The sequence below is a fragment of the Mustela nivalis genome (assembly GCF_964662115.1).
Source record: "Mustela nivalis genome assembly, chromosome: 7".
In the NCBI taxonomy this organism is placed as follows: Eukaryota; Metazoa; Chordata; class Mammalia; order Carnivora; family Mustelidae; genus Mustela; species Mustela nivalis.
Window position 1 is genome coordinate 9,950,484 of NC_139026.1, and position 138,136 is coordinate 10,088,619.

Below are 138,136 nucleotides of genomic sequence, written 5' to 3' on the forward strand. Positions count from 1 at the left end.
CGGTTAGTGACATTGGACAGTGCAGGTAGAACATTCCCCCCATCACATTTCTTTCTTAAAAAAAAAAAATCTTTAAACAATTTTTTTTAAAAAGGGCACCTGGGTGACTCAGTAGACTCTTAATTTTGCTCAGGTCATGATCTCAGGATCCTGTGATCAAGCCCTTAGCAGGGGCAGGTGCCACGCTCAGCGGGGAGTTCCTATGTCCCTCTCTCTTTGCTCCTCCCCCGCTTGTGCCTGCTCTCTTTCTCTCAAACAAATAATCTTAAAAAAAAATAATAAAATTTCTACCATCACAGAAAACTCTATTGGATGGCACTTGTCTAGAGAAAGCACAATCCGGTGTCCAGATAGTGTGGTCCACTATGACCGTCGGTTAGCCCAGGCCAACTGGATCTTCTATGTAGTGGCAGTGACTAAGTTAAGAGTTTGAAAGTCTTTCCCGGCTATGTGTCGTAAGGTCAGTCTCCAGGGAGACTCTTAGAACATTTTAGAGCTCAAAAGCACCCTAAAGCTAAACCAGCGAGACCTGGAGGTCCCAAGGAGGTAAGGGAGTGCTCAGGTAGTGAGCCCAGCATTGTGCTGGGGACAGGGCTGCTTTTGTTACTCTATTACACCAAAGAGGCTCAGAGAAGGGTGTGACCTGCCCCTTTTCGGATGGCTGGGAAAGTCACCCAGGCTGAACCAAAAGAGGCTGTTTGGCCTCCCGATGCCTGGTATTCCTTGAGATCATGGCTTAGTTTCTTGAGTCGGATTTGGTGGGCCTCACTAGTGCCCACCTCTGAAGAGGGTCTGCCCATCAGATCCATGGTCACGGGGGTAAACGAGTGGTGGCGGGGAGCTCTCTGCAGTTGCGCGCTCCAAACGCCAGGGGGCGCAGGGGCCGCTGTGTCTTCTGCTAGGGTGGGCGGGGCGGTGGGGGAAGGTTCTTCTCGCAAGGACTTTGGCCTGGGACCCTGCTTCTGGTCCCTCTTGGGGCGGGGTGGGGGGTGGGGGGGTGCATACAACGCGTTCCGGACAGCCCTTGCCCTCTTGGAGCAGAGACAGCACAATCACTTTAGGATCTGCAGGGAGGGGCCTTGAAGGGTGGGTAGGAGTGTACCCAGCAGCCTGCGGTGCGGTTGTGGAGGGCAGAGCAGGAACCCTGTTGTCTGTCTCCTGCTTGGGGAGATAAAGGTGGCTGCGTCCCAGTTCTTCTGCCCCCTCCCAGTTCCATCCCGGACCTGCTTTCCTGTTCTCCGTTGACAGGAGGGAGGAATTTCCGATCAGACGTCCTTGCTCCTCCAGTGAAGCCTAGCTCCGTGGAGTTCCCTGCACACACACACCAGGCTGTCTCACGCCTCTGTGCCTTTGCACAGGCTGTTCCCACAGCCCGATACATTCCTCTCCACCTTCTTCAGCTGATCAACTCCTACTTCTCCGTGGAGATTCAGCTCGGGCAGTGGCTCCTTCCGGGGAGTTGCTGCCATCCCTGGCCTGGAGGGGATGTTCCCGCGGCCGGAGGTAACGTTCTGCTGTGGACCACCCGAGGACAGGCGCAGAGGACCGCTCCAGGCAGGGCTTCAGTGTGTGGGTTAGCGGATGCCCAGGGCCGAGAGAAGGCGCTCGTTTCCTCGTGGATGCGGGACACAAGCTGAGTGTTCCCGCCAGGTGCTTGTGTGCCCAGGTGCAGGGCTACGGGCCCGGATGCTAGAGCTTTCTTTCTGCATCTCCTTCCTCCTCCCCAGCTTCTACCCTCTTGCGGGGGGGGAGGGGGGGTAGGTGTGTGGGCCTTAGCCAGGGAGGGGCTAGGGCCTAAGAAGTACGTCTGGGGGTCTGGGGTGGGGGAAGGGTAATGAGCCTCTGCCAAGAGCCCCCGCACAAGCGTAGATCTGGAGTTTAACACTGTCTCTGCGGTCAAGCTCGCTTTGTGACCTTGCGCGAGTCGCTCTTCTCCCCCGAGCCTCAGTTGGCTCCCCGATAAAATGGGAACGCAGCAGCCGCACTTCTCGGCTTGCCCGCGGTGGAGCGCCGGCCGCCGGCGGCCGGACGGAGGTGCGGAGGGGTCCACCCGCGGAGGGGGAGTCGGGGGCCGCGGGCGTCCCCCGGCGTGCGCTGGGGGGCGCTGCGCACCTCGGGCGGCCCGCCCCACGGCAAGTTTGCCTCCAGCTGTTGAATGCGCTCGGCGTTGGCGGGACCCGGAGCCCGCAGGGGTGAGCCGGGATGGGGGCCGGGGCGAGGCCGGGGGCCGGGAGTCGGGGGCTCCGCGGTCCGCGCGGCCGCCGCCGCCTCCCCGGGCGCTGCAGCTGCGGCGTTGGAGCCGGGCGCGGCCCCCGCCCCGCGGCCGTGTGTCTGTGCGTGCGCGTGTGTCCGTGGAAGGATCCAGCCGGGAGAGGGGGCGGGCGGGGTCTCGCTGCGGAGAGGCCTGCGGAGGGAGCCGGGCGCCGGGGCGGGCCGGGGCGGACGGACAGACGGCCGGCCGCGGGCCCTGACGCACGCTGCGCCCCGGCCCCCTCCCGGGGCCCCGCCGAAGCAGAGGCGCGGCGACGGGGAGGCGGGGGTGGCGGTGTCTGCGCGCACACGCTCGCTCGCAGACACACACACACACACACACGCACACACACTCACACGCGGGCCACGCCACAGACACACGACACGCACCAAGCCCCGGCCGGGCGCCGCGCACACTCGCACCCGCGCTCACACTCACACTCGCGCGCAGGCCCCGCCGCCGCCGCCGCCGCCGCCGCCGCCGCCGCCGCCGCCGCCGCCGCCGCCGGAAGCGGCGCTCGGCCCGGATCCCGGCTGGGCTGGAGGTAAGTGAATCCCTCCGGATCCGAGCGCCGGCTGGCCGGCGAGGCGGTGGGAGTGAGGGCTGGAACCAGAGGGCACCCCTCCTCCACCAGTGGGGGTGGGGCTTGTTGTGGGGGGGTGCACAGCTGAGGATGGGGGGGTAGGATGAGACCGGGAAAGCCACCCCCAGGGGCTCCGGGGTCTGGGGAATCACTGTGAGACCCCCCCCCCCGGGGACCCCCCTGTGTGGGAGTGCGGGTGGTGGTGGGCGGAGGCGGGGTGGGAGGACGCGGAGGACGGTCGGTGAGGTGAGCATTTTTTGGGGGGTGGTGCAGAGGCTCTATGGTGGACGGCTGTACCAGTCAGTGCCACGCCGCACCTCTCTGCCCCCATCCTTGCGAATCGGGGACCCTGGCCCCCTGTTTCACGGAGTGCTGCCGGGGTCGACCAAATTCATCTTCGTAGCTGGTAAGGGGGGTTTGGTTGGTGCTGCTCCAGGGGGAGGGAGGCAGGGTGGGGCTTTACCCCCTTTACCCGCAGGAGGGCGATGGATTTGGTAAGAGGACCAGACGCGGGGAGTGGGGTCCCCTAAGTGGGTGGGGGCCCTGGCAAAGGCTTTGCTCCCTTCTCCGTGGTGCTGGTGTGGGGCAAGCAGGGAGGCAGCCCCGGGAAGCAGCAGGAATCGGCACAGACTGCAGCTCTGGCAGGGAGGGCCACGGCCCCAGGCTGCGTGTGTGTGTGTGTGTGTGTGTGTGTGTGTGTGGACTCCAGTGACTGGCAGAAGATGGGGGCGGGGGAGGGTGGGCGTGTTGGCTGGTGGGGCAGCGTGTGCACGTGGGGAGGGATGTGTGTGCCCTGTGTGTGTGCACACAGGGCTGGACCCTGTTCTCTCTGTACACACACACACACACACACACACACACAGAGTCTGTGGTCCAGCAGGGTTTTCTTGGACTGTTTGGAGGGGACAGAGCTGGTATGCGTGTACGTGTGTGCACTCGGGGAGTGTGTGTCCAGGACAGAAGCAGCCACAGTGTGTCAGGCATGCCCAAGGAGAGCCAGGAAGGGGATGGTGGCGCTGGCCCTCGACTGAGCTCAGGAGGAACGTGGGACTTGAGGGTACTTTCTGTCGCTTTGTACTCCGTGCTGTGCCCCTTCCTCTGAACCCTTCCTAGCCCAGTGGCCACCTCTGGAGGACACTGCCTCCATCCCCTTGCCCCCCGCCCGCCCTTGCCGAGACACAGGTGTTGGACTGGAGTACGTGTGTGTGTGTGTCCAGGCTGCGGCTGTCGCTGCTGTCAGCAGCCCAGGCTGTCGGAGGAGGAGAGAAGCTGGGGGGCAGGGGGAGGAGGAGGGGGTGCTGGCAACACCTGGAGGAATGTGGTAGAAGCTGCCAGCCCTGGGCTGCCTGATTTAGTCATTGAGGGACATTTTCATACACAGAGCCGCATCATGGGGGTGGGGCGGGGAGGATTTTTGCCCGTGCACACATATGTCTAGGGCTCGTACACCTCTACCCCTGGCCTGCCAGGCACCTGTGGGACATAGCGGGTCTCAGCCATCAGCAGGGCCCGTGGGCCTGCGCACACGCATAAACGTGTGTCCTATAAGGAATGCACACACACAGGCTATGTCTGTGAACGCCTGTCCAGAGTGAGTGGTGACTCTCAGACTGTGTACGTGGGTGGTGACCTCTGGGCCATCTGCATCTGAGCAATAAGAAAGAGGAGTAATTGAAAGCGGGGTGTCTTGGGGAGAAGTGTGCGTAATGCCAGCATGGGCCTGTGGGTGTGACGTCAGTGAGAACCTCTGGGTGTGACATCAGCGGCAGGCTGCCAGTGACGTCACTGGGATAGCAGTGTGAGGGGTCACCCCCAGCAGCCAGAGTGTGTGATGTCAACGGGGAGGGCGTGTGGCCGCATGTGCCTCCGTCCCCCGTGTTGTGAGCTGTGGGAGGGGGAGGAGGATGGGGTCCCTGAGGGAGAGGTCCCTCTCCAGACGCCCCAGGTGGGTGTGGGGCCCCTTACCTGAAGGCTTGTTCTCTGCCCCCCACCTTTCAGTGGGGCGCCTCTTCCCTTCCTCCGACAGTCCCTGTTCTCCACCAGCCCCAGCCAGGTCACGGAGATACGTGTTCATGTGAGCAAGGACGGTGTGCAAATTCATGTGACAACACGGCCGAGGGGAAGGGCCTGCTGGTTTTAATCCCGTGTGGCTACTCTGTGCTTTGTGATTTAGGCCTTCCTGTCACCTCTCTGGGCCTCGGCGTCTCATCTGTAACCTGGGGCAGGGGTGGTTGGAAAGGTGAGGGGTGTCACAGGGAACGGTGGGCCTCTGGGGTGCCGGGTGCCTGGCCTGTGGTGGGGGCTCGGCCCATCACGTCCCCTGGCTTCCTGTCCCCCAGCTTGGAGTCTAACTTTGTAAAGAACTTCTTTCTCCCCACTTGGATCCTCAGAGCTGTCCTGTGGGGCTGGCCGGCTTCTGTCATGCGGTCATTTGACAGATGAGCAAACTGAGGTCTGAAGGGTGAGGCGAGTTGTCCGTTGATTGAGTCCTTAGAATTTGCACCCCCCCCCCATCTGCCTTCCCCAGCTCAGTGGGTGGGGGGACACTCACTGGATTGGCGGCTTCCTTCCCACAGGGCACTGTCTTTGTTTTTATGGACTGGGAGCTCTGTGCATTGGGGGTGGGGAGTGCCCAAGACCAAGGTGTAGCTGGCCACCATAGAGGCTGCCTCTACCCCCCCAGCCCCCTCTTGCTTGTCTTTCTACCCCACAAGCTTCTGGCGACTGAGCCTTCTCTAGTGCCCTCTTGCCTGCTGCCCCGTGCGTCTTCCTTGCCTCCTGAAGTCTGTGGGATGTCTGCTTTGGAAGCAGAACTGCTTCCAGTGACATCTCTGCTGAGCGGCTGTGTGTGACACGGGGGTCAGCGACGCTGTCCTCTGTCTGCGAGGCGGCAGCTGTAGTCTTGCAGGCTGGGGGAGTGAGTGTGAAAGTGTGGGATCCAAGCCCACGGCTGGGAGGGACCCATCGTAGTCACCCTCCCCATTCCTGCTACAGTGCCCTCCCCACCCCCTGGGCCTAGGCCCATCCCCCCACAGTCTGCAGTGGTGCCCCAGGCCGTGTGGAACAGAAAGCCTGGAAACAGGATTGCCTGGAAGCCCGAGCCTCCTTAACCAGTAGTCTAGAAGGTTAACTCAATCCTCTGCCTCTCACTGCCCTGTCTGATCCCCTATTGAATTAACCTTCTCGTGTCTCAATGAGTTTCGGGGGGCAGAGTCACTGCCATTATTATGGGCTGGCGCGGGGAGGATGGTGGGGGGTGCTGGGAGTTGGAATAATAGAGCCCATTCCCCTCTGGTGAGCAGACAGCCCCCTGGAAGGCCCCGGAGAGGCCCAGAGGGCTAGGGAGCCACCTGGCAGGCCTCAGCTGCTGGGTGCGCTGGCAGCAATCATTACAGAGACAATAATAATAATGATATGAGCTAATATTCATTGAGCCCAAGAGCCAGGCCCAGGGTGAAGCTCTTTGTAAGTGTTTAATCCCCACCAAACCTTCTGCAACATAGCCATTCCCATTCCTCATCTCCTATACAAGACACAGAGAGGTTACAGATCGGCTCAGGGCCACACAGCAGCAGAATGAGGACCAGAAGTCCCACGTCTCTGCCAGGGGACCTTTCCATCTTGGGGTGTCCCAGGGCGAGGGGCCTCTCCAAGCCTTGCCTTGCTCATCTGTCAGCAGGAGAAGCAGTGGGTGTGGCAGTGGCCACAGGAACAGAGGGGCAGGAAGGCTCTAGGGTCTCAGGCCTCTTCCACATTCCTTCTGTGCTCCCCCCACTCCTGGGCAACCTGTGACATCCCCGAAGCCAGCAGCACGCTCTCTTGTTGTCCCCCAGCACCGAGCACCAGCGGGTCTTTTGGGGGCTCCCCTGAGTGATGGAGAGGGTGCTGCTCCCAGATCAGTATCTTCTCCAGGCTCCGAGGCTATCACAGCCCAGTGACAGTCCCCTTGGGCCACTCTACCATCCTCTCCCCCTGATTTCTCAGTCAGCGAAAGAGTAGGGGCCCAGGGTCCAAATTCTGTCTCTTTTTAACGGTGTGTGTCTTGGGTGAGTAAGTTCCCTTCCAGGAGGCCCTGCTTCCTCAGTATAAAGTGGGGATAACGATGCTGGGTTCCTAACTTTTCCAGTGCGGTTACGTAAGAGAATGTCAAGTGCGGAGCATTGTGTCTGGCACATAGTAGGTGTCAATTAGATGAGTTCCCTCCCCCTTCCCATCTGTCTCCCTTATTCATTCCTGGTTCTCTGGAGTGGGTCCTGGGCTGTGTGCGTGTGTATGTGTGTATCCCTCCCTCTTCTTTCAGCTTCTCCGTTCACCCCCTGAAACACATAGAAACTGTGTCGGGAGCCAGGCTAGGGGACCCCACGGAAGTGTGAGAAGGGTCTGGGAGCTGCCTGTCCCCCCAGCTAGAATGTGCAGAGGGCCTGGGAGGGGGCTGGGCATGTCTGCTGTGCACCTGTGCATGTATGTGAGTAAGTGTATGTGTGGGACTCTGTGCATGCCGGTGCATGCTGGGGCGGGGGGGGGGGGCAGCGGGGAGCAGCTCCGAAAGGCTGCCCAACCAGCCCGCTCCGGACCCAGCCCCAAGACTCAGACCTGCCTCAGTTTCCCTTCTTGGCCTGGCTGGGTCCCCCTCTCTCTGAAATTCTCCTGGGATGGTGGAGAGACACAGGCGGCGGGGTTGGCCGGTCACCTCCCTTGCTTTCCGTGCTTCTCGCTATGGGGCTGTGTGGGGAGGTTCACGGTTCTGGTTGTTTAGCTGTTCCCTCTGTGTCTCTTCTGCTAGTATGTCAGCTCCACACAGGCGCAGACTAGTAGGCCCTCAAAAATGACTTGGGCAAGTTCCTCTTATCTCTGTGCTATTTTGAGGATGGACTGATGCATTTTGCATTCAGTACACACACGCGCGCGTGCATGCATGCACAAACGTATCTCACCCAGGGATAACTGTGGGGCCCCGGGGCTCAGGCAGGAACGCATGGAGAGGAGTCACGTGGAACATCTGGAAGACAGATGAGACACGTGGAGCATCTGCCAAGTGCCCAGCGTGGGGCCTACGCACAGTAGGGCTGGAGGGACAGGGGGTGGTTCTTGGTTGTCTGTGACCTGACCCCGAGGGAGCCGGCCTTGGAGGCTGCAAGGGCAGGTGCCGAGGCAGCCTGGAGAGCTGAGTGTGGGAGAGGCTGGGTCGGCCCCTTCTGTTTGTCTGCTCGCCCCTGGTAGGGTCCCGGACACTGCACACCTGCTGGGTGCCAGGCACGGGGCTCCACACTGGCTATTTATTATCTTGTTTAATTTTGGCCTGAGGACGGTGAAGGAGGGCCAGCCAGCTCTGGGTGGGGGCAGGCCAGGTGGAGAGACCATTAGGTGCCAAGGTCTGGAGGTCGGAAAGCCTGGAGTGGATTTTGGGAAGATGAGTCTGGAATGCGATTAGGGGCTCCATTACACAGGACGGTCAACGTTAGGGGCACCTGGGTGGCTCAGCGGGTTAAACCTTTGCCTTCGGCTCAGGTCATGATCTCAGGGTCCTGGGATGGAGCCCCGCATGCAGCCCCACATCAAGCTCTCTCCTCGGCAGGGAGCCTGCTTCCCTCTTTTTCTTGGCCTGCCTCTCTGCCTGCTTGTGATCTCTCTCTCTCTGTCAAATAAATAAATAAAATCTTTAAAAAAAGAAAAGAAAGGGAACGTTATCCTTTTTGTCAGGGAGTACCACTGTCTCTGGGTGCTGTTAAAAATGCAGATTCTCAGGCCTCGTCAGCTGAGACTTTGATTCAGGAGGGTCGATGTGCAGCCCGGGAACCTGCATTTTAATGCATTTCCAGAATATGAATTCACCCATGTTTGCTGGTTGGAGGGCAGCTGAGGGGGCTGCGTCTTCTGGATCTTTCCACACAGGTGGGGAGGCACCAAAGGCATCTGCATTTTGCAGAGGAGCCTGGGGTCAGTTCTGTGTGGCCCTGGTCTGTGGCAAGACCAGGCCGGTACTAATCATCTCCATGTTCACCAGCTGCTGTTCTGAGCTTGCCCAATGGCCCTCAGCAAATCCTCAGAACGACCCTTTGCATCGTTCCTGTTGCACAGACGAGGAAGCGAAGGCAGAGTCAGCGGTTCAAGGCCGCATAGCCGGTAAAGGCATGAAATGCGGGGCAGGTGAGGTGAGACCAGCGAGGGCCTGCCCAGCGTTTTGGAGAGAGACCATGCCCTCCCTCTCCCTTCCTCTGGTGCCAGGGTGCTGGTGGAGTTGAGCCTGGAGTTATGCCTGTGAGCAGAGGCTGGAGGCCGCCAGGTGGTGGAGGTGGGAACAGAGAAGCCAGAGGAGGATGGAGAGCCCGGAAGGCCTCCCGGAGGCGGCAACGCAGAGTTGCACAGTCGCGAAGCTGTGGCCCGAGGCCGGTCATCCGGTGGGCGCTCTGGCCCACGCAGGTGGCGATGGGCCGGGCGGTGAGCGGGTGTCCATCCCCGGTGCGCACACGGGGCAGGCCCCCAGGGTGCACCCGCGCAGCTCTTCGTGCACCGCTCCCCGCCCCTCCCCCGGCCCCGCCCAGCAGGGCACGGGCACGTGCACGGCGGCAGGGTGGGCGGGGGCGCGCACAGGGAGCCCCCTCCCGGGGTTGCCCGCACCCCCTCCACCCCCGCCCTCACCGTGGCCCGCAGCCGGTGTTCTGCCTTACTTCCCTTTGCTTAGAATTTCCAGCCGCATCCCTCGCAGCTCGCAGCCAATTTCACGGCCTCTCGGCTCTGCACGGTGCGCTGGATCGTAAACCCGCGGGCGCTGGGCAGGGGGCTGGCGGCAGGCCCAGGCGCGTGCCCGGGGCAGGGGGCGGAGGGGCGACCCGATCAAGGGCCTGTGACTTGTTGGCTACGGGGTATGTGTGTTAGGTGGGTGTGGACAGGATGGGGTTGGGGGGGCACCGCCGAGAACTGCCCTGGGAGTGCGGTGCAGTGGGTGTGCAGGTGTGGCCCTGCGTGTGCTGGTGGGGAGGGAGGTGGGGTGTCAGGGAGCGGTCCCCAGTATGCTGGTGTGCCGGGGGTCCGTGTGCGTTGGCCTGTGAGGCCGTGTATGGGCCCCCCGTGCCTGTGGGCATGTCTGTCTGGGTGTGTATGGTGGAGCACGAGTCCCTGCCGTGGGTGGTCCACTGGGAATGGGCGCCAGTGCGTTTCCACGGGTGTGTTGAGGGCTATCTGTGCCCTGGCCCCAAGCATGGTGGCACTTGTGTGAGTCCACGTGTTCAGGTGGGCGCTGCTATATCAGGGTTCTGTGGGCAGCTGTGGATGGTGCATCTGGGTCTCTGTGCACATGTCCAATTGAGGGCATGTGGGATTCTGGTGTTAGTTGCTCTTCAGTGTCCTGTGGGTGCTGGCGTGTGTGTGTGTGTGTGTGTCAGGGTGTCTGCTGGCCACAGTGCTCCGGGTTAAGCGTGGAGGAGGTATCCCTGGGGGACCTGGGCCTGGGAGCCCTTTACAGGAGCCAGCTGGTGCGTCCTTGTCCTCTGCCTTTGAGCCGGGCAGCGCAGGGCGCGCGTGCGCACTTGTGTTCCAGGGCCGCCAGCTGCCCGCGCTGGGAGGGTCTATGTATGTTTATGAATGGCGGTGTTGAGGGGGCCAAGGTGTGAGCCCCCTGCCTGTGAGGGCAGGCTGGGAGGACCATCTGGGCTGGTGGGGGGTGCGGGCCAGGCAGGGAGAGGGGCCTCTGAGGGCAGAGAGGCAGTGTGTGCGCGTGTACGTGTGCGCACAGATGGGAGAAGGTTGGGTGGAGGCACATCTGTCCGGAATAGTGTGTGTCTCTGCCAGGGGAGGTCAGGCAGGTGCATTACTCTTAGGGTGTATGAGTGCATATGACCGGATGGTGCCCAGCAGGGTGTAGGCTGTAGGCACACTGGGAGAATGGGTGTGTGCAGTCATCAAAGAGATGGCACGGGCTGGAGGGTTGCTTGTTCCCTGCAGCGGAGGGCCTGGGGCCCAGTGGTAGAAGGAGTAGGTCCGGTTGGGGTTGGGGTGACTGATAGGAGGGTGGTGTGGTTGCCCATGTGCGGAGGGAGGGGCTGTGTGTGGGACGACAGGGAGTGGCAGTGGGAGGGTGTGGGGACCGTCCCCACCTGGGTATGCTGTGTGTGTCCAGGACTGAGTGGGGTGTCTGGCTGGGACGTGGGAAGAGCCTCAGACTCAGGAGCATGAGCGAGACTGGGGTGGGGTCGGAGGAATGGGGTCCCTTCTGCTCCCCGAAACTACCCATTTGTTGCTTGCCCCTGCTCCAGGAACCATGGAGGGAGTGAAAGATGTCCTGTGGCCCCTTCTCTCCTCTTACTCTTGAACCTGATGGGGCGTATAGGATGGGGACCCGGCCTTCCCCATCTCCCAGCCTCCATGTCCCCATCTCTCAGCCTCCATCGCATTACCTCCCGGCCTCCCTCTCCGAGCTCCGTCTCCCCCACCTCCATCTCCCTGGTCTCCCCGCCTCCATGTCCCCACCTCCCTGCCTCCATGTCTCCCGTCTCCCTCCATCCCGGCCTCCATCTCCCTGCATCCCTCCCCTCTCTCGGCCTCCTCCCTCTCTCTCACACTGATATTCATTTGTGGTATATTTGGTTGCCATGGGAAACCTAAGAAAGAAGTGAGTGTACCCTTCAAGACTTCAGCATTCTCCCTCCTCCCTCCCTCCTGCTGCCCCCCTCCCCCTCCTTCTCTCCTCCTCTCCTCTCCCTCCTCCCCTTTCTCCCCCTCGCTTCCTCCTCGCAGAAGGAGAGGACCTGGGTGAGAAGCTGCTGCCGCCTGAGCTGGACCAGGACCCGGGACCCCATTGCTCCTGCCGCCGCCGCCGGGCGCCGCCACTGCGGGGGCCTCCCTGAGACCGGGCCAGGGATAGAGCCTCGTGGGCCGGAGGGTCCCCTTAGCCCGCAGACATCGGTAAGGACAGGGTCCTTCTGACTGTGTGCGAGCGTGTGGCTGCGTGTGAGCCTGGCTCACATGACCTGGCCTTGTGAACTGTGGTGTAGCCAGGCCTGTCGCCTGTTGGTCTCTTCCTGTCTTGCCCGGCAATACCACCCCCCCCCCCCGCCCCGCACCCCTGCTATGGGCGCCCCCACCTGCTTCTCCAAGCTTCCCTTCCTCCCGGGCTGCCTGCAGAGTGGCAGGCCTTTCTGGGGGCCGGGACAGGCTCCCTGTGGTGGGAGGGAAAAAGTCGCACTCTTGCCCCTTGGCCTGGCCTCTTGTACCTCAGTGGGGGGGCCGGGGCATTGGAGGGGGCTGCTGGGGTGGGGACCGGGGTTTCCGGGGTCTCCTTTCCTCCCTCAGGAGGGGAGGGAGTCTCTCCATTGTCGGGAGGGGCAGACTGAGGGGCTGGGAGCTGAGACGCGGGGCAGGATCGATGGGGCCTGACTGGTGTCAGGGATTTCATCGGGGAGAGCAGTCAGACAGCTGGAGGCCGCCGGCAGACCGGAGCTGTTGGTCTCGGCTGGGGCTGGTGGCTGCCCCAAGAAGAGAGGCTGTCGCTGTCACCACGGCAGTGTTGGTGGTGGCCACGTGGAGGGAGCTGTGGTCCGGGCGGGTGCTGAGTGACGGTGGTTGCCTTGGCGAGGGAGCCGCCTCTGTGGCATTGTGGTCTCCATGGAGAGAGGGGGAGACGGAGGGAGGAGGCTGGCTGTCTGGGCGCGGTGTTGCTGGTTGCTAAGGAGAGGGAGATGCTGTCTCTAGGACGAGGTGGTCCCCACGTGGAGGAGCCGTGGCTGCGGAGAGGTTGAGGGCTGAGGGCCCTGAGGAAGGGCCGGTGCTGGAGGCTCCAGGGGGGGGCCACAGCGGGCGGGAGTGAGTGGGGCAGTGGGGGCTCCGTGGGGGGGGGTGGCGGTGTTACAGGGAGGGGCTGCGGCCCTGGGCTTGGTGCTGCTGGGCTCCTGGGCTGACACAGAGTTCTCTGGGGGGGAGGGAGGTCCAGTGTGTGGGTATGAGCGGCGCCCTTCACTGCCAGGTTCATCCTGTTCACTCCCACGTCTGTGGCCAGGTGCCCCCACCTCTGCCTTCTGGAGCCTTCCTCCTCCTCCTCAGGGCCTCTGAGCATACAAGTCCCCCCTCCTGATGCATGTTCTCTCCTTGTCCCCAAGTGACTTGGTCCCATACCTCACGTTTGCTGTGCTCCAGGATACCTGGAATTGGTACTTGCCTTTGAGGCATCAGAGAGGGGAGGTCACTTGCCCCAGGTTGCACAGCAGGTACACACCGAGGCTGGGATTTGACCCCTGGGTACCTGTCTCCCCAAACACTCAACTCACCGGTCCTGACCCCTCCCCTGGGAGCCTGTCCCTCTGTGACCACCCCACTGAGAGTTGTCTCTCTCTTCCCTCAGTCCCCAGGTCCTTTTCCGAAGCAAACATTTCCCTTCAATAGTTACAGGAGGCAGCAGCTTGGGACAGCAGAGTCCTGGGTTTGAATCCTGACTCCGGCACTGACAGCTGTACAGTCCGGGGCCTCAGTTTCCCAATCTGTAAAATGGAGACGACGCACATGCTTCTTGGGCTTGTCGTCCCTGGGATAATGTATGTCACGCCCCGGGTGTGGTTCCTGGTGCGTAGCAGAGCCCCCGTTAGGTGTCAACCCCACCACCATCAACATAATTCCTTCCACAAATGATTGAAAAATTATTTTCTGACATGCCCAGGGAGGACAACAGCGGTGATGTCTCACCGGAGGTCAGCCTCTCTGCGTCCTTGCCTGTGACCCTTGAGCCCTGGAGGCAATGACTTGGCTGCAGGAAGTGGGGCTGGAAAGGAGAAGGGCCTCCAGGAGCCACACAGCACCTTGGTCGCTGAGCAGGGCTGGAACCTGGTGTGGCTGGCTTGGCATTCCGTGCTCCCTGCCCGTCTAATCCAGGGGCCTGGGTGCCTGCTGTCCTCACACAGGCCTTGGCCCTCCAGCTGCCACCTAAGCCCCCCACCTCCTAGCTTCCCTCAGGGCCCCCAAGTGTCCTGAACCTACCCAGCTAACCCCACCTGGGGCACGGCGTATCAGGCGAGTGGCGGGGGGTGTCCCGGGAGCAAGTCCTTCCTGCTCCTAGGGGCCACGGATGGAGAAGGAGGTCCAGAGAGTGACATCTGAGGGATTTGGGAGATGAGCGGCATGGCAACTCCGAGTGACACAGACCTGAGTTCAGAGCCTCTCTCTGCCGCTTTTTAGGTGGGTGGCCCTGGGCATGTTTCTTACCTTTTTGGGAACCTCAGCTTTTTCCTTTGTACGATGGGTGTGATAGGGCTCAGCTTTATTTGACCTGCGTGCGGCAAGGGGGTGACAGTAAAGCCTAGTGTCTGCCGCCTAGCAGGGGCTCTCTGCTCTTTCGAGACCTTCGGCGCCTTTCCAGTGACCTGCGGGAAGTCGGGGGAGAGGTGTCCTGTGTGGCCCCAGGTGGAAGAAGGGGAACCAACCAGGGCATAGACCTCCGTTCCTTCCAAGAGACTTTCTGGCGGTCAGTGCTGTCTTGGGATCGCCTGGGGGAGAGGCAGTCAGCACCCCGTGACCCGTGAGGCCACATAAGGCCAGCAGGACCTAGGTTTGGGGATGACAAGACCTCGGATCCCATTGTCATGTTGCCATTTACGGGCCGTGGGGTCTTGGGAGTCTCAGCTTCCCCACCTGCAAAATGGGAGGAATGAGAATGAATCCAGGTGTGTGGAAGAGACGGGGTTCCCTCGAAGCTGCTGGGCACCCTGTTTTCCAGAGGAGGAAAGCAAGGGGCAAGGAACTCATGGAGCTTACGGGGCGGCTTTTTCTGGAGCTTCTGCTGTGTGCTGGGCGCCCTCCCCCCTCCAGACTCCATGGGGCACTGAAGTCCTCGGCCTTTGTACTTGCTGGTCCTTCTGCAGGAGTTGCTGGCCCTCACTGGGCTCCCACCTGCTCCCTGAGCTTGTCCTGTGCTGCCCCCCGGCCCCCCCGTCCCTGTTCCATGTCGCCTCTCCAGGGAGCTCCGTCCTAAGTGCTCTGTTTGTGGCCCCGGGCTTCTTCTCTCTCTTGGTAGCCCCTAACACAACCAATTGCTCTTTTTGTTTTTTGTTTTTTTGCTTTTTTTATTATCCACCCTTTCGCCAGCACAGTGTCAGCTCTTGAGGGCCGGATCGTTCTCGGTCTGGTTCCTCCCTCTATCCCAAGCACCTTGAATGGGGCCTGGCACATAGTAGGTGTTCAGTCAACACATGATGACAGCGTGGATGGGTAGCCCTGCCGGGGGCCCTGGGCTGCCAGTCCTGTCATTCGCATCTTAGCCACAAGGCCCTTGAGCTTGGGGAGGCCAGGCCAACTGGCCCCAGAGACACAGAGTTGGCCTCGGAGCCCCAATTGCGCGCTGACTCTGGGTCAGGTGCTTTTTCTGCTCCACTACATCGCCTTGCTGGGGGCCTGGCCTTTCAAACTGGAGAGTTCGGACTCCACTCTGACCACAGAGGCAACAAAGCGGGGACAGCTCCTGCCTGCCATAAGGAAGAGGTTTTGGTAGCAGCCTGAGTCATCAGTTCAGCCGCTGTGTGCCCTTAGACAAATTACTTACCCACTCTGTGTCTCAGTTTACTTGTTTGTAAAATGGAAATGATATCTTATCTAGATGGGCTTCTGGGAGGCGGTGGACTTGGAGCTTTGGATTTGCAAGCTTGACTCCAAGGCCCTCTCCCCAGGGAAGACCAGCAGCCTCTCCTGAATTACCCCAGTCCTGGGAGGCTCCGTCGCTCCTTCCTGAGGGAACTGAGCTTCTGACTTCTGAATAGGGAGGTTTATACTGCTTGGAAAAGGCCATTTTCTGCCCTGCCAGCCTGGGCTCTCACCCTGCCTGTCTCCCCCCCCCCCCCAAAAGAGAAAAATAGAAGAAAGAAGGAAACTGGTTTTCTTGGGGCGCTTAGTTCGTGCTGGGGACATTGCTGTCTGTGTCCACATTCATAGTCCCAGCAGCACAGGCAGAGTAGGTCTAGTTAGGCCCATTTTATAGATGACCTGCCTCAGGTTTGGGGAAGTTCTCCATGGGGCACAGAGCAGGAATTTGGACCTGGGCCCAGAGGCTCCTGCCTGCCCTGTTGGGAGGGAAGGCACCTTGGAGGCGTCTGGGGTTGGTCCACTCTGGGGTGACCCGGGGAGTGAGCTGTTGATCCCGGCCCCACCAGACCTGATTTCGGAGGCTGGACCTCAAGAGAGACTGTGGCATGGACAGCCTGCTCCCCCATGCCCCCCACTCCTTGCCTGGGCCCGCCCCCCGGCCCCCTGCTGGCAGCGACATTAGCCCAGGGAATAGATCTAGCCTTGTGTGCAATCCCAGTGGTTCACTCAAGACCCCATTTGTTTGGGGAGGAGAAAGGGGGGTCTGTGGTGCCCAACAGAGGTGGGATTCATGGACAGGGCCCGGGGGAGGGGAGTAGGCTGCCTGGTACGAGCCAGGCCTGGAGGACTGCCAGGAGGGAGAGGGATAGGAGGAGGGGTCCTGCTTGTACCATTGGGGCAGAGTGTTATATTCTGGGTGGGGGGCTGTGTGAGTGGGAGTGCAGGAGGGGGGCAGGGGGAGTCTCACCCCCATTACTTCCTAGTTTGAAGGAAGGGGAGCGTGGTGGCCCTGGCCTCAGGAAGTCCCTGGTCTTCCAGCGGGGGATTGGGAGTGGGGGAAGACTGGGCCATCAGGATCCTTGTCTGGGGAGTCATAGCCCTGACTTCAGGGAGTCCCCCGTCTCCCAGGAGCCCTAGTCTGAGGGCAGAGACTCAATCTGCTTCCTTAGTGTAGAAGGAAAGCACAATTCCTTTGAGTGGGGGCTCCCCGAGTTCCGGGAAGACTTCCTGGAAGAGGCAGTGCCTAAGGATTGGGAAGGGGTTAGATTTAGGGCAGGGGCTCCAGGCAGGCAGGTTCTGTGGTTGGAAGCAAGACACAGTGGGTTCCATCCCGATCCTGAGTGGTCCTGTGCACCTGAGTCTCTCTGTTTACTCATCTGTGAAATGGGGACATTGCCTGCAGACAGCGCTGGGCTCCTGCAGGGGCTGGAATTAGACAGGGTTGCGTGAGGACTGTTTACACAGAGCAGGCCATAGGACTGCTGGGGACTGCATGGTTGGTGAGGCCTGAGGCATTCTAGAAGTTGCTAAAAATCCATTACCCCCGCCCCGCCCCTTTGCCTCTGCACTGGGTCACAGCTCAGCCAACCTAGCTTCAAGGTTTACAAACACAGGAGGGAGGGAGACTCTGTGCTGAGCTGTGACAGGGAGCCAAGGGCCATAGCTCTCCTTCCTGCCTCTGACTTGCTGTGTGACCCTGGCTCATCTGACACTGTCTCTGGGCCTCAGGCCGAGACCCAGCTCCTCTTCCCGAGGATATCATCTGAGGTTTATGGGGAGACACAGACCTTCCCCTCTCTGCTCAGGGCTCAGGGAGCTGGCTGAGGATCCCAAGCATCCTAGGAAGAGATGGGCCATAGAAGGCTCGGCAGAGGAGGGCAGGTACCCCATATGATGGTGGCTTGGGAGCCCTTGAGCTGAGCAGGGACTGGAGGAAGGAGGCCCTTCTTGCCTCTGTCTGACATTCTGGAGGGTCGGCTTGGGGTAGGTGGGTCAGAGCAGGAAAGTCCTGGGTCTGTGAGATGGGGTGACACACTGGTCAAGCCTGTGGGCCCAGGCCTGGGTTCCATTCCCTGTTCTACCCTAACAAGTTGCCAGGCCTCTGCAAAGTGGGAATTAAAATAGTACCCGCCTCCGAGGACTGATACTCTAGAGTGCTTGGGGCCGGCTCCTGGCATACAGTGTGTGCTCGGTACATGCTCGCTCTGTCTATTGTCGGGGTTCCCGGTGGCAGGCGCAGGGGAGCAGGGCTTCAGCGGCCCTCCCAGCCGCCCCCTCTCAGGCTGTTGGGGCTGGGCTGTGGTGCATGGTTTCCGGAGGCCTGGGATGCCAGTTTAGGAAATGCGGAGGTGTCTGCCTGGCCCCTCCCACTCTCCCCAGTACCTGCCGGACAAGATGTGGATGTTGCTGCTGGGTTTTGGAGTAGGCGGCCTGCGCTCCCTGCCAGCTCCTTCGTCCTCTTGCTGGCTGCGTGGTTCTGGGCCGGCCATCTCCGAACCTCAGTTTCCCCATCTACAGAATGGGATCAAGGTTCTTCATGAGGATTAAGTGGGACAAAGCAGGCCGGCAGCATCATCTGCTCCCCTACAGGCACGCGTGATGCGTGGTACTTGTGGTCTCGTCACTGCCCTGCTCCTCCCCTCTCTGATCCTGCTGGCCCTGGTGGCTGCAGCGGGGGAGGGGGTTCCTGGCTTGGCTAAGACGGCAGCTGACCCGGACTCTCTGTTCTGGATTCTGGATTCAGGGGGAGCTCCAGGGAGGAGGAACAGGGCTGTCCCCAGAGACCACCCCCAGGCCTGTGGCGGGGGGCGGGGGGCAGCCTGCAGACCGTGAGGGGCCTGAGGAGAGGTGGGAGCCAGGCCTCGGCAGGGGGACTGGGACCCTGGAGTGCTGGAGGATCAGAGTGCACAGGGTCTCCATCCCCTGCCCTGTCCTCCTGGGCATCCTGACACCCAGAGAGGCACTGGCCCAGGGTCACTGGGCGGTGAGTGGCTGGGCTGAGGGCGGAACCCAGGAAGACTCAGAACTGTCCCCTCCTGGGGCCCCTGGGCCGCTTCGGATCGGATCACATCCACCCTGGGCCCGAGCGGAGCTTTCTTGGCTCTGCTGCTTGTCTCTCACTCCATCTGTGTCTCCCCGTCTTCTCTAGGTCTTTTGTCTCTCTACTCTGCCCATCTCTGTGGCAGCTGTGGTGTCCCTTCCTCGGGCCATGCGAGGAAGATGGCTGGCTGGCTGCTTGGGTGTACGCACACGCACACGGGGTGATTCTTGTGTGTTCGTTGGGTGTTGTAATGTGTATGTGTAAAGGGGAACATGTGAGTGTAGACGCCTGCTTCCTAACAAAGGAATGGACGCGTGCTCTCTGAGCGACGAGCTGGGGCCTCGTGGGGTCCTTCCCTGTGATTCCAGGCCCCCTGCAAACACACGTGTGCCATCTGTCCTTACCTCCTTGGGATTCGCCTCGCAGCCTCTCCCCCTTCCCGCGCCCCCGACTCCACACTCTGCACCTCTGCTCTCGGGGACCCAGAGGGGGTCTGTCTGGCTCTGCCTTGGCTGAGGTCCCCCTTACACGGCCATTTCCCTGTTGGGGGGCTGGGTTGGTTGCACATTTTCCACTTTCACCAACACGGCATGATTTCAGATTCTCACACCCTTGACCTGGGTGGGCGCTCGGTGATGTGGGTGGGCTCGTGGGTGGGGATCAGCTTCTGAGGGTGCCTGTGGACATCTGGGTCCACTCTTGGCTGAGGGCTTCAGAGAGGACTCCTGTTCTGGGTGTGATTCCTGCTGGTGGGGCTCCGTGGGACCTTGGCTGTCCCTGGGGCAGAATGCTGGGGATTGGGGATGCTGTGGCAGCTGCTGGAAGGCCATAGTACCCCTTGCCATCCCCTGCCTGCTGTGGCCCAGAACCCCTGGCCTCCGGCCCTTGGCACCGAGGGAAGCTGCTTTGGCACCTGGCTTCCCGGGGCCCCTGGGTGGCCCTGGCTTTCTGGAGCTGGGAGTCAGGCAGAGAAGTTGGCACAGGGGCTGGTTCCCAGCCTGTGCTCTGACCTCTGTCTCCATACAGCCTCTGCCTACCTCCTGGGGCCCGAGCCAGGGTCAGTCCTGGGACGTCTTCATTCTCTTAGCAGAGCTGGAGCTACCTTGGTGCTGTAGGGAGTGAGTATTGGACCGGGGAGTCCTAGACCTATGGTTTGAATCTCAGCTGTACCCCTTGCCCTCTGGGCGACCCAATTCTCTGGCTGTCCTTAGAGCTAAAGGGACTCATTTATTCTTTTGATTTAACAAGGTCCAAAGAATGCTTCCCACAAGCCAGGCACTGTTCAAAGAGCTTTACAGAAATTCAGTCCTCACAACAATCCAACAAAATGTCATGATCCCCATTTTACAGATGGAGAGACTGAGGGGGCAGAGAGGTTCAGGATCCTGCCTGTGGTCCCAGAGTGAGTCAGTGGTGAGACTGGGATTTTGAACCTGGGCTATCTGACTCCCAGGGCCTCCGCCCCCAAGCACCTTGCTGTGGGAGCCCTTGAGGGTCTGCAGGGAGCAATGCACCTTCAGGGTCTGGGCCAGCCTACAGGCCTGGTCTGAGCCTTGAGGGAGGTCCAGGAAGGTGGTCCTGGACCATGGTAGGTGTGGCAGCTTGGGATCCCGTGGGACTCGAGTGTCCAGCCTGTCACTCACCGAGCAAGTCACTTGACCTGGCTGAGCCTCAGTTCCCACCTTGGTGAAACAGGGTCATGGTACTTACCTGGCAGGGCTGTGGTGGGAATTCCATGTGGTGAGGCCTAGGGGACCCCAGCTATGTGGCAGGGACTCAGGACGTGGTGGCCAGCTGTGAGGGCTCCGTGACAAGGGGAGAGGGAGGCGGTTTCAGGGGTGGCCTGTGCCGGCAGAGTTGAGCGTGCAGACTTAGGAGCCTTGACTGGGAGCCTCCAGGGGGGCACACAGACAGCCTCCCCTCATCACTGGTGTGTCTGTCGTGCTTTTGGACCCAGCGCTGGGACAGTCAGCTGTGTGTGCGTGTATGTTGGGGCATACCGCCACCCCTGGTGTCCCCCACATACACACAGCCATGATGGGGGGACCTAGAATCCTTGCTTTGGGGGGGCTGGGATACAGCCTCTGCTCCCTCATTGTTGCAGATGGGGAAACCGAGGCCCAGGCAGGGGAAGGGGTTTGCTCCGGGGCCCACAGGGAGTTCCAGTTATCTGAAGTTTCATTGCTGGGCAGGACCTTGTCTAAGAAATATAAGGACAGACCCTGCCTTTGGTAGCCCGTCCTGGTTGCTCTGGCCTGTCTCCATGGGGTCAGTGCCTTGCTGTGTTGGCTTCTGTCCATCCCACGCTGTGTTGATTGGAACATGGGACACTGGACAGTGGAAGCCAGGGGAGCAGAAACCTTGCCCAGCCAGGAGCCTGGTGTGCGTACAGTAGGCGCTCAGTACACATTGGTTGATCAAGGGAACCTAGCAATGAGCCCTTCCTGCTCTCCCACCGTAAAGGCTGAATTTCAGAGGGGCGGGGACTTATCCAGAGGAGAGCGGGGGAGTGGAGCCCAGACGTCCTGGCTTCCCAAACCTTCTTGCTCTCTGCACTCATGGATGCGTGTAGCACGTGCACACACACACGTACAAGCGCACATGCACACACCTGCGCACATAGACACATGCTCGGTGCGCTTGCTCTATGCCTCGGTCCAAAAGCTTCACTCTGATCATTGCTCAATTTTCTAGCTTAAAAGTATCCATCTGTCCATCTCTCTGCCAAGGCCGTGGGCTGGACACCTAATGGGACGCCTGTTCTGGGGCCTCCGCCGTCTGTGGCTGCCCCCAGGATGGGGCAGGAATCCCGGAAGGGGGTTCTGGGAGGGTTGGACCTGTCCAAGGGACACTGCCCCAGGCATGTCCCCTGCCGTGTCCCCTCCTTCTGGCCACACACCAAGTGGCACACTGAAATCCCTGCCCGAGCATCCTGATTCTCCCCCTCTGCCATTTCTGGGCTGTCTCCGGCTTGGGGGGGAAAGGGGGTGTCATTCCTGGGGACCAGCCTCCCCCGTCTCCCCCAGGAAGCCTGCCCTAATGCCCCGGAGGATGGTAATTAGCATGAGGCAGGCTGATTAGCTCAGAAATTAAGTCTTTGTTTCCCTCGCTCCCCAGTTTCCCTAATTGAGCAGATGCGGAGTGGGGGGAAGGGAGGGGCTGTGGGCTGGTCACGGGGCTGGGTGGGTGCCCATGTGGCTGGGTGCTCAATGGTGGAGGTGGTGGGGGTGATGGGTGGGGGTGGACAGGGGCCCGGTTGGGGTCCTGCGGTGGGGCTGGTGGAGGAATGCCGGGGTGGGGTTTGCACCTGGTGTGGACCCCCAGGTTGCAGCCCTCTGGGGATATGCTTGCTTGGCTGGGGGCAGGGCATCACTCCCAGGACCCCACTGGAGTGCTTGTGGGCCATCATTCTTTCCTTCAAGTCTTACCATCCGATCAGTAATCATAATTGTTGTCCTTTGTCGAGCGCCTGCTGTATGCATTCCCTGGGCTGAACACCTTTTGTGTATCTCCTTGTTGAGTCCTCTTCACTCAGTTGTGCAAGGATAGGACCCCGTATTTTTTAGGTCAGGAACTTAAGGCTCAGAGAGGTGAGGTGACTTGTCCAAGGTCACACAGCTCGGAGCAGCTAGGGCAGGGTTCCGACCCAGGCAATCTCACGTGGCCCTGTCCCGGGCTGAGGGCCATTTGGGCTAGGGAGGGAGGAGCCTGTGATCAGAAGGTGGCCAGTCTGGGTCCTGGATGCCAGGGTAAGTGAGGCCTTTGCCGTTCTCATTTGTTATACTGGGATCACTGCGTTCGCTGTCTTGGGTTATTGGGAGGAACGTTAGCAAAGACTGTAATGAGGATTTAGTTAGTGCTTCTTGTGTGCCAGGCAGGTGACACGTACTCATGTGTTTTCATGCTCACAACAATCCCACGCACCACGGGCAGATACCCACCCGTTTCACATTCGCAGAAGCTGAGGTTGAAGTGGAGGGGAGGGGCACTCCTGGTCCCATAGTTAGTAAGCAGGGGCCTGGGGTTCGGCCCCGGACCATCCTCCTTGATCACCACCCTAGGTCTGTGACACCTGTGGCGGGGCCTAGCTGTTGGTAGGTGCTCAAAATGGTTAGTATCCTGTCCCCCTCTCAGAAGGAGCAGGTTCCTTGAGGTCCCACACCACTGGGGGATGCAGGGGAAAGCCCTCCTCATAGCAACCTGTGGGATAGGCATTGCTTTTATGTCCATTTTAGGGATGGGGAAGTTGAGGCTTGCCCAGGATCTCACAGCTGGTGAGGTATAGGGGCCCAGATTAGAACCCCGGAGTTCTGGCTCCAAGTGCTGCCATGTGGGAGACAGGCCTGTCGCTGGGGAGTGAGGTTCCCGTCCTGATCTTCATTCTCTGCTCTTGGGGGTGGCGCTGTATGTCCCTGGCTCCTCCCAGCAGCTGTGTACGGGGTGAGGGGTGGGGTGCCCAGGTCTCCAGCCTCCACAGTGCCCTGCCTCTGGAGGGCATCCCTAAAACTCCGCTCGTTCCATCCCGGACTGCTCTAATCCAGCATCCTGACTCCGTGGCTCCTTCTCTGAGGCTCTCTGTTCTGGGGTGGGCACTGCCGTCTTTCAGCTGCCCACCTGGACCCTGGGGGTCATTCCTGAGCACCACGTTCAGCCTCTTGTCCTCATCCTGAAGGTGACTGGTGTGTCGCTGAGACCTGCTCTCAGGTCCTCTGGTCACCCTTCCACCCTCATGGCAGCTCCGCAAAGGCTGCTGTCTCTGCTCCTGTCCCTCCAGTTCCTTCTGCGCTCTTCCCTTGGCAGGACTCCCTAGCGTTTCCCTGGCTCCCCACTCTCCTTGAGCCAAGATCCAGAAACCTTATCCTGGCTTCTGAGACCTGCAGGGGCTTGGCCAGCCTTAGCGCTCCTGCCTGGAGGGACCCTCTCCTCTCACAGGCCATGAGCCAGTCCTCCTGGCCTCATTCCAGTTCCTCAGACTGTCACCCTCTGGGTCCTGATAGGTGTTTCCATCACCAGGATCTCCCTCCACAAACCCTTCCCCGACCCCGGGATAACGAGGTCTGCAGGTGCGCTGAGGTTGTCCCTTTGATTCTAAGAGCCTTTTGAGGGGAGTGGTATTGCCCATTTTGCAGATGGAGAAGCTGAGGCTCAGGAAGCTGGAGTCGGATCCCAAGGCTCCTCACTATGGAGCCCGTGTTCTCGGTGTGTGCATGTGTGTGCGCGTGCTGGTGTGCGCACACCGCCGGCGCTGCCGTCTGTTGTCTGTGCCAGGCGGTGTTTGGGCTGGGATGAGCCACCCCCCCTTGGGAGAAGGAGGTCTGGGATGGTCTCTGGGGACCAAATCTGCCTCTTCCTCTGTGGGGTGGGGATACTAGTGTGCACATAGGGCCGGGGCGTCAGGCTCTCTCCAGCCCCCCACCGCAGCCTCCCAGCCCCTCCCATTAATCACCCCTTCGCTTCAAAACAAACACCCGCGAGCCCAAACCGCCCATCCAGCCAAGGCACAGATGGAGTGCCGATCGGAATTAATTAGTCAGGTTGCCAAGGCAACCAGACCCAGGATCCAGCCTTACCTCCAGGGGTGGGGGGGCAGCCCACCCACCTGTCAGGCCCCGCCCCCACCTTTCATGGCCCCGCCCCCTCCCCCTTCCGCAGCTGGGGGTACCCTGAGGACTCTTCTGAAAATCAGGAGGTGGTGGGTGGGAGGGACTGTCCAAGAGCTGGGTTCCAGTTTGCAGTAGGTCACGCTTGGCTTGGTGGGAGCTTGGGCAGGACCTGCAAAGCTGGGAGCCATGCATGGTTCTGTAGGAACAGACAACGGCGGGACCTGACTGGGGAGGTGCTTTGAGGGGCCATCTGAGACTGGTGCGAGAGGAAGAATGACCGAGTGACCGTGGCCTGGACTTGAGATCCCTCTGACGTATGCCACCGAGGGAGCTGTTAGGAGCAGCCAACCTCTGTCGTCCACGGTAGTGACGGGACGGCCTCTCAGGACTCTGTCCTCCTCCTCCATCCCCACCGTGTTCCTCTTATCCTCTGCCTCACCTGTGCACCCATAACCAGGTTTGGGTTCTCCATCCTTGCTCCTTGGTCTGCCCGTGAGTCCACTGGCTCTTTCTTCCCAAGTAGCCTCGGGCAAATGACTTAGCTTCTCTGTGCTTCTGCTTCCGTGTCTGAAAAACAGGCAGGAACAGCACCCAGCTAGCTCTCAGCATGGTGTCTGGTCTCTGGTAACTACTAGATTGTTCCTTGTACCACTGCTGGATGCAGGGGTGCCCAGGGAGAGGGGCTCTGGGGAAGACAGAGGGCACAGAAGCCCCACCGCCCTTTGGGGAAGTTGAGGCACACGCAGGAATGACCATGCTGACCGGTGAGGAGGACCCTCCCCACCGACTTCCCTCCCAGAATGGCTCACTGTGTGGGAGTCAGCCATATTGCAGATGGGGAAGTCGAGGCCTGGAGAGGGCAGTTGGGGCAGCGGGCTGGCGTCTCTGGCGTGAGTCTGGGCCCCTGTTCTCTGGATCTTCCCGGCTGGTGCTGGCTGGAGGGTCGCACAAGACAGGTCTTGCAAGGCCGGTTTCCCTTTGTAGAACCATAGGGAATCCATCCTTGCTCCTGCTTGGGCCTCAGTTTCCACTTCTGTGAGATGGGGGCTCACGGGGGTGTAGCTGGTGGTAATTCTGGCTGAAGCAGGTTGGGGCTGTGGCTTTTTATTCTTTGAGACATCGGAAGAGGGGCTGGTGTGGATGGACGGGCTGCAATTTTTGGCCGAGGTCTTTCCTGGAGGTGCCCTCAAGGGAGAGGGTATGGAGGGGCCCCGAGGGGCATGGGCCAGCTCTAGCCCCATCCCCCACCCTTGGAGCCTCTGATGCTGGGCTCTGCAGGGGCAGGACCTGCAAAGCTGGGAGCCATGCCTGGTTCCGTAGGAATGCACAACGGCTGGAACTGACTGGGGAGGGGCCTCGAGGGGCCATCTGAGACTGATGTGAGAGGAAGAATGACCGAATGACCACAGTCATTCTTGGCTCATCGGGGTGCCGCCCTGGCTTGGCACACCCATTGCCAGGTTGGGGTGAGGCTCAGGGCAGGCCCTTCCTCCTACTTTGCCGCCCACCTGGTCTCTAACACACTGAGCTCACTGAGGCCAAGCCTGTCTCTCCTGCCCCCAGGCTGATGGGCCATTTCCTCCTCTGTGTGACAGGGAGGAGTCTCTCGAGCTGGCACAGTGGGACTGGGACACGTGTCTGACCCCATAGCCTCTCCCCCAGGGACTGTGGGCCCGTCGTTGGCTCTCTGTGAGCCTGTTTCCCCATCTGTCCTCTGGCCTAATGATGTGTTCAGTGAACTCACCTGTTGGAAAAGATTCGGAGGGGCTTCAACCAGGGGTGGCAAACTCAGGGGCCTATGGGGATCAGATCACGTAAAGGTTTGAATCCGGTCCGAGTGAGGCAATAGGGCATGGCGGGGCCTGTGGTCAACATGGGCGCTCGGGCTCTGCTACTGCAGCAAGCTCGGGTTTTTCTCACCGGTGATCGGGCCAACAAAACTGATCTGTGGGCGGTGTTTGGAGCTGCCAGCTTGCCCCAGAAGGCACACTCGACAAATGGATTAACTGGGGGGTATTTAGCTCTCCTTTACATAATAACAAGGGCTAACATTTATTGAGGGCTTGTTCGGTGCCAGGAGCGAACTAAGCACTTTACTGGGATTATCTTGTTTGATCCTCACACCGGCCCGAGGCAGGCAGGGTGTAGCTGTGATTCCAGCGGACTCCGTGGATGAGGCAGTGGTATCAGAGAGGTTCAGCCAGTACCCCAGGTCACACAGCTGTGGGGGCTGGAGCAGGGTCGTCCCGGGGCCTTCAAATTCTTCTGTGGAGGTGTCTCCTTCTAGCCCAGAGGGTGGAGGGGAGGAAGGGCAGACCCACTTGGGGGTGGGAACCCCCAGACCTGCAGCTTTCGCTTCCCTTACAAGAGGAGGCTGGGGGAGGGGGAGAGACAAAATTAAGCAGCCGAAGGGTGTTGTGGTGCTGAGGAGGAATAACTTATTTTTTATGAGCTTGTTCGCATTTGTGAAGTTAAGTAAGCAGAAATTTATGCCCTTCGTTGGCATGCATTAAAGGGGAGGGCCGCCTGGGCCGCGCATAGTTACCAGGAAACCTCATGCTTCCCAGCAGCTGCGCCCCTCCCCGGCACGAGGCGGTGCCCATGTCTGGAAGGTTTGTTCGGGCTGTGTGCGGGGATTTCTTCGGATCCAGCTGTGGCCATCTGCTGACGGCCCACTGTGTGCTTGTCCTGGCCTGCGGCTGCTGGGACTGGCCTTGCTGTGTCTGAGAACGGCTCACCCAGCTGCTGGCAGTGCAGCTTGGCCCTTAGGTCAGAGGCTGAATGTTCTAGACCCTGTTCCCCGCCTCCATGGTGGGGGCCTCAGAAGGCCCAGAGACCACCCGTTTTGCTGCCCAAGAGCTCTGAGGCCTGAGGCATGTTGCTTGAGCTCCCCCAGCCTCGATGTCCTCATCTGTAAAATGGGGATGGTGGCAACACACACCTCCTGGGATTGTGTCCTGCTTGTGACACAGCTCATCTGAGATGACATCGGCTTGTGGGGTGGCATGGCCTATTTGCTCGTTGACCTGGCTCCTTGGGGGCCCTTTGTTTCTAATGGCCCTGAGAGCTAGATGGTCCTTCCTGCAGGAGGCCTGACTGGACACCCCTACCTGGCCTTGGCAGTCTCAGGCTCTCCCACGTCCCCCCTGCAATTACTGGTCTCCTGTAATTACTACTCCTTTCCAGCTGTGAGCTTCCTCAGGGCAGCACAGCGTCTGTTCTGATCCCTGTGGATGCCTCGTGCCCGCCCCAGGGCACGAGAGATGGCATTCAATGAACAAGAAGGAAATCTAGCATCTCGGCCTTGGTTTTCATGCGTTTGGAATTAGAAGTCCCTTCCAGGTGTGTCGTGATTTATGTGTGTGTGTGTTTCTTTTAGATTTATTTATTTATTTGAGAGGCAAGGGGAAAGGCAGAGCGGGAGAGAGAATCTCCAGCCGCCTTCCTGCTGAGTGCGGAGCCTGGTTTGGGGTTCGATCTCATGACCCTGAGATTACGACCCGAGTCCAAGTCCAGAGTCGGACACTCAAGTGACTGAGCCACCAGGGCACTCCGATGTATGGTTTTAAAGGCACTTTTGGGCTAATGCCCTTATTTGATCTCTACTTTTTGGTCCCCTTGCGAAGAAGACAGGGTGAGTTACAGGTGGAGTGGGTGGAAGGGGGGTGGATTTGAATCCAGCGCCCATTCATTTGTTCGTTCATGGGAACTTCTGAACTCTTGCTCTGGGCCAGTTAGTAGGGGTCTTGGGGGGGGAATCCGATGGGATTCTGCTCTCCAGGGACTTAGAGGCTGCCCTCGATAGGCAGGTACAACGGGGCTAGGAGGAAGCTGGGAAGGCTGTGGGGGGTCACTGCATCTCTGTAGGCCCGAGTCTGTCATCTTGTCTAATGGGTGACAGCTCAGAGGCTTACAGCCTCTTCTGGTTCTGGTGGGCTGAGCTTCTCGGGTAGGGGGTTGTTGCCAGACACTGGCTAGGAAGCCTTAAGACCTCCGGACTACCCATCTTCCAGCCCTATCAACGCAGCCCTGGTCTATCCAGGAGGCTGAGGGGCCCTGAAGACACAGTGGCTGTCCCTGCTGTTGTCCCTGGGCCTGTGGCCATGAAGGTGGTTGTCTACACGCTGTGGGAGTCTGTCTCTGGTTAGAATTTGCAGTCAGCCTGGAGCTAGGGACAGGGGTGTGGGGAAGGAGAGCTAAGGGGCCTGAGGACTGGTGGGATGGGGGGGTCATCTTCTCTGAATGGAGTTGTTCCACTTGGGGGGCTTCCTGGAGGGACGTCGAGGTTGCAGAATAGGGGGAGATCAGCACCTTGGGGGACCAGGTGGGCCCTGGGGAGTGAGCAGAAAGGCGAGGAACGAAGTTGGGAAGGCTGTGTGTTTTATTCTGGTCTGTTGGGAGCCCGCAGCCAGGTGAGGTGGGTGTCCGGGAGGAAGGTGTCGCCCCCTGCGGTAGCTCAGGTGTGCAGCTGGAGCCTGGCGCAGGTGTGGAGAGAGGGCAGATTCGCACGGGTCCTTGTTGGCTCCTGAACTTGTCCCCTCTGCCTCCGGGAGCTCTGGGAAGGTACAAGAGGGAAGTGCATTAATTCGGCAGATAGTTCTCAAGCATCTAGTATGAACCAAGCATTGTGCAAGGCACTGAGGGTCTGGGGGTCAACGAGAATGGTTCCTGCCATCAGGGACCGTACAGCCAAGGGGAAAGGCCGACTAGGGTGAGTGATGCCCCAGCAGACTGGAGGGCTTCCTGTAGGAGGTGGCTCTGAATTCTGCACAAAAAGTAGCATTCATGAGGTGGGGGCAGAGCAGAAGGGGTTGTGGGAATTTCAAGGGGAAAGGCCAAGAGGTGTGAAAAGACTCCTTGAGTTCAGAGGAGGGTGAGAAGCTCATGTGCTTGGGTCTGGGGTTTGGGAAGGAGGATTTGGGAGACTGGGGAGGAGGCAAGGCTTGGGAGTTTCTTTCGGGCCAGGAGAAGGAGTCTGGGCTGTGCGCCTTCCTGCACTGGGGAGCATGCTGGGCGCCTGGAAATCGGGTGTGGATGATGTGTCCCAGGATGGAACACAGAGTGGGAAAAGCTGAGGCGCTGGGGAGGGGACTTCTGGGCAGTGCCGCTCTGGGGTCGGGTGAGAGGCTGGTAGTGGGATCAAGGCTGCAGGAAGGTTCAAGAGAGGAGCCAGGGAGGCCCAGTGTACGTGTGGGCACCTGTGTGTGTGGTTTGTTGCCATGCTGCCGGGAGTGGTTGGTTCTGATGGGCGTCCGGGTTACAGGGTGGTGTTGGAGGGCAGATTTGCGGAGACACGGCCAAGACAGATCACGAGAGGTCTTGAATGCCGCAGTCAGGACCAGGGAGGCGATCAGAGGCTTCTGAGCAGGGCAGTGACCCACAAGCCTGCTGTGCCTCCGGAAGTTTCCTTGGGCAGCTGGGCAGAGGGAGGGCGGAGGCAGGGTAGTTAGGAGACTGCGCCTGCCTGGGGGACTTTCACGAACTAGAGACAAAAGCGAGGAGGGAGGGCGGTCGAGAGCCCCGGGCAGGCTCAGTGGAAGGGGAGGCTGTAGAGGTCGAGAGAGTTCTGCTCTGTGGAGGGGAAGAAGACGCAGCAGGTGGCTGCACGGAGGAGGCGGGAGAGGGGGCCCATGGATTCGGGGAGCCTTTGAAGGATGAAAGGGAAGGTCTGAGCCAGGAAGGAATTAACATCATTAGCGAACACCCACCCCTAGCGACGCTTTCTGTCCCCAGCACTGTGCGCCTGGCTCCTCGCTTCCAGCTGCTTGGCTTTGGGCGGCGTCTTTGGACCCAGCACCTCCGTTTTGTTGTCTGCAAAATGGGGAGACTGTCCGAACCCACCTCTAATGGAGTCTTTGTGAGGATTGGGTGAGCGAATCTGCCGGGCTTCCGGGACGCTCCATGGTGAACTAGTTCGTTGGCCGTGGTCATGACAATGTGATTGAACGCCACACGCCTGCAGGGCAGCCTTGAAATACAGGGACAGGTGAGGAATGGGCTCCGAGGAGGGTTCAGTCTGCCCTAGGCCATGCAGCTGGGAGGGGTACAGAGCAAGGGACCCCCAGACTTGGCATGTACCATCCTCCATGGCTGCGGCCTCCAAAGATGCCCAGCCCAGCGGGCTCCGTGAACATTCTCTCTGCTCCTTCCGTGTTGAAAGCTCTTGGGTCCAGCACGAGGGCACGGGGGGCAGGAGTCAGCCTCTGGCTGGTCCTACCAGGCGGGAGAATTCAGGTCAGCTGCTCTTTCTCAGAGCCTTAGCTTTCTCATCTGTTAATGGGGGCCCCATGGGCCCTGTAAGCTCTGTTCTGTCAGGCCCTGGTAGGGCTCCTTTCCCAGCTTCTCTGTACCTGCTTGACCACGTTGCCTTGAGTGGGCGGAGACCAGGGTGGACATGGGAGCTGCAGGGTTGGTAGAGGCCCTAATGGTCATAACAACAGTGGTAAGGGGCTGGGAGGCTATCTTGTCAGCAGTAGTAAAAATGAGCATGCCTCAGCAAGTGGGGAGGTGGGGGGTGGGGACAGAGACCAACTGGGAGTGACGCACCTCTCGGGGGTGCTCTGTGGGTCTTTTGCTTTTGTTGCTTCTTTTGCTTTTTCAGTCCCACACCCCAGGCACCTCTTCTGCATCAGTCCGCCTGCTGGCAGTGAGGACACAGAGGGGACATGGTGCTGTCTTGGCCCTCTGAAAGGGAGATGGTGACCGTTTAGGGGGACGCTACTTGGTGCTGGTAGAACACAGGGTTGCTGTGGAATGGTGAAGCCAGACCTGGGGTTCAGGGCAGACTTCCTGGAGGAGGCGATGCCCGGGCTAGAGACGGCTGGGGTTCACAGTGTGGGGGCAAGTGCAGGGAGAAGGGGGTGCCAGTGCCAGTGTGGGGTGGGGTGGGCGGAGGATGTGAGGGGGGCTGAGTCTGGAGCAGGAGGTGGGGAACGTACAGCACCTCTTACAGAAGCATCTCACATCAGCAAAGAGCTTGGACTTTAGCCCGGGCCTTCAGGGAGCCCCGGAAAGACTGTGAGCAGGAGAAGCAGCCTCAGCATTGCTCTCTGGAAGACTCTTTCGGGCTGCTCTACGGAGGGGCTGGAGAAGGCCACGTGGGCAGCTGGACAGTCCTGGTGAGGTGGGGAGCAAAGGACAAATGTGGGACATTTTGAGGACAGAAGTGGCAGATCATCTACCAGGGCGGGGGGGAGAGGCAGTTGAGGATAGTGCCAGGGTCTGTGTCCGGAGCAAGCTGGTGGGTGGTGGTGACCTTGACCAGGAAGAGACGTGTGGGCAGGCGTGGGCTTGTTCCAGAAGCTGACCTGGCCTGGCAGGTCTGGGGCATCTGAAGGCACGGGTAAGAGAGAGCAGCTGTGGTTAGATCGGGGACACAGCCTGGAGGAGCAGTCGTGTTTTGGTGGGTGGGACAGGAGGGGACCCCCAGAAGGAGAGGCCTCAGTCTCCTTCTGTGTTGTATGCCTGGGGCCTGGACGGGCTAAGGGAGCTTCCAGCTCTGACCGTCTATGAAGTCCCCCAGAGGGTCAAAAAGTGGAAGGAGTGAGTTTCACTGGGGGAGGCGGGTGGTCCCCACGCACAGTGGCTTTGGTCCTGGACCCAAGTGTGTTCACGGAGTTCACTGGGAGTGTGGAGAGAAGACATCCAGAAGGCTGGGGCTGTTACCTCCCTCTACAGCTCCAATCTGTAACAACTGAGGTTTTTGTTTTTGTTTTTGTTTTTTTAATATGAGAAATTAGAGGCTGGTTATTTATTTTACAGAATAATTGGGAGGAGGGTTTCCTTAGAAGCAGTAATCTCCTGTGTGTGTGTGTGTGTGTGTGTGTGTGTGTGTTGGGTTTCCGTTTGCCTGAGTCTCCACTGGTGTATGAGTTTCTCGCTCATCTTTCTTTCTCCATCATAATGTGGCCGGAATCCCGGGCCAGGTAAATAGTAGGCGCTCAGTAGATGTGGACCGTCTCGCTGGCAGAGTGCAGCGCCCTGCAGGGATCCCCAGACTCCATGGGTGGCCGCAGGGCCTCCGAGCGCCAAGCCCTCCCAGTTAATAAGCAGCCTCGGCATCTGGGGAGCAGCCAACTGTCTCCTTGGCCTCTCTTCGGGCCGCCTGTTGGCTCTGCGGTCTGCTCCAGGACGACAGGCAGGGCCTTGCACCCTGCTTGTCCCTGGACCCTGAGTGAACTCCCTACCATGTCCCACCCCGGGTCTCCTACCCCTGCAGAAGGGAGACCAGTTTGCTGACCCAGCGCCTGGGGAGCTCTAGGCCCACAGGCGCGTGGATAATGTCCTTCTGCTCTGTGCATCTTGTCCACCCCCTTCTAGGTGAAGAAATCGGGGCCCGACAGGGAGGGTCTGGCTCAAGGCCTTGCCACCAGGGAGCCGGGCTGGAGCTGGGATGCCTCCCACCCTGAGCGCCTCTGGCCGAGGAGGGCCTGGGAGGATTTGAGCCAAGCTGGAGGGGCAGAAGGACTCTATGGCCACGGCTTGGTCTCAGACTCTTCTCCTTCCTTGCTCTGTGCCCTTGGGCAAGCGGCATCACTGCTTTGGGCCTCAGTTTTCTCATCTCTCAAATGGGTATAGTTAACAGGGCCTGTCCCACCGGGCTGGGGAGAGGGTTGACAGTTCATTTGTGTAAAAGGTCTATGGGGGTCTGGCATGTGGTGAGGGCCACTTATCAGCAGTGACCTTGGGGGCCACTTTGTCTTTCTGAGCCTCAGTTTCCTCATTTGAGGAAGGGGTCTGAGGTGCTTTATCCTCTCATCCTGGGAGGTGGGGAGCTGTGTGTGCACACAGACCGAGAGCGGTAAGGTCTCCTCTGTGGTCTGCCAGGCTCCCTGTTGGCCCTGACCACAGCCCTGTAGGTTTGCTGTCTTGACTTGACCGAGGTGTTTGTTCAGGCCCCAGGATCACTGTGCTGACCCGCGTGGGGCTGGAGCCCCAGTGGCGAGCACACTGTGTTTGCCGGTGGCCCCAGTGGTGCTGGGGGTGCGGGGGGGTGGAGAGAGGACGGACACCTGCCACGGACGAGAATGGAGAGAGAGTCACTGTGGGAGAGGGGAGAGCCGCCTTGGAGGAAAGCTGGAGGGAGGGTCTGCCGTGGGCAGTTCAGCCCACAGCTGCTTTGACCTTCAGGAGGATTTATGGCTTCAGTCTGGGAACCATGGAAGCTTCTGGAAGTGTTTTAAGAGAGGGTCTCTCTACGGGTCCATGATAGATGGCATTTCGAGAGGCTCTCTGGCAGCTGAGCAGAGGGGTGGGGAGGAGCTTGGGGGATGCTTGAAACCCTGGGAGGTGGTTGTGGTCTGAGTAAGAGCCATCAGTGGCTCGGATATACAGATGTGCGGCCTGGACAGATGTCGGGATGGATTGGAGGTGAAGGATGGACAAGGCAGAGGGCAGAGTCAAGTGTGATTCAGATGATGGGGCTGAGCCCAGAGAAGTTTGGTAATGGGCCCACCGTCACACAGCTGGCGGGTCAGGGAGCGAAGCCTCGGGCCCCAGGGTGTGTAGGAAGCAGCCCTGCAAGGAGGCGCCCATGGCAGGGAGGTGGAAGGCAGTACGGAGCCAGCGGTGACATACTCGCTGCTTCATCCCTGGCTCTGCCCAGCGTCAGGTGTGATGGAGATAGATCAGGGCACCTGCCGGGGAATGGGGGCTTTGGTCCATGTTGCCCACCGCTCCAAGAGGCAGGGGTCGGCGGGCAGAGGAACCAGGCAGGGGAGAGCCGAGCCGGCGCGAGTGGTGGCCAAGCATCACACCTTCAGGGGGCAGGTACAATGGTGAGGAGTCCAGGACTCCAAGTGAGAAAGACCCAGGTTTGCAGCCGGCGCCAGCATTTCCCAGAGAGCTGGCCGTGGCCCCACTGGCCTCAGTGTTCCCATCTGTAAAGTGGAAATTGTTCGAAAATGGCTGGGATGATGCAGGACTTAGCACAAGACCTGGGACACGGCCTCTCTGATCTGGGACAGGTCGTGACCTGCCCAGCCAGCTCAGTGCGGGGGCAGACCTTATCCTTGAGGGGCAGGAGGGGAGGCCACTGGTGGGGGAGGACCAGGAAAACTGTCGTGGGGACGGGCTCCTGTTTCGTGGAGACTAGAGTTACGTGAATCGTGGGAGCCGGAGAGCGGCACAGAAGTGCAGGCAAGCGGCAGAAGAGTCTGCAGAAGAATGGGATGGGGCCAACTTCGATGAGCCCTAGCAGTGCTTAGAGACTGTCCTTTGCGTGGTTTTACCAGGTAACCATGCAGATAGCCCAGAGAGGGTGAGGGCCAGGTTCAAGGTCACCCAGCAGCGGGCGCTGGGAGCAAACCTGCTGGCTCGGGGCCTGGGCCCCGCCCCCCTCTGAAGGAGGGATGTGATCATTTGTCTGGGGAGTTTAATAATGAATGAAGTCGAAGTGTCTTTAATGCAGGCAGCAGGCCCGAAGTAATAAGGGGCCCTGTATTAATTCGGAAGTTAATGAATATGCAGGTGTGTCTGAATGATTAATGGGGCTCCCAGGGCTTTGGAGAGGGGTGTGTGAGCTGATGGGGATATGAATATTGCATACATCTGGCAAGTTGGATAAACTGGGGAGCAGGTGGGCATTCATGCTCCAGGGAGGGCTCAAGCGGCCACCAGGGCTGAATTTACAGACGCTCCGGGGCAGATGTCCCGTGTCATGGCTAAGTGCACTCCTGTTTGACTGTGTGATCTTGGGCAAGTCACTTCACCTCTCTGAGAATCAGTTTCTTGCAGGAGGGGCATAAAGAGAGTACCCGGTCCCTGGGCCCTGAGCATAGGGACGGGCACTGTGCAAACAGCTGACACAAACTCTCGTAGCCTTTTAGAAAGGAGGGTAGAGTTGGCTGAGAAAGGCCAAGGAGAGAATAACAGAGACAGTTCATTCCCTTGATGATGGACAGCACTGTACAGTTGGTAAGGGGGTGGGGAGCGTCTTTCCTCGGTCTACCCCGTGGCTCCACGCAGCAGCGGCGTGGGGCAGAGGAGATGGGTCTTGGGGAAGCTGAGGTTCAGGGAGGGTTGGTCCCTGCCCAGCTCAGCAGCCGGCTGGCACAGAGTCGGGCCTGGGCCCAGGTCTGCAGCCTTTGACCATGAATCTCGGAGGAGGCGGAGGTGGAGGGTCCCACACCACCTCTTGGAGCCATAGTGTCTCTGCCTGGCTTGTAAGGGTCTGTCTGCCTCTTGGGGCTGTTTCGACGTGTTGATGAGAAAATGGGACACTAACCCCTCGCCTGGATATCAGGCCTCTGGGGGGTCCTGGGCTCTGCAAATGACGTCTCTTATTGTTTGTAACAGCTGTCCTGGGAGTCGGCCTGCAGCAGCCCTGTCTCGTGGGTGCTGGGGGGCTCTGGGTGCTGGGCTACTTTGTAGCCTTGGGTCCTTGGACACATCCCTGAGCCTCTGTCTGCTTCCGTCTCTTCATCCTCCTAGGGAGGCATAACAGCATGGCTCTTGTGTGTCAAGTGTGCGGGCCTGGCGCACAGTTGTGCTGGGCACAGTGAGCTCCCTTCCCCGCCTTTCTACCTCCCCTGGGCCACATCACAGCCCTGCGCGTGGGTACCCTTTCTGTGCCCCCATGGCACCTTAGTCATCCTTTGAGCCTGTGAACACTGATGGAGTGCCTCCTGGGTGCCCTGCTGGACCCGGGGTTTGCAGGGTGAGTGAGACCGCCCTCCCCGTCTCTGTCCTTGACAAGGTCATGGTCCAGGCAGAAGGCAGGTGTAAAACCGGTGTCCCGTGATGCCGGCTGGGACGGGGCATGGGAACCAGAGGATGGTCCCTGTGCAGGCCTGGGCAGGGGCAGGGGCAGGGGCAGGGGCAGGGGCGGCGTGCTCATTTATCTTGCGGGCTTCCACGCTAGGCCTCCCACCCGAGGCTCTGTCCTGGCTGTGGGTCCTTGGCTCCCAGCAGGAGGTACTCTCAAGGTGGCTGGAGGAGGGATCAAGGGAAGGACTGAACGGGTGGCTACTGTCTGGGCCCCTGCCTCGGGCTCCTGGGCTCTAGGCCAGGTGTCCCAGGTGCATCCAGGGGGCGGCTGTCTCGTGGCCTCCTCTTTTCCTTCCCACATCTCCGCTCTGGGCCCGGAAAGGCGCCCCCACCCCCCGCCCTGCCTCGCTGGCCTGGCTGGGCCACAGAACTGTGGCCTGTTGGGTTAAAGAACTCGAGCTGTCCTGGTCAGAGTGTAGCCTATGGAGACTGAGGTCCCAGGGTGGGGGGAGGGCTGTGGGGCAAGGCTGGGGTTAGAGCCCCTACTGGGCTGGTCCCGGTGCAGTCCTCTGCCATGCTTGGCCTGGCTGGGTATTTATAGTCTCTCCCGATCTATATTAACACCAGGGCCTTGTGCAAAAGAGGCCTTTGCAGCCTTTGCATCTGAGGACGGCTTTGAACCCCCTGGGGGCCGTGGAATCAGAGCTCGCCCCTATGGGAAGGGGAGAACGTGGCTTCTCATCTTGCCCTTCGCGGCTCTGGGGCTCACGCTGGGTCTTTTGCCTGGAGAATCTTTGCCGGTCTGGGCCTGGGCTCGGGCCCCCTATTGGTGGGTTCAAGGTCTTTGGGGCTGGTTCTACCCCACTGCCCTCCAGCTCTGCAGAGAGCCTGTGTTCACAACATGGGCCCCAGGGCGTGGGCCGCGTGGCCTCGGACAAGCTGCCCTTGTCTGAGCCTCAGTCTCCCCATCTGTAGAACTGGGTAGAAGTCTCATCCGGCTTCATGTGTCAGGCACAGAGCGCTGGACGCTTGTGAGCTGGGAGTCAGTGTTTACACTCCTCCCGTCTCTTTTGGTTCTTGTCTTAGACGGTCCTCAGAGCCTATGGGGGACTGGCGTGTCCTCTTCGTTGGACAGCTGAGGCCACTGAGGCCCCGGGGTGCCCTGACTTGGCCAGGGCCATGCTGCCTGTTGGGGCACAACTTGGACTTATTTTCTCATCCCCCGCTCTGCTTCTCAGGGCCCCTGGGGTCCTCGGGGGGCAGGCCGGACTCCTCACCCCCACCAGCTTGGTTCCCACCCCTGTTGCCACAGGGACAGCTCCACTAACTCTATGCTTTTCTTACAGAGCAGAGACGACTGGCCGCCCTGAGCGCAATTCAATTCAACAGACATTTACTGAGTGCCTACTATGCGCCAGGCCTTAGGCTAGGCACTGGGGTTGGGGAGCAGAAAGGAAGATGGGGTCCCGTCCTCAGGTAGCTCCGGGCTGGGGGCGGTGGGGCTTGGAGAAGACTGGTAAGGGCTGAACGGCTCGGCACCAGGAGAGAAGCTGCATGCAGGGCTGGAAGCAGCAGAGATGCCTGGGTTCCACTGTATCCCTGGAGAGCTGCTGTCCCTCGCCCGTGCCTCAGTTTACCCATCTGTACAACAGGAGGGAGGTGAGATGGGGTGAGACGATCTCTAGGATCCTTCCCGGATTCCATGGGGATGGAATCAAGGGATGGGGGCAGAGCGGGGAGACGACTGTTCTCCCCGCACAGAGGAAATCTGAAGGCTTCTTGGAGTAAGAGGCATGAGGTCTGGGCTACAGGGGGTGGAAAAGGGCGGGAATGGCATCCCAGGCTCAGGAACAGCTGCCCAGGTTATGAAGGGACGTCATGGGGTATGAGCTGGCTGGGGGAGGGGCCCAAGGGCGACATGTTGGGGTGTGAGCTCTATTCTGTGGGCTGTTGAGGGTAGAGAATCAGGAATGAATGGTCCTGCTCTGTCTTGCCCCCTCTCCTCTCCTTTCCCCCGGGGTTACACTGCACGATCACATTTCCATTGCACCTTGTGGCCATGGCAGTGTCCGCCCCGTGCTGGGCACTTTGCACGGTTAGTCCCCTTTGCAGCCTTGTAACGTGGGCGTTAATGGGCCCAGTTCACAGATGAGGACGTGGAGGCCAAGAGGGAAGCTCTCGCTCAGGGTCACGATCTGCTGCCCAGACTCCCTGCGCTTCTCTCACTGGCTCTCCCTGAGGAATGTCTCTGTCCTGTGTGATGTCTCCCATCCTAGGAACCCCACCCCTACCCAACCCCAAGCTCTGAGGAGTGCCTCCCAGGGGCAACGCAGTCGGGTTTGAGGTGAGGGTGGGAAGACCCCCAGATGTTATTAGCCGGATGGACTTTCTCCAAGACCGGAGTTTCTGCCCCCTCGGTCACCCCCTGAGATGGGGTGAGGCAGGGGGGCTCCTTCCCACTTTACAGATGAGCAGGCTGAGGCCCTGGGAGTCATGGGGCTAGCTGACAGTCAAACTCAAGGAAGTGACGGCCTGAGCAGGGAGCCCCATCTCTTATTGTCCAGCGGAGGCTGGAGGGAGGTTCAGTTTCCCAGAGATCTGTGCAGAGGGTGACCCCTGCAGCCCTCTCTAGGAAATGGAAAAGGCTGGCGTTGGAGTCCAGACCTGGTTCAAATCCTGGTTTTTGTCTCGCACAAATGGTGTGATCTTGAGCAAGTTGTTAATTACTCTGAGCCTCGGTGTTCTTATCTATCAAGGGAGAGGGCAGGCCTCCTTCATTCAGTCGTTACTAAATATTTATTACCTCCTGGGGGCTTGGTGCTGGGCCTTCCTGGGGAATCAGGCCCTCCCTCAAAGAACTCAGCCCAGGGGTAAAAAGAGCAGTTCTGAGTCTGGTGGTGATGGGAGAAAACCCTACGGGCTGCGGGAACCCACAGGAGGGACCCTAACCAGGCTGGCTTACTTGGCTGAGGAAGCAGGAGGGCAGGAGAGGAGAGAGCAGGCACCCGCTCCGCAGGACCCCAGGAGCTGGCTTTGCAGGTCTGCTGTTAGAATCTTACCAGATCAGTAGACTTTGGAGGACGGAAGTGCTACCCTCAGATTTAGCCTTTAAGGAGGCTCGTCCTCTGCTGGGTGATGGCTGGATGATGGGGCCGTTAGATTGGAGACAGACCAGTGAAGATGCTGATTGAGAAATTCATTTCGGGCAAGGAAGGAGGCTGAGGCACCCAGGGCAGAGCAGTGGGAGGGCGCACACAGCAGCTTTCCAGGTGTTGAGGGGCTGGGCAGCTGCGGGCTTCTGGCTGGCTCGGGGCAGAAGCAGGAGTGGGCAGTGGGCGGACAGTGGAAGGGGACAGGAGGCAGCTGGGGTAGGGGGGTTTGGGCCTGGTCAGCACCTAAGGGATAACAGAAGCCTCAGGAGGGGCCGAGATGCTGGGTAGGGGGCGGGAGCAGGCTTTGGGGGGTTGTTTGAGGGCCAGGACCTGGACCTCAAGGGGAGGCCCCTGTGGAGGGGGAGGGCAGGGAGGTAGGAGGAGAAGCCAGATGTAGGGACTTTAGGCTGCCCTGCCCCGGAGGGGGAGGGCACAAGTCATAGGTGTCAGGCGTTTTGCCCCGTGCCAGACCCACGGGAGGGGCTCAGAAGGGTCAGTTCCCACAAGTCATTGGCCAGCAAGCCGAACCTAGTCTGTCCCCTCACCATGCCAGCCCGAGGAGGAAGATATTTGGGAAGAGCATTTGCATGCGTAACAAGGCTAAAGTGAGGGAGAGAGAAAGGGGGAGCAGGAGATGAAAAGAAATTACCATACGCCAGGATCTTGTTATTCAACCCAATTTTCAAAGGACCACAGCTGTCGCACTGAGATAATCCGTTAATTATAACAGCCCTTGTGCTTTGGCAATGGGAGAGAAACCGAGGCTGGGGAGCAGGCAGAAGGCGGGGGTGGGTGCAGGCCTTTGGGGGGCCGGACCTGCGAGAGGGGACAGGGGCAGGTTAAGAGGGGTGTGTTGCCCTTCAGACTGAAAGGAAGACACTGTTGGGGGGCCAGGCCTCCTCCCTTCTTGGTTGCCATCCATAGGGCAGTGGGTGGTGAGGACCTGCTGTGTGCTGGGTACCCCCGCCCCCCGCCTCCCACAAAGCCAGGGTGCCATGACCATACTAGGGGCAGCTGAGTTTATTGAGCACTTACTGTGGGCCAGACTCTGCTCCGTAGCTGTTCACTCACCACCCTCCGAGGTGGTGCCCTTCTAGTCTCATTGTACAGAAAAGGAGGCTAAGACTCAGGGGGCCACGCTGTGGGGTCGGTGGCAGAGCTAGGATCGGAGCTGGACGTGGCCTGCCCTTCCAGCAGAACGGGAGGGGGCACCGGTATCCCTGGCTTGCCCTTGAGTTTCAGGACGAAGGAACTGTAGCTAGGTATAGGACTCTTGAGGCTCAGCCTTATCATCAGAGGACCGCCCCCCCCCCCCGAGATGACAGACCCATGCTGTTGGAGGGTGGCTTGGTGGCCACGCGCCCTGGGCCATGGTTTCTACGCAGCCGGCAGTCATGGGGTGCCCCCCCAACCCTGCCCCGCATTTCCGGGGCTTTTCCAGCATGGACAGAGCTTCCTTGTTCTCCGAGGCCACAGCTGCAGGCCCCTGGGGGCTCCCTCACCCGCTCCAGAGAAGCTACCCCAGGGCCAAGAGAGGGTCCCCTTGCCTCTGCCTGATTCACGGTTGGGCTGGGCTGCATCCTTGGCTGGCTACAGGCCCTGGGTGCTGGTCCTGCAACAGGCAGTGGGAGGGCGGGCAGGTGTCCCAGGTGAGCAGAGTTAGGGGAACTCCAAGTCTGTGGGGAGAGGGGTGGGAGCAAGTGGCCATTCCAGAAACCCCAGGGCCCTTTGCTGCAGGCCCTACTTTTGAGGGGGTGAACTTACAGCTGTCTGCGGGGTGTGGCTTCTGCAACGGAGGCCTCCGGCCTCCTGGTGTGCACAGTAGGCTTAGCTGGCAGTGTTTTATGGGGTAGGAATTGTGTTTGGAGCCAGTAAACCTCAAACCTCAGCAGGAACCCTGAACCTGCCCCAGGAACCCAGGCAGCATCATTAGAGAGCTGGTTCCCTAGGATGACAAGCAGATCTGGGAGAGTATATGGTTGCTTCCCTAGTTTGGGGTCCCCCTCCCCCCGTGGGCCTGCTTAGAGCTAGTGGGTGTTTGCTGTCCGTCCCAGAGCCACAGAAGAGGGAGGCAGGGACAAAGGTGCTCTTGGGCCCCAGACCAGGAGGCTCGTGGGATCCCCCCACCTCAAGGCTGGGATTCTAACTATTCCCATGCTGAGGTTCCCTCTTTGGCTGGTCTCCCAAGCTCCAGTGCGCCAGGGCCAGAGGGTAACGCAGCCAGACAGGCAGGGAGGAGGATGGGCATTTGCTCTATCCTTGCAGGGATGCAGATCCTGGGCAGCCAGAACTTCCAGGTTGTTCCATGAGAAACCGGGATTTTTGCAATGAAGTCACGGAAGTTTTCAATATTGGCAACTCAATTAAAAAAAAAAAAGTTTTGAAAGCACTATCCAGATGAAACAGGATCCCACAGCATCTCTTGACCCAGATCCTGGTGCCATGGAGGGTCAAAGCCCCTGTGTAGGAGTCGTGAGACCTCAGTTTCCTCCTCTGTAAAGTGGGAATGATAACTGAGGTTGTGCGGAGGGCAAACGAGCTAACGTGAGAGGTGCTTAGGCCCAGCCCGGGAGGGAGCCAGGACTCTGTTTCCCCCTTGCCCCAGGCTGCCCATCCCTCCCCCGCCAGGCTGCCTCCCAGCGGGCCGCCCCCGGCGCCCCCGGAGCCTCCCTTTCTCCCGGTGGGCTCCTCGTGGGCCACCCCGCCTTGGGACTGCCCTGAGGGTGTTGGAAGGCAGGGACTGGTCACCCCTTGGGGCCCTGGAGGAGAAGCAGGCGGAGGAGGCAGAGCTGGGAGGGCAGGCCTAGCCGGTGCCTGGTACATAGTAGGTGCTCCATAAATGTTTATTGAATGAATGAATGGAGGCCATGCAGGCAGAGGCAGCCGCGCGTGTGCAGGCACTGGTGAAAGAGCGGGTCCAGTGGAGACTGGTGAGTAGTGCCCGGGGTTGCAGCTGAGCGGGGCCTGGGGTTTGCTGGAGCCAAGTTCAAGAGGCCAGCAGGGACCAGGTGGGGGGGTCAGGGACTAGGTGGGGGGGGAGTTCATGGGCCCGGTGGGGGGGTTCAGGGACTAGGTATGGGGAGGTCAGGGGCCAGGTGGGGGGGTCATGGGCCAAGTTGGGAGGCTGGGGTCAGGTGGGGGAGGTGGGGACCAGGTGCAGAGGTCAGCCAGGGAGGCAGGGACCCAGGGAGGGGGTCAGGGGTCAGGTTGGGGGATGGGTCAGGTAGGGGGCAGGGGACAGGTGGGTATGTCAGGGGAGGGCAAGGATCAGCTGGAGGAGGCAGGGGTGAGCTGGGAAAGGCAGTTCTCTGAATAGCCTGGAGGATTCTGGGAAAGCCAGAGGTAACCCCTTGGGTGGGACTAGGAGGCGAACTTTTAACACAGGCTTTGGGCGGGAGGATCCCATGCTCCCCTCCAGGGCCTGGCGGTAGGTGGTCTGGGGTCTGGGCTGCTCGGGGCTGGGCAGTGGCCCGTCTGTGAAGCGCTCTCCACAGAATTGGTGTCAGGCCTCTGTGGTCAGTTTTTCTGGGTAGCTTTTCAAGACCAGAGCCTTTTGGTAAAAACCCTCCCATCTTCCTGCTTACCTCCTCCCACTGAGGCATGGACATGACGCAGGTGCTAATGATGGGCATGACAGCGCCGGGAGCAGCTGTGTTCATGGGTGACGACTCGGTGGGGAGTTTCCAGAGGGCTTTGGTGAAGGGGGTGGTTTCCCGGTAAACCAGAGAGACACCAGTGCGCAGCTGTTCTCCCCCTGCACAGATGAGGAAACTGAGGCCCAGAGGGACAAGGCGCTGACCGGCCCGTGGTCACACAGTGAGCCAGCCAGCAGTGTGATGTGACAGCCCAGGACACCGCAGATGAGGCCAGGCCCCTTCCCTGACCAAGGCTACCAGGCTTGGAGGCTGGTACTTATGTGTTAAAGCTGTGCAAACCCAATTAAGTAGCACCCCCTCCTCCTCCCCTGCCACCCCCCCCCCCGTAGCTCTCAGCCCTCGCTGCGGGGTGGTGTGGCGTGGCATTCTCCTTCAGCTCTTCTAGGTGAGCCGGAAGCTCGGTGAAGCCAAGGCGTGCACGTCTGCTTCGGGGCCGGGGCCCCAGCAGGTGTGCGGTGAATTCGCGCCCAGGTGTCAGGAACGTGGGCGAGTGTGCAGCGGGTCCCCGTGTCCCCTGTGACACAGATACAGGTGCAGCTGTGGTCGGCTGGCCCAGCCCCAGAAGGTGCAGAGCCGGGAGCTGGGGCTGAGGTTTCAAGGGGCAGAAGCCAGCTCCCCCGAGATGGGGGACGGCCGCGCGCAGGGCTGAGCCTAACGAGACGTGCTGGAAGGGGGATGGACGGAGCCGGGCACCTCGGGGGGCAGCACAGACTCCTACTGCCCAGAGCTGCCTGAGGACGGTCTGGGCACTGGGGCTCCCCGGTGGAATGTGTGAAGGGGCCCAGGGCTTTGGGTGACATCCAGGACGAGGGGCAGCTGGATCCAAGAGCTGGGGACTTGAAACCCCAGTGGAGGAAGAGGAAGACAGGACGTGAGGCTGTGTAGCCTAGAGAAGTGGATTGTAGGGGTGTGAGATAATGGTGGGGCCTTGAAGCGGGGGATATTGGCCTTGATCTCAGTGGCTCCAGAAAGCACTTGGACCAATGAACAGAGGTACAAGGAGTCAGAGTTGGCTCTGTAATAGAAGAAGAAATTTGTAACCATCAGATCTGTTCAAGAAGGGTGTAAGTAGCTGCCGGCGGATGCTGAGATCCCTGTCACCGGTGGCATGCAAGCTGGGGAACGTTACCTCTGCAGGAATTTGGGAAAAGTCTGGTAGTTCTAAGAGCTCAGGTGGGCCCAGAATCCCCCACTGTGTGGTCTTGGGCAGATCACTGTATCTCTCTGAACCCGTTTGGGCATCTATAGATGAGAAGCATAAGGGGGACTCATTAGGCTAACAGGAAGGCTCAGTGCATTTCCTGCACCCCATGAGCACCCCATCAGTGGGGCCCCTCCTTCTGATATGTGACATCCTGACTCAGTGGAGTCGGGGACCCCAGGATCTCTGTCTGCCCTCCGTCCCCGCCCCTAACCCTGAGCTCTCATTCCACACACCATGTTCTGAGCACCTGCTGCATGTCTGCCCTTGTGCCAGGCATGGAGGTTAATTATAGTTGTGAACAAAATAAAGCCTGCTTTGATTTCATGATGGGGGGGGGGTGGGTGGGGAGGGCAGCTGATAATAAATAACCAAGTGATATCTGGCATTGCTGAGTGCTCTGAAGGGAGTCAAGCCAGGTTTGGTGTTAGGGAAGGTGGGCTTGAGGGGAGCAGTTGAGTAGAGACCGGAATGAAGTGGGGGTAGTGGCCTGTGCAGACACTGAGGGAGGAGCATTCTAGGAGTGAGAATAGCATGTGCAAAGGCCCTGAGGTAGAATTGTGCCTGGGGGAAGGGGTTGAGGAACACAACTGGCCTGGAATAAGTACTTCCTAATGATGGAGAGATTGAAGTTTCTTTTGGCTTGTGGACACTTTCCTAATAGGGAAGAAGGTGCATATACAAGGGGTAGGAGAGCCCCTGGGCAGTCCATGCATGTCCAGTCTCTGCCACAAGCCCAGCTCTTTAGAGGAAGCCGGGGAAGGAGAGAGCCTCAGTTTTCTCACCTGTAAAATGAGACCAATAGCCCTAGTCACTCAGGATTGATAGAAGATTCAAGGACTGTGCAATGTCAGCCAAAGGGATAGTTATGACTATCTTATAGGTGAGGAGACTGAAGCCCAGAGAGGTTCATTAATGTGCCGTATGTCACACAGCTCAGCATTCAATCCCAGGACCCTTTGTCTTCAACATCCATACTTCTTACTTTCTGCTGGGGCTCATTGTACCTGAAATCCAAATGGTTTATGGCCAAATGGCCGTTCCTTGGTGGAGGTATAATGATCCCATTTTATAGATGCAACTGAGGCCCAGAGCGGCGTGCCCCAGGGAACCCCAGTGCGGTGGAGGCAGTGACAAGATTCAATGTCCAGCCACCCCAGGGGTGGCAGGCTTTGTCCCAGAGAGCAGAGGGGACCCTGTTGCTGTCTTTCAGTAGACAGAGGTGAGGCGACTGCTTGCCCCATGAGTTCTGGCTGGGTCCCAGGAGCCCTAAGGCCTCCTAATCCTTCGTAATGGCATTGACCTGGACAGTGACAATGGCACCTCAGGGGACCTTGGCCAGCCTGGCCCAGGGAAGAATCCAGGCCAGGGCTTTCAGCTGCTGCAAATGAGATTTCCCCGGTCCACCCTCATGTCCCTGCTCCTGGGAGGCGGGAACATGGACCGCACCCCTCCCCACCCCACCTGTTCCCCAGCTCCCACCAACATCTGCTCCAGGAGTGTCCCCACGGGAGCCTCCTGCTCTGTCCAGTGTATTTGTCTCTGCCACGCCCTGCGATTTGGGGGGAGCCCCGTGAGATAGCAAGGTGGTACTCAGCAGCCCATGCAGGTGGCAGCCCTATGTCTCTCCTTCCCTGCTGATCCTGGCTCCCCCACCTCCCGCCCCTCCCCCCTCTGCCGCAGACCTCAGCCTGCCCGCCCTCGCACTCAGCCCAGGGAGGGGTTGCTCTGGGGAGCTGCCCTGGGTGCCCGACAGACGGTGCGCTCAGACGGTGCGCTCTGCCTCCCGAGCAATGTCCTGGGTTAAGCTGGCGGGGGAGGGGGGGTTCTTCTGGGGCAGGAAGCTCCCAGAAGGGATGGGGGTTGGCAGATCCAGGTCTGCCACTGCCTCCCTGGGGCCTGAGCCTGACCTGCCACCAGCAACATCCTGGTCCTGGCGTCCGCTTTCCCCTCTGGGATGGGCTGGGACGGGGTGGAGCAAGGGTTCTTCCAGTTGTGAAGTTGTAGGATTCGGAGTCCATGGAGGCGCCCGGAGCCTTGTGGCACCTGGAGGACAAGGGCATAGAGGCCAGCTGGATAAACCAGTGGCTTCTGGGGTCGGTTGCCGAGGTCCAGAAACGGGGCGGGGTGGGGGGGCATGAAATTTGCTGAGAGTCACTCATGTTCTGTGGCTCTGAACGGAGACCCCAGCTGAGCTCTGCCCTTCAGACCTGTCAGGGCTTGCTGCCCCTCCTTCCTCCTCACCATCCAGGGTGTCCCCACAACAGGGGACATCTGTAGCCAGCCAGACTGGGGTCCACCCCAAGCGCCCTCTGCAGTACACTGCACCCTCCAACTTTGCCCCCCAACTTTTCTGTGCTGGCTGGAGAGAGGGGGGCCTGCCCCTGCTCGGACCAGAGGTCTCTTGTTCCTGCCACAACAGTGTGCCCCCTGGGCCAGAGCGGGGGTGGAGGGGTGGGGGTTGGGGGTTAGGGGGTGGGGGCAGGCCCAGTGCACGGGTAGGGGAGGGGAAGTTGGGTCAGCTGGGAAGGGGGGAAGCTGGGCCAGGCTCTCCCAGGTTTAACACCCCTGGCACAGGGCAGCAAAGGCCTCTGCTTCCGACAGCTGCTTCCGGCTGCTTGCCCCTCCCTGCGAGCTGGGCACTGGTGGCATTTCTGCCCCGGGTGGGTGGGCAGCAGGCTCCGTGCCCTCCATCATCTCCCTGAGCCTCTCTGCTGATTGGTTCCTGTCTCAGACGCTCGTTCCCCATTCATCTCCATCCTCTGTCTCTCCCCGCTTGGCTGTCTCCGTATTTTGCTTTCCTATCCTGCCTCCTGCCTGGCCTTCTATTTGCAGCTCCCTCACTCCTTCCTCTCCCTCTGCCATCCCCCACCCCCGCCACCGCCCCAGGGGTGGGGGCAGGGCCCTGCTCCTGCTGCTGGCATGTGTGCTGGGGGATCCCCAGGACCATGAGGACCCCCAGCTCCAGGTGTGAGCCAGCAGCCCTCCCCCATACCTCAAGTAGGTGTGCGGCCCGGCAGGGGGCCAAGTGCTGCTCTCAGCACCTTCTTCTCCTTGCGGTCCCCCTTCCCCGGCTGCGTCAGGCATCAAGGGGTAGTGGGCAGGCGGCCCAGGGACTGGGACCGAGTGGCTGACGCACACACACGGGAAGGGGTGATGGGGAGCCTCCTCCCCTTCGGTCTGAGTCATGGAAGGGGTGGGAGGGTGAGGGGAGCTGGGCCCCGGGCCAGGCCATCCTGGAGACCAAGAGGAGCTGGAGAGAGGGCCATGGGCAGGGTCACCTTGAGTTGCTGAGGTCGGGGCTTTTGTCTACCCTGGACTGTTTGGGGAAGGGAAGCGGTCGGAAAGGACTAGCCGGGCTCGCTAAACCTTTTCCTAGCAACCCCCCACCACCATCAGCCTCTTCACATCCCCTCAGCATGGCCTTGGATTTCCAGAAGCTCCAGCCAGCTCAGCTCTGCCCTGCATCCCCTGGGCCCGGCTGGGGGTGCTGGCTTGAGCAGCTCAGATCTGAAGGGCATGGGGAATGGGGTGGGGGACACTCTGTGTGGCTCAGTTGCACAGGTGCGCACGTACATTAACATGGGGAACTCACACGGTCTGAAACATGTTGACATGCCAGCAGGTATGTGTCTGCGTCCCTGCAGATGCCTCTACGCGCATCTTTCCTCAGCGCTCCACACGTAGGTGAGCACTCCCAGTGGTGGGCTGCACACGCACGGATCCTGGGCTCCCGCTTGGGCATGAGGGTGCACACACGGCTGCCTGCATGTCCGTCTACTTGCATGCGTCTGCTTGCACACCTCTGCGCCGGTGTTGTTGTTGTTGTTTAAAGATTATTTACTTATTTATTTGACAGCGAGAGAGAGACCACAATTAGGCAGAGAGGCAGGCAGAAGGAGAGGAGGAAGCAGGCTCCCCGCTGAGTAGAGAGCCTGATGTGGGGCTCGATCCCAGGACCCAGAGATCATGACCTGAGCTGAAGGCAGAAGCTTTAACCCACTGAGCCACCCAGGCGCCCCTGCGCCAGCCTTCTGAGCCAGCGCACACCTGCGCGCGTACCGGCATACAAATGCGGTCCCCGGACGCTCCCAGCAGGGGCCGGAGGTGCAGACAGAGGGTTCCCTGACCTAGTGAGCTTGGCCCCTCAGCCTCTCCCAGTACAAGCTTGTTACCGGTGGCAGGGGAGGAAACTGAGGCCCCAAGGAGCCATCAGCCACGCCAGATGGGAGTGCTAGCTGCGCAGCCCAGCCAGGGACAGAAATACTCTGTGCCGCCTGGGCGCCCGTCCCTGCCCGACCTCCTTGTGCCCTCTCCTCACCCCCACCTCCCCCAGTCCCCATCCAGCCCCTCAGCCTGAACCAACCTTGCTGGGGACTGGGAGCTGTGAGTTGGCCTCACCTAGAGGTCCGGATAATCACAGCTTCCGTCGCCATGTCTTTAATCTGAGAGGTCATCGAATGTCCCATTCGCTCGCCCCGTTTTCCACAGAAACTGCCTGCCTGGACTTCTTCAGGGACTGTTTCCACCCTTGCTTCCCTTTCCTCTCTTCAGCCCTCTGGGGCTCCGGGCTATAAATTGGTTTTGCTTTAACAGCAAAGGTTTAATACTTTTTTTTTTTTTTTTCTTTTCAATGCACTCTCTCTCCTGGAGTTTCCCAGGAGGAGGGGCGTGAGGCAGAGGTGGCTCTTGTGAACGGGGTCTGGCTTTCTTTGTCCAAATGTGGATTTCTCTGGCCTGGTCTCCATAGCCCCGGCCGCTGCCCAGGGCGAGGGGAGGGTGCACGGGGCTCTTCCTGCAAATCGAGGGAGCCTTGCGTGGGAGCTGGGGCCACATCAGCTGAGCGGCCCCTGTCTGGCTTGCTGGGTGATTGGGGCAGGTGTCCCCTGGTCTGGGGCTCAGTGCCCCCCCCCCCGGAAAATGAGGGGCTGCCAGCTGTGGGCCCTGTGCTACCAACGCTGGTTCTCTGCAGCTCAGGCGCGAGCAGCATGGCTCACCGTACTTCTTCCCCATGAGACGGCTGGGCAGGACCTGGTCCCCACTTCAGTGTGGCAGAACGTTCAGGGATGGTTCGATCCCTCTGGCTGATTGGGCTGGATAGAGGAGGCTCCAGGCCTCCTGACTCCTGGTGCCTCGGGATCCTTGATCCTCGCCCAGGCTGTGCTGTGTGACTAGGGGCAAGTCCCTGCCCTTCTCTGGGCCTCTGACTCTCCAGCCGCAGAGGGGATGCGGGGTTTTGGCCACACTGTTCGGGATGCTGCCCGCTTCTCCGTCTGCCTGAGACCTTGTACAAGATCGGGGCCCAGTAATGGAAAGCACTTTGGGGAAGTGTTATTGGGGGGGATGTTTGGCTTCCCAGACTCTTGCCCTTTCTCCCTTGGCTCTGCTGCCACGTGTGGAAGAAGCTGTCTCCATGCCCTCCCCCTATGGGAGACCCCCAGCTTGGGGGGGGGGCCACAGCCATGCTGCTCTGCTCCCCCTCCCCCATGGAAGCTGAGACAAGGGGATTATTTTTGGAACAAGAGCGGTTACACAACAAATGAATTATTTATCTTTGGGCATGGAGGGGAGGAGGCATTTTGCTGGGCTTCTTAATTCCTCTCCTGGATTGGAAGGTTCCTGCCTTGCTACGGGGTCATGTGCATACGGGCCCATTTGTCCAGCATAAGGCTGTCCGTGGGCATGCTGCGGTGTTCTGGCTCATGGGAGAGGGCATGTGGGTCTCTGTGCCGGCATGTGGGTCTCTGTGCCGGCAGGTGGACGAGTATGGACACGAGTGCTGGGGAGTGTGTGTGTGTTGTGTCTGTGCGTGTGCACACACGCACCTGACCTGTCACTGTCCAGTCTCCCTTCTCTGCCCACCATCCTCAAATTCTGTCCCCCTGTCCCTACTCCTTGTTTCTTCTGTGTCCTTCCCTCCAGACCTCTTGGCTCCTTCTCCCTGTCCTGCCACCCCCCACCCTCCCTTCTTTTACGTAACAGAGACCCCTGCTTGCTGCTGGCACCAAGGACCCCCAGTAGGAGGGGGTAGAGAAGGGACAGGGGCCCGTGTTGGAGCTTTAGTGGGGCTGTTCCGAGAGTTTCCACTGATCTGTCACTCCCTCTCGGTGCTGCCTTTCAGGAGCCAGGTGACAGATGGGTCTCGTCCTTCCTGCCCTGTCTCTCGCGCTCCCTCCTCGGAGCTTTCCTCTCCAGCGGCCCGTGGGAATCGTGGGAATCGTCTGAAGTTCTGAGCCCAGAACCAGAGGAGGAGGAAGAGAAGGAAGAGGAGGAGGAGGAGGAGGAGGAGGGAGAGGAAGTCAAGTCTTGAGAGCCTGTGCACCCTCCCAGAGACAAGCGGTGGGGGTGTGTCCCGCTGTGTGTCCCTGTCCCAGTGGCCTGCATCTGCTGCTAGCAGCCCCCAAGGACTCCCCCACCCCACTCCCCAACACACGGTTGGCGCCGGCCGTGTCTGCCTCACCAGGGGCCCCTGTGCCAGGGGTCGCCCCCAAGATGGTGGCGGCCCCAGGGAGGACTGTGCCGCCAGCCCCAGCCTCCCACTGCTAGGTCCTCCCCCGCCCACGCCCCGGCCCCCCTCTCTACGCCCCCCCAGTCTGGCCTTCCCCGGAGGGTGGGGTGGGGGGCTGTGGCCAGCGCCATGCTGCGCCTGGGGCTGTGTGCCGCCATGCTGCTGTGCGTGTGCCGGCCGGGCTTTGTGCGCGCCGACTGCTGGCTCATCGAGGGCGACAAGGGGTACGTGTGGCTGGCCATCTGCAGCCAGAACCAGCCGCCCTACGAGACCATCCCGCAGCACATCAACAGCACCGTGCACGACCTGCGCCTCAATGAGAACAAGCTCAAGGCCGTGCTCTACTCCTCGCTCAACCGCTTCGGGAACCTCACGGACCTCAACCTCACCAAGAACGAGATCTCGTACATCGAGGACGGCGCTTTCCTGGGCCAGTCGAGTCTGCAGGTGCTGCAGCTGGGCTACAACAAGCTCAGCAACCTGACGGAGGGCATGCTGCGCGGCATGGGCCGCCTGCAGTTCCTCTTCGTGCAGCACAACCTCATCGAGGTGGTGACGCCTGCCGCCTTCTCCGAGTGCCCGAGCCTCATCAGCATCGACCTGTCCTCCAACCGCCTCAGCCGCCTGGACGGCGCCACCTTCGCCAGCCTGGCCAGCCTCATGGTGTGCGAGCTGGCCGGCAACCCCTTCAACTGTGAGTGCGACCTCTTCGGCTTCCTGGCCTGGCTGGTGGTCTTCAACAACGTCACCAAGAACTACGACCGCCTGCAGTGCGAGTCCCCGCGCGAGTTCGCCGGCTACCCGCTGCTGGTGCCCCGGCCCTACCACAGCCTCAACGCCATCACCGTGCTCCAGGCCAAGTGCCGGAATGGCTCGCTACCTGCCCGGCCCGCCAGCCACCCCACGCCCTACTCCACCGACGCCCAGAGGGAGCCCGACGAGAACTCGGGCTTCAACCCCGACGAGATCCTCTCGGTGGAGCCCCCGGCCTCGTCCACCACGGACGCGTCGGCGGGGCCCGCCATCAAGCTGCACCACGTGACCTTCACCTCGGCCACCCTGGTGGTCATCATCCCGCACCCCTACAGCAAGATGTACGTCCTGGTCCAGTACAACAACAGCTACTTTTCCGACGTTATGACGCTCAAGAACAAGAAGGAGATTGTCACGCTGGACAAGCTGCGGGCGCACACCGAGTACACGTTCTGTGTGACCTCGCTGCGCAACAGCCGCCGCTTCAACCACACCTGCCTGACCTTCACCACGCGGGACCCCGTCCCGGGCGACCTGGCGCCCAGCACCTCCACCACCACCCACTACATCATGACCATCCTGGGCTGCCTCTTCGGCATGGTCATTGTGCTGGGTGCCGTCTACTACTGCCTGCGCAAGCGGCGGATGCAGGAGGAGAAGCAGAAGTCGGTCAAGGTCAAGAAAACCATCCTGGAGATGCGCTACGGGGCAGACGTGGACGCCGGCTCTGTCGTCCACGCTGCCCAGAAGCTGGGCGAACCCCCTGTGCTGCCTGTGTCCTGCATGTCGTCCATCCCTTCCATGATCGGGGAGAAGCTGCCCACCTCCAAGGCGCTGGAGGCCGGGCTGGACACCCCCAAGGTGGCCACCAAGGGCAACTACATCGAGGTGCGCACGGGTGCGGGCGGGGATGGCCTGGCCCGGCCCGAGGACGACCTCCCGGACCTGGAGAATGGCCAGGGCTCGGCCGCCGAGATCTCCACCATTGCCAAGGAGGTGGACAAGGTCAACCAGATCATTAACAATTGCATCGATGCCCTCAAGCTGGACTCGGCCTCGTTCCTTGGGGGGGGAGGCGGCGGCGGGGACCCTGAGCTGGCCTTCGAGTGCCAGTCCCTCCCCGCAGCCGCCGCCGCTGTGTCCTCGGCCGCCGCCCCCGGGGCGCTGGAGCGGCCCAGCTTCCTCTCGCCCCCCTACAAGGAGAGCTCCCACCACCCGCTGCAGCGCCAGCTGAGCGCGGACGCTGCCGTGGCCCGCAAGACCTGCAGCGTGTCCTCCAGCGGCTCCATCAAGAGCGCCAAGGTCTTCAGCCTGGACGTGCCCGACCACCCGGCTGCCGCGGGGCTGGCCAAGGGCGACTCCAAGTACATCGAGAAGGGCAGCCCCCTCAACAGCCCACTGGACCGGCTCCCGCTGGTGCCCGCGGGCAGCGGCGGGGGCGGTGGGGGTGGTGGGGGCAGTGGCATCCACCACCTGGAGGTGAAGCCCGCCTACCACTGCAGCGAGCACCGGCACAGCTTCCCAGCCCTGTACTACGAGGAGGGCGCCGACAGCCTCAGCCAGCGCGTGTCCTTCCTCAAGCCGCTGACCCGCTCCAAGCGGGACTCCACCTACTCGCAGCTCTCCCCCAGACACTACTACTCAGGGTACTCCTCCAGCCCCGAGTACTCCTCCGAGAGCACGCACAAGATCTGGGAGCGCTTCCGGCCCTACAAGAAGCACCCCCGGGAGGAGGTGTACATGGCTGCCGGCCACGCCCTGCGCAAGAAGGTCCAGTTCGCCAAGGACGAGGACCTGCACGACATCCTCGATTACTGGAAGGGGGTCTCAGCCCAGCAGAAGCTGTGACCCTCTCTTTCCCGGTGAGGCCGGACGGGGGAGGGTTGGGGGGGCCCCCACGGGGAAGGGCCCGGCAGCCGGGCAGGGGGGAGGGGGTGGCGCTGGGGGCCGGGGCCGAGGAGCGGACGCACACGCACACCCGCACGCACGCACCCATGCACACACCTGACCACCACCTGACTGTGAACAGCCACCACCCGACAACAACGGACAGGAAAACAGAGACACGTTCTCCTTCAAGTTTACACACTGATACCGAAACCAGTCGTCTTTACTGTGCTGCCCAGGGACTCTGCTGGGGTGTGTGGGGCTGGGGAGGGCAGGGCGCAGGCCAGGAAGCCCAAAGAGGGTGTGGGGTCTGGGGCTCTGGGACTAGGGACCAGTGTGGGGCAGAAGAGTCTGGGGCGGAGAGAGGGTCTCCCCCACCCCGACTCTGGGGCTAGGTCACTTGGGGATTGAGCATGAGGCAGACATTGGGCCTTGTTTCCTTTTATGGCGGGGGACTCTGAGGCCCGGAGAAAGAAGGTGACAGCTCCTGGGCCACATGGCAGTTTAGGCAGTTTTGCTGTCCCCCCCACCCTTCGTCTGCTCATCACCCCCTTCCAGAGCTGTGGTCTCTTGGGGCTAAGGGACTTGAGAATCAGGCAGGTGCTTTTCCTTTCTAGAAAGCCCCATGTCCACGCCCCCAAGTGTGGAGCTATGGTTCATTACGCTGGGGGTCCTTCCCCACACCCCACCCCCTGCCAGCACCCAAGAGAGACAGGAGGTCTGGCTTGCAAGAAAGGAGCAGAGGCACAGGGCCATTCCACTAGCCCCCTTCAAGTGTCTTCCAAGTAGCCTGGGGGCTGCTTCTGGGGTCTGAGGAGAGAGCAGGTGGGCCCACTCCCACCACCTCTCAGGTGCAGACCCCTTCACTCCAGCCCCTTAGCCTCTCTCGGCCTCTAGGACCCTTCCTTATGCAGAAGGGCAGCAGTGAACTGTGATGCCTGGGACCAGTGGGGAGGCAGGGTATTGGGGAGTGGGTCTTCCTGCCTGTGTCCCCACATCCTGGCCTCCCACCTGCCTGATCCCCTGTTATGGGATCTTGAGGCAGCATCTCGGCCTGCCCAGGGGAAGGAGGGCTTTCCCAGGCTTACTCACCCGCCACCTCTCGGCTGCCCATCCCTGCCCCGCCCTCTGACTAGAGGGGCTCCCATGTTTCCATGGAAATGGCCGCTCCTCCCCTTGCCGACCCCCACCCAACATCGAACAAAGCACAAACAGTGAGCACCCCCACCTTGCTGGAGTGGGGGTGGGGGCAGGAGCAGGCAGGTTCGTGGGGCCCCTCCCTCTGCCTGGCCAGCTTCTGTCGCCATGGCAACCCAGGGCCTGGCAGTTGGGACTGTTGGGCTCCTGGGGGTTCTCCCGTCAGTGTGGGCGGCAGAGGGTGGTAAGGGAGGGCAGGGCCAGGTGGCTGCGGCCTTTCTCAACAGCCAGGGGCTTTCAGGGTTGAGTCTGGATGGGGGCGGGAGGTGGGGCAGATCTGGGGTCCTGAGCACACTGTCAGGGTGCTGAGAAGCCCTTTACCTTTGATAAGGACTTGGGCCAGTGGGGGTGGGGACAACTATGGCCTTGGCCACCTGCCCACCTGCTCCCTGGCTCCCCACCCAACTCCGGATGGGGAGGAGCCCACTCACCTCGCCCCACACCCCTGCTGGAGACCCCCCAGCCTCTGGCCTATCACCTCATTGGGTTTCCTGAGATCTGGGGAGCGTGGCTATGGGGTGAGGGTGGGCATTGGGGTGAGACTAAGACCTTTACTGTGTGTGGGGGTTGCTGACCAGGAAAGCTAGTGCCATCTCCTGGGTTGGGGTCGGGGGGTCTAGTGACCTTCCTGCCAGGGGTAGAGTCTGGGGCAGGACTGTTACGGGGGGCTGCTAGGCTCACAGGAGCGCCTCTCTTACACCCACTTGGGGGACAGACCAAGCCCAGGGCTCACTTTGGGGGTGACATTTGCAAAGAAAAGACTGTTCTGGGGAGTAGAGAGGAGGGGGCCAGCGTGGACGTGCAGAGCAGACCTCCCTCAACCCCCGAAACCTGCGCCCCCAAGCCTGCCTCACACCAGATTGGCAAAACCGAGAACGGCAAGCGGGCAAAGCCAGTGGCGTGAGAAAGCAGACTCCTGTTATATTTGCATGACGATTTTACTGTATTTTTCGGAGCAAACATCTGTCGTCTATGTGCCAGTTTGTCTAGACTCCCCGCCCCCCCCCGCCCCCCTCCGCCGCCCCCTCTTACCCACGTTCCCTTTGTCGTGATCTGACAAGCAGCTCTTGAAACCTGGGGAGGGTCCAGCTCTGCAGAAGACCCAAAACAGGTGCCACTGAAACGCAGCCCCTGCCCCGCCCCCGTGTCCTGTCTCTCTGAACTTGGGCCCACAAGTGCCGCCTTGCCCCTTGGGGCCCCCGGTTTCCTACCTTCGCCCTTTCCCCTCCTCCCTGCCAGCGAAGGGGGCGTGCCGGGACCTCTTTCCCACCTGCTGTCATTTTTCCTATGAAGACGTTGGGGGCCCCCCGAAGAGGGAAGGGCTGGGTGACTTGACTACCAGGCTGGAGTGTAGGACACGGTCACCTAGCTAAATCCAGGGGGCTAAGAGCTCAGGGCTTCATGGGGAGGCGGGGGGCCCTGAGGGAAGAACCCACAGAAGGAGCCAGGGCCGGGTTGGCCTGGTCTCACCGGAGGTGGCACTTCCCACAGAGTGAGGGTTCCTGGCAGCGGGAGCAGAAGCCCCCCACCCTTGCCATCCCCCCATCATTCCTGGTTGACGATGGCCTGTTAAAAACTACAGACCATCTTTCTTTGGGGGTCTCTGTCTTAACAGTGAGTGTCTTGCCACTCCAGGAGGTAAACTGACCTTCCTGGGCTAGATCACACCAATCTTGGAGGCAGAATAGAACTGAACTCGGGCCTCTGGCCTCCTGGCCGGGCTGGACCTTCTTCAGCTGCCAGTTGCCCTGATCTGGGAAAGGGGCCAGTGCACTGCAGCCCACCTTGGAGGCTTTCCTGCATCTGTGTCCTGTGTCCTCTTCAGGATCATTCTTCTCCAAGAGAGAGCAAAATACGAAAGACAGATGAACACCTATGTCACAGAGTCTGGCCAGCTGAGGCCCCGTGTTTGTAACAGCGATGAGCACGGCGGTCCCGGGGCAGACGGGGGGTGGGGGTGGGGGGCCGGCAGCCAGGAGAGAAGGGATGTAGGGGGTGATGGGTGATGGAGGAATCGGGGACAAGCCGGCCCGAGGAGATGTGGGCCTACCGGGGGAGGCCTTCTTGCCTTGGGTCCTGCCTGGGCTTTGCTGTCCCTGTCCGAGAATCTCCAGAGGAAAATTCCTGGGTTCCTGTTCGAGTGGCACGGGGCGAGGGGTCACTGCCACTGCTCACTGTCGGTTGGAGCTAATGGTTTTCCTTCCTGGAGTGAGATGCAGAGGTCTGGAGGGGAAAAAAGCAAAAACAAAAACAAAAAAACCGAACCAAAACAAAACCTTCGTCTGCTGTGGATACCTCCTCAGGAGTCCCAGGGCCCGCCCCTGCCTGCTGGAGTCCGCTCTCCTCCGCACACCTGCTAGGGGACAGTGCTGGAGGCCCGTGGAGGTTGCCCGAGTCCAGGTTGGGGGGAGGTGGGGCGTGGGGCTATCTGCGGGGCAGGGGGTGTGGAGAGACCCACTTGGGAAGAAGAGTAAGCCTGTGTAGCCCCAGAGACCGGGGACGTAGGGGAGAGTCTGGGCCTGGCCGAGGGTCTGTTTGAGGTTTTCGATGGGACGTCGCTCCCCGCCCGTTCCCACTCCTGAAAATGTAACAGTGCGGAAACAGAAGCTCAGAAAAGGGAAGGAAGGAAGTGTTGTAGGGTCTCGAAACCAGTTAGGGACGTGACTCCAAGATGGCAGCCAGGCATGGGGGACAAGAGTCACAGGCCCCAGCTTGTAAGGGGTGTCCGTGCAGGGAAGAGTTCCCCAGTGAGGGACACTGTGCAGAGAATGAAAACAAGGTGACAGAGCGGGGAGGTGCTCAGGGCCCCCTGGCAGGGGGAGGGGGGGCGGGGGGGCGGGGGGGCGCGAGCCCGGAGGACTGACCAGGAAGACCAGACCAGAGGGAGAGGGTGACAGGTGGCTGGATGTCCCGAAGAACCTCCTCAGGTGTCCCCACTCTGCGTGCCCGCCCCGCCCCGCCCCGCCCCGCCCCGCCCCGGGCCGAGGGAGCCTGCCCTCCGCAGCATCCCACCCCTTTCGTGGCAGAGCAGGGCTCTTTCTGGGTAGAAGGCCTGGGGGGGGGTGGATCTGGCTCCCGAGGGGCTTACAGGGGCAGGGCTGACGTGTGCCCACCTGAAGGACTGCTCTCTCCTCCCCAGCGAGACTTCTGCACAGCGCCCTCCGCCCTCCGGCCCAGGAGCTGCCGTGCTCCCTGTCCTCCCCGACCCCGTGTCCTCACACCTTTAAGACAGAACCAGTATTTACACGGCTTGCCTCACAGGCCTCATTAAAGGTCCCTCACTGCGGCTGAGCAGAGGGAGAGGAACGGGGTGTTGAATGGGGTGGGCGGGAGGCTCTGGGCCTCCTCTTGCTTCTTTTGCCCTCGCCAAACAAGCACAGGGCTGGGCAGGGGCAGGGGTCTCTCCTCGCTGCCTCCCTCCCCTCCTTCCTCCCCCCTTCCCTCCCCAAGGAGCCGCCAGCCCCCGTGGGCCCTGCGGCTTGGCACCTGGTTTGGGGCTGCAGAGGGGACTCTCGGCCCTGGGCTATGAACCTGTGAACCCTAGCTGTGTGTGGACCTTTCCTTCCTCGGGGGGGGGCCCAGAACCTCTCCTTTTCTTCTTTTAGGGGGGTAACTTCATTTATTTTCTCTTCCCTATATCTGCCTCTCCCTCCTCCCAACATCCTGTTTTAAACCGAATGGCACGAAATTGTTTTCCTCAACTCGGAGATTCCTGTATGGAGAGAATCAATTTCTATATTTGCAATAAATTTCTTATTTAAAACAATGGGGCCAAGGTCTGTGTTGAATGTCGACCCCCTTCCCCCCGCCCCCGCCAAGCGGGAGTCCTAGGACCCCTCTGTTTCCCTTTCTCACCAGAACCCCACACACAGGGCTGAGGAATGAAGCCCCCTCGATGGGCAGTCACCCCCCCCCACCCCATCCCATCCCGGGGTCAAGGAAAAAAGCAGTGTGTCTGTCGGAGGTCAGGGACCAGCAGGAGATGAGAGGGCTCCAGTCCCCCCACACCCCTCAAGCCTGGCGGGCTGGGGCCTTATGGCACCTCTTCCTTAAAAGCCGGGGGTCCCTCGGCCAGCTGCTGTGTTCCCCAACCAGGGTGCCCTGGCCTCCATCGTCCCTGCTCGCAATCAGACCTGAGGAGACGGACAGGGTGTGGACATTACGAATCTCAGCCGATGTCCAGGGATTATGTCCCTTAGCCAGTGGCCAAGGACCCCGATTTGCCATGGGCCGGCTTTTAATTGCTCTGTGCCCTTCGAGAGGGGTGTTGGAGGCCCAGAGGGTGTCCTACTGGCTACTGTCAGGCTAACTTCCGGGTAGCTTGCCGAGTCCCACCAGGTCTCCAGAGAGGTCTGCGGCCTCTTTCTCCACAGCTTCGAACCACCCCTGCTCCTTCTCCAGAATCAAGAGATTGGCAACTTGTCTCTCTGCTCAGGCATGGGGTTCGGGTCTTCTGTCCAGGGAAACCCTTGCTCAGGGGGGCCTGGGGGTCACCTACAGACCCCAGCCTCCTTGTCTGCCCAGGCCACCCTTGGCTCCGATCCTTGTTCTCCCAACTGCGGCAAAGCCCTTTTCCGGGAAGCCCTTGGCTTCAGCCTGGATGGCCGTGGGGTCCTCCGAGTGGCCTCCCTGGCACCAAGCTGTTCTCCCATGAGTGATGTCACACGGTGCCACTTGGCAGCTCTGACCCCGGGGCCGTCCCTGGGGCCCTGGTGGCTCTTGGCCCATGGGTGTGTTGTGATCCCTTTCACCTCCCTGAGAGCCGGTGCGGACCGGTGGTGGGGTGGGGGACGGCGTCCTTCTGCGAAAGCCCCCGTCTGGGCCCCAGCTGGCATCCTGTCTCCGCTCAGCTGGTCTCAGGCGCCCTCCTTGATGCTGTCTCAAGATGGCCTCAGCCCGGCCCGCGGTCTCCCGGGACCTCTGCTGACTGGCCCTTGCCAGGCAGCCCCTAGCTCACGTCCTGTTTTCTGAGGGGAGGTTCAGGATGAACTTGCACTGTGGGATGGGAAGAGAGAGGGGCATGTCTGTGGGTGGGGCTGGGGGGGGGGCAGAGCCTGCAGCTGGGGCTGCCCTGGGGTCCCCCAGCCTGGCTGAGGCTCAGGCCACCCTTCCCCACCCCCGCCCCGCCACCTTCCTCTGATACTTTGCTCTGGGGCCTCCATCACCGTGGGCCTTTCCTGATGGACTGTCCCATGATTTCCAAGGGTAGGAAGCCATGACCAAAGGTGGGCTTGAGCCTTTGGCGGGGGTGGGGAGGGGCGATGGGGGGCATCCAGGCCAGTCCAGCTCCTTCCATTCCCGCTGTCCTGAACTCCCCAGCCCCTCAAGCTCCTTCCCCCAGGGGTTCAAGGGTCATCTGCAGTTCCTGGGAATTTGGAAGTGTCTTCAAGGACAGCTTTGCTTTTGTGTACAGAAAGACTCATTCTGTTATTACTCAGGTACAAATGCAAAGACCTTTAGCTTTTCATTTCGGCACAGAGGTTATTCTATTTATACATCTAGTAAATTTTCACGTTCACACGGAAGGGGATTTGGGTTTAGGCCCTGTTTACAAAATGCAGTTAATCAAATGTCTTTAATGGCCCAAAACTTCATCCAGACATTCATCTTATCTGATTTCCTTTCAAAATACTTCATTTATTTGAAGAACCAGCGACGCCTTACATCCTGACAGATTTCTACTCGCTCCCGGGGTGACTTTGGGTTCTTGTCGTGTACCGATCTTCTTATCACATGAGTGGTATTTTCAAGGAAAATCACAATTCGGAATTAATTCCTTTTATAAACAAATCGATCTGAATTTCAGGGACGTGGATGCCTTATAAAGAGCGAACAACACAAAGAAACTGAAACACGAGATACACCCAGATATCTTCATCAGACATTAATTATACAAATGTGACATGTGGGTTTTACACCTAATTCTAATCCTTCCTGGGGTAAGGAGGTGTTCTTCCTGCGACAAGACACATATCACCCAGGGGGTCTGCCTTGTGGGCACTTTAGGGTAAACTCTTGCTAGCTCTGATATATTGGCGATTTCAGTGGGGGTGGTGATCTGGACCCTACAGACAGAGGCAACCCCACTTTTACGGTTTCCGGGTTATGCCCTCTAATCGGGCTCACTCAGACCAGTATCTGCAGGTGACCCGGTTCTTCTGTCTTCTCCAGGATGTCTACAACCCCATCATGTCCCCCGCTCCTTGAGCTGTCAGCTCAGGATGGTCACTGCCTCTGGATTCCCGAAACTTCCTCCCACATACGCGGGCTCCCACTTTGCAAGGTGCTCCCAGGATAACTCCCCAGGCTCCTCCAGGGCTTGGTTTGAAGGTGTTCATGGTTTCAAGGTTATTCTATGACCTTCTCAGAGCTGTAGGCCAACGAACTTATTCTTCTATTGAGTTGGGTGGCTCACTTCCCCTCCCCTGGGGCTCCCCCCTTCCCTGACTGAGCAGCAGTAAAATCTCTTCCTCTGGAGATGTCCTCAAGATCAGCCCTTATGCCTGAAGGGCACTGGGGACGTCACCCGGTCTTGGCTGGTTCTGAGGCAAATCTCAGAAGGCAAGGCCCTGGGCACCCCGGCCCCTGGTCCATGACCCCCAGGCCTGCCTGCCTCGTGTTTCTGCCTTGGGTAGTCGAGGTGTCTGTGGGACCCAGAGGCGGCCTCCTGCAGGCCATAAACCGGGCAGTGTCACGCCGGGCAGAGCCCTGTCCTGGGCTTCTGCTGGCCTCAAGCCACAGCTGCCCCTTTCTCCATAACTACAAACCACCCCTGCTCCTTCTCTGGAATCAAGAGATTGGCAACTTGTCTCTCTGGTCAGGCATGGAGTTCGGGTCTTCCGCCCAGGGAAACCCTCGCTCAGGTGGGGCCTGGGAGCCACTTACAAGCCTCAGCCTACTTGTCTGCCCAGGCCGCCCTTGGTTTGGATCCTTGGTCTCCAACTTCAGCAAAGGCCTCCTCAGGGAAGGCCCGGGGGAGGCAGCCACTAGCTCACGTCCTGTTTTCTGAGGGAAGGTTCAGGATGAACTTGCACTGCGGAATGGGAAGAGAGAGGGGGATGTCTGTGGGAGGGGTTGGGGAGGGTCAGGGTCTGCAGCTGGGGCTGCCCAACCTGGCCGAGGCTCAGGGACCCCTGCCCAGCTGCCTTCCCCTGCTCCTGGGCAGTAGGGGACTTAAGGTGATTTCATAGCAGCTGAGGTGTTTTTCTCAAGTTTTTAGACACTGGGGTTGGAGAATCCAGTTCTGGGTCTGGACTTTCTCTTGGCCCCAGCTCCCCCCATTTCGTGGATTACAGGTGCCGGTCTCTAGCTTGTCAGCCCCTACATTTGCCATCTTCCACATGGGTGAACGCTCAGGCCCCGGGAGCCCCCTCCCCAGGGCCTTCTACCTGCAAGAAAGGAGACCTAGTGCCAGATGCAAGGCCGAGGGGAAGGTTCTGGGCTCTCACCTTCACCGTGTCTCCCTCCTCCTCCTGCAGGCCACCCCTGAGGCCTGTTCCTGGCCCTGCGCCAGCCTGGCCTCCAGGAACTCAGCCACGGTGTTGTTCGGTGTGGTTCCTCGGGTCCCCGAGCTCCAGGAACATCCTCTCCTTCATGCTCATCTTGGGTCCCAGGACATCCCGATGTGAGTCCCAGACTCCAGGCTCTATGGCGCTGGAGCCCTGGTCATGGTTGACTCAGGACTCTCTGCCTCCCCTCTCCTCCTCCCTGGAGAGTTCTGCAGCTTGATCTGCAGGGTCCAGACTCCAGGAGAGGTTGGGGCTGCCTCTCTGGCCTGGACTGGGTCCTCCTTCCCCTTCCCTAGGCCTGGGGGGGCCCCAGCCTACTATCTGTGGCCCTCTGTCCTCAGCACCAAGTCTGCCATATCCACCCCTGCCCAGTGCCCCTCCGGGCTGGAAGTCCTGCTCCAAATCTTTCTTGGGCTTGAAGAGTTCTTCCTTGCATCTCTGACAGCCCATTGCCAGTCTTCCTGGTTCTTGCCCAACTAAGCAAGATCATGCCGGCATTTCGTGTGTGTGTGTCGTGTGTGTGTTGGGGGATGCGGCGAGTTACTCAGTGACAGGTGGGGACAGGGGAAGTTGTAGCCTCTCAAAGTCCCTGACCTCAACACTCTTGCCTACCCCTTCCCTGACCTGCTCTGGCAACCTCCTGGGCCATGCCCTCGTGTAGAGAGCTCCGGGAATCCGGACAGGCCCGAGACCTCCACCCTGCTCTCCGCCCCTTCCTCTTCTTGCTTTGGCCAACGAGGTACCCCGTGTCCGAGGCAAGGGCAGGGAATGTATTGACTCTGGCGTGGGCTCTGCCGCAGGGAGCAGAATTCTCTAGAGTTCATTGAAGCGGGGAAGGAGTCACCAGAGGCCACCTGTCAGGCGTACAAAGAACCCAGACTGGAGCTTGTGCTTTCTGGATGGGCTCTCCCCCAGGCCACCCGCGAGGCAGCTGCTGCCTTTTGGGCCCTTAGGAAGCCCGGGACTGCAGGTACTGGGACCCCAGCAGCTGGATGGGCGTCCGTGGAAGCCAGTGGTGGGCCGAGGGCCCCGGCTCCTTGCTGAAGCGGTGGGGAAGGCACAGAAACAGAAGACTGCCTTCTGCCTCCTGACCTCCTTCCACACCTCTCTGAAGCCCATGTGACCTGTGGGGCCAAACCACCTGTGACCCTCAGCTTCAGCGTGACCTTGGCAGGTGGCCCTTAGCATCAGCCCCGCAGCGCCAGCAGGGGGGTGAGCCGGTCCCTCCCATCTCTCCCGTGGACCTCGTTGCCTATAATTCCCATGGCAACCGTGTGAAGTAGGTGCTTCAGCTCTGTTGTACGTTTTGGGGGACAAGATCCAAAAATAGGAATTTCCTTGAGCTGGTACAGCGCATTGAGTTCAGGCTGGGATGGACACCCCCCCCCCCCAAGCTTGGCTTGTTCCTCTAGGTAGCTTCTTCCAGATGTCTGCTCAGGGCGAGGGTCACAAGCCCAAGGGCAAGGTAGGGGGCACTGCAGGACCTCTCAACCTGTAGGCCAGCAGAGAGTGGAAGGAAGGTCAGCTTTTTTTTTTTTTTAAAGATTTTATTTATTTGACAGAGAGAGATCACAAGTAGGCAGAGAGGCAGGCAGAGAGAGAGAGAGAGAGAGAGGAGGAAGCAGGCTCCCCGCTGAGCAGAGAGCCCGATGCGGGACTCGATCCCAGGACCCCGAGATCATGACCTGAGCCGAAGGCAGCGGCTTAACCCACTGAGCCACCCAGGCACCCAGAAGGCCAGCTTTGAAAGAGGCCAGGGCCTGTGACAGTCCCGCATCTTGAATGTCCATGAAGACGTCCCAAGGCCCGCCAGAGCCTGCATTCTGATTCTTGCTGTTAAAATCCTGGTGACTGCTGAGTTCTCTGTTAGGGATCCTTCATTTAAAGATGAGAAGAATGAAGTCCAGAAAAGAGGGGATGGAGAGAGCCTTCTCAGGCCCCAGGGAGCATGGCATGACCTTGCTCACGCCATGAGGATGGGGGAAGATGGAGGTCGGATCTTAGAATATTTCGACCCGGCCCCAGAGACGGGAAAGGGAGGAGGCAGTTGGGTCTAGTTCAAGAGGGGCCCTAGCTCAGGCTATGCACATCAGAGGTCCTGCTCTGGCCCTGTAGCCCCTAGATGAACAAGTCTGCAGGGCCTCTCCACTTCTAGACCCTTCTCCAAATACCTGGGATCCCACCATTGTCTGCCAACTTTGGCCCTAGACCTGCTTCCAGGCTCCGTCCTCCCAAGTGCAGACTGTGCCGCCTGCCGCAGGAGAGATGGCCAAGGGTAGCTGTGTGTGTGTGTGTGTGTGTGTGTGTGTGTGTGTTGGAGGTGGGGTGTAGACAGAGTTTGGAGGTGTGGGTTGGGGGATTATAGGCATCCGTATGAGATCACTCAAATTATGGACTAGTGCTGAGGGAGAGAAGGGAAGGGGGTGTGCTCAGGGCCAGGGAAAGGGGGCTCCCTCTCCTGGGCCATCACATTCACAAGTCCAAAAATCTGAAGTTCACATCTGTCATAGGTCATGGGGAAGTCACCTTTGTGTCAAGGCAGGAGGATATCCTCGCAGTTTGTTAGCTTGATTTCTAACTGCCAAATACTTAGACTATGGGATCTGAGCTCCCCTGTGCGCTCTGGCCCAGGCCTTGCCAGCACCAGGGGCGCGCCCAGGCTCCGGGCTCCCAGGGCCCACTGAGGGCAGCCGATGGTGCAGGACGGGCCCGCTGTTTGGAGGAGAAGGCTCTGCAAATGGTGGCAAATGAGGAAATGGTTTTGCTTTTTGTGTCTGGGTGGGTGCAAGTGGGTCACAGAGGAGGGAGTGCCCCATGCAAGGAGGGGCAGGGTTGGAAGCAAAGACAGTGCAGGACTGGGAGGGTCTGAATTTCGTCTCCCAGGGAAGAGGGATGATGGAGCTGGCTCCTGAGGGAGGGAGGGGCGGGGAGAAGGGGAGGTCAGAAAGGCGGGTCACATTCACGGTGTTGTCCTAGTGGTGCCTTTTTAAAAAATGGATAATTTATCTTCCCTCTTCCGCCGCTCATCAGAATTCCCCAACCCGAGGTCTGCCTAGTTTCTTACTCTGAGGGTGAACCCACCAGCCTCGCTCTGGGTGCCATCGGGGACAGGGGTCCTGGCCGGCATCTGCAGTGTAGACGCATAGAGGAGACACAGCCTTGTCCCTTGGGAGCCAAGAGATGCCAGGGGGAGGACAGTGGCCTGGGGGCAGCACACTGGCAAGGGCCAGGGAGGGGAGGGCTGCCTGGACGGGGCCATCCCTTAACTGCCACTGAAGTTCCCTTCACAGTCTTTAGGTAAGGATTTATGGCAAAAAGTAACCGTAGTACCTGATGGGGCCTCATGTGGCTTGGTCTCCACAGTGACTACCATTCCCCAAAGCCCAGTTCAGCCATCAGATAGCAAGGAAAGAGGATGTCGCTCTTTCCTCGCTCTCTAGAAGGACATCAGGATTGCATTTAGGATTTGTGGCAATCCTTTCTGGAGTCCCCTCTTTAATCTGCTCGTTTGTCTTCTGCCCAGAAACCGCTCCCGCACCGCCTCCCTCCACTTCTCTGGTGTCTCTGCCTACTAGCTCTGGTCCCTGGGTGCCCCCCTTCCCAACCTTTTCTGGCCTAGGGACCATCCTCCTGGCTTTGGACCTGAAGTCACCCCAACAATGTCCCTTTAATAGTTACCAACCCCCACATTAGTGCCTGAGCTGTCACTGTGCCTGGCCTGCCACTGGCAGCTCTGGTGGGGGCGGGTGTGAGAGGTCCATGGCTCCTGTCCCGGAGGACTTCATCTTTGGAACAAAACACCTACTACGTGTTTGCCCACGATGCTCACCATTTAAACCTCCCAACGGTGCCGCGAGACGGACTTCACCCAATCATTAGATCTTTGCAGCATGCGAGTGAGGTACAAAGTTGTTCTTCGGCCAGGTGTATTGACCAGGGGATCGAGGCTCAGCAAACACTGATTAGTATAGACCAGGCCAGACTCCCTCAGCTTATGTCACTGCCTCAGGCCTGGCTGCTTCCGATACCCCCATCAATAGATGATGACTTGTTCCAGGCCAGGCTCTGAGCCAAGGGTGGAAATGACCACCAGGGGCGACCCTGAAAAGAGGAGGAGTATGGTGGCCCGGGCGCTGAGACTCAGGAGGGCTCATGGGAACTCCAGGGCCTCAGTTTCCTCTTCTGCGAAATGGGGCCAGCCACACCGATCTCACTGAGTAAGGGGAGTGCTGGGAAACACTCCCACCGGGCCTGGCCCAGCCAGGCTGTCCAGAAATTTCAGCCAAATACAGAAGGGTGTGATGCAGCGAGGAAAATAATATGCTTTGTCCAAAAGAAACAGGTCTCAGAGGAGGTCTCAGGAGCTGGCAAAGCAGAGAAGCTGGGGGTGGGAGAAAAGAGAAAGGGGAGCTCTGGGGGCACGGAGAGGTGGGTGCTGGCGGCTGCCCTGTATGTGCGGGGGCTCCCACCACCCAGCTCCTTCCTCCTTCCCTGCCTGCCTCTGGCTGGATCGTGAGTTCCTACGGATTGTATCTTCGATGTTGCTGGACCCCTTTAATATCTGGAGAAAGGCATGCGTGCGCGGGAAGTGTCCGCACATTGATTCTCCAGGGCACGCGCTCTCCAGGGCCCCAGGGCTTTAGACGCTGCTGCGGTCCATCTGTTGATGACTCTCAGCTACAGATCCGGCCCAGATCATTCCGCCCCCCCCCCCCAGACCTCCTGCCTTGCCTTAAGTGGCACCACTTAAGCTGTCCCAGTCAACATCACAGGTGGTCTTTTCTGAGCTGTCCCCTCACTGCCACCGGCAGTGCCGCAGACTTTACCTGGAAAGCCCTTCTCCAAGCTAACGATCCCTTCCGTGGACACCACTCCCCCTGGGGGCTTTCCCCTGGAATGATCCCTGCAGCTCTGCGACTGGCCTCCTGCCTGCCTCCGTAGTGAGCTGCGGCCCCTCTCCTTGCAGCCGCGGGACGGAGGGACTGTGGGCAGCGTGCATCTGGTTGTGCCTGTGTCTGGGGAAAGAAACCCACTGCCTCCCCCAGGCAGGCTGAGTGAGCTCTTTACTCGGGCACGCTGTTCTCTCTGCTGGGGTTTCCCCGCTGGACCTCCCTTTCTCCCCTCTACCTTCCGGTAAAGAATCCTCTCCTTTCACCCGGGAGATCCCTCCCCACCAACACACAGCACTGGACAGGGTCCCGTCCCCAGCCCAGGGCCAGGCTGGACTGGGCTGAGGCCACCGTGGTGGTGGTCCTACCCCCCTTGCCAGTGATTGGTTTAGGAATGGTCATGTTACCCGGTTCCCACCAGGGAGGGGGGCTTTCGGGGTGGGGTGGGGGTGGGGTCTCCGTCCTCCTCTGAAGACCCTGTTGGATCTAACTGGACACAGATACCTGGAACCCTCCAACCTTGTGGCCACGAGGACCCTCCCTGGGAGCTAAGCCGACACCCAGGGAAGGCCAAGGGGAAGGAGCATGAAGTTTGTGTTTGAAGAAATGGCAGAGCTGAGGGTCCCATGGCGCCTGGACCTGCCTGCCCGGCACCCACCCCCACCCCCACCCCCGCCTACTTGCAAGACAGCGTCTCTTTGGAGATTGCTAGTGTCCAGGGTCTGTGTTCCTCGCAGCCACACGCAGAGAGAGGCTGTGGATGTGTTGCTCCTCTTCCTAGACGCGGCAGAGTATGCTCTGTGTCCGCTCACAGGCTGACAGAGACGCTTCTAGGCCTAGGGGCAACCATGGGCCATGTGCACAGAAGCACAGGGTCCAGGCTGGGGGAGGCGAAGCTTCTGTGCTCTTCTGTCCTGCCCGGACCCTACGTGGGGAGACCTACTGCGGTCTGTCTGCAGAAAATGAGCCCATTTGGAAGGGTTTGGGAATCTTCCCCAGGCAAGGGACAGGGGAGAGGACGAGGTTTTGTAGCCTGGCAAAGCGAAGACTCAAGGGAGACCTCATTTGTCTCTGGGAGATGCAAAGATGCATGGGGGCAGGGGACTCCGAATGGGGGGCGGAGCCAGCCACAGCCACACATGCGCTGCTCCCAGCGACGAGGAAGTGAATGACGGTATGGAGAATTCGGCTAACAACTTCGGGCAACCTCAAACTTCAGTGGGCGTCCTTCCCGCTGGGGGAACTTGGCAAAAGCACAAAGTTGCAGGCCCTCCTTGCCTTTCGATGAGCCCAGCCTCTGAGTTCTTAGCACTCCAGGAGATTGTGAGACGGTCCAGCATCAAGGAACCCCTGACTTCAAGGAAAGGAAGCCAGCATTTGGTCTGGTGCTAAGTTGCATCCATCTGATTTTGACCTCAATCTTCAGGGCCAAGCATGGTTGTTACAGATTGTTTGGTAAGTAGTGAGTCCCCCATACGAAGGATAACTAAAACTAAGACAAGGGTAACCCATACAATAGGAAAAGGAGAGTACTGGAAAGATAATTCTTAGGTGGTAAAATGAAAATGGCCAAGAAACTTTCCAATGTGGCAGAGATCACTAGCTGTCCTCCAATATCCACCCTCCTTGCTTCCATAAGAGCAAACTTCTTGATTTTTGGCTGGCCACAGGGTCATCTAGAATAAAAATACTCCCTAGCCTCACATCGAGGTGAGGCCATGTGCCCAAGTTCTGCCCAGAGAGAAGTAGCAGATTCCCGGAACCTTCCTGAAAAGATAGCTGGTAGACGCTCTTGGTCTCCTTTTTCCTTTATCCTTCCTTTCTTTTGCTGGCTGGAAGACAGGACATGATGGTCGGGGCTCTGGCAGCCATACTATACTGTGATATCCTGGGAACAAGAGATCATACAGAGCAAGTAACAAGAAAAGAGGCTGCGTGATGATGCCACTGTGGAGTACAGCTGCCTTGTCAGCCTTAGACGGCCAAGCTCGAGATTTTACTTGAGCAATACATTTCTGGCTTAGGTCTCTGGTCTTTGTCCCCATGCCTAATTCTAACTGATAAAGTGACCAAAGAGAAATGCAAGGTGTGGGCCCCTGGGTGGCTCAGTTGGTTGGGCGACTGCCTTCGGCTCAGGTGATGATCCCAGTGTCCTGGGATCAAGTCCTGCATCGGGTTCCTGGCTCCACGGGGAGTCTGCTTCTCCCTCTGACCTTCTCCCCTTCTCATGCTCTCTCTCTCTCATTCTCTCTCTCAAATAAATAAATAAAATCTTAAAAAAAAAAGTGAAGTCAGATCATGAACTGTCCTTTTTTGTTCAGGAGATTGGCGAGAAGGAAAAGACTGGTGTAGCACTAGAGACCGTGTGGCACCATGGTTAATAAGCTACCTGGGCTGGCCTCCTGCCGTGGACTTAACCAGCATGCGTGGATCAGATCTGTCCCTTCAGCGCCTTGTGCCTTTTTTGGGTGTTAACTCACCTGAAAAAAAAAAAATGATTGAGAAAAACAAAAACCAGCATTCATCTGTAGTCTTGGTGAGCAATAATTCTGAGAACAGTACCCGGTACAGGGCACACACGCAAGTGTCTGCCTTTCCTGTCACCACTGAACTACCATCCCACTCTCATCTGTGCGGGTAGATGGGCTATATGCACACTCGGTCAGAGGGAGCTTATGGTGTAGACAGCCGGTTCAGAGGGGTCTTGGCCAAATCAAAATATCCAAAAGTCCATATGGGACTCTCTTCAACGTGGCTCCTGGAACCTGGCCATCGGTCCTAGGAACCTGAAACATTTGGGGCCAGATATGTTCCAGATTTTAGCGATTTGCTGCATTTGCCCCACTCTGGGGTGTTCCCTTGCAGGGTATGGGGGTGCTTCATGCTGGGGACTCCTTGAGGTCTTCAGCCCTCTCTGATTTCAACCTCTTACAGACAATGGCCCCCCTCAAGGGCAGTTGGGAAGTTCTGGGGAGTGAGTGTCTTCCTTACCTGATAAGGGCCCAAGGGCAGCTGGGTGAGTGCTCAGATGTTTCTAGTCCTTTCTACGAGGTCCCAGAGGACCCCTCATAGAGGGGTCAACCGTGCCCCATGGTCTTCTGCAGTGACCCCAACAACGACCCTTGTTTGGGCTTTTCCCAGTTCCTCGAACTCTTCCCAGTCACTGCCTCCTGCTTCCTGGCATCCCCTTCCACATAAATCACCTGTATCCAAGTGCTATCTCTGGCTCTGCTTTTGGGGAGCCCAGGCCAAGATCACCCCCTAACAAAACACGATTTCTTCAGCAAACTGCATCCATATTCACAGTAAGATAAAGACTTTAAATAGTCCAACAATTTGGGTCAGGTTTACTGCCAAATAGGTAAAAGAAAGGGTTTTGGTTTTCTGAGTGTTTGGATTTCATAGCTGTGGGTAGGGGACCAGCCTCTACTCACGTGGTACACAGAGGCACGTCCTCTCCTGCTTGGTTTAGTCGGGAGAGCGGAGAACTTCCCGTTTCCATGGGCTGCTCCCAGCAGGCCCCAAGGACACAGCAGCCCTTTGCCCCAAGGACAAAGAACTTGAGCTCTGGCCCTCAAGGAGCTGACCTTCCAAGCGGGAAGACTGTTGATAAGCCTAGGTCCAGAAGGTGATTTGGCCTCTGGCAACAATGGGAAAGGAGATCCTGAGATGGGGAGATGAGGCTGCATTTGATGGGGTGTTGAGGGGAGGCCGATCACTCTGAGCAGGGACCTGATTGTTGAGAAGGTGCCCTAGACACTGATCTAGGGACAGAGAGCAGCAGATGCAAGGGCCCTGAGACCGAGTGGGGTATGGCTTGTTTGAGGAAGCGCAAGGAAGCCACAGGGGGGGACACAAGAGCTGGCAGGGTGACGGCAGCAGGCCTGGGTTAGAGCATCTCTAGTGTCTACGAGCAGAGGCGTGTACTGAAGGGTTGGGGAAGGGGGAGACTGGGGCAGGGGGAGGGGCAGTGGCCCACGATCTGCTTGATACTCTTGGTGTAGATGGGAGTATTAGCAACAGGGACAATTCGGAGTGAGGTGAGTGGTGGTCGCTGCCCACATGCTCCCCGCACTGTCCCCTTCCCGGCGACAGGAGTGAGAACCGCCGCCACCACGGGTGCTCCTGATTGGTCTAAGGGGGACCGCAGCCCCTGCCAGTGATAGGCCGGGAGAGTGCACGTGACCAGCCCCAGCCAATGAAACAGCAGCAAGAACCGGCGGGCGTTCAGGGGAGGCCTTGGGACACAGCTGGCTGGGGAAGGGGGGACACCTGTGAGACGATGGCGGAGCCGCAGAAAGACGGAAGAGGCTGCTGCTGCCCCAGGAACCCCAGGCACTCCTGCGTCCTGCCGTGCCGACCCGGGGCTGTGTTGGCGGTGCACACGAGACGGAGCCGGGTGTCGGCTCCCCGCTGCGGAAACCTCCGGGCCGGCAGCAAGCAAAACGTCCATCAGAACGGAGGGTCCCACCAGCCAGGGCCCGTTCTGTGCCACGGAACCAACAGAGCCGTCGCAGAGAATGAGGGGTGACCTCGTGTCCTGAGAAGGACCCAGCCACACGGCAGGTGCCGCGGGTTCTCAACCGGAAGGATTCGGTCCCCGCAGTAAGTTGCCAGATGAAGCAAATGAGAACGCAGGGCAAGCAGTTAAATTTGAATTTCAGGTAAACCATGCATTATTTTTAAAGTCAGAAAAATCTCAGATGGTGCCTGGTAACTGGATGGCCTGTGTTTTATCTGGCAGCTGTACTCTCCGGGGACTTTGGGCCATGGAGCCACTTCTGATGGTCGGTGCTGGGAGCAACAACCCTGGCAGCTAGAGGCCAGGGCTATAACCCTACAGAACGCCCCCACCCCCCTCAGTGCAGAAGACAGCCCACAACACGGAGTGGTCCTGTCCCAGATGTCGGTAGTGCCAAGGTTGACAGCCTCTATTATAGGAAAAACAACAACCCAATAGGATATGGCAGAACCCCGGTTGTGTGTGCGCGCGTGTGTTTTAAATCCAACCGAGCCATACAATGGCGTATAAAAAGGTATGGAAGGTCACACACCAATGTCCTGTGGGGCTAGGGAATGCCTATTACCTCTCCATCGAAATTCTGCTGCAGGGTTTTTTTTTTTTTTAAGTTAACACATTTTAAGTTACTATATATGTACACACACACACACACATACAGAGAGAAAGTACACAGATCCAAATGTGAGCTATCTCACAAAGTGAGCATGCTCAGGACACAGCCCTCTGGGGAAAGACCTGGTCTGTGACCAGCCTTCCACAAGGCCCCTTACGTCTCCTTGGGGTCTCTGGCTGCCCTGCCAGGATTGCGGCTCTCCTGACTCCTCTACCTCGTGCGAATGTTCGATGAACAGAATCGTGTGGTATGTGGTCGTCTGGGTCTGGCTGCCTTCCCTCAGCAGTGTGACTGCGAGAGTTGCCGCGTTGAGTGCGCTGTACGTGGCCTGTTCTCCCGGCTGTGAAATATACCACCGTTAATTCAGCCCTTCCCCTCCTGACCCTTATGTGGGTTGTTTCAGAATGGGACCACGAGGAATCAGGTTGCTATGAACGAACTTCCGCAGGTCTTGGGGGTCTATGTGCTCGCTCCTGATGGTTCTTCACCGCGGCAGGAATCATTCAGCCAGAGGGGGTGTGGACGTTCAGCTTTATGATCAGAGAGCTTCCCTCAAGCTTCGTCCTTGCCCCAATTTCCACAACCATCCGCCAACCATTCGCAGAAGTTCTTATTGTGCTGCCTCCTTGCCAGCTCTCCATCCGGTCTGTTTCATTTCATTTCCTCCGGGGGAGGGGCATGCACCGGTAATCCATGTGATCCTGATAATGAAGCTAAGCCCTTGCTCCCATCTCTGGGAACCCTGTGGGCACCCCTTTCGCGCAGGTCATTCAACTTACTGGTGCACTTTGCTCTCAGGTTATCTCCTTCTCTCGCCTTGATTGGTAACTGACTCCTGTTTGCAAATATCTCTTCCCATTGTGTGGCTTGCCTTTTTCCTTGCTTCCAGGGCTCTGTCCTTTTCTGGACCCTGACATGACCCAGACTCGGGTAATAGAACGCAGACTTTTGTGAAGTGACTCAAAGCCAAGGAGGTCACTCTTCAGTCACTCTTAGCATAATAAGGTCCCGGAGACAGAATGGCTGGAGGTCAACCTTTGCGGTGTGAAAGGTCTGGTTGTTTTTTATAAGTGCTGCTGTTGGACTAGACAGCCTCCCGGGGGGCGGGGAGGGGGTCTCTGCTCCTTGTACCTCCTTCCCTCCAGGACTTGAACACCCCTCTGCCTCCCCTCCATTCCCCAGCAGGGCAGTTGCAGAATTGGACAAAGCTGAGAAGCACCTGACTTTCCCTGCTGGAGGCTGGATGTAAGAGGAGGCAGAACTTTAGTAGGAGGAAGAAATTTAAAAGAACCAAGATATAGAGCCAGAGGGAAGCGGGCAGAGGGTTCTGGAAAGTGCTTCCCACTGTCGTGGATAGAACCTCACCCCACGACACTCTATGGCCAGAACCCCTTTGGCCTCCAGTGTCTCTTGCCCGCATCACTGCACATCCCTTATACTGGCCTTCTCTTGTGCTTAAAATCTCCAAGTGCTGCTTTTTTTGCTTAGAATGCATTGTCCATAATTTCTAGGGTCAACCAGGCAAGACGTAGTCTAGCTTAGACTGTGTCTTTTACCACCCTCGGTCCCAGCAGCACTGGCTGCCCATGACTCAGACAACCACGTGTTCAGCCTCAGGGCCTTTGCACATGCTGTTCCCACCGTCTAGAATGACAAGCCCCAAACCTTTGCATATTGGCTGCTCATCATTTGGGGCCCTTTTTCAGTGTTCCCTTCCCCTGGGTGTCGGTGTCCCCAGAGCTCTCAAATCTGACCCTGCCCAAGTCACTATCTCCTCACTCTTAGGTTTCCTTCCATTATACTCTGAAATGATCTCTTTTCTAATTAGAGGACTTGTCTGTCGGGTTCCTCACTATGTCCCCAGGGTCCCAGCATGTACCCGGCACACAGCTGGTACTTGAAAAGGATTCTTCCCTGAAGGCTGCTGGAGTCTGGACTGATGGGAGGTCCCCTGGGGTCCTGCATAGGCCCTACCGGCTGAGGGACCGTGCGTTCTAAGGAGGACACTAAGAGGCGACTCGCTGGGGTTACTTATTACCTGGGTAATTAAACAATCATTATGAAAAGCAACATTAATTACTAAAGAAACCCACTGAGCTGGATGAACCATCGGTGTCCTCCCCCCTTGCCAGGGTCTGACATATCCGGGTCTGAGGAGCCCACACAGGGTTGGGCCTTTGAGACAGGGTTGGGGGTGGTGGTGTTGGCCTCAGATGGGAGCAGGTGGGGGGAGGGGAGTCCGCATCTTCCAGTTCCAGCCAGAGGTACCCTCCTGGGCTGCCTGGGAGGGTGGAAGGAGGGCTGGGGTCACCTGTGTGCCCCTACCCCACCCTGGAGGACTGCCCGCTAAGAGTCAGGGAGCCTAGTGCCAAACACTGTCTGCTTGGGGGCCAGGTAGGAGGCCGTCCCCAGGACAGAGGGAAGTTCTGTGGAAACCCATTCTTAGTAAAAACAAAACACAATAAATGATGAGGCCAGCCACCAGAGAAGGATCAGAGTGAACTCTCAGCAGCCTCTTGCTTTGGCCAAAAAACTGAAAGGTGTGGAGGCCATGCAGTGGGGCTTTGAGGAGGAATCTCATTTTACAGATGGGCAAAGTGAGGCCCAGAGTGGGATGGGCAGGGAGGGACTACCAGCCCAGTGCTCTCTCCTCCAAGCTTTGGATTCTGCCCATAGCCAGATAGCCAGAACTCAAGGGAGGGGACAGAGGAGCTTGGTGGGGTGCAGGGGAGTGGAGTGGGGCATTGGCTCCCATTCAGGGAAGTGAAAGGTGCCCACAGGTCTTGGGGGAGGCGGAGCAGCAGGGGAGCAGGATCATCCCCAGCCAGCAGCTCAGGGAGAGGGGAGAGGGGAGGGGAGCAGGGCCGGGGGCATTAGGATTCCAGGCAGCCGCCGACACCCAATTTTCCAGCTGGGTGCCCTAGCCTGTTCTCTGAGCACCCTGCCAGAGCCGGTCTAATTGACAGGGAGAGAGGAGACTGCTGGCAGGTGGGAGCAGGGCTGGGAAAGGAAAGGGGAAGGGAGGGCAGGGGAGGAGGGGGACTGAGGGGGGAGGGAGGGGAGTGGCGGAGTGGGGGGCGGTAAAGGGAGAAGGGAAAGAAGCAATAGGACCCTTAGGGCTGCAGGTGGACACAAGCCCTGTGGGAAGAGGGTTTGCAGGATGAAGCAGCTGGAAGGCGATCAAATCCAGCCCCTGGTTTAAGGGAGGAGGAAACACCCAGAAAGAGGAAGGAACTTCCCTGGCGTCACACAGCCAACAGGAGGCAGAAGCTGTACAGCGAGGGGCAGAGGCAGGTTGAGAACCCTGAGATGAGAGGCAGAGGCTTCTGGGGCAGGTGGGCGGGATGAATTCCCAGGACACGGGGTGAGGGGGTGGCCCTGGGGAAGTGCTTGGGCAGCAGCTGCCTGCCTCCCGCCCCACCTCCCATGGGCCTTGTGCCCAGTGATGGCAGGAGGGCCTCACAGGGATCCCTGGCATTCTGACACAGTGGGCAGATGGGGAGATGCCCGGGGTGGGTGCCAAGGCCGTCCCCTCCGGCTCCCCTGGTGCCGATTGGAGTAATTATCACTAATGACAGGATTAGGGGCTCCTTGGGGCATGCCATCCCCAGAGGGGCTGGCCGGTGGTGAGAAGGGAGAGGAGAGCGGGGGAGGGGAGGGACCGCCCAGCCCCTGCAGCCCCTCCCGTGACCTGGGCTGGCCTCAGGATGCTCCCCAGCCCATGCTGGGTGGGTTGTGGGCATTCACTCACTCAGCTGCTGGGCCCAGGGTGTCCACGCTCCCCTCAGCCCCCGCTGAGGTCACCTTCCTGGAAGCAAACTTCTTCAGTCCACGACTTCACATGACGTTTACAGGAACTAAACGTCTTCTTATTTCCTGCCTCCACTCCGTTCCCGCTTTTTCTGTGCTTCTGCTGCTTGGTCCCTTCTAGACAAGGGATTGTGCTGGTTTCGCCTGCTCTCCTGGGGTGTGTCTGGGCTGCGGGGCTCTGGCGGGGACAATGGGACAGCAGCCCCTGGCAGGGATGGGGCGGGTGTGCGCTGCCATGCCCTCTGGGTGCTGTGTCCTTCCACCAGGGGTGTTTTTGACTGCTGGCTGCTGCCCCTGGGGGGCAGAGCTAGGGGAACCCCCAGAGTCCCAGAACCCACAGGGGTGTCCCTCAGGGGCAGGAGCCCATGGCTACTTAACTCTCAACTGCCTGTCCTCCCCCACCCGATCTGGTGTCTCAGGACGCGCGGGCTTCCTCTGTGCCCACCGACTGGGCGAGCATCTCCTTCCTCTCTGGGCTGCGCGCAGACACACGCTTCAGACTTTTATTTAGAAACTCAAAAGCTGAGCCTTAACTTCTGTGGGCATAATCACACCCTGAAGGTGGTGAGTCTGGAATGTTCCGGGCTGGAGAAAGCCGCTAGCAGAAGTCGGTAGTGGTGAGAGGGGGATGTAAGCCCAGCATGGGTTCACACGTGTTCCCATGCAGAGCCTCACAAGCGTTGGTGACAACCCTTCACCCCCACTCCCGGGCACAAATGCCAGGTAATTCTCTGGTGGATGAGGGAGAGGGGGAGGGGACCAGGGGATCCGATGTACCTGGGAGGGAGGAAGGTCCGTGAAGGGGTCTCCCCTGACCGGGCTTACCCTGTGCAAAGCGGGGAGTCAGGCGTGTGGGTCTCGGACCGGGTTGAGGCCGGAGGTGGAGATGGGCAGGGTCCCTAGGGAGCTTCTCCAGAACCTCCCGGTATCCTTGAGCAGAAGTAGGCCGGTCTGCCAAACTGGGGCAGGAGCTGGGAATCTGGGCCGAGGGCCTGGTTGGTCCCCAGGGCTGTGCCTCGTGCATGGGCACCTCTCTGCTGCTCTCCCCTGCTGGGCAGTCCGTGGCAGGGCCGTCCGTCCTCCCGCTGGCTGGTCCCCTGCCCGCACGAGGGCGTAGCCCTTCGCTGGCCTTGGTTCTACCCTAAGGATCCAAGTCCCCAGGAAGTATATTAGCCCATGGCCAATCCCAGGACAGCTACGTGGCGGGGCTGGGATCTGGACCCTGGCCTCTGCGATGGTAGGGCTTAGCCTTTTCTAGGCCATCACACTGCTGTGACCTTCAGAGGAGATGGGAGATGGCAGGTAAGCTCTCTAGGCCCAATAACCCCAGGCAAGAATGTCATAAAGGGGCTTCGAATAATAGAGACGTTGGTTTAGAGCTTTTTCTGGCCCCAGATTCAAGGAATTTGGAGGTTCTCTGCCTTAGAGTATCAGACATCATGCCTTTTCCGAGGAAATCTGTTATCTTCAAAGAGGAATCTTCCAGATGCAAAAGAATGGATGTTGGTAGGTCGGAGGCCTGGTGACTAGCGTGTGTACCTGCATATGTGCATGTGTACGTGCCTGTCTATGGCCACCTACCAGCTGTGCAGCACTGGGTGAGCCCCTCCGCCTCTCTGGACTCTGTGTGTTCCCTGATGACATGGTGGGTGCCGGCCCAGGCTCAGGCCCAGGAGCTGCCTGGTTTGTCGGGGGCCATGGGGGCAGATGGATACCGAGCACAGCTGGGCTCCAGCGGCCGGAGGTGAGGTTGTTGTGTCCATGGTTTGGGTTGTGATCTTCGTCCAGCCAGGCGATCGGAAGCCCATGAAGGCTGCGGAATGATGCCGAGCTCTCTGACGGTGAACGTCTGTACCTTTGCAATAAGCGGGGAAGTCAGCCCCTTCCAGAAACAATGAAGGTGAGATTGGTCCCAGAGCAGCATGCCGGAGGGTTTGGGGTGGGTAGAGGCAGAGAGACCCGGGGGTATAGAGGGAGTTTGACTGTACCCACCGCTGGCCTGCACAGCTGAGGGGGCTGCAGAGAGGTGGCTAAGGCCCCCTGAGGGGTGGGTGCGGGCTGTTCACCGAGTGGGGGCTGTGTGTATGTGGGCAGTGTGCACACACGTGTGCACATGCCTAGCATGTGCGCATGCTGTGTGCACACGTGGGGCCGTGCCCACGCCTTCCTAGACACACATGTTTTCCACTGTCGCAGGGAGAGCTATCCATGGGCCCTGTGGTCTCTGGCCAAGGGCAGAGGAATTCTTTATTTCCATGGCCTTCCACGGTGATTAAGTCTCCAAACTTTTCCTTAACCATCATTTCTTCCAGATGAAAAATCAAATTGCATCTCCAAGCAGCTTGGAAATCGATTTCTTTCAAAATGAACTTTTGGAGAAGCGATTCCAGAGAGAAATAAGAGGAGGAAGGTGGGAGGTGGAGAGGGGCGGGGACAGAGCAGCTGCCGGGGTCTCTGAGGGCCTGAGGGGGTGCCCTGGCCAGGATGGTGCCCCCCGGCCCCTGCCCCCAGGTGCAGCCTGGTCAGTCTCCCCACTCCCACCCCTGCCAGCCCTCGGTCCTGACCCTGCATGGGGGGCCCAGCGGCCTGGCATGGGAGCCCTGGCAAGTGCCCACCTCACGCACAGGCCTGAGACCTTTCCTGAATAGAAACAGGGTCCCACAGTAACCCCAGGAAGGATGGGCTGTCGTGTTTGCCTGTAGAGGGTTCTAGATGTGAAATGCTCAGCGCTGCACCAGGGGCAGTGCAGGGTCAAGGGGGCAGGTGGGCAGCTCCATGCCACAGGCGAGCCACAGCCAAGTCCAGGAGTCAAGGAGGGACTGGGGGGCCCTTCATGGGGGAAGAGGTGTGTACCTCAGGGTTTGTCTACGTACCTGCTGTGTGCCGGGGACTTTGGCATTTATTGATCCATTTTCCACATGAGGAACTGAGCTCAGGGAGGTGGAGCAACTTGTCCAAGTTCACACAGTCAGGGAGCAAACCCAGATCATCCTGGGTCCCCAGCCTGCGCACCACCCAGGGCCACCACAAAGAGCATCTTGGGAGGGCTTCCCGGAGGAGGTGGCTAGTGATGGTGATGGAGAGGGAAGAGCAGAGCGGGTTTCCTGGCAGGGAAAACTGCACAGTGACAGACAAAGAGGGTGCAAAGATCGGGGATGGCTAGGCTGCGCTTCACAGTCTGGTGGAGCTGGGAGGCAGTGTGGACGGGTAACAGGCCAGTTCAACCCCCATAAGGGGGCAGGGAGAGGGGCTCCTGGCAGAGGGTAAGGGGTGGGGGCTAGGGGAGGTGATGGTGGCTCACACCGAGTGCTTACTAGGTGCTAGATGCCTAAGGGTCTAAGGGTCTCACATGAACAAATCCCACAGCCCAGGGAGGCAGGTACCATGATGGTCTCACCTTATAGATGGGAACACAGAGATCCGAGAGGTTGAGTCAGAGCTCAGGAGTGGTAGCCCTGGGACTGCCACTCAGGCTTGCCCCTAAACCCCTGCTGCTTTGCTGGGGAGAAGAGGGGAGCAGGAGGGAGGTGTGGGGGGCCTGCTCTTAGAGCGGCTGGGCTGGGTGAGCTCCCAGGAGGTGGGCAGCAGGGTTTGGCTCAGGAGGCCCCTCGAAGGCCATGCTAAGGAGTTGGGGCCTCCCCTGAATGCGAGGGCCTGGGGAGATTTCCAGGGGTGCGGTGGGGGTGGTGATGTGAATGTGACCAGGGTCTCCCTGTCCTCCTCCCCTGCTACACTCCCCCGCACCCCCCCATACCCCCCCCCCCACCAGGCACCAGCTTGAGGAGCAGGAGAGAAAGGCAGCCGGCTGGGGAAAGGCGGAGGCAGAGTTTACTGGGCTGTGACAGAAGGCACCCTGAGCCAGTCTGTCTGTCTTCTCCTGACACTGTCCCTCCTGGGTCCTGGAGAGCCAACAGTGCCAGGAGCTTCTGTGGCGGCTGTAGCACTCCAGGGGGAGTGATGGACGTGTGCGTGCGAGGGTGTGTAGATTGGCACGAGTGTGCGAGGTGTCTGCTGGGTTTGTGCGCGTGTGTCTTGTGGTGGTGGTGGTGGTGGTGGTGGTGGCGGTGGCGGCTGCAGCCGGCCCAGTGCAGGAAGATGCCTGTCACTCAGTCTAGGAGACAGCCATGGGGCCTGGTGGCTGGGCGGCCATGCAGTGGGGGTGGGAGCTCCGTGTGGTTCTCAGAGCCTGGCCCGTCCCCACGGCAGGTACTCCCGGTGCTTGCCCCTTCCCCTGCACAGCTCTGCCCACCCTCTGGTTGACTGGCTTGAGGGAGGAGGCGAAGGCCCGAAAGAGCTGGGGGAGGGGGATTGAGGAGATCTGGGGGGGCAGCAGAGGGTGGGGCTTGGAGGTTTGGGGGAGCGGCACAGATTGGGGTTCCCTGGAAGAGAAGCTCCCTCCCTCCCTGGCTGGCAGCTGGAGTTAGCAGGAGCACTGGGGAGGGGGCAGGTGGCTTAGCAGCAGGGGGACATTGGCCACTGTGGGGGGGGGGAAGAGGCGGAAAAATCATGGGCCCAGAGCCATGGGGGCTGCGAGATGGACAGAAACCGCAGGCTGGAGGCAGCCTGCCGGGGCTTGGAGGCTCACGTCCTCTGTGCCAGGCCCTGGACAGCGAGTTGTCACAGCAGACCGAAAGGTGGGCAGGTGGGAATCCCATTCCCCTGAGGAAAACTGAGGCTCAAGTGGTCCCACAAGTATCCAGGGGGTGGGATCTCAGAGCCCCCGGTTTTGTGGGGGGAAAAGGGGAGGGGGAGGTAGGGAGGGGAATGTGTGTTCCAGACCTTTGGGCTGGGCCTCCCTCATGCCTGAGGATTCCTGGACAGAGGGAGGGGGCTGGCCTGAGGGCGGGAGCCTTGAGATCTAGTCTCACCTTGTGACACCTTGCTGTGTGCCCTTGGCCAGTCACTGCCCCATGGTGGGCCTCGGTCTCTCTGTCTGTGAAGTGGATTATCTGCCGTATTTCTTTGAGCTTCTGTGACTCTAACTCCAAGAGACCCACCTTACTGGCATTCACAGGGAGCTGATGGACCGGGCTGAGTTCTCTGCCCAGGACTGTCCCTTAGCTGCTGTGGGAGTCCTCTCTCCAGCTGTCTGTGCCTCAGTTTCTCCCTGCTCTAACGGGATGGAGGGGCTTGAAATGGATCTGTCTGCCCAGGCCTGGCACGGAGCCGCCGGATGAATGCCTCCCCTCTCACCTCCCCTCCCCACACCTAGCTTCCCCAGCTCTTGAAGCCTCCGCAGGCCGGCTCTGATGAAAGGTTCATTTTCCTTTCATTGTGCAGGTGACAAATTCTGCCGCCAATAATCACTTGTGAAAAATCAACAGTGAAGCCCAGCGGCTCCCTGGGCCCCGGAGAAATTTGAGTGGATTTCCGGAGGAGCAGGGTGGAAAAAACCCAGGGGCAGCTGTGGGATCTGGGGGCCCGGGAGGGGAGGAACAGGGAGGGACAGCCACACTCCACGGTGTGCTGCCAGGACTGGGCTGCGCTGGCACCACGAAGGGAGGGGCTGCCTTTCTCATCGCATTTGGAACCTCTGCTCAGGGCAACCCTTCCTCTCCCCAGCTCCTACAAGGAGGTGGGCCAGGCTTTTGGGCAGGAGAAACAGCCTGAGTAAGCCAGGGGGTTATGGCGGGCTTGCTCTGAGGAAGTGCAGGGCGGGAGGGGTGAGGTGGGGAGTGAAGGGGGCGTGGGGGTAGGGAGGCAGGCCCTGCTTGAGGGGAGGACCAAGGAAGATGGGAGAGGAAGATGGACAAAGGGAGGGGTTCTGATCCCAAGGGCCCGAAAGCCCAGGAGAAGTTGAGTTCCCTTGGAGGACATCGGGAGCCATGGGAGGTTTGGGAGCAGGAGATGGAACTGCATCACCTGATCTGCTCTGTGCCACCTGTCAGCCTCCACGGACCCAAGCCCACATCCTGCACGGTGTGGTAGGGCTGAGGGCAGGAGGCTGGGGGAGGATCCACGTAACACAGATAGAACACCATCTTTGTGACCGATTATCTCAGAGCTCCCATGAAGGCAACGCAAGCTGTAAGTGGTTTTGACCACAGAGCGCCCGCAAGAAGGGGATCCTGTCAGTGATCTGTCTGTGGGGCGAGTTCTCTTAAATGGTCTCATTTGTGCTTCTTCTTCCTCCCCCGTGAGGGGGCGCTGTCCTCATTGACACATTTTACAGATCAGAAAACCGAGGGTTTCAGAATTGTCAGGGGTGACCGGCCATCAAACAAGCCCATATTTCTGGCTTTCCAGAACCGTGTGTGAGTCCAGAAGATACTTAATGAATGGCTGGGAGCCAGGATTTGACCCCTCCAGCTCTTTGGACTCCAGAATCAGTGCTCTCCAGATGGTTCCAAAGAGCTTTCTCTGAGCCAGTACTATTGTCAGAGAGCATGACAACCCCAGAAATAGAACCATCTGGGAAATGTTCAACCATCTTGGAAACGTAGCCCAGAGAGGGAAAGTGATTCACCTGAGGCCACACCGTGACAGAGCCAGGACCAAGACCCTGGTCCCTCAGACTTGCTCCCCAACCCTAGGCCCAGCTGGTGGGCACTGTGGACTCAGCCCTGAGCTGGGCAGGAAGTGTGGGAGCTGCCCAACTGTGGCCAGCGCTCCCTGGCTCTGAAGCTGGGCCCGGGATGGGCAGGGAGAGAGGGCGAGGGCCACGGCCACTGGCCACAGTGCCATGTAGTGAGGGGGGAAGAGGCTGAGCCTCCTCCAGCTGCTAGGGGGCCCCCCTGTGGCAGCCAGAACCCTGAGAGGCAGGCTCACTCCCGCCCTCCATCTCTGCCTCCCTTTGGACCCACTCAGCCCCGAACTCCCGTTGCCATCATGGCCCTGTGGCCACTGGTGAGGACAGTGAGCAGGTCTCCTTCCTCTTCATCCCTCTTGTTCACGCTCTCCCTCCACCTGTCTTGATGTCTCTCAGACGTCAGCTTCAGACAGAATTGGTCTGGGCGGCAGGCATCTCTCAGCTGTGGGACCTTTGTGGATCTGCCTACGTTTGCCCGGGGCCTCACCTTTCTCTTCTGTACAATGGGGCTAGTGCCCATGGCCCCGGCCTCCTGAGGGTTGCCGTGTCCACAGAGGCCCCCGAGCACCCAGCAGGTGCTCCCTCTGTGGCAGCCGCCAGACGGTGATGGGGATTTGTGGCAGAAATCATTGGACTCCAAGCGCCTCACCGCCCACTTGCCACCTGACAGCCGCCTTCCGGCTCTCCATCACGGCAGGGGAGGCCAGGAAAGCGCCCCACTCCCTGCTATTTCTCCTCTCCAGCCTCCCAGGAGGTTAATAGCAGCTTCTCACAGGGATAGTTGGCTTTTTCCCGGAGTGTCCTCTGCCTCTTTCTTCGCTGGGAGGATATTCTTGGGTTGGTCTCAGTGGAGAAGGGAAGGAGGGGAGGCGTTTGCCTACAGTGGGGGCCCTGTCTGGACAGGATTCGGCTCCAGGCAGTGCCTGTTTCCAGAACAGTCCCCAGGTGCCGGGCTGGGTTTAAGTGTGGGCAGGAGAGGATCGGGGCGGGTTTCCCTTCCCTAGCCCAGGTTATTGGACTGTAGGGGTGTCTGAGCCTACTGGGGTCTGGAGTGGATCTGGTGGTCTACGCTGGGACATCCTAAGGAATAGATTTCGCGAACTGCAGATAGAGGGGCAGGCCAGGCGACGGGCTGGGCGATGAGGTTGGCCGGAGAGCCCCCAGGGTCCCCCTGGCTCATCTCTGGGGCCTGGGGCTCCTCCTGCACCCCACCTTCCCTGGTATGAACCCCAGCTAGCCTTGCTGGGTAGAGCCCGGCCACTTGGGGTGTGTGTGTGTGTGTGTGTGTAGTTTTTAACTGCGGTAACAACATGAAATGCACCATCTTTAACCGGTTTTAAGCTCTAAGCACATTCACACTGTTGTACAACCATCACCACTGGCCAACTCCAGAACTTTCTCATCTTCCAAAGAGAAACTCTGCCCACTAGACAGCAACTCCCCATTCCCTTCTCCCCCGACCCCAAATCAGCCCCAGGAACTCCCTTCTACTTTCTGTCTCCCTGAATTTGCCAATGCTGGGCATCTCACAAAAGTGGAATTAAAGATTCATCGTTTTGTATTTGGATCACCTCTTTCAGCATATGAGTAAACTGAGGCCCAGAGAGACTATGGGGCTTGCCCAAACTGCAGGCCCCAGCCCTCCATCCCTCTGTCTTATCTCTTCTGTTTCCACATATCTGTGAGTGTCCCAGTTTGCCAGTCACACCTCCAGACCCCCATTCCCCTGGAGGAAGAGAGGCAAGAGCTAAGAGGACCTGGGTTGAAAACTCTAAAGGCGGAGCCCACACCTTTAGGGGGCCGTTCAGCTCTGCCTGGGGGGAGGCCTGGCTGTCCCAGGCTTGTTGGGAATGTGCCAGAGAATGCCAGGCCCCTTGGAGGTCCCAGTGTTTCTCTTCTGATGCTGACCTGGTGACCAGACAGACCTTGCAGATCGCCTCTGGCTGTGCTGACATCAGCCCTCCCCAGAGCTCTATGGGTAAGGGAGGGGACAGGCTAGCAGCTAGCAACATGGCCCTAAGGGCTGCCTGAGGCAAAGAAGAGCCTGATCCAGGGCTCTGGCTTTGTGGTGACCCACACTTCCTGACACAGTCCCCATGTCCTTCTCCTAGGCCCTCCAGGTTCCGTGTGTGTCTGTGTGTGTTTGGGGAGGGCCAGAATGGCTGGGAACCTTACAGTTACTGAGAAACATGTTGATTCTGCTCCCAGTGTGTGTGTGTGTATGGTGGGGGGGGGGGGACATAAGCAAGTCAGGTGTCTGGTGAGGGAAAGGAAGGTAGAAAGAGATCCCCCATGCCCTTCTCACCTTCTTAGTCCAACACTTAAAGCCTTATGTGATCTGGCCCAACCCACATGTCCATCTGCAAATTCCATAGATTTGTTCATTCATTCAGCAAGTTTTGACCGAGGATGGCTATGCCCAGGCACGGTGTCCGATGCTGGGGTTCCACAGCCATAGCTGTGCTGGAGACAAACATGTGCTGTTTGCCTGGCATTCCTGAGCTTGTGATCCAACAGCAACACCTGACATGAAATAAACAATCAGATGATTGTGTGCAGGGAGCGCCAGGGCCTCGTGAGGGACCTGCGAGCAAGCTGGACTCAGAATGGGAGCTCAAGGAAGGCTTCCCTAAGAGGCTGTGGGGCAGAGGGACTGATGGACCAGCCAGGCAAAGAGCTTTAGGAAGGGTGTCCCAGGCAGAGGGACCAGCACATGAAATGGCTCAGGGGTGAGCTTGGGGAACATCAAGGAGGCGAAAGCAGCAGGCTTGTTAGTGAGAGGAGGGTAGGGCTGTGGGGCTGGGGCCTGGATTGCATACACAGGGTGATCAGAAGAATTCACAGGAGACAGGGAGGAGAGATCCCCTGAGCCAGGGGGACTGATTCAGGGCAGGGTTGTTATCAGGGTCCAAGGACCGTGGAACTGGCTTGGGAGCTGACTGCAGCCGCAAGGCAGGTGATCTGGAAGCTCAGGAATGGTGGCCTGTGTGATCTTGGACAAGTCTCTTTACCTCTCTGAGCCTCAGTTCTTTCACCTATTAAAGGGACCCATCCCATGGGCCTTGCCAGTCTCTGGTAAAGGCTGGAGGTAAAGGCAAGGGGGCTGTTTCTCAGTTGGGCACTGATGGCACCGAGTACGGCCGGGACCCTGCTTGGCCAAAGTTTGGGCAGACCCAGTTGCCCGTCATTCCTCAGATCCTACTGCAGTCACCGTGTCCCTGTGCTCCTGGAGCCTCCGAGCTGGGTCAGACCCCGGCCTCTACGCCCCCAGCTCAGGACAGACCCATGGTTGCAGACTGTACGGGGTTCCTCCCACAGGTGAAGTTGAGCACCATCAGCTTCCCAAATGGGGGTGTGATGGTGGGCTTGCACCTTCTGGAAGACCTCCCCAAGGTAGGAGGCTGTGCCTTGAAGGACAGGAGGCACATCTCAGGCAGAGAAAGCGCATAGCACATTCCAGAAAGCAGGAATAAGCTGGTTGGCATAGGGACCTGATAGACAGTACCGCTGATGATGCAAGGGAGCCCAATGGTGCTGGGTCTGATGGGCCTTGAACCCTAAGTGGAATCGTTTAATTTGATCCTCAAGGCTGTGGGAGTCACCAATGATGTGAGAGAGAGATAAACAGAGACAGGCTGGGGAGCTGTCCACTGGGAAAGAAGATTTAGCACAGCATCAGGTCCCTTGAGACCTGCACTGTGGGTGGTGGCCTGGAGGGAGTGAGGAGGGTCTTTCTAGGGGGTCCCAAGATCGAGGCCCTGGGTTCCAGGCCAGCCTCACCCCATTGCCCTGGTTTTCTGGGGATGCCAGGGTGGTCCCTGTCCTGTGGCCCAGAGCCCTGGAGATGCTGTTGCCTGGATTCTGGAAAGCCAGCCCCACCCCGTGCCCTGCATTGAGGCCATAATGCCCCATCCGAGACTGGGCTCCAGGATGGATTACTTTTTGCCAGCTTGGTTCATTCTTGCCTAGATCAGGACGGGGAGAGCCGGAAGAAGCCAGGGAGGAGAGGCGGGGAGGAGCCTGTCAATGAGAAGAGGGAGGGCAGTGGGGGGGGGGGGAGTGGCGCTCTGCAGTGTGCCCTGTGATGGGTCCTCCCAATGTTGTGACAGGCTGTGTGTGTAGCTGGGGCTTTATGTCTTGGAAGGGAGTGCACGGGGCATTCTAGCAGTCCCCTGCGGGCTATGCCTGCTGTTTTGACTTCCCCCCTCCCGCCCTTTCATGAACCATCAAGGTTAAATAGGGACCCCGCCACCACGCCAAGCTCCAAGAGGGGGCTATCCCTGAAGTCGGGCTGGGCATCCCTAGCCAAGGGGAATCCTGTGGGCAGACCGGCAGCCCAGCGGCCCCTCTTCCTTCCCGGGGCTACACCACAGCCCAGCTCTACCACCACACTTCCTCACCTCCCTCCCTGGAGATGGGCTGGAGTGGGCGGCAAGGTGCTTGTCTCCAGCTCCGGGAGGGGCTGCGGGGAGCAGAAGAGGGGGGAGGGAGACCGAAGAGGCAAGGAGCAGAGAAGAGGCTGGGAGAAGGTGGGGGAGGCAAGGAGGGGGACAGAGATGGAGAGCCAGCAAGAGAGAACTAGCAAACCAGCAGTGACAAAATAGGGGCGGTTGCCTGAGTCCTGCCTGTCTGTCTGCTTCACACACATTATCTCATTTAATCCCAACACCTCCAGATACGGGTATTCCCAAAGTTTAGTTTTGTAAATGTTTGCGTTTTATTTAATCTAGTCACTGGAATTGCTAATGCATTCATATATTTCAATATTTAAAAGACAATCGTGCAATACCAGGTCTCCATCTCCTGGTCTCTTCCTCCGGGAAACAGGCTCTCTTCCGGGAAGGCAGACAGCTTTGCTAGCGACTTCGATTCTCCACGAGGGGATCTGTGCAGAGACATGCAAACACATGCATAGGAAAGCAAATATGTGCAGAGACACCCCCCCCCCATTTTAACCCATTCCATCACCAGGCTCTTCCGATCTTTTTCCCCACTTCCATCTATTTTATACACGAGGCCAGTACTAAGGCTCAGGGAGGTTAAGGCAGTCGTCTAGGGTAGCACAGCAGGGTTGGAGAGGCAGGGCAGCGACCGCCAAAAACTAGTGGGAAAGGGGAGAGGATCGTTTTGGGGTGGGGTGGGGGAGGGGGGAGCTGTCCCGGAGGGGGCAGCCAGCGGAGACGCGACGGGAGCGAGGGGGGACAGCGGAGCACGGAGGCGCCAGCCGGGGCGGGCGCGGGAGGCGGAGGAGGCGCTGGAGCGGGCGAGGCTCCGTCTCCTGCCGCCTCCGCTGCGGGTGGAGCCGGTGGAGCTGGGGGGGAGCGGGGAGAGCGGGGGCGGGGGAGCGGGTGGGCGCGCCGTCCTGGATGTCCTCCTCTGCCCCCTTCCAAATCCTGCGCTAGGGGCCGTTAGGTCCCCGCCCTCCCCTGCTCCCCACCCCTTCCCAGCCTCTGGATTAGTGCTGGGAACCCGGTGGAGAGCACGCAAGCAAGGGAAGACGGGAAGTGGACCAGGTGACGAACTAGCCTGTCCCCCTTGGATGTTCTGGAGCTACTCTCCTTAGGGGCCCCGCCTGTCTCCTATTGGGTGTCCCCTGCCGTCAGTCCCAGTGCACTCGCGCCCCTTCCCCCCATTCCGCAAGCTCGGAGGAGAGGTGGTCCATGAACGCTGGGGACCCTGCAGCCCTCCCCCTGCTTCCCAGGGGATCTATGCTTGACGCTGCAGGTCGGTGGGGCAGTGTCCAGGCTGGTGGCCGTGGGCAGCCGCCTCGCAGTGCTTTTGTGAAGGCGTCCCCCCCCCCCCCCCCCCCCCCCCCCCCCCCGCGGCACCGGCTGCTGCCTGCTGAGCCGGGGGGTGCGCCCCTCCCCCCGGGTCTCCCGTGCACCGCAGGGTCCTGGAGCGTTGCCTCCAGTGCCACACAGTGGAGTTCGAGTCCCCAGCGCCCTATCTCTGCTTGATTGTCCCTGAGCCTCACTTGGCTCCTCTGGAAGCGCTGAGGGTGCGGTGGGGAAGGAGGATAAGATCTTAGGATGTTTGAGAGAGTAGAAAAGAGCAAGCCATGGCGATTGCTTTGCTCAGCGCCTGACTTAGTGAATGCCCAATAAACGTGTGTCAGGATGATGATGGTGATGGCGATGGCGATTCCCCATGACCTGGCTGGAGGATTCTGGAGCCAGAATGGACCATAGAGACACCGTGTGCAAATCCCCAGCCCCTCTACATTCAGGAATAAAGGAGTAACTTGCTTAAGTCTAAAACCAACACTGCTGAGGGAATGTGGTTCCCAAAGGGAAATTTGAGGGCTCTTGGCCTCCCACGGCTCAGTCACACTTCCTCTTCTGACAGTGGATGCCGCACCTGAGCCTCCTTCCCTCTTTACTTCCTTCCTGGAAATAGTTGAACTGGAAGGGCAGTTGGGTCATCTGGCCTAGCCCTCTGGCTCACTCTTTGACCTTGAGCTAGATAGTCACCTTCTCTGGGCCCGCTTTCATACCTGGTAACTGAGGGGGTTGGGCTAGCTAGCAGTTCCCAACCCCCAGTCATGCCCTAGAGTCATTTAGAGAGCCCTTAATAAACTGTCAGCAGCTAGACCTCCAGGGTCTGAACTGGGGAATCTGCACCTGGCCTAGTCCTGGTCCTGGGAGGCACAGACCAAAGGGTCTTTGAGCTCCTGACACTGAGCCCTTCTGCAGCTCCCTCTGGGATGGATAAGGACACAGAGACCCAGAAAGGAGAGGCCATCTGTCTCACCTCTCAGTCTCTTCTCCTACTGAGCTCCTACCCAGCCTCCACACAGTCTCTTGAGCTGAGATGAAGCATGGAGGACCAGACTGACCTAGGGGGGACTTGGGGAGAGGGGAGGAGGGCAGCTGCCACCCTGCCTGTGGCCGACTATCCTTGTGCCCTCTTGGGCCATCCTTGTTCTGACCCTGGGGCCAGGGACCCTGCCTCATTTTTCTGAGCCCACAATTCTAAGAATCTCTTGGGTGTTCCTTGAACACTTTGGGCCCCCCACCCCAGGATCCCCCTCCCTCCTTCAGGGGCACCTGGGAAGGATAGACGTGGAGGTGCTGGTGGGTGGTGGCAGGTATGCAGGAAGTAGGCTCATCTGTCTTCCTTCTCCAAGAGCTTGTGTTCTGGTCCTGGCTCCTCTTAGGAGGGACGGTTTCCGAGAGGAACTGATTGAAATGTACTTTTCGTTTCGGGAAATTAAAGTCCTCAATTTGAGAGCATGGCGGCAATTAGTGTTTAATCATGGGAGGGTAGAGCATAGGGAAGCATTCCCAGTGCATGGCTGGGTGGGCTGATTATCAGCCCTGCTTCCTCCTTGGGGGGACTGAGGCTCATCCTGCCCCTTCCCCAGGACAGATTAAAGGTATAATTTGATGAATCAATTTGTTTTCTGGAGGAGGGAAGAGGGAAAAGGGAAGCAGAAATATGATAATAGCCGGAATCAAGTTGCTCCATCCTGTCCTACAGGAATCATTAGGAAGGCGTGCAGGGAAAAGAGACAGATGCCATCAAGGAGGTCCCACGTCCTTCCTTCAGGGAGCACGCTGACATCGTGACCTTTGAAGACTTGAAGATCTGAGTTCAAATCCTGATTCTAGCATTTATCAGGTGGGTGACCTTGAGAAATCTGCTTAACCTCTCTGTGCCTCTATCTCCTTCCTGGTCTCTAAGAGAGACACAATCCAGCAGGGGGGTTGGGCCATTAGTAGATGTGTGTCCTGCCATGTATGGCACATAGTAGGTGCTCAGTGAAAGTGACAGGAGAGAGAACAATGGGTTTGGGAGGGAGGAAATGAAACTGAAACAGTGGCCTCGCAGAGCCAAGCCTGGGACGCTGGGCCAGAGGGCTCTCAGCACAGCATCCTTGGACATTAGCAGACAGGGCACAGTAAAGCGGCATTTCTGGCAAAAGGAGAAAACCCCAAACAGTGGGCAGCAGGAGTGACTGTGTGGGGTCAGGACCTCAGCCTGAAGAAGGAAAATAACCTCTTCCTTCCTTCCAGAACCCTCCCCATCATGCTACCAGCTCAGGTGCCCCCTTGCATCTCAACATCTTCTTGTTGCCCCTTGTAGCTCTGCGAGCACCCCTCGCGGCAGGATGTGGGGGCAGGTGCCTTGGGTGCCAGGAATGCAGCCAGCTTTTAAGCCCTGGTGAGCACGGTGGGGAGCTGGGCAACAGTGGCACAGGGTGACGGGCTCTGGTTGCGGCTGGCCTGGCCAGGAGGGTGTGTGTGACCACAGGCAGGACTCAGGTCTGAGTCAGCCAGACCCAGGTTCAAATCCTGCCTCTTCCTCGCTGTATCTGGGGGACACGTGTTTGCCTTCTGCAAATCTCACCTGTAACTTCCATTTGCCTGGGCTGGTTATTAATGATTGTAATATTTGCCTCCTTCCTCTTCTTAGCAAGGGGGCCCCTGGGAAGCCTTAGCTCAGCGTCAAGGGATGGTTTGGGGCACCGAGAGGGGACAACAGGGGTGGAGACAGGGGCCTCTCTCCATTTACTGAGTATGAGTCACACACCACGCCTTGTGCTAAGGTTTCTATGTCCTTGGTTTGACCCTACCGCAGGGGTAATCATTCCCATTCTCCAAACAGAAACTGAGGCTCAGAGAACTGACCTGGAATGCTCAGGCTCACTAGCAACGGGCCGGTTGTTGGCCTTGGGGCTCTCTGACTCAGAGTCTGGGCTCTGTCCAAGCTGGCAGACACCGCAGGAGGAGGTCCTGGGGCTGGAGGCTGTGGCCGGACGTGGGTGGGCAGGCCCATAGATCCTGGCTAATGGTTCCAGGTGGGCCTGGCACTAATGGACACTGTGTGTGGCAGACGCGGATCTGGTGGGAAAGCCGGCTCTGGCCATAATGGGGCCAAGAGTTCTGCCCACCCCTCTCCTGCTCCCACTCCTCTGGCCTGGAAGGAAGGGGTGGTGGAGATGTGGGGCTCGGGGAGGAGGTGTATGCCCAGCTGCCCTTCAGGGCTTCCCTCGGCTTCCCCTTCTGCCCAGTGGGCTAATGATCCCCGCCAGATCTGGCTAATGATCCCCTGCTCAGAACAGGTCTGTTCTGAGCCTTGAGGGGAGTCAGGTATGGGAGTGAAGCTTGTAAAAATCAGGAGGTCAGCTAGAGTGGTCTATCTCCCCACCTCCAAGAAAATGTTCTTTCTTTGGGACCCCAGAATGGTCGGGATGCAGGCAGGTGCCCGCAGATTATGCCAGGTCTCCCCTTATCCCCCACAGAGCGGTCCTAGGTGAGAGACCCGCACAGCCTGGCCTGAATGGGTGGGTGGGTGGCGCTGGCGCGTTTTGGAAGCGCCTGCCTCTGATTGGAGGGCTGGTTTCCATGGTGACGGATTGATTGCCCGACTCGCAGAGACTCAAGGGGAATGAGCAATGGGCCTTTCTCCCAAGCTGGACAGCTCCGGGTTTGGGTTGGGAAGCCCAGGCAGGGTAGATACCTAGGACTCCTCTCAGACCTGAGGGGCCCCGCAGGGAACAGGAGGGCCCCTCAGCTCAGCCCCGGGGGGCCATGGTTGGGTCTCTGCTCTGTGTGTGTCCTGAGCTACAATGCAATGGGAAGGGGCGGGGTGGGGGTGGGGGTGGGGGCGGGGCTAGGAAGCACCTACCCTATGAAAAGGAAGCTCCTGGGTCTCAAACCTGGTCCAGTAGAGTCCCAAGCTCATGAGCTTAACCACCAGGCTATGACGGTTCCCGGGGATGTTGGTGAGGACTCAGCTCATGGATGGGGGTAGGCACCCCAGCATGCACCCTTGGACCTTGGACCACCAGAAGGGAACTGGCCGTGTTGAGCCCCGAGGGCAAGGGAGAGAGAGACTGGTTGCTGCTGGGGGAAGTCAGGGCTGGAGTGGTTGAGGGCTTTGAGAGTCCTTGAACATGGACATGCAGGATGACTTGGGGCTGAGAGGCCTCGGGCTCAGGATGGGGAAATAAAAGCATCCCGGGGTGGGGAGGCTTTGGCCTTCACACAAGGAGGGTGTGGAATGAGCAGGGTATGTGGCTGGGGTCCGATTCTCCTTCCGTGGCAGTGGGCTGTCCGGTTTGTCAGCCCCCAAACCCTGCGCCCCATCTTACCCCTTCCCACTCCCCTCTCTCCTGCGTCCTCTGTGGGTCAGGAGATAGGCTGGTTGGACTCTGACTGCTCCCTTTTCTGGGGTCTGGATGCTTCCTTGGTCTGCACGACCCCCACCCTGTGCCACACTGGTGCCACCTGCCAAAAGGAGGAGGTTGGCACAGGTCATGTCCCCATGACCCAAGGTCAGTGGCTTCCCTCTTGTACTCCTTCTTCCTCCCCAGCTCCTCCTTAAACCGCCTCTTTCTGTCCCCTGGCCTGGGAGCACCCTTTACTCTCGCACAGAGTCCTCTCCTGCCCCCAGAGGTGACTGGAGGTGATTTTGTCCTGATCCCTGCCACAGCCCCATCTCCATCCTAAACCCAGCCCTCCTGCTCGAGTCAAAGATTCCTGCCCCAGCCTGGCTCCTCCCCAGTGCCTACCCCACACCCTGCAGCAACCCCAGCGCTTCTCCTATCTAGCCGCCTCATCTTCCCCCAGGACTCTTACCCAGCCACTGCCCCTCTCCCGTCTCTGCCTCCATCCTGCCTGCCCCTGTCCCTGTCCAGCCCAGACTTCATTGGGAGCCTTGTTCCAGCCTCGGCTTCTCCGATGGGCTTGCTTAGGGCCTCATTGGCATTCTGTCCACAGCCGCACCCGTCGCTGGCTGCAGGCGCTGTCGGGGTGAGGGAGAGAACGAGAAAGACAGAGGTCGGGGCTGCAGGTTGTGGGGAGGTCTAGGTCTGCTCCCTGCACCTCCTCTCTGGGCAGCAGGGCTCCAAGCAGGACTGGACATAGCTGCTTTTTTATCAAACACCTACTGGTGGCTGGAAACCTTAGACAGCAGCGTCTCTAACCTCCCCGGTGGCCCGCTGGGGCGGGTGTTATTCTCCATTTCACTTGGAGAGGTGAACTGATGTGTCTGTGGCAGACATTGATGGGCTTCATTCACCCTGGACCCAAGTCCTCCTGCCACTGTCTTTCGCTGTGGGGTTGGGCAACGTGAGAGTCATTGGCCCCCTACTTCAGGCGCTCCTGGTCCCCGAGCTCTGTGAGCTCTCCAAGGATGGTCAGGGTTCCCATAGGCACAAAAAGGGGTGAATGAAGAGGGGGAGGGAAAGGGGAAGGAAATGCATGCACCAGTGCTTGGAGCCTGGGACACTTTAGGGAGGATAGGCCTGGGGGATGCAGCTTGGGACAAGGCCGGGCAATGAGGCACTTTATATAGGTCTTGGGGACTTGGAGACCCGGCATGGAGGCCGGGCCTTATAGAGAACTGGAGAGCCACTGGTTGTTGAGCAAGGGACAACGGGCTGGATGCCGTCTGTACCGATGCCTTCCTTCCTTGGTTCATTTATAAAACACGTCCTTAGAGCCTTCTCTGGCTGTGCCTTTGCTGGGACTGGTGATACAGAAATACCAGTCACACTCTCCGTTCTCTGGAGGCTCCAGGGCTCACCAGGAGAATGCATATTCATGGATTCACACTCATGCATATTCGTAATGCATCGCTCTGAAGGCCCACTGGTGCAGGAGAGCTTTGGTGTACTGGGGGCAGTGGAGGTGGGTGAGAGATCCGGAAACGTTTTATAGAGTCAGGGTCAGAACGGGTCTTGGGAGGGTCCAGTAGAGGGTGCCAGAGGCCCCCTGGACTGGAGATAAAAAAGAAAATTCCATGCAAGAGGGAACAGCATGAGCCCCCGCCTGGAGGGAGGCTTGATCTTGGATTCAGGCGATTGCTAGTGGTTTGGGTTTCCGGTAGGACTGCAAGGAGGAGCATGGCCTGAGCGGAGAGGGTTGTGAGAGGAGCGAGGAGCAGGGGGTGGAGAGGCATGACAGAGGCAGGTCACCCGGTCTGCAGAGTAGGAGATAAAGTGGAGAGAACTCCAGGGGGACAGAGAGACCCGGCAGGTGATGGTGAAGGTCAGAGCGGAGGTGATGGGAGAAAGGAGAAAACTTCGAGATACCCACCCATCCAGCCGTCTAGAAAGTGTTTGCTGAGCACCTGCTGTGTGCCTGGGACTGTGCTGGGCACCGGACATGGAACCAGCAGGCTCGCTCACTGACTGGCCGGGCAGCTGGGGGCTCAGCTTGGTGAGCATGGAATGAAACAAGCGTAGAATTAGGGGCTGGGGAGGGACACTCTGAGCTCAAGGAGCATCGATCCAGGGCACTGTGACTGGGGATGGGGGAGGCAGTAAGGAGTAGGGCTAGGAGAAAATAAAAGGTATTCCCAATGGGGGAGTAGAAAGGACTAATGGCATGCATGGTGCTTTGCTGGTCTTCTCATTTAATTTTCATTTAATATCGTTCCCACTTTTTCGGATGAGGAAACGGAACCTCAGAGACTTTATCACTTGTCCCCTAAGTGTAGAGGTGGGTGAACATTTTCTGGAAGGAGCTAAGTAGGAAATTTTTTCCAGCTTTGGGGGCCATACCTCTCTGTCAACCAGACTCAAGCCTGCCCTTGTGGTAGAAAAGGCAGCTGAATTCAGGAGCAAAAATGAATGAGTATGGCTGTGTTCTAATAAAGCTGTATGAGCGTTGGGATTTGAATTTCATATAACTTTCATGTGTCAGGAAATATTCTTCTTCTTTTGATTTTTTAAATATTCAAATGATGAATATTTATTTTGAACATGAATTTGGAATATTTTTGAATATTTATTTATTATAAATATTATAAATATATATTGATATATACATATATTTATTTAATATTCATCTTGGAGACGATTTTAGTAAGCAATTTGTTTAATATTCAAAAATGTAAAAACCAGGGGCGCCTGGGTGGCTCAGTGGTTAAGCCGCTGCCTTCGGCTCAGGTCATGATCTCAGGGTCCTGGGATCGAGTCCAGCATCAGGCTCTCTGCTCAGCAGGGAGCCTGCTTCCTCCTCTCTCTCTCTCTCTGCCTGCCTCTCTGCCTACTTGTGATTTCTCTCTGTCAAATAAATAAAATCTTTAAAAAAAAAAAATGTAAAAACCATGCTCTGTTCCAGGTGGTCCCAAAACAGTTGTTGGCTTGGGGGCTTAGTTAGGCCACGGTGGTTGGGAGGTGGTAGAGTCCGGTTTTCAATCTGGATCTGCAAGACTGGGGACCTCCGGCTCCCTGTGCTGCGACCCCACCTCCGCCTCCCTCCCTCGGGCTCTGCTCAGTCTGTCCCATGGTCCAGCCCTCCAGGATGCACTTCGCTCCCAGGCGTCTAGACTTGGGGGAGGAGGCAGGGCCGGTAGGCCATGAACTCTGGATCAGCCATTCTGGAAGGGGGTCCCTGCCCAGCCCCTCACCAGGTGGGAAGACCTTAAACCACTCCGGGCCTCAGTTTCCCCATCTGTAGAGTAAAATATTCCATTGTTAGGGTCACAGTGAGGCTACCCTGAGAGCAGGCCTGGAAAGGCGCCTCCTCCCTTGGCGGCCTCAGTTTCCCTTCTCCACCGGGGTTCTTCGAGCCTGGTCTCCACTGCTCCGCGCCTCTGCCTCTGTGCCTCCCGCATCCTCAGCCCCCCTCCTTCTTCACGCGGGTGTCTCCCAGCTGCCACCAGCGCCAACGGTTTCTCGGTTTCTTGGTTTCTGGAAAGCTTTTAAAAATGAGGCTCCCTCCGGGGCGGCGGGGGTGGTCGGGAGCGTGGGCGCCGCCCGCCCGGGGGAGCTTCCCTGATTGGGGGGTGGCGACAGCAGGGGGGCCTCCAGGCCTTTGGCAGGGAAGATCTGTGGCTGATTATTATGGAAATCAGGCCCCAGCGGCAGGCCGGGTGGCGCGGGAGCTGAGAGCCCCCGGTGGCGGTGGCGCGGGAGCCCGGGGTGAGCGCCTGCAGCTGGCTGGGCGCTGGGGCCCGGTGTGGAGGAGGTAGGCTGGGGTGTCCAGTCCCTCCCGCACTGCTGCCCCAAACGTAAGCGCGCCCTATCCTCGCCAAGTCCGCGAGGAGGGGGAGAGGTTCCAGGGAGCCTGGGCTGCCCGGCGGAGCTGCAGCTGGAGGGTCTGCGCTTTGAGGTGCTGGGGACTGGGGGCCGCGGTGCGGGTTATTTTCAGTCCGAAGGGAGGAAAAGGTTGGGGTCCCACGCCCTGCCCGTGGGAGTAGGACGGGGCATAACCTCACGTTCTTTTATTCAGTGTGCATCTGGCACCCAGCACTCTGCTCAGCGCACTGAGGTTCTTGATCTATTTAAAAATTTCCATTGATGTGGCCCTCATCACTCCCATTTCATGGATGAGAAGATAGAGACCCGCAAAGGCAAAGCCCACAGGGCATACACCTGAGAAATCTGAACCTGAGGCTACTAACGCCTGGGGCTGGTTCTCTCGCCCTTCCTTCTCCTGTCTCCGGCCGGGGTGGGGGGCGGGGTGGGGTAGGCCACTTGGACTTCCAGGGACCCCTTCCCATCCTGAACTCCCCATGCCTCTCCAGTGGGGGCCTCTGCGGATGGGGAGACAGACACTCTGCCTGTGTATCTATGGGGCAGGGCTGAGGCAGGGGGGCGGATAGGTAGTGCTGAGACCCCCAGTTCCTGCCTATGCCCTGTGCGGTGAGCAGAGGGTTTAAGGTGAGCTGGAGGACATCCTCCTCCCGTCGCTCACAATCCAATTCCTTTATATGTTTCACATTCTGGAGAAGGGAGACCATCTCGGCTTAAAATTGACGGAGAAATAAAACTAGGAAAGTCAGATGGATTTGTCCACTCTGTTAGCCAGAAAAATGACCCCTGTAGAAAGGCAGGCAGCAGCCTTGGAAAAATCATTGTAGCAAAGAAGAACAGCTATGGCGTCTGCTGTCTTGCTCTGTAATGAGGCGGAGAACCCCACAGGTACACAGGCAAAGGGCAGGAGCAGACAATTCACACCCGAAAGAAACACAGGTGCTTAACCATCGCATGGAAAGAAATCTATTCCCACTCAGAGACATGCAAGGCATGCAAACTTTAATAAGTGCAATTCCATTCAAATTCACCAATATTTTGAAACATGAAGTTATTGAATCCCCCAGCGAATCAAACTCTCTTCAACCGAACTCTAGTGTCGCACCTTTCAGAGCTCTGCGAACGTTAGCTGAACTCAGTCCCCGCAATGGCCCCCGTTCACAGAGGAGGAAACTGAGGCTGAGAGCAGTCCATTAGGTAATTTGCCCTGGTTACACAGCTGCAGAGTAGTTGAGCAAAATCCCCTGTCCCACTGCCAAGCAGGGACATTTAACCCCCAGGCCAGGGGTTCTCAGAGTGCGGTCCCAGGTCAGAGACATTGATGTTACCTGGGGACTTCGTACAAATGCTGGGCTTCAGGCCTCATGTCAGAGCTACTGACTCAGACTCTGGGGGTGGGGCCCAACTCTTCGCATTTTAACAAGCCCTCTAGGTGATTGTGATGCTGTGATTCAAGAATTAGTGTTCTGGAGCGCCTGGGTGGCTCAGTGGGTTAAGCTTCTGCCTTCGGCTTAGGTCCGGATCTCAAGGTCCTGGGATCAAGCCCTGCATTGGGCTCTCTGCTCAGCGGGGAGCCTGCTTCCTCCTCTCTGTCTCTGCCTGCCTTTCTGCCTACTTGTGATCTCTGTCTGTCAAATAAATAACAAAAATCTAAAAAAAAAAAAAAAAAAAGAATTAGTGTTCTGGGCTCCGGGCTCCAGGTGAGCAGCCAGAAGGGGGCACTAGCTTCCGTTACAGAAGACAAGTTAGACTGACCCCACCCTTTTGAAATACCCACGGACAGCAGGTGTTTCGAGCCTGTAAATGGCCAGTAATTGGACAAGGTTTTATTCCTGATGCTTTTTAGACAACGTAACCATGTGCACAGCTGGAAACAATGTAAGTCTCCAACAGTAGGGGATTAGGGGAGAAAAGCTTGGACTCCAGTACTAGATGGTCTATGGTCATTGAGAAGCGAGTTTGTGAAGCCTGGGAGGCGTGGAACAGTGAAGGGAAACAGCGTGTTCTGGTTTCCCAGGACATCCTCAGTTTTAGCTGACAGTCCCGTATTCTAGAAAACCCATTGGCCCCAAGGACTTGGGACGGTTGGCCATCCTAGTTGTAGTTGGGACTTGTTCTGCAGTCAAAGAATTTCTGTTCTCTCTTCTCAAAGGGCAGGTAGGAGGATGGTCCTTCTCATCCCCTTTGAAGTTAGGTGGTTATATGACTTGCTTTGGCCCGTGAAATGTGAGCCAAATTGATGTGTCATAACCAGGTGATGCTCCTGGAAGCCTGGGTGGGGATGGGGCTACTTCAGCCTGGTTCCTGTGTGACTGAGAAGCAGAGGTCCCCGGCCACCCCCCTCCCCCCACTGGGCAGACCGTGCAAGCAAGGCGTAAACTCTTGCGTGTGAACCCACTGACATTTTGGGGTTATCTGTTACATGGCATAATCTAGCCTGCCCTGACTGCTACACGTGGGGGAATGTGAAGCCCGTGATGTTAGGAAGACACATGTTACAGACTAGTAATTGCCGCGGCCTTGCACAGATGTAACACACAAACCTTGCAGGTGTGCTGGCAATAATCGGAAATGTTTAGACTGATCACAGGGAGGAATTATTGAGCTAAGTTATTTTCTTCCTGATCATTGCATTATCCAACTTTTCTATAATGAGTTTGTTTTAGTATTTTTAAAATAGGGGACATTTTATTAAAAAATACTTCCTTGTGGTCAAAGCGGGGTCCTCTCTGGGCTCTTATTCATTAAATGAAAATCCGGAGGAGGAAGAGAAGGGAATTAAGCTTTCGCTTCAGAGGATCAAAGGGACTGTTAAGGTCAAGGAGTTAATCCTCTTGGGCAGCCACAAACTCCCTGCTGGATCACTGGTCCTCCTAGCCTCAATAGCTCAGTGGGAGCAAGTGGAGCAGATGCTACTTTTGGGCCATGTGACTCTGGGCAGGTCACAACCTCGCTGAGCCTCCACATTCTCATCTGTTGGATGGGAATGACCTTGCCTACCTTGGGGGTTACCGAGAGAAGCAAATGAGAGGAGGCCTGCTCAGTACGTGTTGGTACCTTCTGCCTCTGTCTTCCACGTTGGGCACCCCTTGGTCATGTCCCTTAAGCCCCGGGAGCCTCAGTTTCCCCACGAGGAAGGAGAAAGATGGCTTTACAGGCCCAGGCATCCCCTTGACGAGGGTGGAAGTCCCTGGGCAGAAGCTGAAGATGGGGAGGAGGAGAGGGCTTGGGGACCTTGGAGTCCTGCAGCAGAACTGAGCTGATACCCTCCTCCCCCACCCACCTTGAGATTTGCAGCCCCAAACCACAAGACTGCATGCCAAAAGCCAAAACTGTGAGCACTTAAGATCAGGACAAAAGCAGGTGCTGGGTCTCCTTCGGAGGCTTGGGACTAGCACACCTGTTTTCTGACATCTCTGGAGTCTTAAGGGGCTGGGGTGGTCAGGGAGGACTTCCTGTAGGAGGAGGGCTTTAGCTGGTCTTGCAAGGAGGGCATGGGCAGCTCCTGGCACCTGTAAGGGTACCCTTGCTCTCGGCCTTGTAAGGTAGTCCCCACCAAGAATCTAAGAGTGGCAGCTAACATCTGTGGAGGGGACATGTTGATGGGCTCACTGTCCTTGTGATCAGCCTGCACACTGCCCCCTCCCCACCTGTCTAGCTGGTGTAGGGAGGAACACCTATGGGCCCTTCTCCCCTCTTCCTCCCTGCAGCTCCCAGTGTTTTGCCCCTCAGGGAGGTCATTTGTCCCTCCTCTCTCTTCCTGGCCTCTGGCCTCAGCCTCTGACGCATCCATGTTTCTCCCAGAGCCCAGGGCTGGCCTGGAACCAGGTACCGGAAGAGCATGTTCTCCCCCAAGGAGCCTCTGTGGAATCTGGCTCTTCTCTTGGAGGGAAGTTGGATTTTAGGAAGAGGAGGCCGTGCGCACAGCTGCCTAGAAGAAGCTGGATGGGGCGGTACTGACAGTGCCAGACGGGGTGAGGGGGAAGGGCTGTTGCTGGGGATTGGTTCGGTGACTGTGTGTCCCAGAGAGGGTCGGCCTCTTGTCCAAGATCACACAGAAATTTGGGGCAAGGCCGGGACTTTGACCTAGATGTGTCTTACTTCTTCAGCCATCCCGGGGAGGTCTGACAGGGTGGGGGGAGCATGCAGGCTGGGTGGAACGTGAGGTGTCTGCTGCCCCTGGAAGGCCAGGCCCTCAGGGCATTGGGGTGGGGGGTGGGCCTTTCATGGAGGGGAAGCAGGGGCTCAAAGCTGGCAGCCAGGGTGGGAGGAGGCCTCTCTGTGATTCTTTGATGCTCACACTTTGCGGACCCCTGGGGAATGCCTGAGTCATCGCTGAGCCAGCAAACATATTTAGCTTCTCTGGTTGTCCCTAATAAATCAATTTCTCCAGCTCTCACACCTGCCGCTGCACTCCTGGCTACCCACCACCCCCCCATCTCCTGCCTGCTGGCATCCGGGCCTAGGCCCCCAGGGCCAGTTCCGGTCTACCAGGCCAGAAGGGCTCCCACTCCCCAGGCACAGGGCAGACCCCCCCACCCCCGCTTGCTTCCCAGAGCCCCCTTGCTCTTTCGCACTGCATCCCAGGGCGTCCTGTGCCAAGCTTCTCCTCCCTTGCTCAGGGATGGCCTCTGTTCTGCAGCCACGTCTCCGGATCCCCAGTCAGAGCTTCATGACAAGAGGCACTATGGTCTCAGAGACTCGAGAGAGTCTTGTGTCTGCTCCTCGGCCCCTGCTAGGGCCCAGCCTCCCTCAGACTTGTATCTTCTTGGTCCGCCGGGGCTTGTGTTTGGGGCCCACGGGAATCCCAGAAGTACCTGGCCTTGTCACACCTTGTCCTAGCTCCTCCTGGCCTCCACTTAGCTTATCTTTTTTGGGCGCCTCTTCCAAGAAGGCTTCCCAGCTCTTCAACTCTCTTGCCCCCATGAATCTTTCCTGTTCCAATGGCCCCAGCCTGTTTTGTACCATGAAAGCACGTGCATGGTAAGGGTTGTATGGAAATGTTGAACCACTATATTGTACACCTGAAACTAATATAACACTGTATATTAATTAATGGGAATTAAAATAAAAACTTAAAAAAAAAAAAAAAGAAGTCACGTGCATGGTTTGCTTTGTAATAATGATAGCACTTAACTCCGAGTAGGCACCCAACACTCTTCTAAGTGTTTTGAACATATTGAATTATTCCCATTTTATAGATGGGAAACTGAGACTCGGATCGCTTTGGAACTTGGTTAAGGCACTGGGTAGAGTTAAGCCTTGAACCTGGGCCCTCTGGGTGGCTCTCACTACTGCCCCCCTGTGGCTCTTCACAGTGAGTGGCTTTTCCGGGTACCTTCTCATCCACTCCCCGCCCCCTGCACTCCTCCCAAACTGTCCCAATTTACCCCAAGGACCGGGGCTGCGTTGTGCCTATGTCTGAGACCCCCTTGTGCAGGGACGTCCTTATTAAAGGTCTGTGTCATGGAACTCACATGGCTCAACCCTTCAAGGAGGAAGATGGCATCTAGATGGGCAAGGCCAGTGGTGTAGGGTCCCAGAGCCAGAGAGGGAGAGAGCCAAGGTGTCTGACTCCTGGGCTCAGCAGGAGCCCCTGGGTCCCGCGGCAGGGGAGAGTGCAGGCCCGGGCACATCGGTGCCTCTGAGGGCTCGAGCCTGCAGATCCACCTGCTTCCCCTTCCGGGATGCCCGGACCCAAGTTCTACTCAGGGCAGCTTCCCCTCCGGCAAAGGGCAGCTCTGGTCTCCCATTGCCCTGAGGCTGCGCAGCAAAACCTCTCATTCCTGTGTGGCGGGAGCCCCCTGCTGCCCACATCGAGAAGTGGCGGGCCGGCAGGGAGGTGAGCAGAGACCACCTGGGGGAAACTTGAGGGGCCTGGGTCAGCAAGTCCCAGCCCACTGGTCCTTCCCGATTGTGATGTGGCCCTCTCCTGCCTGTCCACCTCTCTGGAAAAACCCCCACCGACAGCAGCGCCAGCTTTCTCCCAGTTCCCTATGTCTCTACACACCTGCACTTGTCAAGGCTGAGGCCCAGAGGGCCTTTGGAGACGGTTTCATTCTAAGCAGAAATTATCGTGTACCTGCTGTGTGCCTGGCACCGAGCAGGGACAGTCTGGCCTGGGAGGAGTTCACAGTCAGGTGTGTGTGTGTTGGGGGGGGTGTGCAGCAGACACAAAGTGAGCTTACTGCAAGGTCAGATGTGTGTCTGTCCCCCAACCCAGTTGGCAACGAACACTCACGCACAGCTCCTCTGAGAAGCCTCTCTGCCTAGCCCAGCCCTCCACTGGCCCGTGTCCCCGGCCATAGCAGCACGGGTTGGTCTAGGTTGTCTCTGCCCCTCCACACTGGGTCCCCCCAAGCAGCACCCAGCTTCTTTTGAGGGCCATGGCTTTATCTCCATCATCTTTGGATGCCCGGTTGCAGGCATGGACCCTGGTACATGGTAGGTGCTGGGGGCGGAGCAAAGAACGTAGGGAGAAATTGACCAGTTCAGCCCCTTCCCTCTTCAAGGAGCAACTCGATGGTGGAATCTCAGGCAGGGGGCGGGTGCGAAGGGCATGGGAGACACTTCAGTGCCCAACACATCCAGAGGGGCTGCCTAGAACCCTGGAATTCAGGATCACCCGATTGTAAACCCCGTGTGGGCTTGCCCCCAGCCCCCCCGTGCCTGGAACACTGACGCTATTTAAACATTATGGAAAGTACCGATAAGTGAAGGTTACTGAATTCCAGCTCAGGAACCCCCCTCCCTCTGCAGTGACTGCTGGTGTCTCCCTGTGCTGAGGCAGGCTGGACATCTGCTTCCTGATGCCATCGCCCACTCTCTCTTTGGCCAGCACTGCCTGTTGGGAAGTTCTTTTGCCTTTTCCTGACCTTGGCGGGGCCACTGCACCCCTGCCCTGCTCTGAGGGGACCTCTGTCACAAATCCAGCCTCTGGGGACATCTGTGTGGGTGGCAGCCGTGCTGCCCTGAGGACGAGGGTCTAGGGCCCTCTGAGGGCCGACTTTTCCCTGTCTGGCCCTCCTGCCTTCAGCTGGGAAAGGAACGAGGGGCATCAAGGTCGGCAGGTGTGGTCACAGAGAGGACGGACCCCCTCCCCAGACGGATCATGAGCTTTATTCTGTCTTCGGAATGAGTCCCAGGACAGCCACTCATGCCTGGGAAATCACGGCTTCAGCCCTCTCAGTGATGACAGAGGCAGGTGAAGACCAGAGAGGGAAGGGGGTTGTGGCAGAGGCCACACAGCCAGCGTGTGCCAGTGGCGGGTGAGGACCTCGGAGCCCGTGCTCCTCACAGCCCAGTCCTCCTTCCCTGACCTCTCACTGCCCTTTCAGGGGTCAAAGGAGGTGGCAGCTTTGCCATCCAGTTCCCAGGCTGCCATGGGGTCTGTGGAAGTCCTCAGATGTCCGCCAAGGCCCCCCTGCAGATGCCCAACTCAGACCCTCTTCAGCACCATATCATTACCAGGCACTCGCACACCTCCAGAGATGGGGATCTCACTACTCAAAAGACAGCTCCTCCGGACTCCACGAAAGGTGTGCGCGTGTCAGTGGGGGCGGAGGGGAAGAGAGACTGTCTTCCCTCCCCTGGGCAATGCGCCTTGCTCAGGCTGGCGGTGGGGCAGAGGCGATGGCATCTCCTGCTTTCCTGCCAGGGAACTTCCCTCCAGAGACTCCCCTGGGACCCGTGCAAGGGGGTGAAAAGAGCTTCTCAGAAGGAGCCTGTTCACGGAATCCTCCTCCAGACTGGGCCTCCCTGGAGGCGGAGCTGCCTGCCTATGTGCGGGGAAGTCAGCTCCACTCTTGGCGGCGCTACCGTGGGTCTCAGATGCCAGGACCCCGCTGGGGCAGCCCCTCACAGGATCCCTGCTCAGGGCTGGGACTCTGCCCCAAGCTTCTATGTCCCTCAGTGGCGTGGGCACTGCCTTCAGGCAGCCCTCCTGGTAACCACAGTTCACAAGGCTCTCTCTTCTTAGCTTCTTGGCTGTACCATCAGCCCTGTTTGAAGACATCTGTCTGGGATGCTCTCTGCCATTTTCTTGAGGAGTCCCACTTGTCCCTCCTCCAAAATGGACATCTTTGTGATTGGAGCCCCCTCTGCTCTTGGCTTGCCAGCAGCCTTCGGTCAGAGTCTCTCCAGCTCAGGCGACAAGAACAGCCATCTCCAGCCAGATCGTTGGGAGGATCCACTATAATCTTGTCCTTCTACCTGAAGGAAGTGGTCCCTGAGGAGGAAGGCGGCAGCTGGGGCACTGCTGGGACCTGTCCCACGGCTGTTACCATCACTGGGGTGGGGGTGGGGTACAGACACAGAAGGGGCTGAGAAGTTTCTATCCAAACCCCCAGTGTCTTGAGAACCAGAGGACTGTGACTTGGCAGAGGACACACGGCAAGCCGGAGATGTTGCTGGGACAGAGACTGCGGGTGCTGGGTCCAATGTTCCTGGTCCAGTGCTCCTGGCAACTCCCGGCGGTCCTGTCTGTCTATGGGTCTGAGCTCTGTGTGTGTCCCTCAGGCAGGGATGGCCAAGCCCCAGCTGAAGACAGGGGAGGGGCTGGTTGAGAACCCCCTTGAGCAGAAGAAGAAGGCATTGCCATGGCCAAGGGCAGGAAGCCCTCAGGATCCCCACGGCTCCTCCTCCCTCGAGGGCCGACAGCATTTCAGAGTACAGGAGATGTTTCACCGAAGAGGAAATTGAGGCCCAAAGGGAAGACAGGGTGCTGGGTTCTGGGGCAGGTGCCTCGTTAGCTGCTGTCCTTGCTCCTTGTTGCAGTGACGTGGGGCAGGGGGGTGGGGGCCTTCCAGGGCTTCCCACCCATCCTCCTGAGCCTTGCCCCCTACCCTGTTCCTGGTAGCTCAAAGTCATGGGGGCGGGGGTGAAGTCTGTGGGCCAGGAAAGGGTGCCCTGTGGAGGGACGTATGTCTCCAGGAACCACAGGTCACGGGGTTCCCGCGACGCCTGCTCCCCTGCACCACCTCCTAGGTCGCTCAGTGCTTGCTGGCAATCTTCTTCTTCCGAGCAGAGACCAGGTCATAGAAGGGCACTCGGGTGATGCTGGCTCTGAAATGAGAGCAAGTGAGGGAACAGCAGGGCTGAGCTGGCTGCCGGCGGGCTCTCAGCGCCCCGGGCTTGTAGAAGGGGGTGGGTCTCCTGGGGACAGGATGGCCTGCCCTGCTGCGGGAGAAGGGCCTGATGGCCCCACCAAGGACCAGGCCCTAGTGAGTCAGCCCTGCCCGGAGTCCCACGGGCAAGGCGGGAGAGGGTCAGGCTGAGAATGGACAGCCTCGGGAATTCTGCCCCCCAAGTTCTTTGGACCCCATTTCAGACTCCCAGAGGAGGTGGAAGGAGCCCAAGTGGGACCAGCAGACCTGTTGCCCACCCACTGGCTGTGTGGCAGAGCAGGTCCCTCCCCTGTGGGGGCTGGGGGAGGTGGTCAGGGCCTCCTCTGTGAAATGGAGGCCCAAGTGGGTCCTACTGGGCTGCTTCACAGGACTTTAGCATGGCTCGAGGGCATAGACCCCACAAGTCCCCGGGACACAGCCCCCGGCCCAGCGACCACTCTGGTGTCTTCCTCTGGCCGAGGGGACCCACCGTCTCCCACGTCTCCCCATTGGCCTCTACCCCTCACCTGCCTCCCTTCCACCTGTCCCTCCACTGTCCGTCTTGGAACCTCGAAATCAGCCCCTACACCATGCCTTCTTCACCTGGCCACACCCCTTCTCTGTGTCCGGTGCCCCCAGGAGAAACCCACACGAGTTGCCATGGCAACCAAGGTCTTGCTATTCCACGCAGCCTGGCCTCCCACTGCCCGGTCCCCGCAGAGCCACGTGCCCCATCCCCCATACTGCCCGGCACCAGCACCCCCAGGACTCCGGGCTGCTGTCCAGGAGGCCACCCATTGACCTGCCCCCTGTCTTCCCCAGCACTGGTCCTTTCCCCTACAGAGCCTTTCCCTCCATCTCCACCAGGTCTTTCCAGGCTCCCTCCGGATCCTGGTGCTAACGAGAGCACCATTCGAGAGCACTGACCACGTGCCAGGCACCCGGCAAAGAGATTTTCGTGCAACATCTTGTGGGATCGTCCCCCTACTCCATGACCTCCCTCCCCTGTGTCCCCGGGGCCTGGCTGCGGAAGCTGGGTGGAAGATCTTGTATGCCGGAGACAGGAGGGAGATTCCGGATTAGGCCCTTTTACAGACAAGGAGACAAAGCCCAGAGAGAAGCAGGGGCCCCCGGAAGGGACAGAAGGCCCAGACAGCCCTCACCGGATGGCCTCGATCCACTGGTCACGCTCCTCTGCGCTGGAGGCCGAGATTCGATACGACTCGTGCTTGCCCTCTACCACCTTGCCCTCGCCGTCCGTCTTACACGCCTTGATCTTCTGGCCCCGGCAGCTGGGGTTGTAGAGCTCCAGGCAGAACTGCGGGGAGGTGGCTGGGTGAGGGCCAGGCAGGGCAGTTGGGCCAGGCTTTCCGGGGTGTTCAGCGAGGACCATCCACTTGGGGCTTGGACAGACAGCGAGATACACCCCACCCGGGGCTGGCTTCCCGTGCCAGGCCAGGGGGCCAGAGCTGCTCCTTCTCACGTTGAGAACTCACTATGTGCCAGGCTCCACCTAAGTCCACCATTTCCCCTAAAACCCCCAGCTCAGTGCCTGGGAAACGGAGGCTCAGGAAGGAGCAGAGATTTACTCGAGGATGTCAGCTAGTGTCAGAAGCAGGCTCCGAGAGACAATGAAACCATCCCTTTTTGATGCCATAGACCTGCCCCCAGGATCCATGGCCTCGGGAGGGAACCTGAGGCAACCCCAAACCCCACCGGGGGCCTCCTGGAGGGCTCAGGCCAGCCGCCCTCCCCTCCCACCTGGGGTTCAGAAAATCCCCCAGCGGCTGGGGCTCTCAGGACCCCGCTGCGCCACCTACTGGCTTCTTGGGGTCGTCCACCTTCTGCACGGAGAGGTTCTCCAGAGGTATGATTCCCCGGGGCTCCTTGTCCTGCAGGAGGGGCGGGGGAAGGCCAGGATCAGCAAATGCAGCCTTGACACCCAGGGCAGGGAGTGAACTTGCGGGGCTCCCCAAACTCATAGAGGAGCACACGCATCTTCCCAGATTCTGTCCAGCCCTGGGGTGGGGGTGGGGGTGGGGGGAGCAACGCTTGGAGAGCCTGGGCTGAGAGTTAGGAGGCTGGACTGTAAGCTTGGTCTGGCCTTGGCTCAGTTTCCCCCTCTGAAATGGGTGCAGAGAGGGGTGAATGATCTCAAAGGGGTCCCATGCTCTGTGAGTGGACCGCTTAGTGGGAGTTTGGGAGGAGGGGGAGGGGCAGGCTCAGGAGACCCCCACTCACCGTGGTGAACTCAAAGTAGTAGAGACAGTTGTCCGTCAGGATGAACCAGCGCCGTTTCCATGTCTTCACGCGGCCTCCTGCAAGAAGCCAATGGTGCAGTCAGCCGGACTTCCTCTCCCTGCTCCTCCACGGACACGTCCTTCCATGGGAACGGGGCCTGGAGAGCTTTCCTCTGTCCCCTCCCCTTAAACCTCCCAAACCCCAGCTCACCACACTTTCCCCCAGACCCATCGCTTTGTTTTTCAAATACCCCAGTGGCACTCATCACTCCAGGCTAGCCCTGGCCACTTGACTTGGCATTCAAGGCTCCTCCGTGATCAGGCCCCAGGACCAGTGGCTGCCCTTCCCCCTCAGTTCATCCCTTGGCCTACTCCCTGACTGGCACCGGGCTGAAGCATTTCATCTTTCGCTTGCCAGACAATGTCTTAGATGTTTTTAGAAATAGTTGCTTATTAATCCCTAGAACCACCTATCAGGAGGACCTGTAATTAAGCCCATTTTACAGATGAAGAGGCCAAGGCACAGGGAGGCTCAATCGTGGGCTCAAAGTCCTGCAGCAGAGCTCAGATTCAAGCCTGGTGTCCTAGCTCCAGAGTCCAAGTGCTTGGCCATTTTGCCACACATTGAACCCTCTTGGTGACTATGATTTCCATTTCAGTGGTGGAAACCGAGGCTGAGGAACCTGACCACTGGCACATGCGTGGAGGAGCTGGGATCTGTGACTCAGAGTCTCCCTAGGGCTGGGAGGGGTCCGCGGGGCAAGAAAAGATTCCCTGTGGTCTGCAGAAGGCCTGGAATCCGGGTATGGGAACATGGAGGGCTTGGGCAGGCATCCACCAGCCCGGGTCTCTGCTCCAACACGAGGGGTCTGTCCTTACCTGCCTCCAAACGCCACTGTCCCTGGCTGGGCTGTCTCTGCTGGGGACGCACCCGGGAGTGTGCCTGGGGCCAGGGGCTGGGCCCTACCAGGTTCGGCAGCCTGTCTGGGCTGCAGCAGCCGCCCCCTCAACCCTCACCTGCGGCTCCTCTCTGCGGGTTAGAGGTCCTTCCAGCCTCCTCGTCATGCTGAAGGGAAGCTCCCCTGAGCCACATCCTGTCCCACTTCCTCCCCCATCCTTCAGGGACACCCAACCCTCTGCGCACCCACTTGTTGGCTGTGTGGCCTCAGACAGGTCTCCTAACCTCTCTGGGCGTGGCTTCCTCAGAAGCCCTCCAGGAAGAGAGACCAGCGTGTAGTTGAAGTGTCCAGGGGTCTGCTGGCCTCTCACCTCCTCTTCCTGCTCGTCCTCCCCCACCCCCCACAGTCCCAGGACAGACAGATGGAGGGAGGGGGCAGGTGGATGGCTGGGGGGCTGGGTTCCCTGACTACACCGCGGAGGCTTCATGTCAATGTGTGCATGCGTCTGGTGTGTGCCTGAGTGTGCCTGCCACATGCCCGAGTGTGCCCGAGCGTGCCGAGTGTGCGCCTCACCCAGTTTGAGCAGCCAGCCCTCGCGGTCGGGGTTGAAGAAGGTCTGAGTGAGGTCATTACCGTCATCCTCAGGGATGGAGAACGGTTCGCTCTTGATGCTGTCGAAGAGGTTCTGTCCGCAGAGAAGGGAGGCAAAGAGCAGGCTGTGATGTCCATCCCAGTCCGGAGCCTGGACCCTGCCGGGCCCCTGTGGCCTGGAAATTCTACCCGCTTCCCCCAGGTGGCTGGGGCCCCTAAACGCCATTGCCTGCCAGGTCTCCCCACCCGGGGCTCTGGGGCCAGAGCAGCAAGCGTGGAGGCTGCTCCTTAGAGAGATCGGGCCCAGCTGCCTCGCCCGTGCCTGTCTGCTTGCCGGGCTGGGTCTTTCCCACTGGGTGGGCTGCTCCCGCAGGGCACACTGGGGTGTCACAACCCCCAGGACTTCCCCAGGGCCTGGCCTCAAGCCAAATGGCCACTCTTTACCAACCAGGCGGTTAATGGTCCCCTCCCCCCACTCCCCCAGCATCCCCACCCTGGCCCCCATTGCAGACAAGGACACTCAGCTGGGACCTGCAGACCCCCACATGTTCACCTGTGCGTGCACACATATAAATGCTCAGACACACTCGCATACAACTGAGGGGACAGCAGCCAAGGGCAGGGCCTGCTTAGGTATCATCCAAGAGGGCAGAGGGCCCCCTTTTTTCTTAGCTGCTATAGCGGAGACTTCCAGGTGTACCTTGGTTAGAGGGACACAGAGGAGCAACCAAAGGGTTGGAGTTCGACTGCCCCTGTCGGGAGGCTCGGCCCAAGGACACACTTAAGGTGGGATGCCCAGCTTGGCTCTCAAGGGCAGGGACCTGGTGGGAGTTCCCCAAAAACAGATTTCAGTTCTCCATGCAGGACCTTCTAGCAGCTAGAGCTGCTGGAATATGGATGGAGCAACCTGGTAGGATAATGAGTTCCTCGTCACTAGAGGTATGCAAGCCAGGGCTGAGACCTCCCCATGGGGGAGTTGTGGAAGTCTGCAGTGGATCTTCTCAGTGTGTTTTGAACTTGTGTTCTATGATCAACCTGCCCTATTTCCAAATGTTTGGAAAAACATTCTCGACTATTTCTGTTTATTAAAACCAGACACAGTGCCGGATCTCCATCTCGAAGATAATTAAATCACTTCCTTCTGTTGCCTTTGTGTATGCTGCTGTTCTGATGGTTTCCTTGAGATTTTAAATGAAAAATTTGATAAGTACTGTCTGATTCCCCTAAAGTTTTAGAAATGGTGTTTTCTGGTTTTTAAAATGTCTTTGCTGACCCGATAGTTCTGAGGTTATAATCCTGCCAGAAACAGCTTTTTCTAGGCTTGATGGAGGTGGCTCTGGACTGTCCCCAGAGTCCTTGGCTCAGCCTGGCTGTGCTGGTGGGCGTAGGGAGGAGCAGGGACCATCTGCCCTTTTTTGGAACCTCCGCACCCTTAGAGCAGCTGGGCAGCCCTGTCGCCCCTCCTGCCCAGGCCCAGCCCTGGGAATTTATTTGAGCGGTGCTGGCTGATCGAACAAAGGCCAGTGGCAGAAAAGGCCTTTTCAGCAAAGCTGTCAGCACAAACATTTGGGAGGCCCAGGACCAAGCAGGGGGCCAGACAGAGGGGCCTCATCCTCCTTGTGTGATACCCACAAGGGGCCCCTGGCAGCTTCTGCGGGTGGCCTGTCAGCTTGCACATTCTGCCCCCGCAGAGGAAACGGCTCGGTTTATCTACTGTTCCAGCACCTTGTAAACACCAGCCCTCCCCCATACGTAAACACCCCTGCGCGGCAGGGGCGGCCACCAGACCTGGCTGGATAGACCTGATTACTGCCCCCTTCCAGAGGCTCTGCTGGCTTGTCTCTTCTCTCTCTGCCCCTGGCTTTCCTCTGGAGCCTCCCCTGCCCAGACACACTCTGTCCAGGTTGTTGAGGCGGGTTGATACCCTTCTCCCACCCCAGGCTCCAGGAAGGAGGGACTGACTCTGATCTGGCCACGGTGACTGGTTTTTTAGGGATGACATGTGACCCAAGCCAGCCAATAACCCTTAATTCTGGGACTTTAGTTTTAACTGCTAAGCCAGAACGAACACTGAAGCTGCCTGGGCCCTCTCTGCCAACTCTGCCGCAACTTGAAGAGAGGCTGTTTAGGAGGGAATCTAGCATAGAGGAGAAGGCTGCCGAGAGATGGGGAGACCAGACTGAGTCCTGACCTCACTGAGCACCTGGATCTAGCCGAGCCTGAAGCTGACAGATCTGAAGCCAAATCGATCCCCGATGTTTTCCATTACATGAATTGAGATTCCTTTAGCCAGGAAGCAACTGGTAGCTGGGTAGCACAGCCAAGTCCTTCATGCCCAAATCCTGCCTTCTGGTCTCTGCAGAAGGAAGGGCCCTGGAGTCAGAGAGACATGGGTTCGAATCTGATGTCCTCACAAACGATGAGAACCCTGGCCAGCTACCACTCTTGGAGGTCGGTTTTCTTTGCTATAAACTGGGAAGGGTGCCCACCGCTTAAGGGTGTCAGGAGAAGTTAATGAGAACATAGATGGACCAGAACTAGGCCTGGTATATGGTCCGTTCTAATGGGGACGGAGATGTTTGGACAAAGACCCAGGAGTTCCAGGGCTGCCCACAGCAGAAGATGCCCTGAACCGGGAGATTGTTCCCCTGCGTGAGCCTCAGTTTCTCCACCTGTAACACCAGAGGCTGGAGAGCCTTCCCTCTTGGCCTCTCTCCTTCTTCCCCTCTCCCACCTAAGCTCCCTCTCTGGGCAGCTCTCTCAGGGGAGTGGCCCCCTTCTTGGCATTTCCTGGGTACCTGCTGTGGGCCAGGAGCTTGAAGTGTATTAACCCTGCTTCTCAGGAGAGCCACGCGAGGGCACCACCATCTGCCCACTTTGCGGACGAAGAAACTGAGGCTTCCACTCAAGGTCACATCGCCATAAAGGGCAGAGCTGGCATTGGATCTCCTATCCTCTGAGTCCACACCCTGAGTCTCTTAGGCATTCTGCTTCAGCCTATCAGGATAGCCAGGGCAAGACGTGCTACTGTCGCCTGTCCCCCGCCTCCCATAGCGCACCCCTCTGAAGCCTTGCCCAGCTTAAAAGCATTCTGTGTCTTCAGCAGGGCCCAAGCTTCTGGACCATGATGGGGTACTCCTTCCACAAAGTGGCAGACTTTGACTATTTGACGGTGATCAAAAGGTGAGTTCTTGCTTTTATACATAGGGAAGATGAGGCGCAGAGAGAAGGCAGGCAGATGCCCCCAAACCGCACAGCACCCGGGCTTCCCACCAGCCCCTCCACCCTGGAATTTTGCAGTAAAAACCCCTGAACAGCGAGGACCAGGCTTTTGTGGTTCCCTTTGCGTGGCTCCTTTGTGTGGATTCCCTTGTGTGGTTTCCCTTTTTTAATCCAGGGAAGCCTCTGGATTCATTAGCGACTGGAACGACTCAAGCACTTGGGCTAAATACCTTACATTTCTACACAAATCCCACGAGCTGGGAGCTCAGAGAGGTCAAGCCACTTACCAAATGTCACACAACCAGAGAGTAGGGGAGCAGGGACCTGGATGAGGCTGTGACTCCAACGCTGCTCTTTCTCTTCCTCCCCCCTCCCCTCTGTGCTTGCTTCTCTTGGCTGCCGAGGAGGATAATAAACCCTTCCAGACCTCCCAGGCAGAGTGTGAAGCTAAATTGAGGTACTAGACCCTTAAGCCCTAGGAGGAGAAACTTACAAGCTCTGTACAGATGTAGCGCATTGTTATTAACAAAAGGCTTGAATTGGGAAAAATGCCAAAGGAGGTGCTCAAGAAGGCTCTAGGGGGGCGGTTGGGGGGCTGAGGCAATAATGCTGGCATGTCATTAACTCATTATCTGCCAGACCAGGTGCGCCCAACCTCCTGCCAGTGGTACCACAATGAGATGACTTACCGATTCCCAAATGCCTTTGAGATTTCAGGCATTTTACTAAGCGCTGGGGTTTTAAAGTTATTATTAATTCTTCTTCATCGTGACCTAAGCCACCATTTAGAACCTATGCTCTGTACCTGGCAGGGGCTCTGGCCTTTACATCTTTACAAATTGCTACTCCCAGTAGCTGGGTGACGCAGGCATCATTATCCTGGTTGAAAGAATGGTGGCTTGGAGGGGGGCGGTGGTGAGTCATTCCCCAAGGTCATGGGGGAGACGGGATTTGACTTGAGCTCAAACCAGCTCTCAAGGACTCATCCTGGTTGGGGTCCCCACCCACCCCTGCCCTCATGATAAACTTTCCCCTTTGAGGACCGAGGAGGGTGGTGGGCTAAGGGCATGGTAGTTCTTAAACAAGGAGGGGCACCCAAGTCCTTCCAAACCCAGGCTTCGCCCCAGACTTGGCAGGGTGCCAAGCTGGGAGAGAGGATTGCACCTTCTCCTCACCTCCTGCCAGGCTGTCACCAGGAGGCAACGGGAACTTTATTGAGCTCTGGGGCATCCTTGGTCCTGGAAATTAGCTGTCAGTTCATTTTTGCTGCAGCAGGCTCTGAAGCTCACTTCTGTGTTTATGGCATGGTTGTTTCCTGCACCGTGTTGCCCATAGTTCCCTGGCAAACCCCTGAGGCTGTCATTTGAAGCCTCCTTCCGAGGGGCTCCGGCCCCACCTTGCCACCTGTCCCTGTGCATTCACACCCACAATCCCAGCCAGCCCCTCTGGACCCTTCTCCCGTTCCTAGCCAGGTGAGGCCTGGGTTCTGGCAGTTTCCCCTTTCTGGACTGTTCTTTCTCTGTTTCCCTCTGTGAAAACTCCCATTCAACCTTCAAGGCCCAGTTCAAAAGTCACCTCCTCTGTGAAGTCTTCCAGGATGACCCCCTTCCTCTGCCCCCAGGAGAGGGACAGTAGTGTCCTCTGTGTCTCTGTAGCTATGTTCCTGTAGTTAGTACACATGAATAATAATTCACAGGGCTATAATTCATATATGCATCATCTTCCCATCAGACCCTGAACTTGGCCTAGGCTTGGTCTGTGGCTGATTCATCCCTGGGTGCCCCGCGCTGGGCACAGGGCCTGGTGCAGTGTGGCTGGGGTGGGGGTCTGTTTGAGGAAGAGACAGGAGGCCCGCATTCTGCTTGGCTTGCAAGCTGCCTTATGGAAGACCTCAGTTTCCCCCTCTCTGGAGGAAGGAAGGCTTTGAGCAAAGACTGAGAATTTTCAGCTCTGACATGCTGAGAGTCTAAGAATCTGGGATTCCAAGCACTATAGCTGCGTTTTATGAAGCACCCTTTCTAGAAGGTGTGAATGAATGATGGGTGCCCAGGGTCCCCCAAAGGATGGAGTCTGGGAGGACCTCCTAGGTGGTCTATAGCAGACATCCTCCTTAAGATGGGGGCCCCTTGGACGTGCCCATCTCAGGACTGACCCCTTTCGTGGTGGCCCATCTCAAGACAGACACCAAGCTGGGGGGGGGTCCATCTCAGAGGAGCCCCCTCTTGGGCTATCCATCCAAGCGTGGGCCCTTCTGGGGTCCCTGGGGACCAGGTGAGGTGGGCCACGCCCCTCTTACCCGCAGCTGCTCCTCAGGCAAGTCACCGCCGTCATTGATGCCGCGGTTCATGGACACAAAGCGCTCGAAGGGTGGCCTGTCCCGGACGTTGGGGTTGTGGAGGCTGGTGTTGAGCATGATGATGGAGAAGGACAGGACATAGCAGGTATCTGCGAGATGGGACAGTGGTCACAGTCCTGGCCCCGATCACTCTCCCCTCCTCTGCCCTGACCACTTCGAGGGGCCAAGCATCACCCGCCTCAACGCCCCAAGGCCCACGCTGTCCCAGCTTGGCATTCGAGGCCCGGTCTCCTCCCCACTCCTGTGGGCCTCCCGGCTCCTAACAAACTTCAGCGGCTGAGTCCCTCCCACCCCTTCCCACCCCTGCCCCTGGGCTCCTGCAGGGTGGGGGGGTGGGGGCCCTGCCGGGCATGCCCTCCCCTCCCCTCCCCTTCCCTACCCATTCCAACCCTCCCCGTTCAGCCCAACTCCAGCCTCTCCCCGAGCCCTTCCAGCCCCCTGCCCACTCTGTTCTCTGCCTCCTCAGAACTCGGAGAACACTTATTGTTGTCTACACTGTTCAAAGCTTAGTCATGTGCTGCTTGGCTGGCTTGCCGGCACGGCGGGGCTCCTGGGGCCCTAACTGCTGTTCCATTCTTCAGACTTTCAGGGGCGAAGCATTTGGGAGGGAGGTGTTTGCTCCTCTGGGGTGTTTTGAAGCCCTAGGTCCTGAGCCAGGGCAGTCCAGCTGCGTCCCCAGCATCCTGGTGGACCTTAGGGATATGCCTGACCTCCTCCGCTTCTTCATCTGTGACATCGGGAGGTTTAAACCGAAGAGTCTTCATGCTCCGGAACACTGAGGATTTCACCTCTGAAAACAGCCGCACCCAGCAGAACCACCTAGTGGCTGTCCGTCCCCATGACAGCCCTGTGAGGCACGTACCCTTTCTAACCCCACTGCACAGAGCAGGAAACTGAGGCACAAGGGGGGGCCTGTTACATGCACCATCACAAAATGAAGCGGTTAGACTGTTAGATTCAAGTCTGGGGCTTTAAAATTCCATCCTTTCTGTAAGTATGTAGTGTGCACCCACCAGTGCTGTGGACCGGGGATTCGCTGGTGAATAAATCTGACATGACCCCCGCCTCGTGGGATATTTAGACTGGTGGAGGTGACAGAGGACAGACTGTATCTATATTTGATGTAGAGAGGAGAACGCTGCTGACCTCAGAGAGCAGACGCCAGGATCACCTGATATTGCCCAGATAAGGCTTAAAAAATGGAACTTCTTGTTGTTGGGGGAACTTCAGGTACAGAGAAGAAACCAGGACAAGCCTGCCGCGGAGACTTCTTGTCTGCCCTACTAGGGGCGGGATGGTTGGCTGCAGTACTGATCTTCGCTGAGATCTTTCTAGACCCCTGCGCCCCCGGCCTCCTACCCAGCATGTTTCTTGCCACCGGCCTTTGTTCTGATGAAAACTGCCTGAAAAGTCCTTTCTCCACCTTGACCTCCTGGAGAACTCTTACTCATCCTTTAAAGCCCTTTTCAGACCTCACTGCCTCTGGGAAGCCGTCCTAGAGAGGCTGACTCTGCCATCGCTGCCCTCAGCCAGGGGAACTGTGCATGATTTCCTGCATCCTCTCCCAAGGACTGGGCCCCGAGGCAGCTCCAGCTGACAAGCGCCCAGCAGAGGGCCTGGCCCAGAGTTGGCACTCAGCGAGGAAGTCTGGGCTCCCAGGGCCCCGATGCTCTGGGGGTGGGGGGAGCCCAGGGGGTGGGGCGGCCATGCGCCTGCGGTCATGGAGGGTTCCCACAGCCCCAGGCCCCCTCCCACGCGGGCACCTGTGGACTGGAAGACGCCTGGGTTGCAGAGACAGTATCGGGCGGCAAACGTCTCCATCATCCTGTCGATCTTCTGGGCCTCGCCTGGCAGCCGGAAGCTCCACAGGAACTGTCTGGGGGAGGAATCGGGCTGTGGGTGGGTGGGTGGGGGTGGCTGGGGACCCCAGAGAAGCTGCTCTGCCTGTCTTGCCTAAGTCTTTATCCTGTAAATGGGACTGTCTGTCCCCGTCCTTTAGGCTCAGGGGGAGGCGGCTTTTCTCTCAAAGTACAGGAGCAGAATTTGTGCTCCCCTCTGCCCTTCTGGTCTCAGAACACTTTGTGGCCTCCTGCACCTCAGCCCGGGGTGGGGGGGCTCTGTCTGCCCTGGGATCGGACAGGGGACCCCTGGGCAGGTGCATTCTCTTGGCTGGGTTTTCCTTTTCTTTGAACATAAGTCCTTCCAGAGCTTCAAAGTTAGTTCCCCAAGGTCAAGGGTTGTCTGTGCAGCTCCTCTCACACCTGCCCCTGGGCCTCACCTTGGCCTGAGCGCCCAGGGACTGCTCAGTAATGAATAAAAGAAGGAAGGAATGAATATTGAGACTCCCAACCACCTCCCCCTCCCCCTTAAAAGAGCATGGGAATCGAAGGGAAGGCCACATTGCTTGGATGTTAGCGGCTTCTTCCTTTTCTGCCTCGCAAACTCCTCATCATCCTTCAAAGCCCAGATCAAATGCCCCCATTCAGGAGCTGATTTTCCCAGCATTACCCATAGCAGCAAGGCTTACTAAGACAATTCTAAGTACTTCCTGTTTAGTTGTTACAGCCCTATGAATTTGGTATTATTATTATATTTACTTATTTATTTATTTTAAAGATTTTATTTATTTATTTGACAGAGAGAGAGAGAGAGAGATCACAAATAGGCAGAGAGGCAGAGAGAAGGGGAAGCAGGCTCCCTGCTGAGCAAAGAGCCCGGTGTGGGGCTCGATCCCAGGACCCTGGGATCATGACCTGAGCTGAAGACAGAGGCCTTAACCCACTCAGCCACCCTTATATTTATTTATTTTTAATTAATTAATTAAATAATGAATTAATTTGAGACAGAGCAAGAAAGAGAGTGAGAGAGAGCACAAGCAGGAGGGGGTGGGCAGAGACAGAGGGAGAAGCAGACTCCCTGCTGCGCCGGGAGCCAGACACAGGTCCTGATTCCAGGACGCTGGGATCATGAACTGAGCTGAAGGCAGACCCTTAATGGACTGAGCCACCTAGATGCCCCTATTATTATCATTTTTCTAAAGATTTATTTGTTTATTTGACAGAGGGAGTGAGTGGGTGGTGGAACAGAGAAAGGGAGGGAAAAAATCTTAAGTCAGTTTCCTGCTGAGCCCCGAACCTGATGTGGGGCTCCATCCCAGGACCCCGAGATCATGACCTGAGTTGACACCAAGAGTTGGATGCCCAACCAACGGCGCCACCCAGGCACCCCTAATGCGTACTATTATTATTCCCATTTTGTAGACAAAGAAACTGAGGCACAGAGACTTGCCCTGGGGGTGAGTGACAGAGCTGGGATATGAACCGGGCAGTCTGGCTCCAGAGTTTCATATATATGAAAGAGGGAATACCTACTATGCTGTATTAAACAAATGAAACACTAATCTCAAAGGTAGCGGCGATGGCAGAAGTAACGGTAACAGTCATCATGATATTGCAATACGGCTGTAAAAATGGAATGTGCGAGCATGACGAGTCGTGGAGGCACAGGAAGGTGATCAGAGGCATCAGAGACCAAGGGTGAGGCTGTGTTTGTGCCATTAGTGTGGCTCCTGGACCCCCTCCCCGCCCCCCAGGCTGGGCCACCCCCGGGGGCTGAGCGCCCCTCCCGGTCCACTCACCTGAGGGCCTGCACGAGGTTGAGGTTGGCAAACTCGTGGCAGTCCACAAAGGCCTGGAGGACCTGCAGGTTGAAGGGATCCCTGGAGAGGGCAGGAAGGAGGGCACAGGCACTTGGGAACTTGTGGGCACCCACCTCCCGGAGGGGGTTGAGGTGGGGGAGGGAGAGGAGGGGAGCCGCGTCCTCCTTCCGGATCCAGCCGCCTTCTGCTCTGCTCACCTCTAAGCCCACATGACCCCCCCCCCCGACACACACCCTCACGGGGTGTTCACCTGGGAGGGGAGCTCTGGCTTCAGAACAGCCTGCTCTGGGTCAAGTGCTTCCTCTGCCACTTCCTGCCTGGATGACCCTACTTAAGCCATTGGGCTTCCTAAGTCCCCATGTCCCCATCTGTAAAATAGAGAGAACCATGCCTACTCCTATTCCTTCCCTCTTCCCAGCTCAAAACTGAAAGCTCTGCCCTTTTTGCCATCTGCATCCTCTGCTCTCTTAGGAGAAGGAACGTGTTCACTGGGGAACCTGGGAGAAGCGTTGCTGGTCTAGCTCCCCCCTTGTCACTTACAGCACACCTGCCACTCCCAACAGCCAGGGGGGTCCTTTCTCACCACTCCTCTGCCCTGAACCCTCCCACGGAGCTCCGCCTTGTCACCTCCTACTTCTTTTCTCCCTTGGTCTCTTCTAATGTCACCAGCCTGCTGTTCCTTGAACATGCTTCTGCCCCAGGACCTTGGCATGTGCTCTTCCCTTTGTCTGGAATGCTCCTCCCCCAGAGGTCTTCACTGCTCACTCCCTTTAAGTGTCAAGCATCAATTTCTCCATGAGACACTTCCTTCACAAGACTCTTGCCGTATCTGTCGGCAAGATATCCACAGTATCTGACGTCACAGCCCTTGACCTGTGGTTCTCAGTGGTTCTTATCTCCCTTCCCTGCTTTATTTGCATTCCAAAGAACTTACAATTTTCTAACATATTTACGTATTTTGGGATCTGTCTTTTGCGCCAGAATGTATCTCCCTAAGGAAAGGATTTTTGTTTGTCTTGTTCACTAGGCTAAATCCAGGAATTTGACACTGCCTGGCACACAGTAAATACTAAAAAATATTAATTATTGAACAAATGAGTGAATGAAAGAAGGAAGGAAGCCAGGCTTGGGTTCAGAAGTTGGAGAGAAGTGATCAGTTAGCCCTTTCAAGCCCAAGAGTTATGACTTCCCTAACATAATTCACTCGCTCATTTACCTGCCCACATACGCACACACCTACGCACACCTGCACACCCACATTCCCTATCTCCCTAAGTCCACACCCCACCTTACCTCTCCCCCAGGTAGGTGCCAATGGCCGTTTTGTTGAGGCCCTCGCCTTTGTATAGGAACTGGGCGATGTCCTGGACGTTGGGGGTCAGCAATTTGTGCTCAGTGAGATACTGGATGCCCTGTAGGGGGTACACAGAACCCAAGATCAGCCCTGACACAGTCGTCAGTGGGAGAGGAGGAAGAGAAGGGGGCGGCCTGTGGCCAGACCGTAAGATAGATGGTGGGGCATGGGGGCCTGGCATTCTGATACAGACTGTCCTGGGAAGTTCTGTCCCTCCTTAAGAGAAGCGGCCTTTATCAGGTGGTGAGTCCATTGTCACTGGAGGCATACAAAGAGAGAGAGCATTCCTGCAATGAACCAGGTTCACGCCATGGGCTCCTCAGATTCCCTTCAGTCTGAACTCTTGGATTATAGTCTTCAATGATTCTATGAATTTATAACTTTAAGATTCCATGATTCAGACTTTCCTTTTGTCCCCTTAAAACCCATTTATTTAAAAATAGTGTTTCATTTTTTTTCTCACAAGTAATTTATGTTCATTGTATAAAAATTAGAAAAAAACAGCTAAATCAAAAGAAGAGGAAATTGCCAAGTCCCACCACTCAGAGGGAGACAGTGTCCATTGTGGCGCCTTTCCTTCCCTTTCTACACAAAATGTTTTTTCGGATCTGACGACGTCACACGCACCTCTTTCCCCACCCCCCAGCACTCAGAATCTGTCCTTCTAATTTGGGGAGTTTGAAGGGTCCGTCTTTGGTTTTCCAGGAGGGCTCCTCCATGTCCCTGTTCCTGTTGGGGAAGAGTTTGCTGGAAGATGGGGGGGGGCAGTTTTCGGGGAGGCTCTCACTGACCGGCAGAGGGTCATGGGACTCCCTCGGGGGCCCCTCTCTGTGCTCTGGTGGGAGGATGAGTTAGTGCGCTTGTGTGCGCGTGTACACGTGTGTGTGTGTGAGTGTGTGTTCCGTGTGGACGGGGCTGGGGTCCGATTCCTGTGGCTGCAGAAGGCACACGGGTATGTGACACTGTGAGCCTGTGTGTGCCTGTGATGGGGAAGAGGCAGCCACCTCAGGGCGAGCAGGAAATTTCCAGGGACGCCTGGGCTGCCCTGACCCCACCTCCGCCTGTCAGTCTGTGGTTTCCTCCCGCCTTTGTTCAGGCAGGAAGGGAACCCTCTGCCACCTAGCTGGGTGAGAGGTGGGGCTGGGGTTGCTTGGAGGTTGGGCAGCGGAGCGGGGAATGGGCAGGGGCTGGGGGGGAAGGGGAGAGAACACGGCTGGTTCCTGAGCCCTGGGTTTCTCCGTGCCAGTGCCCCCAGACTGAGAGGCTAGAAGACACTTCTAGAAACTGAGCCCCGAGATCTAAGGGCCCCACTGTCCAAAGCCCGTCTCACAAAGGAGGAAGCAGCAGAGTTCAGGTCTGTGGACCTCACACAAGGTCCCCACATCCTCCGCCATGGCTCCCCCCTCATGCTATGCTGTAGGGTGACAGACCCCTTCAGCCTTGATGGGCCGTGGGATGCTGGGCAAGGTACTGAGCTCTGCTGGGCCTCAGTTTCCTCCTCTGTATGGTGGGTAATTGTCAGTTGAGGGGAACAAGAGGATGTTGCGAAGGTGTCTGGCGTACAGCTCCCCCAGCCCCGTGACCGCCGGAACCCCCCCACAAATGCCTACCTTCACCGGGTCCATGTTGAACTTCTTACGCCCGATGCATAGCTCCTTCTCTTTCTGGGCCAACCGGCTGTAGACACAATGTCAGTAGACACGATGTCAGTCGGGACCACCCTGGGCCCCCAGGGCCGCCCTTCCAAGCCCCGAGGATGCTTTGCTCACTAGAGCCAATGTTCCCCAAGAGCCTCCAGTAGGGTTCTCACACCCTGCCTGGAGTCACCGGGGAGAGCAAGAGAAACGGAGGGTCTGGGCCCCTTCCAGAGCTGCTAAAGGAGATTCTTCCGATGGGCCCAGCATCAGCATTTTAACCAGCTCTGGAGCCATGGCCTTGGGAGCCCAGAGTTGCTCTAGGGAGAGCGTTGGCAGGGGTGTGTGTGTGTGGGGGGGGGCTGTGCTCAGAGTGGGGGCAGGACAGCAGGGAGGCTGGAGGTGAGGGCATAGGCTGGAGCCAGACTCCTGGTGCAAATCCCACCACTGTTTTGTTGGCTGAGCCACAGAAGCTGAATCACTTGATCTCTCTGGGACTCAGTTTTCTCATCTGTAAAATGGGGATGACACCATCACCTGCCTCCCAGCACTGTGGAGAGGGGGAATGTTCAAAATAGCTCAGTGGCAGGTGCTCTACGAATGGGATGCTATTGTTGGAGCTGGAACAGGGAGCCTAGAGACCCAGGGCAGCCGCGTGTGCGCCCATGCTTGTCCGTGTGACTTGTGTGTGGGTCTAGAATGGTGACTAGAGGCATCAGAGACCGAGGGGTAGCGGGGGCAGGGTGGGGATTTCCTGGGACACAGATGCCGGAGTCCCTGCCTGAGGCCTTAGGGGATTATATAAGACCAACACTCTCAATCTCTCTCTCTCTCTCTCAAAGAGAGCATGAACAGTGGGGGTGGGGGCAGAATGGGCAGAGGGAGATGCAAACTCCCCACTGAGCAGGGAGCCCCAAACTGGGGCTCGATCCCTGGATTCTGGGATCATGTCCTGAGCTGAAGGCAGACGCTTAACAGAGTGAGCCACCCAGGCGCCCTGGAACCAAGATTCGTATTCGCCATAAGTGGTGAAACTGAGGCCCAGGAAGGGGCAGGGACCAGCCCCAGGTCACAGAGCCCTGGGTGGGGGGCGGCGGTCTTCCCATAGGAGGTACAGGTGGATGACACCCTGCGGGAGGGGTGCGGTGGGCCAGCCTTGGCCTTGCCCTGGCCGGGCTCTGGTACTTGTGAGGTCCTTGGTTCCTGGTCCTCCTCCTTGGGGCTGAACTCTCCTTCCCCTGGCCCATCCCATGATGCTCCTGGCCAGCGACAGATCAGGGGCTGGGTCAGGGTAGGTTGGGGAGACTTTGGGTGGAGGGGTTGAGGGTAGGGGTGTCTCTCAAGAGAGGTCTGTTAGAAGTTAGGACCAGACCACGCCACACAGTGGAGTCTAGGGTCCTCCCTGTTTTTATCTCACCTCCACTGTCTCTTCCTCCATGCAGACACCCTGATTTCACAAGGACCCCAGACCCAGGCATGGCCCCTGCTCCCTCATGCTCATTCCTGGGGTGTGACATCCTTGCGAAGCCACCCCGGCAGCTTCTCGGTGTCCCCTGGCCCGGCCGCTCACCTCTCCTCCGCGGTCTCGAAGCAGTCAATCTGGGCAAACACATCTGCGATCTCATCTTTCAGCTTCTGTGGGGTGGCAGGGGGTGTGACAGGGAGCAAAGTCAGGGACGGAGGCTGGGATGGAAAAAGATTCCTGAACCCCCTCTTCCCACAACCACTTTCGCCCCTGGGTGTGACCCCCGACTCCCCTGAGCCACCACTGAGGGTCCCTACCCTTGACCAGATCCCTTCCCCAGATGCTTCTTATCCTCACAATCCCAAGCCAACCTGTTGCCTGTTGATGCCCAATTCCCCAAGGGCTCCTGTCTTGGGGGAGGCAGTCCCCAAGTTCCCACCCTTCACCCCGTTCTATTTCCAGCCTTTCCATCTCCCCTCTGCAGCTGTGGCATCTCCTGCCTTTTAGCCAAGTCTACCCAACAAGCCCTCCTCCACCCCGCTGCCAGCTTCCTGAAGGACAACTTGGCACCTCCCTTCCCCAACACCTGTTGTGGCTCCCTACTGCCTCCCAGCCACGAAGCGTGAATTCCCACCCTAGGACTAGGCCCCGAGTCCTCTCTGGCTTCCATGACCCGTCCATTGACTTTGTCATTCGGCCTTGACTCTGTACCTACTATGGGCCAGGAGTTATGGGTACACCAGGGTACCAGAAAGTGCAGGCCCTCTTCTCAAGGACCTAGTAATCCTAGTGGAATTTACAGAAGAGGACACTGAGGTGCAGAGAGGTGATGTGACATGTCTAAGTCCTGATTCCGAGTCTGTGCTTTCCCCACTCCCCTCTGGCCTTTTTCATCTCGATCCTGCAGGAGGAACCTGGGGGTAGAGGACCCCCCCTAATTAATGTAATGAGAAGGAGGTGCCACGAGGAGAGCTTGGGAGAGTCCCAGGCTGCGAGTGCAAAGGCCCAGGGGCAGGACGGAGCCTGGTACATTCCAGGAGCAGAACCAGGACCTGCCTCAGATGTAGCCTAAAATCAGACAAGTGAACGGCTGAGCAACTGGTTCATTGGCGAGTGCCGGGCACACACTGGTGTTACCTTGATGAGATGATTTAAGTTTTAGAGGGGCTGAAATTGAGGCTCAGTGTGGAGATGAGGCCTGATGGGTGCCACATGGATGGGAGTAGAGCCTATGGTCCCATGAAGTGTAGCAGAGCACTGGTCGGGGCACGGCACACAGTAAGTGCTTAGCTGACTGTCTTCTCTTCCCTCTCCTACGCTCCTGGCTCCCTCTGGGTACAGGCATCTGGGGACTGGCAGTGGGAAGTCCCTCTGGGATTCTGGTCGCCCCACTCCTGGGGGCCGGGGCGGAGGCCACGCGTGGGCTGGAGTCCAGCCCCACTGTCTGATCAGGCTGAGGTCCGGAGTGAGTGGGGAGGTATGTGAGTGTGTGCGAGGGTTTGCTCGTGGGCAAGTGGGCTTGGAGGGTATGTCAGCATGAGCATGTGTGTGGACGTGTGCATGCACGTGTGTGAGTGTGAATGTGCACACACCTGGATGTCTTCCAGAAGCTGCTTTCGGTGCCACTTGATCTGCTGCAGCTCCTGGGTCTCCCCGCTGCTCAGCTCTGCTGGGTCTGGACAGAGAAGAACCAGCAGTCACTGGCCCATTCACCACAACACCCTCCGTCACTCCGCTCAGCCACACAGGCTAGCTCTCGCTTCCCCAGGGCCCTCTTTCTTCCAGAAACCCTTGGCTTGCTTGCCCTTGTCACTCAGGGCTTTAGCCCTGATGTCACCTCCTCCAGGAGGCCTTCCTTGACTACACACTCTAAAGCAGTGACTACACATTCCACCTTCCCTTTGACCCAGTTTTGTACCCTCTTGGTACAGACTCCCTGAAGTCATTTTGTTGATTTGCATGTTTTCTGTTCTGCTCATACTCCCAGCACCGAGAGAGCAGACACGTCAAGAATTTTGCTCACTGTTGTATCCTCAGCCCCTAGAAAGAGCTCGACATATAGCAGGTACTCAGAACACTTGCCGAATACCTTTGTCCTTCCTCGGAACTTTCACTTACTCCTTTCCCCGTATCCTGGATTTATCACTGAACCCCTTACCTATTTGTGCAACCAGGAAGTGGTGTATCCTTTTGCCTCACATGCTATTGGTCAGAAGCAGTCACATGACCACACCTAGCCACAAGGGAAGCTGGGAAATGAGTCTTTAGTGTGGTGGTCCTGATGCCCTTGCTATGTAAGATGGGGCGACTGGGTTTTGGGGGACAATTCACAGTCCTTGCTCTAGACACCGAGGCTCAGAGAGATGAGGTGACCTGGCCACAATTCCATGGGGACAAGCCGCTGAGCCAGAGTGGGACTTGGATTGGGCTGGCTACAAAGCCTGAGTTCCTTCCCCCTCACCTGGAAATGAATGAAGGGAGACGCATGTGTGCTGGTATTCTGTGCCAGGTGCCACAGCGGTGTCAGCACCCGCCCCCCCCCCCCAACACGTTGTGTGTCCTGTTCCATCCATAGCACTTGCCTTGTCAAAATCTCCACAGTCTCTTCATTACTCAGAGAGGAAAGTTCTCATCCTGGTCCTGGCCTCTCCCGCCAGCCTTATTCCCCACTATTCTCCGTAAGAGTCTGGCAGTCCCGCCTGCCAGCTCCTCACTGTCCCCAACCTGTCTCTCAGTCTTATTTCCCCACTTTTGCCCATGAAGCTCCTCCACCCTGGGTTGCTATTTCCTGTCCTCCTGCCCATAAGCTCCCGGACTCTTTTAGGGAAACTGGTCACTTTTTTTCTTTCCTTTTCTTTTTTTTTCTTTCTTTCCTTTTTTGGGGGGTCACCTTTCTTTAAGGTTTTGCAAGGATAGTCATTAGATCTCCCAAATGAAAGCAGAGAGAGTATTTTTTAATTTTTTAAAAATTCAATGAACATATTGTGTATGATTGGTTTCAGAGGTAGAGCTCAGTGATTCATCAGTTGCATAGAACACCCAGCACTCATTACATCACGTACCCTTCTTGATGCCCATCACCCAGTTACCCCATCTCCCAAACCCCTCCCCTCCAGCAACCTTCAGTCTGTTTCCTATGGTTCAGAGTTTCTTATGGTTTATTTCCCTTTCTAGTTTCACCTTGTTCTATTTTTCCCTCCCTTCTTCTGTGCTCCTCTGTTTTGTTTCTTAAATTCCACATACGAGTGAAATCATATGAGAATTGTCTTTTTCTGATGGACTTATTTTGCCTAGCATAACACCCTCTACTTCTGTCCACATCATTGCAAATGGCAAGATTTCATTTTTTTAATGGCTGAGTAATATTCCATTGTATATATATCCCACATCTTTATCCATTCATCTATCAAAGGACATCTGGGCTCTTTCCATAGTTTGGCAAGCAGAGAGAATATTAAGGGCTCCCTTTCCTTATCTCTCCCTCCCATTGACTGAGCAGCCATCTTGAACTTTGAGATGGCAACTGGGTACTGGGATGGGGAGGCACCAAGCAAGTAGTCAATATAGGGCAAGTGTCCAACACATGTATAATGGGTGCTACATTGTGCCATCTGCTCCCTCCTGCAGGACTAAGGCACCCATTTTCTCCGTGGCTGGGGGTGGGGTGGGGACATATCCTGTTGCTGTCCCAGCTGAGTTCCTCCCTAGGAGCCCAACTCAGCCGAATGGAGATGCCCCTCCCAAGGGACAGTCACTGCATAAAAAGCCAAGACCTTTTGTCTAGTTTCTGGACCTGAACCAGTATTCAGATTTAGACTCTGCTGACTGAGGAGAAGGTTCCCAGAAGGAAGGGTCCTACAATGCTGGGTCAATTACATATGATAATAATACATTGATAATGACTGCCCTTCATAAGTGGTTCCTTCAGTGAACAGAGGGCTCCAGTAAGCTCCATGGACAGGTCACCCAGGTCCCCGTGTCACCCACTGTGGTTGCACCAGGTCCCTCAGCTCACACTATGTCTGCTTGGGTGGGTCCCTTGTGATCTTTCTGGCAATGGAGCAAAACACCTGAACTTGGTTCCAGAATGGGTGGCTTAGTGTTTGGGAACTCGCAAAAACTAGATAGCTCTTGAACTATATAGCCCTGCTCAAAGGTGTTCTGGAGAGACAGTGTGAGAAGTTCTCCCAGTGGGCAGAACTGTGGAAGGGCTCCTGGTCATCGGTTTCATGGGCAAAGAGTAGGGGCACGAAGCAGGAATACACATGCATATAGGGTGTGCAAATTCCCAAGAGGAAATCTAGACTAGAGTCAGGAGGCCAGAGGGGGAGCTCTCACTCCCTCCTCAATTGCAGGCCCCACTGGAGGAGACACACCTTGCAAGTGGGAAAGATTTTAGCTCCTCCCTTACTCTTCCAGCAGGAGGAAGGAGGCTTTTCTTTTCCCTTAGCAACAGCCCAGTGGGCGAGAAAGTTATAACTCAGTGATGAAAAGCCACCTTCTCTTGAGCTCCCAGGTAACTGGGGATTAATTTTCCGACTCCCCTCTCCTCTATAAAAGAGCTCCTGTCCTTTGTTCTGTAGACTCGCCCAGGGTTTGGCCCTAGCTTGCTTGTCCTGGATTGTAGTTCTATACTATTCTGGAATAAACCCATCTTTGCTGGTTAAGTAACTGGCAGTTTTATTTTTTAAGGTTAAGAATGACCAGGAGAGGATGGCTTGGTCTGAAACTGGAAAGAGGGAAGATTGGAAGATTGGGAACAGAGAGGTCTGAGGAAGAGAACTGGATGGTCCCCTAGGAGTGGACACGGAGGGTGAGGATTTTTTTTTTAAAAGATTTTATTTATTTATTTGAGAGAGAGAGAGAGAGAAAGAGTGCAAGTAGGGGATGGAAGGGCATAGAGAGGGAGATGGAACATCAAGTAGACTCCCACAGAGTATGAGCCTAATGTGGGGCTTGATCCCGCAACCCTGAGATCATGACCTGAGCCACTGGACTGAGCCACCCAGGCTCCCCGAGGGTGAGGACTTTTGTGAGACACACTAATGCTCCCTGGCAACCATCCAGCACAGGAGAAAGCCTGCACCACCAAGCAGACAGCATGATCGGCCAGTGACGTCAGCTCGTCTCTGACAGGCCAACCCCACGCTGGTACAACAGTCCGTGGGTGACGCTGCCATGGGGCCCGGGCAGAGGCTGCATCTAGAGCCACGGACCCAGGCTTCCCCAGCTCCTGCCACTGCTGCATGTCCCGATGGTTTCCCGGGAAGGCCAACCAGCAACTTGATGACAGGTTGATAACGTCAGATCCCTTCTACTCTCAAAGGCCAGCGATCTGTCTTGACTGAAAGCCACACATGCCCTGGTCACGCAGTGGCCCTTCCTTCCCACGGATGCTCTGTCCTGGCCCCTTTCTGGAGGCTTCCAGACTGCTTAATCAGCCTACTCACTCCGAGTACCGCCCAACATCACACTGGACCAAGGGACGCTCTTTACAGTGAAGCAGGTGTGGGAGGTGCATGTGGCCCGGGGCCTGCTGGTCCTCTCCAAACTTCGCCACCAGCAGCTGCCGGCCAGATGGAGCAGTGGCGCGGCTTCTCGAAGGTGCAGCTGAGGTGTCAGCTCGGAGCCGACATTCTGCTCCGATGGGCACTTTCCCCCTGGATGCACCATTAGAAGGTGCTCTGTCCCCAACAGGTCACTGACACGGATCCAGGCCCAAGGAGGAGGAGTGACTCCATGTACCCTCCTCTTGGTGACCCCCACGGGGAGTCTTCCTTTCCATCCTTACAACTCTGAGCTCCACAGGCCTAGAGACCCCAGTTTCCAGAGAGGAGGGGGGAGGTGGCCCTTATACCGGGGGACAAAGCAAGCGTCCCATTAAACGTCAGTTCAAAACACCTACTGTAGGCCAGCAGCTCTGTATAAATTATGCCTTTAAATCCTTAGAGCCCCTGGAAGAGGCCAGGACCCCAGGAGGAACGCTGACACACAGCTCCTTCTCTGGCCCTCAAGTCTCCCCACCCCCACGCCCTGTGCATCTCCTTTGTTCCCACGGCCCCACCCCACCCCACACAGACCATAGGCTCCGCCCTGGATAACAGCAGGACCTCCTTGTGTCTCCCTGCCTCCGCTCTGCACCTCCAATCCAGTTTCCTACAGCATCCCCATGTCCTGGAGAGAAGACCCGGAATCTGGCCCCAGCCCACCAGTCCCGCACACATGCCCCCATCCCCAGCTCACACTGCGCTGGCCCTGACCTGGATGTCCTTGGCTTGCTTCCATGTGCGCCTTCCCCACGAACCTGTGTTCCCACTCATCCTCTCCCCTCTCAGGTGCCCTCCTGTGTGGTGTCTGTTCCTCCTGTCCCCACAGCAGTTCCGGGATCTGTGTGGACCGCTCTGAGGTCTTGCTCAATAAGCAAGCGGAGCCGTCTGTTGGTGGGCGGCATGCTGCGGGGGCACCTACTATGTGCCAGGCCCTGTGGGCTCTGGGCTCTCAGCATCCTCTATCCCACTGGGTCCCCATGACAGCTCTGGAGGAAGGTCTGTCTGCTCTCACTGTATAGATGAGGCACCTGGGGCTCAGAGAGGTCCAGTGACCCGCTCGAGGAGACACAGCTGGAAGATGGTCACACCCAGGCCTGGCAGGGACTCTGAGGCCAACGCCTTGATTTGGGTCCTCTGACGCCAGATATTTTCATGCAAATCATCAAAACCCCAGCCGACCCCAGCCCTGGCAGTTCCGACTTGGAAATGCTGACCATGACGACTTGTTCGAGAATGAAGGCCAGATGCTCAGAGATGCCCACACTTTGTTCCTCTTTCCCCTTCTGGGAGGGCTGAGACAGAAGACCAGCCAACTTCCTGGAGCTGGGGAAACTGAGGCACAGGTGTGGGTGGAAAGTTCTCGGGATGGTGGGATGGCCTGAGGAGGGGGCGGGGAGTGTTTTGCATTTTTTCCTCACGGAGCCTCTTCTGTGGTTTGACAGGCAAACTCCTGGATTCTCTCCGTCCCCTGTTCCCTCCTGGCAGGATTCTGACCCCAACAGGATTCTGATGCCTGTGCTGTCCCAACAGCCACGGGAAGCACCCGACCTTCCAACCCTTCAGCTCTGTGTTTCAAAGCGGGGACTTCTCTGCATTTCAGAGCTGAGGGCACAGATATTTCAGGGAGGGTGACAAGGGCACAGAGCGAGAACCCTGATGCTGGAGTTTTAAACACTGGAGCAGCTCACGGGAGGTGCAATCTGCTAACAGTAGTAATAAAACAAACAGATAATAAAAGGAGGACCATAGCCATCACCTGACCTCTGTTGGCTCCTCCCTTGGCTCTGAGTTTCATAGCTCTCAAGGGCTGCCGGTGAATGATGGGCCCCACCCATGCTGCAGACTGGGGCCGCCCTCTGCGCCCGCACCTAGGCCAGCTGGGGATGCCCCGGTGCCCACCCCGACCCGCTCCCCAGCTCCTCCCGACTTCCCCTTTGTCCTTCCTCTTTCCCATCATATTTTTAGAAATCGTTCTGCTTGCAGACCCGCTTCCAGGACAGCTGGCCTTGCTTCCCCTTTCCAGGGCAAGAGGAGGGTGCGATCCTGGGGCCCCCGAGGGCAGAGGCTTCTCAGAATCTCGGCGTGAGGGGCACTGGGGCAGAAGGGGGTGTCCGGTGGTGCTGCTCCCCGGCCCAGCCCCCGAGGCTTTGTGGGTGTCATGTGGTTTCCTCCCCACCCCCCCGAGCCAAGCTGTGTCTATTTTTAATTGCACTGGGCCTCCTTGCACTGGCCCAAAGATGCTGTCTTTGGTCACGTAGAGGTTTTGGCTGCCTGGACCTCTCACCTTCCCAGCAGGTCCTGCAGGAGGGGGACTGATCTGCTTCTGGGCAGGACACAGGGCAGCGGGGGAAGCTGTCCTGGGGGACCTTGGCCACCATCCTGTCAATGGTACAGACAGGGAACTGGAGCCCACAGAAGGAAAAGGCCATCACAACCGCCGGCAAGTGGGTGCAGAGCTGGGACCCAAGCTGGGTGGGGCTGACCCCACAATCCCTACTTATTCACTTTCCCAGCTCAGGCCGGGGTGGGGACGGTGTCCACTGACAGATGATGAATCTGAGCTCGGAGAGGGGAAGTCATCCGGCTGTGGAGGGGCATTGATTAAGGCCCACTCTGGGTAAGGGAGGATGACCTTCCTTCCCTCCCTCTGACTCCTCCAGGAAGTTTTCCCAGATCTACCCCCTCCCAGGTGGAAGGAGTCGCTTCCTCATCTGCCCTGGGTCATTGAACTGCAGGATCTGTCCCCCACCTCCCCCACATCCTGGATCAGCAGCTTCCCCACGGCCGGTCACTGTCCCTAGCACTGCCCAGCACAGGCCCTGCACACGGGAGGGCAGCTGATGGTGTCAATGAGTGAATGAACGAACAGTCACGGAGATCTCACACCCGTCAGCCCGCCACCTGCACTGACTTGACTCAATCCACTCCCCACCCAGGGCCAGCCTCAAGAGAGCAGCTTCTGGCCTCCCGCCTCTCACAGCCCAGGCTAAATGGTGGCTCTGTCTCCTCTCAGGGTCCTGTCCCCGCTCTGGCCACCTGACTTTGAGCAAGTCAGCCCTCCCCTCCAGTTCATGTTCCGGAGCCTCCGTTTCCCCTTAGAGAGACAGCCGTCCCCGTTCTGCAGGATCTCAGTCTGTGAAGCCCCCAAAGAACAAAGTGCTAATGGTGGGAAGACGGGCCGTGTGTGCGGGCGTGACCCCCCTGCCTCTGATGGCTCCTATCTGCTGAGTGACCTGGAGCCCCACGCCTCCTCCCTGTGTCCCCGCTTATCTTCTAGGCGCAACCTAAGACATATGCCCAGGAGCCTGTCCAGTCTGTGAGCCACATGCCACCCAAAGCCCAAGGACTGTTGAAAGGGATGTGTGGTTCTCTCACTGTGTTCCCCAGAGCCCGCGGGAGGCCCAGTGGGCGGGGTCAGGCCCTGCTCTGTTAGGTTTTGTTTGAAGAAAAATGGTTCTGTTGCTCACAGGGTAGATGTCCTCTGAACCCGAGGACTGGGCAGCTCCTGGCAGCCCTCGTCCTCCAGACTTCCAGGCGGTGCTGGGGTACCGGGCACGGACGCTTTGTCCCGTTCCTTCTCCCTGCCTTGCAGAAACCCAGCACCACTTGTCCTCTCCCCCACTGACTGTGCATGCAAACTGTGCCTCTCCTCCTCCCCCCCGACGCACGGTCCTGCTCACTGGCGAGGGTCTCAGCCAGGGTTCTCTGCGGCTCTTCCCCAGGCCCCCTTCAGCGGCGCTCTACACGGTGGTCTCAGCCTCCCCAAAGGCTGTCCTTACCCCCAATCCCTAAAGGCCAAACAGGAGCTTCAAGGCCCTTGTGCTGCCCAGAAAGCCATGGTCACCAACGCCATCATCTGCAACTTGAGCAATCTTTCTTGCAGTGACGGTTCCTTCCCCCTGGAATATTCCTTCCCCAGAAACCCATATGGGCCACTCCTTCCTTCCTCCATGTCTCTGCCCAAATGCTATGTCCTCCTGTCCTTCTCGACCACCTTCTCCCATTGTCCTTCCCCTACTTGGCTCTTCCTTCTCTTGCTTGTCACCTCCTGACATATTCCATAAATACCTTTACTGTCTGTCTGCCCCCTACAGCGTGAGCTCAGGGGGGCAGGGACCTGGCCCGCTTTGTTCACCCGATCCCCAGGTCCTGGAGCACAGCTAGGCAGCCAGCCTGAGCTCATAAACATTTGTGGCTTGCTTCTGAATTTCCCACCTGTCTTAGATCTGTTTCTATATCGATTCCTTCTAGGATCCTGTGAAAGCAGGCACGATTGTCCCCGTCTTACAGAAGAGGAAACTGAGGCCCAGAGAGGTTGGCCCCAGGTGCTTACCTGGATGGCACAGGTCCATTCTGAGGCCCTGGGGAGGGGTGGCCCGTGCTGCCGATGCCTGCTGACCCAGCTGCCGTTGGAGCTGGCCGGGCAGAGATGTGTCACCTCGGCTACCAGCAGGCCCCTTCCGGGAGGCCCCGCCCAGCGCCGCGTGGGGAGGAAGTCAGTCCTGTCTGCTAGGATCTGGTCTGTAGGCTCTTGACGCAGCAGCACTTCCTAAAACCAGCTGAGTTTCGTGTTGCTGGGACTCTTTGCATTTTTGGGTGTGGGCAAGGGAGATTTAGAGACAGCAGAGACAAACAAAGGGAGGGGTTGGGGGATAAAAAGAGAAAGTGAGAAAGACAGATGACACACACACACACACACATACACGCGTGCGCACACATGCGCACATCGTGGCTGCTGACTGATGGGGGACACAGTCTTCTCCAGGGGAACAATGGGCTGTTTACTTAGCAACCTCCCCAGATAGAAGCGGAAGGGTCACCTTTGGACAGCTGGGCCCCCCAAATTCTATTCTACAAGCTCTCTTTTGTCTCCTCTCCCTTGGGAAAAGGAAAATGGATTCAGAGCTAGGAAGGGCTTTGCTTCCCTTCAAGGACACGTCTGGCTTTTTCCTGTCTAGTGACCAGCTGACTGTAGGTTTACTTTCCCTCTTCCCTCAGGCTGATAGGAAACTCAAAGTCAAATCTGAGGCTCCTTTGCAGCTGTTCGACTATAGCATATGGACTTTGGGGCCAGACTCAGCTGTGTGACTCTCAGCTTGGCCACTTGGGACCAGTGAGGACTTGGGCAAGGTTACTTATCTGTCATGAGCCTCAGTTTACTTCCCTGTAAAGGGGGAATAAAAATCCTCACCTCGGGGTTATAGAAAAGATGGTGGGAGAGACTGTGCATAAGACACTTGGGACAGAGTGGGTACTCCATGAGCATGGTCTCCTTTCCTTTTTGGTTTCCTTTTCCTTTCTGGTTAAAATTCCCAACTTTATATCTTGTGCCTTTTCTGGCAGGTTGATCCAATTTCTTGATGGAACAAAGTTTGTGTGAAGAAATTTTCTAGAAAATAAATGCTCACATGGTGTAACTTTGTGGCACCCATAGATTCATTCATCTGTTTCCCTATGAGGCTGGAGGTCCCATGAGGACAAGGTCACCTCCATGTCTCTGTGTCTGGTAAGAGCAATGAATGAACAGATGAATGAATGAATGAAAAAGAACATAGGGGAGACAGTGTGGTTGATGCCGAAGTTGGCCACCCTTTCTATCCTTCCCTGTGTGCACCCCCCTCTGCATGGCTACTTCGTATGTGACACTCTTCTGGTCACGGGGTGGGATCTGTTTTTCTTTCCCTTGAATCTGGGCTGGGTCTCTCTCTGGCCACCTGCCTGCTTGGCTGCCATGGGAACCAGCCTGGGCTAGCTCCTGGAGGATGGGAGGCCAGGTGGAGAATGGCCCAGCTGTCCTGACTGCAGCCTCATGAGTGAGCCTGGCCAACACTGGGAGAAGGACTGCTAAGTGGAGCCCAGCCCTCAGGGTTGTGCTGTAGCACTGTGAGAAATAACAATCGTTTGCTGTTCTGAGCTGCCAACTCTTGGGGTGGTTTGTTACACAGCAAAAGCTCACTGATACACGTGAGATCTAACGCCTTCATTTAATTGAGGTGGAAACCAAGGCTCATTTTTGGATATGCTTGACCAAGTTGGAACTTGAATTAGTGGCCTGCTCAGGACCAGACCCGCCAGTCCTGTGCTCTCAGGACTGTTGGAACCAATCCCCCTACTGCCCTTGGGCTCATGCCTAACTCAAGGTCATTCTTAAAGAAACTTGTTGAAACGGTCTCCATAGGAAACTTTATTTTTCTTTCCATGTCTGGGTCCTAGACATGAAAACCCATTTCCTGGGTCACTTCAAAAACAGAAATGGGAAAACAACAACAACAACAACAACAACAACAAAAAAACAGAAATGGGAAGGAAGGTGTCATTCCCCATGTAGAAGAGTTAACACAGCAGGACCAGGACTGTGATCCATTACAAGGCCCACTTGTAAGTTTGGCCTTTGGCTGCTGTCTGGGAACTTGGGTTTCTGGAGGGTTCCTGCTGTTCCCTGAGGAGAGAGGCTCGCTATGCAAACACTGTGGGTTATGGCAAACACCTGCTTTCCTTCTGGGAGTCTGCAAGTTGGATGTATGTTGGGCAGAGGGTGCCTACATGACCAGCCCCCAGTAAACACCTGGGAGGCTGAGTTTCTTCTGAGCCTCCTGGGTTGACAGCACCCCCCATGCATTTGCATGCTTTGCTACTGGAGATTTAGTGTCTCCTGTGTGACTCCATTGGAAGAGGTTTCTTGGACCCTCACGCTAGCTTCCTGCAGACCTCACCCCAGGCACTTTTGCTGGGTTTGCTTTCTACCCTTTTGGTGTCATAGATCATAGTTGTAGGTAAGACTTTGTGTGGAGTTTTGTGAGTCCTCCAGGTGAATCACTGAAACTGAGGGTGGTCTTGGAGACCCCTGAAATGTGTCCTAATGCTGCACCAGCCCCAGTGGATGTACCTTGCCTTGGGACAGAGGCTGGCATCTGGGGCTTCCCGTTCTGTCTGAAGGGCTGGTCGAATGGTTCAGTTATTATGACTAACTCATTCTCTAAGACTCGACTCAAACACTACTTTCTCTGTGAAGTCTTCTGTGATTGCATCTTTCCATCCTCTGCCCCTCCAACCCTGTTCATGTTAACAGATTGTGTACAAGTAGTCTGGGAAGGAAGGACCCTCTCATTGTGGGTGGCAATGGGTTTGGTAGATTTAATAGGAGAGGAACCATGAGGCCCTGGATTCAAATCCCAAGTCAGCCCTGGCTAACTCTGTGAATTTCTCCCACCTGAGCCTGTTTTTGTTTTTTGTTTGTTTGTTTGTTTGTTTTTGGTCATCTGCAAAATGGGGGCAGATAAAATTGTATTTCTTTATATGAAAGAGAAAACCCAAATAGTGGTTTAAAGAAATTAGAGGTATATTTATCTCTTATGAGAAGGAAGCCTGGGGCAGGTAATATAGGACTGTTTTCATAGAACTCTGGGAATCAGGGATCCAGGCTCCCTCTAACTTTTTGCTTTTATCCTCAAGGTCTCCCTATGGCCCAAAGTGGCTGCCTGATCTACAGCCATTGTGCCTGAATTTTGGGTAGGAAGAAGGATGAAGATGGGAAGAGCTGCTTCTTCTTCTTCTTCTTTTTTAAAGATTTTATTTATTTATTTGACAGGCAGAGATCACAAGTAGGTGGAGAGGCAGACAGAGAGAGAGGAGGAAGCAGGCTCCCTGCTGAGCAGAGAGCCTGATGTAGGGCTCGATCCCAGGACCCTGGGATCATGACCTGAGCCGAAGGCAGAGGCTTTAACCCACTGAGCCACACAGGCGCCCTGGGAAGAGCTTCTTTAAAAGCCTTCTCCCTGAGGCTCTTTCTGGCCTGAGGTCAGCCCTTTTCCCTGAAACTGATCTCTGCTTCTTCCATGTGAACTATGTGGTGTGGCATCCATAGTTGGTTATGGGACAACACACAGCAGTCTCCAGATACGGTATCTGGGAGGTCTTTAGACAACCTCCACCACCAGCATTTATGGAGAGCTCATTACATGCCAGGCACTGTGCTAAGTGCTTGCACATCCTTTCATTGAACCTTTTCCATAGCCCCATGAAGTGTATTACTATCCCTGTTTTACATATGTGGAAGCTGAGTTCAGAGGGGTTAAGTTACTTGCTCAAGATCACACAGCCAGGAAGAGGCAAGCTCAGATTCTGCATTGTCTGACTTCATTCTCACTCTAAACTTAGGCAAGCATCATTTCAAACATTTGGAAAGAAGTTTAATGACTTGCCCACCCTTCGGGCAAAGAGTAGGAAAGGTCCAGGACTTGGATCCAACTGTAGTAAAACCACATAGGTGTTGCTTTCTGTGGCCCCAAAGCTCAGAATTCCTCACCTCTTGGAGATAGCTGACTTGAGAACAAGAGAGCTGGAAAGAGCTTAGGGATGGTCTAAATCAATGACCTCCTTTACATGTGGGTTAAGAGATCTGCAGAGAGAGGGTCTTAACAGAGTGAGTAAGGGACAGGACCTGCCCTTGAACCCACAACTGGCTGTACAGTTGCAGTAAACTTTCCATTGATTCCATCATCCATCCATCAATTCAGTAGATGTATATACATCCACTATGTGCCACATGCTGTTCTTGGCATTGGCACAAGACAGACAAAAATCTTGAGCCACATGGGGCACATGGTTGAGTTATCTGGGCTGGATGGGACATTGCAGGTAGAGGGTAGGGTGTGTGTCTGGGATGAATCATCTCTCAAGTCCCTCCCTTTCTTAATTTTCTCTGATTTCTCATTCTTTCTCATGACTTGGAACTAGAGGGAGCCTCTGCCTGGCAGATGGACACCCCTGAATCTTGGGACTATTGAAGATCTGGGCTGTGAGACCCCAGCTGCACATGGGGCTTTGGAGGGAGCTTTCCAAACATGCCTGATATCCCCCTGACCTGTCATTCCTTGTCCAGGTTTGGCTGCAAGACTTACTGGGAGCCTGTAGCACAGAGGGACAGGAGGAAGCTGAATCTGGGGAATGGTCCATGGCTCAGTATGTCAAAGGCAGGGGTTGAGGTCAAGGGCAGCCGAACACACTTTGATGTCCAAGTTCATGTCTGGAAGTTTCCTCTAGTGAGATAATTGCACACATATGGAAGAGGATGAGCCCATGAAGCCTTTTCCCAGCAACCCATTGGTGACAGGGGAATTTGGGAAGAGTCAAACATTCATCAGGGACTGAATAGTTAATAAATTGTGCTGAGTCCTGATGATGGGCCTGTGTGAGTCATTGGAGAGAATAATGAGGATGTAGAATTCAAGCATCTTTTGGTTTTCAGTAAATGTAACTCAGTCTAGCTTAAACTGGGATTTACTGGCTCAGTTCCTGGAGAGTCAGGGATGTGGATGACCTTGCAGATATAGACATCAGAGACTTAAGATGTCTCTCTCTCTCTCATTCTCAACTCTGTCTCAGCTATTTCCTTCTAAGATGGGTTTTGTCCATAGGACAGCCAGCCCAGCCACAAACAGTGCCAGGCTCACATCAGATCACCTTTGACTTTGGAAAGACATCTTACAAAAAAAAAAAAAAATAATAATAATCCCAGGAAAGTCTCTGATTGGCTAGACCCAGGTCACATGCCCATCTCTGGACCAATCCCTATAATATCATAGGAGGAATGCCATGATTGGTCAGGACTGGGTCACATGCCCAGCCTCCCGGTAAGGAGGGAGGTGAGAGGGGGAGGGATAGTCCCACCAGAACTGCCAGAGAAAGGGCAGTTCCTTGAAGGAAGAAAAACTGGATAGAAAAGGCAGCAAATGTCCACTCTTGCTATTTTCTGGGGTAAGTTTTGACTTTTTAGTTTCTCTTGTTTTTATGATACAGATGATCCTAGACTATACGGATTGCTATGGAACAACCTAGGGCTGAGTGTGGGAGTGTTTACAGATAGAACGGGGGTCAGCGGCAGACTCTGGGGCCAGGCTGCCTGGCTCTCACTGTGGTCTTGGGCAATTAATCCCCAGTTGCCTTATCTGCAAAATGGGCATAATAATAATGCCTACTTCATATCATTACTTAGAGAATGAAAGAAGTTAACCCATGTCAAGTGCGTTTGAGAGGTGGGTTGGCCTGTTGTAGGTTTTTGATAAATGTTAGCTCTTGTAGATGCCTAGAGAGAGGTTGTCAGCCTGAC

At 57.9% G+C, this 138,136-nt stretch overlaps 2 protein-coding genes and 2 long non-coding RNA genes across 13 annotated transcripts; 2 read left to right on the forward strand and 2 right to left on the reverse strand.

Moving 5' to 3' along the window:
- The first annotated feature begins 1,445 nt into the window (after positions 1-1,445).
- Positions 1,446-57,861, forward strand: ELFN2 (extracellular leucine rich repeat and fibronectin type III domain containing 2). Of its 9 annotated transcripts, XM_082740201.1 has the most exons (4): positions 2,724-2,795; positions 11,568-11,735; positions 37,088-41,823; positions 49,872-57,861. In XM_082740201.1, exon 4 carries the CDS (start codon positions 50,388-50,390, stop codon positions 52,857-52,859), a length of 2,472 nt encoding a protein of 823 aa, XP_082596327.1. In that variant the 5' UTR covers positions 2,724-2,795; positions 11,568-11,735; positions 37,088-41,823; positions 49,872-50,387; the 3' UTR covers positions 52,860-57,861. The 9 variants fall into 9 exon arrangements, with proteins under 9 accessions (XP_082596324.1, XP_082596325.1, XP_082596327.1 ...); XM_082740198.1 differs by lacking the exons at positions 2,724-2,795; positions 37,088-41,823 and adding an exon at positions 1,446-1,503; XM_082740199.1 differs by lacking the exons at positions 2,724-2,795; positions 37,088-41,823 and adding an exon at positions 2,166-2,192.
- A 5,268-nt stretch (positions 57,862-63,129) lies between these two features.
- LOC309870114 lies at positions 63,130-68,749 on the reverse strand. Its single transcript, XR_014314497.1, has 2 exons — positions 67,173-68,749; positions 63,130-65,984 (listed from the first exon to the last, which is right to left on the reverse strand). It is a non-coding gene; the product is annotated as an uncharacterized lncRNA (long non-coding RNA).
- Positions 68,750-75,874: 7,125 nt separating this feature from the next.
- Positions 75,875-101,013, forward strand: LOC309870113. Of its 2 annotated transcripts, XR_014314495.1 has the most exons (6): positions 75,875-76,001; positions 76,105-76,160; positions 77,226-77,337; positions 89,446-89,586; positions 99,761-99,930; positions 100,599-101,013. It is a non-coding gene; the product is annotated as an uncharacterized lncRNA (long non-coding RNA). The 2 variants fall into 2 exon arrangements; XR_014314496.1 differs by lacking the exons at positions 75,875-76,001; positions 76,105-76,160 and adding an exon at positions 76,496-76,739.
- Positions 101,014-103,059: 2,046 nt separating this feature from the next.
- CYTH4 (cytohesin 4) lies at positions 103,060-132,704 on the reverse strand. The gene is made up of 13 exons (XM_082740207.1): positions 132,362-132,704; positions 124,072-124,154; positions 122,585-122,649; positions 120,991-121,057; positions 119,320-119,438; positions 118,006-118,086; positions 116,132-116,244; positions 114,309-114,457; positions 108,773-108,884; positions 107,302-107,378; positions 106,881-106,952; positions 106,224-106,378; positions 103,060-105,019 (listed from the first exon to the last, which is right to left on the reverse strand). Exons 1-13 carry the CDS (start codon positions 132,378-132,380, stop codon positions 104,947-104,949), a joined length of 1,185 nt encoding a protein of 394 aa, XP_082596333.1. The 5' UTR covers positions 132,381-132,704; the 3' UTR covers positions 103,060-104,946.
- Between the last annotated feature and the right edge of the window lie 5,432 nt (positions 132,705-138,136).

Coding starts and splice junctions, on each gene's coding strand:
- ELFN2 (XM_082740198.1), top strand. CDS start 50,388: ATGCTGCGCCTGGGGCTGTGTGCCGCCATGCTGCTGTGCGTGTGCCGG.
- CYTH4 (XM_082740207.1), bottom strand. Junction 122,650..124,071: donor AGCTTCTGGAAGACATCCAG/GTGTGTGCACAT, acceptor GCCACCCCACAG/AAGCTGAAAGATGAGATCGC. Junction 119,439..120,990: donor TCAACATGGACCCGGTGAAG/GTAGGCATTTGT, acceptor TACCCCCTACAG/GGCATCCAGTATCTCACTGA.